This window comes from Peromyscus californicus, unplaced genomic scaffold (assembly GCF_007827085.1).
Source record: "Peromyscus californicus insignis strain IS unplaced genomic scaffold, ASM782708v3 Scaffold_24__1_contigs__length_46423439, whole genome shotgun sequence".
NCBI classification, from domain to species: Eukaryota; Metazoa; Chordata; class Mammalia; order Rodentia; family Cricetidae; genus Peromyscus; species Peromyscus californicus.
In genome coordinates, this window is record NW_026294535.1 from 39,595,764 (window position 1) to 39,739,942 (window position 144,179).

Here is a 144,179-nt window from a genome sequence, read left to right on the forward strand (position 1 = left end):
GCAGTATGATATTTTCTATTTTATACATATACAAGAAAAATCAACACAAAACAGGCTGTTTGAACCCTAACCTTAACCCTTACCCCCAAACAGCCCAAATAGAGTAAGGTTCCCTCCAGCCATGTTCAAGTTATCAGAAACACAAAGTCCTTCCGTGTTACTGCTCCGTCGTCACGTTTCCTGGTCTCCCGAGCAGGAAGATGGGAAGGAAGGGAAAGCCCCCTCTTAAAAGAAGTTAGCAGCGCTTGCGGGCCAGAGCTTGAGTCACATGGCCAGAGAAGGCTGTAACTTTAGATCGGGAGCCAAAGACTTGGGAAGCAGAGAACAGCGATGTTCAGGGATGTTCAGGAAGGTTGTTCTCGCCGCCGTACACTGCCATCCTCCAACCCCGAGAGAAAGGTAAGTAGGAAAGCGTTGGCTGCTGTTGAATGAAAAATAAAATGAAATAAAAGGGTATCCCCTTATGTTATGACTGTTCCTAGGTACGGTGGAGGAGAAGGCTATTGCAGATAAGAGCGGGCAGAGGCATCTAGGAGAATCCAGATGAACCGGGCCCTCAGAGGAGGAGCAGAGGGAGAGCAGAGCGAGAGAGGAAGCGGAGAGAACGGCCAGGTGACCAAGAGACAGGTAGAGCCCCAAGGGCTGGATTATATAGGGAAGGGTAGCTTGGGGAAGAGTCCCAGCACAGTCCCCGGGCTGGAGAGTTTAGGGTCGGGGGTGGGTATGCCAGCCAGGATGTCTCCATAACAGGTGAGAAGCTGGCAGACAGTGACCGCTTTGATATGTTAAATAGGCGCCTAGGTTAGCCATTTTTGTCCGGGTTCAGGGTTCGAGACCTAACAGTTATCACTAGTCAGTGAGATATTGAACAGGTTTTGCTTTAACCACGTGGCTCGAGTTTTTAAATTTATTACACTTTTTTAACAATAAAAATGATACTCAAGATTAATAAGAAACAAAAAAGGAAAAACAGGAAATCAAATGTTCTCTCTATACCAGATCTTTTTATTTTAAATAAAGCTTTAAAAAAAATTTTAAAAGAAAGCTTAAAATACACAAATGGAAGCTGTAACATGCTACAAGTACTAGATAAAATATATACTCTGTGTCGAAAGTCGAAGTGAACTTTACATAAAACAAATATCAAAAGAAAGGAGAAATATTCGTTCCCTGAAAAATACGGCATACAAGTTGTTTTGTCTGTCTGTCTTTCTGTCTATCTCTTTCTCTCCCTTTTTTTTTTTTTTTTTTTTTTGGTTTTTCGAGACAGGGTTTCTCTGTGTAGCTTTGCGCCTTTCCTGGAACTCGCTTTAGAGATCAGGCTGGCCTCGAACTCACAGAGATCCGCCTGGCTTTGCCTCCCGAGTGCTGGGATTAAAGGCGTGCGCCACCACCGCCCGGCCTCCCTTTTCTTTTAAGACAGGGTGGTCTGGAACTTGCTATGCAGACCAGGCTAGCCTTGGACCCGCTGCCCCCAGGGTACCAGCACACCGGATAAGACAACTTCTATACAAAGATCTGAGCCGGGCTTCGCTTGGGCAATGCTCGGCCTTGCTGGACAGTGGTGGAAGGCAGGAGGCAGCAGCTCAGAGAACAGGGTGACGTCCTTGGATTAGTCCTTCACTGTCACGCTGGACACTTCCTTATTTTGTCCACTGTCCCCAAGAGGTGGACTTTCCTGACTAGCCCAGCCCACCCTCAGCCTACTTTCTGCAAAGTTCTTAAGTAGGAGCCAGGACATCCAGCTGGTGTTCACTACCTTCCTTGAGAGAATGTTTCTCTCTTTCCCTATCCCCAGGTGAGAATATTTGATGAATATAAAACAACAACAAAATGAATAAACAAACAATTTTTTAGCTCCTTTTTTGGTTTCTTACAGATCTGAGGCAAGGCGGAGGACCTTCATCGGTAACACCAGCATCGATAGAAACGTATTGCAGTTTCCCAGCTCTACAGGACAATACCAATAGTCTTTTTTCTTCTTCTTCTATGCACCAATAGCACAGTTTAAGAATGTGAAGATCCGCCGGGCGGTGGTGGCGCACGCCTTTAATCCCAGCACTTGGGAGGCAGAGGCAGGCGGATCTTTGTGAGTTCGAGGCCAGCCTGGTCTACAGAGCGAGATCCAGGAAAGGCGCAAAGCTGCACAGAGAAACCCTGTCTCGAAAAACCTAAAAAAAAAAAAAAAAAAAAAAAAAAAAGAATGTGAAGATCCTACAGTAATCAAGTTAGGAATCATTTCCTCTCTGCACTCTTTTTTTTTTTTTTTAAACATAACTCTTTATTGACTGGCAATTTTACATCATACATCCCAATACTGCTCACCCTCAGTCCCTCCATACCTGCCCCACACCCGTGCAGCATGCCCCTCAAAGTAATTAAAAACAAAACAAAACCAACCAACCGAACAAACAAACCCCACCTCACCCCTCCATTCCTCTGTGCACTCTTGAAAGCAGCAGTGTTAACTGTGAAGGTTTCTAGAGCTGGGCATTACTGCCCCCTACTGGCTAGAGCTGAAGACAGCCAGATAACCATATGTAACAACATTAAAACTTTCTCAATTTAAAAAACAAAGCAAAGCCGGGCGGTGGTGGCGCATGCCTTTAATCCCAGCACTCGGGAGGCAGAGGCAGTCGGATCTCTATGAGTTCAAGGCCAGCCTGGTCTACAGAGTGAGTTCCAAGAAAGGCGCAAAGCTACACAGAGAAACCCTGTCTCGAAAAAACAAAACAAAACAAACAAACAAAAAACCCAAAACAAAACAAAACAAAAAAGACCCCTGTATCCTCCGGTAGCTCCACTGGCCAATTTCCAATTTTTTTCAGGAGGCCGTTGAGCGGAGGAGAAGGGAGAGAGAACAGACGGGATACCTTGGTTTTCTGCCCTCCCCTCTCTTCTCCTCCCTTGCAGTAGACTCCTTAAGTACTGGTTCATTTCATTATATGGAAAGACTAGAAGGACAGGACTTTTACATTTGAAATAGAATCAACCTCAAAATAGTGTACACAGGAGGCAACCAGGAAATGGTTGTTAAGCCACCGGAAGGCAGGCAGAGACAGCTGTGAGGGGTCAGGAGGAAGCAGAAAAGAGAAGATAAATTTCCCACTTCTATTTGGGAGACGAGGTGCCAGGCAAAGTCAATAGGCATCCAAGTCCACACAAGCTGACGTCGTCTGAAGGACTTTACAGATTGTACTGGGTGGTTTTGTGTGCCAACTTGACACAAGGTAGAGTCATCAGAGGAAGGAGCCTCAGCTGAGGAAATGCCTCCCTGAGATCCACCTGTAAGGCATTTTCTCAATTAGTGATCAATGGGGGAGGGCCCAGCCCACAGTGGGTGGTGCCACCCCTGGGTTGTTGGTCTTGGGTTCTATAAGAAAGCAGACTGAGCAAGCCATGGGAAGCAAGTCAGTAAGCAGCATCCCTCCATGGCCTCTGCATCAGCTCCTGCCTCCAGTATCCTACCTACCCTGCTTGAGTTCCTGTCCTGACTCTTCCTTCAATAATGAACAGCAATGTTGAAGTGTAAGCCAAATAAACCCTTTCCTCCCCAACTTGATCAGCTTTTAGATCATGGTGTTTTGCTGCAGCAATAGAAACCCCAAGATATATATATACCTTAATTTTTATTTTATGTGTATGGGTGTTTTGCCAGCATATATGTCTGTACTGCACTTGCATGTTATGCCCATAGAAGCCAGAAGAGGGCATCAGATCCCCGGGACTGGAGTTACAGATCATTGTGAGCTACTATGTGTGTGCTGGAACTTAGTACCAAGGTCCTCTAGAAGAGCACCCAGTGCTCTTAAGGGCTGAGTCATGTCTCTAGTCCTTCATTACAGATATCCCTACATGGTCCTATGCTAATACTACAAGGTTACATGCCTTTCTACATGTGGAGATTTGAGCTAGAAGAGATTCAATTAAGTTCCCCCAATGTTAGAACCCAAGGGGTGGGGGCTGGTAGTTGAACCCAGAGAGTTCGGCTCCACAGTTGGAGCACAATATCTCTCCACAAGTTGTAAAGGCAGAGAGAGGGGGAGCAGAGACGGGATAAATGGTAGCAGAAGCATTGTACAAGTCTCTCCACGAAAGTGGCCTGCTCGCGGGAACATTGATATGTCAGGGATGATGTCACTACTCAGAGACCCAACTTCACCCACTTGCTTCCCACACTCAGACAAAGGAACCCTGGAGGAGGTTAAAGCATTCAAGGGTGTTTCCCAACCTTCAGGGACACTGAAGAAAAGACGTTGCAAAAAGCAGTGGTGTCGAAAGCATTACTAACCTTTGTTTAAACTCAAAAGTCACAGATCATCTTGGAGGATTCTAAGGATCAGACTCAGCCAGCATTAGAGATGCCTTCGAATACTTTTTTTTCTTTTATTGAAAATAGGTTTTTTTTTCTCATAATATATCCCGATTTTGATCCCTCCTTATTCTACTCCTCCCAGTCCCTTCTCCCCTCACCCCACATTCAGATCCACCCCCTTTCCTGTCTCTCATTAGAAAACAAACAGGCTTCTAGGGGATAATGATACAATATAATATAATATAATATAATATAATATAATATAATATAATATAATATAATATAATAAAGCTAAAACAAAAACTAACACATCAAAATTGAGCAAAACAAACTGAAAGAAAAGAGCCCAAGAGAAGGCACAAGAAACAGACCCACCCGTCCCTACACACAGGAATCTCATAAAAACACTGTAGCGGATGCCATAACACAGACACAAAAGACCCTGAAGAACAGTGTGTTTCCCGGCCAGACTCCCTTAGGGGAAAGCAGCTCTTCTTTGCAAGTGGTTATGTTTCTCTGACCATAGCTGAGCAAGGCACTGCTCTGTGAGTATAACAGAATGTCATTAGGAGTCATTTTACTGCTACTCTTTCGTTTGTTTAGAAGAGTAGTACTTGGGGGACCACGGAGAAAGAGTAGCAGTAACAATGACAGGCATTCACATGGGGCCAGGGGAGGGGCTTGTTCACATCAGCTATGGGCAGAACTCAAATGTGTGACACTGGGAAGAATGTTTTGGGGGAGACTGCTTCATGGAGGGTGGTAATTAGCCTGGAGGCGCCCAGGCTGGAAACTGTTCTGAACCTGCCAAGCAAATCATAAAAAGATCTGAAACAATCAGTCTCTAAGTAATTTAACCTCCTCCCCAGAACAAAACTCCAAGACACTTATAGAAATATAGAAAAATATCCATCACCCATCAGGCTAAAATTCACAAGTCTGGCATCCAATAAGGATTGAATATATAACCACATATATACACAGTTGCAGAAAACAAGATCCAAGGTGGGAGAATGGCCACACTATCAAAACTGATTTTGAACTGATATAGGCATCACAATTAGCAGGAAAAAATACATTAAAATAATAAAACCATTTCCTAAATATCCCAATATGAGAGACGCTGAGGATATAAGAGACACCTGAGGGCAAGAAAACTATAAAACACAAGATTTAAAAATGCAGTCTATGAGATTAGCACTAGATTAGAAGGCAGAAGGAGAATTTGTGAGTTTTAGCATAGTATTATAGAAATTACTCAAAAAGAACCTTTGGGAACATGAAAACATCCCCAGTGAACTGGGAGCCTCTGGGGTTGTGTGTAAGTGGATTCTTGCACAGAGAAAAGAAGGACATGGATAAAATGAAAGAAATAAAAGCTGAACGTTTTTCTAAACTCAATGAAGGTAATGATAAACCCACAGGGGAAGAGTGGAAACACCACAGAAAACACGGCATGTAACTAAGGCCACACCAGAGTAGATTGTGCTCAATTGTTCAAAGCCAACATGATACAATGTTACTCTCTTTACTGTCTCCAGGCATGGCAAGTCAAACACCTTTCTGTATCTAGAACCTTTGGTACAATGTGTAATAGAGGTAATGACAGAATATATGTTTGCGTTATACCCAGTTTTTGCTGGACACCAACTTTGAGTGAGAAACTTTTGAGTACTTCACCATGAAGTAAAGTGCTTCCCGTAGGTTTTCCACAATACCCTTTGTTTGGGTGGGAGCTCCACCTCAGGCCCTGGCACCCTGGCATCCTATACCCAAAGAGTCTGGAATGTTCTGATGGAAGATCCACCTCGATTCCCCTCCCCCATCTCTTTCCCCAAACCCACCCCTTCAAAGCCCGCCAAACACGGCTCCTCCCCCAGAGAGGCTCAAGACCACTCCCATAGGGTATAAAAGCTGCATCCCAGAAAACAGACACGTAGTTTTCCAGTCTCTTGTACCTGTCTCCTCTCTGGGGGGCTGGAGAACCGCCCGGAATGCTTTACCCATTAAACCGAGGCTTTGCTAATTCGGTCTGATTTGGTCTGATTTGGATTGCTGCATCAGCAGAGAGGCTTATTGGGGTGCAAAAAAAACCTTATCACCCTTTATCTGATGGAGGAAAATAGTGCTGTTCTTGGTTCATTGAGCGCTTTATCACTAAAAGACTGATGTCGAACATATTCTTCCTACTGTGCGTAGTGTCTTTTGTAGATAAGGAAATGTAAAAAACTGGTTGAAAAAAGGAATTATCCTAAAATTTTGAACCATCACTTTATTTTTCAGGAATAAAACTTGGCTTTTTGCCCAGATATGTATTCACAGTTCCTGTACCTTCCCACTTTTCTATGGCTATGAATTTCCCAATAGATATGGAAAATAAGCAGGAAGTCTGGATCCTGTATGTTTTGTGTTGATTTTGAATTTTTTGATTGTTGAGAAGACATGAGGTTGTGAACTAGACTGCTAAATTGAACCAATCTAGATACTTTAGAAATGCCTTACTTTAAAAAAGAAGTCAACAAATACATTTGTCAAATGGAAATAAAAAACACTTTCGAGTTTTGTTCCCACAGGAGATGAGAGGATGTGGATTCCTTCAGGGTTAATATGGATCATGTTTGATCAGGCAAGAGCTCAATTCTTGACAGGTGATATCTATCAACAAAGATTATATCTGGTCTTCCCAGGAGTTGGCCATTATCTCAAAATTTTCTCAGGTATCCCTAAAGATGCCTTTGCCCACAGCCAGCAGGAAGCAGTTTAGAGAAAACTATGCCCACATTCCCAAGAATTTGGGGGGTGTGTAGGTGGTCTTTGGTTATTTGATAGGTTATGGATGTTTGTTATCATTTAGGGAAATATAGTATATCAATACAAATTTAAAGTTATTTTTGTTATACTGTATATATGTTTCTACTCTTGTTTAAGGTATTGTATCTATGTAGTTCATTTAAAAATGTAAGGTAAAGTTCTAGTTTTTGAAAGCTATTATTATAAACTATATAGGACAATCAAGAAACAAGTCAGTAGTTAGTCATTTATAACAATCAAATTTATGGATATATTATGTATGTTTTCTAGGTTAAATAGATATATTTTAGACAGATGGTCTTCAAATACTTCAAAGACCTATAGAATATGGCATTTAAAATGTTTTAACTTAATGACAATGAGACACATCTGCTCCTGGTAATACCAATTTACTTCAGAGATGATGGGCATCGAAGAAACTTCTTAAGGAGTTTGCTTTCAATGTGGCAAGGCTAGCCACTGGGCAAAGAAACTGTTCTTGCCTGGACTGGTTGACAGTATGTTGTATAAACTGGACATACAGGACTCACAGGAAAGTGACTGCTGAACTTTGCCAAAACAAGGTGGGATGGTCCTTCAGGTTCCTGCATCACAGAAGAAACTGCCAGACATTCTGCAGGACACAGAGGAATGTGACTGACAAACTTTGTCAATATAGGTGGGACAGTCTTCCAAAATTCCTACTTCATTGAAAAGTCTACCAGATGCTATGGGCCTATAGGTTGAATATGGATGACCTAATGTTGCAGAGGAACTTTGGGTGACTGTCCAGTCAGTCAGATGTCTCTGTCATTGCTAGAGTTTTGGAAGTTGTTTGCAATGCACTCTTTGTTTACTCAAATAATATTATAACCTTCAGGGGCCTTTGATGGAGTTGAAGACTGGATAGTTATAGTTGTAGTTTTCCTCAGATATGATAGAAAGTAAATTAGGTATAAAACTTTAGATTCACTAAGATAGTATAGGTTATGGAGTATTTTCTTTAAATGTACTAGACACAAATGAATTGGAATTCAGTACATTGTGAATGTAATATTTATTTGATAATTGTTTTTATTGTATATAGTCTTACTATGTTAAAGTTAAAACTTTTCATTTTTGTTTAGAAAAAAAGGGGAGAAATGTTGGGGTGTGTTACTTTTGTTTACACTGCATTTGTTTAACTCTGTGAAGCTGTGTTACTTTGCCTGTCTAAAACATCTGATGGTCTAATAAAGAACTGAATGGCCATTAGCAAGGCAGGAGAAAAGATAGGCAGGGCTGGTAGGCAGAAAGAATTAATAGAAGGAGAAATCTGGGAGATAGAGATCTAGGAGTGAGGGAAGGAAGAGGACATCAGGGCCAGCCACTCAGCTACATAGCATGCCATGGAGTAGAGAAACAAAGAAGGGTATATAGGAAGAAAAATTCCAGAGGCAAAATGAGACATAAGTTAAGAAAAGCTGGCTAGAAACAAGCCAAGCTAAGGCCAGGCATTTATAATTAAGAATAAGCCTCTGTGTGATTTATTTGGGAGCTGGCTGGCAGGCCCCCCAAAAGAGTAAAAATAACCAACAACCACTGTTATGCTTGGTTTTGAATATATTATTTTTGTGTGTGTATGCATGTGTGTGTGTGTGTGTGTACAGGCAGAGACCGTGGGTTGATGTTCAGTGTCTTCCTTAATTGTTCTCCACTTTACTTTTGAGACAAGGCCTCAACCTGGAGAATACTGGGTTGACCAGATGGCCAGCAAGTCCCAGGGCTCCTCTTTGCTTTCCCATTGAATTCAGGTCCTCATGCTTGTGTGGCAAACATCTTAACATATGAGCCATTTCCCCACTCCTCTGGATATTTGGTTTTTAAAATATTCTTTTCTTGCTATTGATCCCACCAATACATTACTTTTGACTCCAGCTATTATATTCTTTAGCTTTGCTATTTTAATAATATCCTTCCTGAATTGTTTTATTCATCTTTCCCTTTAGATTATTTTAATGTATGTTATTTTTTAAAATTTGAAAGTCTTTCTTGTTAGACGTTAGCATGTCTTTTTTTCCTACTGACCATACATTATGATTTCTAGTCTATATTTCTACTAGCTGTAGTTCTTTTTATAACGTTTTTAGTTAAAGTAGAATTATATCACTTTCCCTCCTCCCTTTCCCTTTAGTCTCTCCCAACTACCTTCCCCTGAACCCTTCTCATGCTCCCTCGTTGATAGCTTTGATAATTGTCACAAAATTATATTTGTGTATTTATATATAGTTATGTTGCTGCTGAGTCTTTTTGTTGGCTAATGCAGGACTGATCATTACTCTGTACTGGACAACCAATAAGGTGGCTCATCCCTGGGGGAGGCTAATTTTCCTACTCCCAGCAGTCATTAGTTGCCTGGAGTCCTTTGTCCAGGGTGGGATGCCACAAATTTTTCCCCTTCCCCATTAACATGTCCATTCACACTGACATTGTTCCAGTCAGTTTATGTAATCATTTCTAGGCAAGGCTGTTTCACAGCAGAATTCCTGGCACTATGACTTTTACACTCTGTTTCCTCGTCAATGATTTTCTCTGAGCCATAGATGTAGGAGCTGTGATGTAGATGTATCCATTGGTGCTGGGCTTCCCATGATCTATGCCCTCTTGAGTGTGTCCACTTGTGACGGTCTTTTCTGTGATGGTCTTCATTTGTTGTGGAGACTTCTTTGATGAGGGTTGGTAGCTATACTTATCCAGGAAAGGTGGCTCACAAACACTAATTTTTTTTTTTTTTAATGTGTGGGCATGTTTTGCTTGCATATGACTGTCTGTGAACCACTTGTGTGCCTGGTGCATGAGTTTGTAATAGGGCATTGGATCCTAGTTGGAGTTCTAGACCACTGTGAGCAACCATGAGGGTCTTGGGAATCATTCCTGGGTCCTCTGGAATAGCAGGTTTTTTTTTTTTTTAAGATTATAATTTCTCCTTCCCATTTCCTCTCCCCAAACCTTAACATATATCTCTCCCCACTCTCCTTTAAATTCATGACTTCTTTTTCACTGTTATTGAATGCATGTATGTATATATTCCTAAATATAACCTGTTTAGTCCAAATGATATTTGTATGTTTTCAGGACTGACCATTGGCACTGGACAACCAATTAGTATGTTTTTCCCTGGAGAAGACCACCTCCCCTTCTCCCAGCTTCCCTCAGTTGCCTATACTTCTTTGTGTAGGGCTGAGTCCTCATGAGCTTTTCTCCATCCACTTTGGCATGTCCATTGGTGTCAGCTCATGTTTAGGCATCAGGAAGTTTGCTGTGACATTGTCTCCTAGTAATAACAGAGGCAAGTGCTTTCTTAACATTCAACTTTCTCTTCAAACATTCTTTCCCCAAATAACACTAATTCTTTTCAATAGGTAGGTTAGTTACTAACTAGTTCCTTGATCTTTATTAAGACTGCCTTTCTTCTTACGGTATAGGCATAGGCCCAGTTCAAGGTTTCTACTCCTAATGCCCAGTCATTTAGAAGTTTCAATGTTAAAGCCTGAGTTGTTTGTGAAGTTCCTGTTTGGTCAAACTTGAACTCCAAACTGTCTTCTTTGTACTGAACTGCTTCTGAAAATATTGAAGCTTAGCAATTAGTATTTTCCCTGTAGTTTCTCTCTGTGTAGAGTTTAGGAGTAAGACAAGAACTTGGAGTTTGAAGGTAGACTTTGTGGCTCTGTACAATGGTACTATCATTTAAAAATTTCCTCCCTTGGTAATTGACTACTTGGGCTCCCTAGACTATGAGACTCCTTATCATGAACCAGCACCTTCCACATAAACTCTCTGAACATGGGAGTTTATTCTGATTGCCACTAAACATCTCAGTGCCTTCAGTTATTTCTATTTTATATCTAGACACTTTGTCACAGTGATTTTGATAACAGGTTTTTGAGTGAGTTTTTCTTTAGTTTTACTTTTTTTGAGACAGGGTTTCATGCAGCTGAAGTTGGTCTGGAACTCATTCTACAGTCAAGGATCATGAACTTCTGATCCTCCTGCCTCCACCCCAAAGTGCTGGGATTACAGGCATGTATCACCTTGCTTGACAAATTTACTTTAAAAATAAATAACAATTTTTTAAAGACAAGGTTTCACTGAGTCATTCCAGCTGGCCTGAAACTTTGCTATGTAGACCAGGCTGACATTGAACAGAGATCTGCTTGCATCTGCCTCCCAAGTGCCCAGATTAAAGGTAAAGGCTAGCATCATTGTATACCATACCTTTGTTCTTTTAAATTAGTGAATAAAAAAACAATGGATTACCACATCATTACTGTTACATGTATGGTACATATCTTCCCTCGAAAGACAGCTGAGGATGAGAACTGAAAAAGTATAAGAGATTATGCATCGCTTGGAAAGTGGCAAGAAAATTAACTGTAGAGATAGAGATTAAATTGACCAAAACATGTTTATTACATTTATTGATATTACAAATGGCATCATACATTGTAATGCAGTATCTGTTTATACACTATACATTCATCTATATTGTGAACCGTGTCACTGAAATGATAGTGTCAGAGACTAAGGATGCGGCTGAGAGGGTGAGCGCTTGCCTAATGTGTGAGGCCCTGGGTAAGAGCCATAGCACCTGAAAAGGTCCTGAACCCATGAATTTCATCAAGAGCTATGTGCTAGAGTTAAAAATTCCATTTTTTTTTTTTTTTTTTGTTGCTTTTCAAGTTCAAACTTCACGAGACAAAGCTTGTGGTCTTAGGGATAAAAGGGCATAATCTTGGCTCCGAGGACTGTTAATGTTTGACATTAGTCACACAGAGTTAGAGTGTGGTCAAGGTTAATGTGACATACCTCTCCACTCTCATCCCAGTTTCAAGATGTCACTTTGTAATTTTTTTGGGGAAAAGTGAACAGGACTTTTGTTAAAGGAGGATTCTCCATTTTCTAAAAAACAAAGTTGTTTTTTTTTTTTTTTTTTTCACAAAGTATGCCAGCTCTTCTGGACATTGGCTCCAGGAACAGGTCATGAGTCTAACACTATGTGAAACACTCACATGAATAGAATAACTTGTGAAAAATCCAGAATTTGCAAAGAGAAGTATTAGAGTATCTGAAGTGCAAATTATAAAGGACTTTCAATACAACTTGACAGACGTTTCTCTCCGTCCACCATGTGGGTACCAGGGATGGAATTCGGGTCATCAGGCTTCAGGTCAGGGCCTTTACTCGTTAGCCATCTCACCAGTCCTGGATGACAATCTCCTGTGTCATCTAAAAGTGTTCTAAGATCCTGTCTAGATGATTGACACAAACAAGCCACGACAAAGCCCCCAAAACTAAAACCAGAAAACAGAACCAAGTAAGCCTCTTGCTCTTCTTTAGGCAACTATACTAGGCAGAGAAATGTCTGGGGTATCCCTTCCTCAGATTAAAAGGCTATTCTTGTCTCTTTACAACCAGGGGTGTCTATCAGTCCTAGGGAAAGAGGGCCTCTACACAAATGGAAATTCGGGTTGCTCTCTGATAGGAGCGAACGATAGCAGCAATGTCTTCTTTATTGGAACAAAGAATTTCTTACAGTACAAGTTCCCAGACAACCCATGAAACAAGAACCATTTAATAAGAGCCACTTACTACATGCTCTATCTTGAGACCAGCATACCCCTTCCTGAAAAATATACAAGCTTACACAGATAGCATTTGAGTAACAAAGCTGCAAATCCATAAAAATATAAACAAAACCCTAAACATTATTATGTGAAAAGATTACAGATAGACACAGGGCTTCAGACTTTAGAAAAGCTAATTTAAGTGCAAATCAACATACTTTTTCATAAAGGTACTGAATTTAAAATGTTACTGCATCTAGCATTTAAGCCCCCGCCCCCGTACTGGGGACACAGGGTATTCCTTATCATATACTATTTCTGGTGTACACTCAAAAGGGTATCTAGTTTAAACTTCAAACATATGCCCAGTACTATAAGAAATATGGAAATCACAAGGACAATGATGCTGGAGACGTAAGCAAGGGCTCTACTGAGCTACATCCCTAGCCTGCATTCTCTATTTCCAAGGCAGGTTCTTACCAAAGTGCTCAGTCTGGCCTTCAACTCAGTCTGTAGTTCAAAGACCCGTAAGTGTATGATCCTTCTGCCCCTGCCACAGCCTCCTGGGATGGGAGTACAGGTCTGCCTTGAGAAAATGTCTCCTTTTAACAGTTATGTACAGAAACACTATACCCTATATCACTGTATTCTATCAGGTGTAGCAGGGAAGACAGACTCATGATACATAGCCAGAGTGGCAACTGATTCAACAGATGAAACAAAGTTTGGGGTAGATGTGTCTTGAGGAAGAAGTGTGAAAGTTCACCTGGTAGTAGATAAAGCAAACCATGCCAACAGAACGCATGGGAAAGCCCTAGATGGTAAAACTGTAGAATGCATCAGAGGGAAGGTAAGAAATTGGATGAGGGCAATTTTTACCTTTTTCCTCAAGCACCATTATAGCAGATGACATGGCTCAAGCAATAATTATCCTGTGTCTTCACTGTTTCCTTAGTAATAACACCCTTTGCACTCTTCATAAAGTTGAAGACCATCTAAATCCTGCGATCATTCTTAAGGAACTTCATTCATGCTGGGAGAGATGACTTAAGTGCATGGAGAATGTGGATTTCACACTAGTCCTCAACGACGGAACTGTACATCCTAAGAAAAATCATCGGTTGGCTAAGCAAACATTTTTTCATAGGTAGAATTACTGTCTCCTAATTAACTTCTCAGTCTAAGTATTCTTTGATGGAGATTCTGACCTTGACCTACTTTATAAATCAAGAAAGTGAGAGAGACAGGTGAGAGGTGCACAGAAGTGATAGGTCCAGAACTCAGGCGGTCTACCGTGTCTAAACCACACTTACATGCCAAGGGGTTTAATGACTAAGTTTATATATACTAGACTGGTTTACAGAGCACCTCAAAATTCTGGTAAAGATTATTTTGGTTGCTTCTGGGTATGTTCTTGGAAGAGATAAACACTAAAAGAAGTTTGTTCCGAGAGTAACTGTCTTTCCCTTGTTGAGTCTCACCCCAACTGAGGTCCAGAATGGAACAAAGATGTTAACACTTCCCATCTGAAGAGCTCCTGCTTGACTGCCCTGCACTGGCTCCCTGGACTTCCCTGGACTCTGGATTCAAATGGAAAAGACTCTTCTTGATCTCAAGCTTGCTGGCTTTTAGGCTACAATGAAGGTCACTGGCTTTTCTGGTTGTCAGGCCTTTGGATGGTGACTGGAACTACCACCATTTTGGGGTCTAGCTTGACGACTGTGGAGTTTAGAAATTTCCAGCTTCCTTCACACTAGCCAATTCCTTATTCCTTTCCACATGCACATCCTATCGGTTTTGCTTCTCTGGAGACTCCTAACACAGGGGTTAAAAGAGATGAACAGAGATGGCACTGAAGTAGGGACTGGGCTGAGCCATACAATCCTAGTGAGCAGACCTCTCCAAAAATGGAGCTTCTTCTATTAAGAGCTGCCACTGAGTAATGGTTATGCCACAATGGTTAGGGTTATGATGAAGTCTTAATGACAACGCAAAGACCTTATAAAAAGGGACACCAGTCTGTTTCCTAGTCTCTTGGCCACATGAATCAGATGAGGAACTTGCCATCACCAAGAAAATGTTAGAATACATGCATTTAAGTTTGTTGTGCTGTTCCCTGATTTACTGTTTAGTGTACATGGTCCTAACTGTAGCTAGCAACAAATCTAAACGAAGGTCATAGCAGATGAAACTCACATTTTCCACCAGATTATATAGATGGAGTTATAAATTCCTGATATGGGTGGGGGGGAGAATTCAGCAAAATAAACACCAAACATAGGTATGCTCCCCCCTCCCAGAACAGTCAACTGCCAAAACAATGTAAACATTTAAAATATCTGATTTTGTGCATATTAAAAAATGCACTCTTGGGGCTGGAGAGATGGCTCAGCAGTTAACAGAGCACTTCCACTTCCTATTCTTCCCAAAGACAAGCTCATCAGTTCTCAGCACTCACGTTAGGCAGATCAAAAGCACTTATAACTCCAGTTCCAGGGCACCAAACGCCCTCTTCTGGCCTCCATGGACATCCTCACATGTGGCACACACACACATACACACACATGCAGATAAAAAATTATTTAAAAATGCAGTCTTATTTTTACAGTGTTACACTATTTATAGTATCATTTCCAAAGAGACAGCTGTATATTTTTAGCACCTTTGCAGAACTACATTAACAATAATTTGGGCAAGAACCTCAACAACAAACCAACACTAAGACCCATCTGACTTTTCTCTCTACCAAAATATTATAACTCAATTTTTTAAGTAGTTCATCTACTTTTTAATTCCCATAATACAGGGTCTTTTCCTTCAGCTCCTCTGGCTAGCTGCAGGTGCCCTAAAGCAGAGATGGGGATTACCATGGTATGATATGTGTGTTTTTCAATGCTTATGATTATCAAAAATTAATCTTTGGACTGTGTTTATTAGCCGCTTCTTTAAAGACAAAAAGCTGAATATATCCAGTTTTATATGAACATGTCATCTAAACTATTTAGCAATTTCTTCTGTAACTTATAGTAAATATGAATTAAACACACAAAGCATACACATACTGAATTAAAAGGTCCCAAATCCAGAATGCTTAAGAAAAATATTTTTCTCATTAAAAACATTTGGGTATGAAACAATATATAACACCCATCTGCAACTGTAACACCACGGGTGTAAATATACTCATTTATTCTCTATCAAGCAGCACTTAAAACAATTATCTGAAAGCATCAGCATATTTTCAAGAGAAGCTACTTCAATCTTTAGACAGGTCAAATTATTCAGTAATAAAAAAAAATCAATTTTGTTATAAAGTAAAAAATACCAAGACTGCCTTGTTCTTTGGCTTCAGAACTAAGTTTTCATTTGACCTTTCAGAGGACCTTAAACGGGACACAGTATCTCCTCACAGTACCACCTTAGCTACGCTGGCAAGAGGATGTCCACTTCATCTGTAACTGTGCATGCCAGAACCAACAGGCAGGCAGCTGTGAAACAGTAGCCTGCAGGGTCCTGAAAAGAAGTAACACCGACTCAAAGCTAGCTGTGCACAGTACCGAACCCCGTGAGTGACAGTGGAAACTCCCGTCTGTGTCCTTCGGTAGGTGCACCCTGAAGAACATCCCCCTCACTGTCTCTTATAGTCCCCTGGCTTCCTTCTCATCACACAGCTTCACCTCACTTCAGCTCATAAAGAAGAGCACTGCCCTTGTGCAACACCTAGTTTGGTATGAGCTGATTTCTTTAAGCTGAAATCGATGTTTTGTATGGTTTTTAATACCTGGTTGTCTGGAAAGCAAGGGTAAACACAGAACTACCAAAATCAGACCATAAGCAAAAGCAGGAATGACTTCAAGTGTCAGGCTGCAGCTTTTTCATAGAGATCGTTGAGTATGGATCCAGGGGCCAGTGAGATGCCTTAGTGGGTAAAGGTACTTTCTGTGAAACCCTGACAAGAGACAGGTCTCTGAAAGGAGAAATGACTCCGTGACTCTCAGCCACTCTGTGCTCGCCATGGTACACGGCGTCCCTCCCCCAACTGAGAAACCACAGGAAGGTGAGAAGGCTCAGCAGGTAAAGGCACTTCCGTCCATCTCAGGGACCACGTGGTAGGAGAAGAGAACACAGTCCTGCCTAAGCTGCCCTTTGATCTCCTCCCATGTTCCGTGACATGCACACAAGCACTCTCCTTCCCAAACAGGATGAGGTGTAATAAAAGAATGGCAGGGGAAGACTTGACATTCAGGGTTGAATTTGGGGCGATGGTTTAAGTTATATACCACATAATATTTAACGTTTAATTAAAATAGTGAATAATGTAAATAAGTTGGTAACGTTCATTTTGGAATGAAAAATTAAGTACATCACCTTCTAACTAGAGGAGAAGAAGACATTTTTAGAAGCAAAATTAGCTAACACCACTTTCCGTGCAGACTAAAGATCAGTAACTAGAACCACACTGTTCACAAAACTTCCTGATGGAAGACACGACGACCTTGTCTGAGTTCCCTGGTGAGAAAGGCACTGTAACACAGTGAGGCGGTGCGCATCTGAGGGCGTCTGCAAGCTGACTTTACCACACAGTAACTGTGGGGACTCTGCAACACACACATGGGAGGTGAGGATGGTGACTGTTCCTACCACACAGCTTTTGTGGGATGAAATGTGATAATGCACATAAACACGTTAACATCATGACTGGTTTAGAATAAGCCCCTCAATAAACATTGGCTATTATTGTCATCATTATTGTATAGGTGAAGAAACAGACTAAAAAGATTAAGTTCAAAGATTACTAACAGGCAAAGTTAGAAGTAGAATTCTAATCTAAATATATTCCTATTACCCTGTATTACCTATATGGATGTCTCCTTTTAATTCTTTTTATGCTATGAAGTTTTTGTGGATGAAGCTATCATTTGACACATTCAATGGCATAACGGCACTCTTGATTTAAAAATTTTCTTTTCAGTAGGAAAGAAATTGAAGCAAGCATTAACAGGTCTTAGTTAGGGCATGGTGGTGCTCCTCTGTAATCCTAGCACTCGAGAGGCCCAGGCAGGAAGATCAAAGACTTGGAGCCTGGCCTGGGCTACAGGGTGAGATGAAGACCAGCCTGAGACCCACTCGAAAAAGAAACAAATGCATTTCCAAGTCAACGAAGCAGACAAACAAAAGGAACTAGACTCTTCGGAGAATCAGGGTGGAGACGAATCTAGGTTTACAAGAAGTTAACACTGACCTTAAAAACTTACAAAAAAAAAAAAAAAAAAGAAGGAAGAAGGAAGGAAGGAAGGAAGGAAGGAAGGAAGGAAGGACAGACCAAGGGCAGAACAAAGGAAGCTCGGAAGGCAGGCAGAAGGCTGAGAGGTCGGCTTCAGGACTATGTACCTTATAACGCAGACCAAAGCCACCCAAAGTCTAAAGCGTCCTCCACAGGACTTGACTCACTCTGTACCTTGTACTAACCAGAACGGACTGTAAAGTCATTATGCAGAAAACAGCGAATTGACTTCAACGGTTCCAGAGTTAAGAAATAAAAGACTAAATAAGGCCTTCAATAGCTTTATTGAAATCTGTATAAATAAACATGCACATTTCAAATGTAAACTCAAGTGAACCCAAGTGCTGACAAAATATTAACCTCTGTCATGCAGGAGGTTAGTTTACATAAAAAAAAAAAAGGAAAAAAAGAAAAAAAAAAGGAAGAAAAGAAACAAAACAAAACAGCCAAAGCAGCTTTTAAAAGACCAGGATGAAAAACCAGCTTTAATATCAAGATATAAAGCAAAGCCATGATCAACATACCTTACTTATCCTGGTCAAATGCATTTTTTTTTCCTTTTTCTTTTAAAATGCTAACATAAATAAATAATTTACCAAAATGTGCACTCACAGAGTGAACTTTTATTTACAATACACAATTTATATCTATTGTATTTGATTAGTTCAAGTGAAGAACATTATACTTTTTGCTTTAATAACAGTGGGACACAAAGCGATTTCTCAGGTAGTCATATGTGAAATGTGCCCCAGCATTTCGTTTCCTATTAAAGGCAGTATTGTATGCCAATCAATGATACATTCCTTCAACTGGATCACAGGGAAAGAAAGCAGCCAATGAAAATGTCTCAAATGTTCACACGTATATTTGGCATCCTGGATCCTTGAATGTGAGAAACTAAAATGAAACCCAAAGTTCGTACGCTTCCTATGCTGCACAGGTCTGACTCTGGGAACATGCAAATACCACCTCCCTTAGACAAGTTACCTTCTGAGAAAAGCTGTAAGGCTGTGGTGAATTCCGCCGTCAGGAACACACAGAGAAGTTAACAGACCTACCTCTATAGCCAAGTTACCAATGAGTTAAAGGCTAGTACATGAACAAAAATCCTCTCACCTAAGTTTGATGCAATTATTACTACAGATACAGAATATTATTCAGCCTGTCCTTACATTACAGTAATTGGGAGAGCTAAAAAGTTGCTAAATTACCAAAAATGGGGTAAAGAACAACAGACAGCAAAAAATTGAATTTTGGACCAACAGTGGATTAAAGATAAGCATTTTAAACCAAAACGAATTTGAAATTTTAAAGAACAGATTCCAATCGTAGTGAAAAATACTTACATGTAGCTGAAAAATGACTTTCGATGGAGTATGGAATCTAGAACCTGTTCCCATGGTGAGTGAGGTAAATGTCATGTTTTGCATTTTAATGATACAACAAAAGGAGATCTTTCCAAGGTTATTTCTCACGGTATGATGGAATTTGTTTCTTTTAACAGACCCACACTGATTCCCAGGGACAGATTTGAAGACTGGTGCTCCAAGGATACACTGCGGTTTCTGTACCACACTGACACTGCAGTGAGGACCGGAGCGGTGCGGACAGCAGCCTAACACACATGAACTAGATTACCCAGATCTAAGCTCAGTCATAGCTTTCTTGCAGTATTATTCGAGCAAAATGAACGACCAACATCCACAAGTTTAACATTTGTCATCAGTTAAGTCACATCCAAAAATTAAAGAAAACATAATTCGTCAAAACAGCAGCAAACTTAAAAGGGGTTTATTTGTGATTTCCTATATATATTTAGCTTGTAAATACAAGACTGTAAATGTATTAAGAGACAATTTCTGTTAAAGTTTTCATTGTGTTTCACTTCAAGTACTGCACAAGTTAAAATCTGATAAAGGATTTACATTCGGTTATCTGAAACTCCTCATCTCAGACTTGTGTTTTAATGTGGTGGAGAACTCCACTGCCATCGCCACCACCAGCAGGAAGGTCTCTCTATGGCTTCTGGGACTCTCGTTAGTTAGTGTGCATACAGTTTTCATTCTCTAGGTCATTGTCATTGTCATTGCTGTCGTCGTCGTCACTTTCCAGGGGGATGCCCGTGGCAGCTGAAGCACCTTTCGTTTCTCGGTCCAGAGGGAAGAAGCCAGTCCCACTGAAAGTGTCCTGTCTCTGGTAGAAGAGGACGTACGCTGCTTTGGACTGCCAAACAAGCACAGGAGGTCAACACACAGAGACCATACACGACACAGCACGGGTTGTTAGCTAATAACCAATGTTAGTGACAAAAAATCAATAGAAAAACTACATATGACCAAGTGGAAGCTTATAAAATTGGCTAGATATAGTTATTTCTATATTTAAGTATTTTCATTCTATATAATTTGGACCAAGAGTTATATATAGCCCAAACACAAATTCAATTCCTATAATATAAAATACAATTCTGTTTTTCTTTCTTTCAACTTTAAGGTGAATGTTTTTGTATCTAACACTGAGTGTCTCAGCTCAGGCTTGACCTCCAGTGCAATGTCCTCTACTATACCAACATTTCCCCGATAATTAAAAATGTTTTCCCAGGATCTATTGGGAGAACATTGATTTTTTAAAAAAAGACATGAAAGTACAAGCAGAAGATTGAGGAATAGAAAGGGGAAGAGTGGACGGAGGAGGGACAAAAAGAGAGAGGGGAGCCCGACTGAAGTACAGCACGCACACACGACGACGTCATGAAGAAACCCAATCTTGGTACAATTAACGCGTGCTGGTGAAAATCACCCCCACCCTGTTTTGAGACACAATTTACTTGTTTAGTCCTTGCTGTCCTGGAACTAGCTCTGTAGACCAGGCTAGCCTTGAACTCACAGAGATCCGACTGCCTCTGCTTCCCAAGTACTAGGACTAAAGGTGTGCAGCCACTACTCCCAGCTTGAAAAAAAATATTTTAAAAAGAATATTTTTCCATTAATTATAACAGTAGATTTTAAAATTTATTTTTAAATATTTTAGTTTGTATTAGGTTTAGTCTGCATGTATGTCTAAGCATCACTTAGAAGCCCAATGCCTGGAGAGCCAGAAGAGGGCACTGGATCCCCTGGAACTGGAGTTACAGACTTGTGAGCTACCATGTGTGTGCTCTGGGAATCGAACCCAGGGTCCACTGGAAGAGTAGCCAGTGCTCTTAACCACTGAGCCATATTTGTGGCTCTTGTATCATTTTAAAAAAGATAGCCCAGGCTGCCAAGAATGAACATATGAGCCAAGTAAACTGACAGCCTACAGAATGAGAGAAAAATCTTTGCTAGCTGTGTCTCAGACAGGGTTGAAATCTAGATAAATATATAAAGAACTACAAAAATTAAACACCCCAAAATCAAAAATGCCAATCAATAAATGGGCCAATGAAATAAACAGTTCTTAAGAGAAGAAACTCAAATAGCCAATAAACAGTTTTAAAAATATGAACCATGTTTAGCCACAAGAAAAGGCAAATTCAGAGTATCTGTCCATCTCACCAGTCAGCATCAAGAAACTGCTGATGTGCTGTTGAGGATGTAGGGAAAGTGGACCTTTATTAACTGCTGGGGCAGCATAAACCAGCACAGCCCTTTACGGAAATCAGTATGGGTTCTCAAAAAATTAAAACGAGAACTACCACATGACCCATCTACCCCACTGCTGGGAATGTCTCACGGGACCACATATCCTACCAGAGATACTTGCACATCCAAATTTACTGCTGCTATATTCATAGCAACAGGGAACCAGAGTCAGCCTATGTGTTCATTAACAGATGACTGGATCGTGAAAAAGAGGTATATACACACAATGGGATTTTATTCAGCAGTCAAGAATGAATACATTTTCAGGAAAATAAATGATTTTTATAATAAGTATGATGATAGCCGGGCGGTGGTGGCGCACGCCTTTAATCCCAGCACTTGGGAGGCAGAGCCAGGTGGATCTCTGTCAGTTCGAGGCCAGCCTGGTCTACAGAGCAAGATCCAGGAAAAGGCGCAAAGCTACACAGAGAAACCCTGTCTCAAAAAACCAAAAAAAAAAAAAAAAAAAAAAAAAAAAAGTGTGATGACTTAGACTCAAAAAGATAAAAATCATGTTTTCTCAGAAGCAGATCCAAACTTTTTGATGTTTTATGTATGTACGCATGTATTTAATATCTTATGTATGCAAGTATTTGTTTGTATGTATGTAAGTGGGTGTGAGAGTGGGTCCAGGCAATGAAACCATGTAACAAACCACATGAAAGGAACAAGAAGCTTTGAGGAAAAGAGATGGGCCAAAGAACACATCATATGTGGAAGTGGAAAGGAGGCTGTGGGGGTTGAGGGAACAAGGGAAATGGGGAGGAAAAGCAGTCAACAAAAATCTGCTTGAAAATATCATAATGAAACCTCATATTCTGTAAGCTCACAACACAACAAAAGGTAGTCCAGGCTGACCTGGAACGTGCACCATTGCACAAGACGGTCTGGAACTTGTGATCTACCTGCCTGAGTCTCTGAAATGCTAAGATCACAGACATGTGCCACCATACTAGACATCTCTCTCTGGCTTAAAAAACATTTAAGTTTTTTCTGCATCAAAAACTGCTACCAAGAGAACTTCCACCCTCCACTGCACACACCCCTCTTCCTCTCCACTGGGGTCACAGAGTGTGGCCACCACCTCCTCAACAGTCCTCAGCTCTGTCACCCCATCTTTCCACAGCATTCTAATGGAACAGCTTTCCATGGGGTCGACAGCATCTCAGTCAATGGTGGCCTTTTATAGTAACACTGGTCCATCTCTCAAGAGCATTAACATCTCAGAGTCTTCTCTCCAGTGACTTTGGTCTTCGGTGACACTGCTTCTCCTTCGGTCTACTCTCTTCAGGCTCCCTTCCTAAATCATTTAAGACACATGTTCTGCCCGAGCAATCTTCTATATACTGAAATCGGAATGCGCACCTTTAGCTACAGCAACTGCTGGAATGTAGAATAGTGTTCCAAAGGCTCTTTTTTCTTTTCTATTTCTGAGACAGGATTTCTCTGTGTAGCCCTGGCTGTCCTGGAACTCCCTCTGTAGACCAGGCTGGTCTCAAAAGGCATGCACCACCATGCCTGACCCTCCAAAGGCCCTGCAACATGAGCTCATGTCCTGCTCCAAGTTTTCCCTTCTGTTAAATTTTTATTACTCCCTAAGAAGCTGACCCACGACCTCAAACACTGAAGACATACTTACCACAATTTGTTCTTCAGATGCAGTGGAGACACTACTGTCATCAAAATAGTACCATTTTCCATCATCTTTATTTTTTGCAAAAGCAGTATCTAGTGAAAAAATATAATAACTTCTATGACTGGAATATCTATGGCTTTGGGTGGATTCCTCAAAACTCTATGATCACCTACATAAAAAAATATCTGCTAAATGACATGAGTATCATCTATATCAGGCCTAGTATACATTTACTTGATTTGACAAAGGCTTTTAGAATGATTTCTAGCAATTTAAATGCCTAAGAAACATTTTTTCTAAGCTGAAACTTGTGACTTTTTTCAGATGGGAAAATAACTTTTTTTTTTAATTCACAGAAAAAAAACTAATGACAATTAATGGTAATTACCATTTATGCAGTGATTATGTGACAAGACACAGTGCTATGTATTATATCCACATTAAGGTATTATCATTATTCTTCTCATTGTAAAACTAGTAAACTAACATTTCTAAAAGAATCATTTGTTAAGGGGGTGCTGCTGTTATATAGCAGAGCTAGGACTTAAATTCAGGACTGCTTCTGATGCCTACATCCAGAATTTCTATTATTTATTTAAATTTCCTATGACATTTTCTTTTCTGATAACTCTACTTAATCTGTAGTTTTTTTCTGTCTTTAACACAGGTATAGAATAAGAGAAAGATAAAAAAAATGCTACTTCTTTATTCCTTCCATGCTCTGTATAAACTACTCACTTAAAACTCCCGTGCGCTAACAGAACACTTCCCAACAATGGTTATTCACATACCCTGGCTAATCATCACCTTTAACGAGGAGCTGAAAACAGCGTGAACTCAATAGCTTCCTTTGCACATCCCCTCAGACACTTTTCCCCCTCCTTCCAACCACTAGGATCCACCACTCAACAGTACCAGGTCTTTTGCTCTGTCCTCTATGTAGGATCCACCACTCAACAGTACCAGGTCTTTGGCTCTGTCCTCTATGTAGGATCCACCACTCAATAGTACCAGGTCTTTGGCTCTGTCCTCTATCTAGGATCCACCACTCAACAGTACCAGGTCTTTGGCTCTGTCCTCTATGTAGGATCCACCATTCAACAGTACCAGGTCTTTTGCTCTGTCCTCTATGTAGGATCCACCACTCAACAGTACCAGGTCTTTGGCTCTGTCCTCTATGTAGGATCCACCACTCAATAGTACCAGGTCTTTTGCTCTGTCCTCTATCTAGGATCCACCATTCAACAGTACCAGGTCTTTTGCTCTGTCCTCTATGTAGGATCCACCACTCAACAGTACCAGGTCTTTTGCTCTGTCCTCTATCTAGGATCCACCATTCAACAGTACCAGGTCTTTGGCTCTGTCCTCTATGTAGGATCCACCACTCAACAGTACCAGGTCTTTGGCTCTGTCCTCTATGTAGGATCCACCACTCAATAGTACCAGGTCTTTGGCTCTGTCCTCTATCTAGGATCCACCACTCAACAGTACCAGGTCTTTGGCTCTGTATTCCTTCATGAACCTGCACGAACTCAGCTCAGGGAAGTCTACTGCATGCGGTGAGTCTGCTAGCCTGAACTTAAGAGAACTACAGAGTAGACAATGCACTTCCAGAAGAAACATTCTCAGTCCTAAAGAAAATATGTAACCTATGAGACTGAAGAAATAATAAACTAACAAAAGCCTTTCAAGGTATTAGCAAGATACACCTTTGGGGAGGTTATTCAAAAGTAACAGTGAGAAAAGAAAAACAACCCCAATAAAAATACAGCCTGAAAGTAACTATAAAAAGCCTCAAATAAATTGGAATGTGGGTGAAATGGATAGACTTTTACAGAAGCAGAAAAATGTTCAAAATATATATGTAAGAAAAAGAAAACTGGTAGTCCAATAATGAAATAAATAAAAAAATTTTATGAGGTAAAGCCCACAGTTTCACAGAGAATTCTAGTGTACCTGTTGGATAGTTACTCCCCATATTATTCTGATAATTTCAGGAAATAAAAAAAAATTAATCTAGTTTATTTTATGACCATAAATGTGATTACAAAGTGAAATAATAATAAAAAGATTCATTTATGAATGAAAGTGTTAGCAATCCTAATCAGTTAATGAAATCAACTCTGCATTACACGTGACAAAAAGACACGTCACAGGAATGGAAATCTACCAGGTGAGAGTGTCAACTGTTACGGTCAACCTGAACTACAACCTGGCACACAGTTTTGTCAAGATGTCACTTCAAAGGACCCCTCAGACAACAGACCACAATCAATGACACTTTTCAGTCTTAGATTAGTAGAAAGTTAAGTGCTAATTTAAGTGAAGAGGTACAGTGCAATAAATCTACATCACCAGTGGTAAAAGCAACAGATTAACTAGACATGAACTAACAGGATTAAGTCTAAAGTCTCAAGAGAAAGAGTTACTGAGATCAATAGTTAGTACCTATTGCCTAAGTTAACAAATTCGCACAGTTTAAAAGAACACAGCACCAGACACATTATAAGGAAAGAAAGTGAAGAATGGGGTGGGAAGCGCCCTGACAGACAAGATGCTTCTTCCTGGGCCTTCAGCCGAGAGGGGGATTAACTCATTCCTTTAGAACCGGGTTTTAAAGTAAAGTTATACAGCTGATTCACTGATTCATTCATTTATAAATACTGAACAATGATGACATGCAAGATACATCTGACATTTTATTTACTTTAAAAAGTATTAACTATCTAACAGGAAAAAGTCTACAGATTGGAAAAAGGTTAAAAGGTAAACTATCAACTTACAATGACCACCTCCCATCCCTCCATAGTGGTTGGAAACAGCAATCAAATTATAGCGGCAAGGGCCTGCATTTGGATTAATTAGGAATTCTGACATATCCAAGTCACTGTTAAAAAGGAAATCAGATAAGTTATGCTTTCTTTAAAAGTGATGACATATTTTTCTTTTAAAGCAATAAATTCTAGCACCTTCTGTTAGTACTGACTCATATATATGCATACACACATAATCATTAATACCATAACACACACACACACACACACACACACACACACACACCCTCATACAAGAAATTACCCAGAGATAACCTACCAAACAAATTATACATGTATCCCTGAGATTTGAGTGTTTGGGAAATCCTTGTTTAGGGGTTGATAATTGGGCATTGAATGCTATTCTGATTAATGCTTTTATGCTATCACATTTAACTTACAGTGTGCCAGGGAAAAAAATTAAAAGGAAAAGTGAAAAGCAACTTCCTTATGAACACTCAAGAATTAAAATCTTGGAGAATCTACTGCTGCCACTTTCCTAAACAAGCACAGTCTCTGCCTGTGCTCTAGATGTGGCTCCCACCCTCACTAAAGCAGCGTCTCTACCTGTGCTCTAGATGTGGCTCCCACCCCCACTAAAGCAGGGTCTCTGCCTGTGCTCTAGATGTGGCTCCCACCCCCACTAAAGCAGGGTCTCTGCCTGTGCTCTAGATGTGGCTCCCACCCTCACTAAAGCAGGGTCTCTGCCTGTGCTCTAGATGTGGCTCCCACCCTCACTAAAGCACCGTCTTTTGCTGCAGAGGGGGATCATTTCCAGTCATAACTGGTCAAAACTCAGACCAGTGGACTGTGAAGTGCTTGTTTCCAGTGAATCTAGTTACAACAAAACCATGAAATAGCAATCCTAACAAATTATTACAACTACTCAAAACTTCAAGGTTTAAACTGATCCAATTACACCTGACGTTTACTAAGGTAAAATAAGAATATCATCACATAATTTGAAAAAAGAAGGTCCTATGCTTACTGAATACAGTTGAAACTTACTTGATAGGAAAATCAACTAAAGTATCTAACTTGTCTCTCATGTATCGACTGTAAGAAAATCGCTTGAGATGTACCACAAGTACTGGAGGCAGGGACCATAAATCTAATTTCTTTGTGGCTTGCTGATGTTCTTTACAATTTGGACAATACCTATAAAGAAGAAAATAAAGCTTGACAGAGGCACAAACAAATGATTTGTATTAATGGAAACTACAAAATAAAAAATCAATGTCTAGTAAGTTCTACATTTTATCAGTGAGCAATCACCGTATACTTAATCTATGTGAACACGAAAGCAATTCCTCATTCTTATCTGCTACATCTTCCGGACAAGCTTAACCATTACAAACACATAAATATTCAAAGAAATGATGACAGTGCCTATTAGAGAAAAGACAGTCATGAGAGGGAAAGTCGCCACTGTAACACTTCAAAAAAGCTGTGAGCTCCTCTTTAGACTGGAGCTTCCTACATAAAGACCTCACTGAACTATCAAGGAGACTCAGTTAACACTTGCCCACATGACCAGAGTAAACTCTTCAAGAAAAGGAACACAGCCGTTCAGTGTCTCCTCTTACCAGGGGTCTTCGGCACCGAGTTTTTCTTTTGTTGTAAAAAGCTCAATGCAGTCTTTCAATTTCACAAAGGGTTTTTTTGGAGGTTTATATTCCACACTTTCATGTTTTTCAAAATCCTAAAGAGAAGTATTTCTTGAGTTAAGAGAACAAGTTAAACAGAACCCATCTTAGTGACACATCTTAAGCATCCTGAAAACTCAGACTGTAGAAGCCTCAGCAGAAATGTGTCTGGAACAACTTGTGAAAGAACCCCTGTGGTTGAATCAGCACACAGAAAGCATGTTCAAAACCAGCTCTTTCCTTGACAGGTAAAAAGGGCCACCATCTTTTTTTGTTAACTGCTAAAACAACCTATTTGTAGAATCAAGGGGAGAGGAGTGTGATCAACTCAGTCACATAAAGAAGGTAAAACAAGAGCCCAGGAGCAGCGAATGGGGCTCACCTCAGCGGCATTCTCATCGAAGTACCTCTTTTTCAAATCAGGATCCCAGTCCAAAGCGAGAAAAGATCTTTCTAAGGTAGAAAAAATATTCTTTCATTAAAAATGTTGTAAGCTTTAGTGTTAAAATAAATATATCTTTTTTTCTTTTTAAAGATTTATTTATTTATTATGGATACAGTGTTCTGTCTGCACATATCCCTGCAGGCCAGAAGATGGCGCCAGATCTCATTACAGATGGTTGTGAGCCACCATGTGGTTGCTGGGAATTGAACTCAGGACCTTTGGAAGAACAAGCAGTGCTCTTAACCTCTAAGCCATCTCTCCAGCCCTAAAATAAATATATCTTAATGCCAACATATACACCAGAAAAAAACAGCAATCTCTTTAAACCAGGGTTTTCTACTTGCACTAGGTGATCAGGGCAACAATGATAGCTGTTTCCAAGTCACTGAAATAATCCAAGAGTTAAAAAATAATACAAAGTGTAAGCATACATAACTAACCTCAGTGTAGTAAAGATTATCACTTACTATAGGAAGACATTAAGGCTTTGACTCCTTAGAGATAAGTAACTGTATTTTTGATGACAGGCTAAATTTCATGGTCTTCACCTAAAACCACTTTGTCCGGCTCAGGTTCAGCGTCCGAGCTATTCCTCACAGGGACTCACCATCCAGCCGAAGCTGCCTATCGTCAAATCGTATCTGCCTGGTGTCATCTTTGATGTAGTTGATATCAGTATTGCCTAAATTGATGAACTGGAATGTAAACAGTCGCTTCTTGTGTCCCGTGAGTTGGCCTTTGCAAGTTTCTTCAGTACACAATCCGTTTTCAGAGTCATTGTCTCCTCCGACCGAATCTTCAGACTGACTGTTCTCATTCTCTGAAGGAAGCTCCTGGTCCTGACTGGACTCGTCGTCTGGTTCATCTGTCTCCATCTCACCTGGGTATTTAACAGAGATCCTTAAGTTAACCTGTACGCCATTTCAAAAGTCTAAGTGCTGCTTTTCCATATCTATTCATGTGTTCTACTTTATTAATCCACATCTTAACCGAGGACATGACAAAAAAGTCTTACTTGGTGAGCCTTCTTCATGTATACCATTCGGGCCGTTCCCATTGATATTCTGGTCCTCACAGCAACGCAGGGGCCCATCAGTTTCCTCGGATTCAGTAGACATCTTGACATACCGGCTGCAGTAAAACCAGGTAACCAACAAGCTTGTAAAATTAAATTTCCATTTTACGTAATAAAACTAACAATTTTAATTCAAACTCTAGACCTAACACTCATATAGTAAAGCTGGCTAATAATTTATATTTGGGTTGTTTTTAAATATAAAAAATTAAATATTTACTTCTAGGCTCCCCCCCCTTATACTTCTAGGGTTTTGCTTTTTTTTGGGGGGTGGGTGGGTGTCTTTTCAAGACAGGGTTTCTCTACGTAGTTTTGGTGGCTGTCCTGGATCTTGCTCTGTAGACCAGGCTGGCCTCAAACTCACAGAGATCCACCTGACTCTGCCTCCCCAGTGCTGGGATTAAAGACGGGTGCCACCGCCACCCAGCTAAGGTTTTGCTTTTTATTGTTGCTGTTTTTGAGACAGGGCCTCACTGTACATTTGCATTTGCAGTTGACTTGGAACTCTCTATGTAGACCAACCAGGCTGGCATTGAACTAGCTCCCCTGTCTCTGCCTCTATTTGGAATTAAAGGTATGTGCCACCACACCCGGCTATATGCTTTTTAATTACATGTTTATGTTTGTGTGTGTGTGTGTGTGTGTGTGTGTGTGTGTGTGTGTGCATGCACATCATATGTGTAGAGACAGAGGCCAGAGGACAAACTTGTAGCAACTGGTTCTCTCCTTCCACCTTGTGGGCCTCCGGGATTGAATTCAGGTTGCTGACCATGGTGGCAAGCACTCTCACCCACTGAATCATCTCATCATCTCTGGATTTTCCATGTTAGAAGTACAGCACAGTAGATCATTTCTCAACTTAAAAGTAAGAATTTTATAAACGGTCCTCATTTACATGATGATATTATTGTTAGGAACACTCATAATTGTGTAATGTGATCTTTACACATGGACCATAAAATTATAATGATTCAGTATATAGAAAATATAAAGTATGTCAGCTGTAAAGGGTAAGAGAAAGGCCTTCAATGGTATCCACCATTACCTTATTTACTTCAAGGCTTATAAAAGCAAAGATTGTGTGGGGCACTATCTCACGAAAGCTGTCATGAATGCTTATCTTTTTAAAGGAAATGAGTTCTTCATCTAGCCACACGCATAGAAAAGGACCATTTAACATTTATTTATTTGTTTGTTTGTTTGTTTGTTTATTTATTTATTTATTGTTTTTCAAGACAGGGTTTCTCTGTGTAGCTTTGTTCCTTTCTCACTCTGTAGCCCAGGCGGGCCTTGAACTCACAGAGATCCGCCTGCCTCTGCCTCCCGACTGCTGGGATTAAAGGCGTGCGCCACCACTGCCCAGCCCATTTAACATTATTATGATTTCTAGTTTGTACTTACAATACAGTTACTTGTCAACTAAAACTTCCAACTGTAAACTTTTGGTGTAAAACAGCTAAGAATTCATGTTTCTGGATTTGAAATAATCTCAGTTGTATATTTTATGTGACGAAGTCAGTGTATTAAATTGTAATTTTATTTTTACTTAATTATTTATTTGTGGGGGGGGGGTTTGAGGTACTCATTTATGTAGCCCAGAATGGCATCAAATATGCTATGTAAAAGAAGCAGGATTAGAATTCGTGACTGTCGGGCTTCCGCATCAAGTGCTGGGACCAAGCCCAGTCCATGCAGTGGGGTCGCAGGCTGGACTGCAATCACAGGCATGTGTCACTGCCATGCCTGGCTGTCATCAGTTTTCTATCTGTCTGGTTTGCTGTCTGTGAGTAACAGAGATGAGTATAACACTCCGGTAGTACCTTGAACAGTGACATTCATTAGCTATTTTATATTTTATTCTCATGTTTATTTTGCATAGTTAAGCTTAATTGGCACTTACCACATTCTCAAGAGTAGGAGATTATAGAGTTTATCTTCAGTATTGTTTCGTGGTACAGCCATAAGAAAAGGCTGACCAAACAGTGAAGAGCCAGTATGGTGGGTGTAACTTGAGTGTCTGAATTTTTCTCTTAGGCAAACAGGAATAACCACATGTTCTGTGTCTTCTGTCCTGTTGATGTTAATTTCAAACCTACGAGGGTGGGAATGACCATAATAACCTCTAAGTTTTATGTTAGTTCTTTAAGTTTTTTACCCCCCCAACAATAGATTGCAAATGGATATTATACTTACACGTAAATGTCATCCCGCTCCATAATACTACTGAGGTTTTCATCCATGGCAAATATCCTGTGAAATCTATGATTGTATATGTCAGTGACTATCATCTAGAAGGAAATAAATGTCTATTAAGCTGGTTTTACAATACTGAGAAACTCAACCCCCATTTACGTACTTCAATCTCAGAAACATCTCACCTTCTCTGCAGGCACTCCCGACAAAGCCGACAATGCTGTACAAAGATCTAGTATATTTCCAATTTTGGGCACAATAACTTTGTACTAAAAAACAAACAAAAATTTGCAATGAATTTATGACGTTGGAAAACACTGACTAGTTAGTTGAGTGTGGGCTTGTGATTGCTCCCACACATTCAGGTGTCTCAGCACTTCTCCAATCTCGAAAGCTCCTGGGCGATAATGTCCAGCATGATGACTTCCTAGCTATACTGAGTCAAAGACCTGCCTGTAGCCCACTGCCCGAACCTGTCATCACTGCTGGTGTCTTATACTCCAACACATCACTTCATACCTCTTTTTGGTTTGTGTAGAGATTTCTAATCCTTGGATGGTTTTCTCTCTACTGTCATGATATCCACTCATCTAGACCCCACCTTATTACTTCAACCATCCTGCTACAAACTTTGTGTCTTTACCTCTACGTTCTATTTTTGTTGAACTGTGGTGGTTTGAATTAAGAAATGGCCCCCACAGACTCATATTTTGAATGCTCAGTCATCAGAGAGTAGCAGTATTTGAAAGGACTAGGAGGTGTGGCCTTGTTGGAGAAATGTGTCACTGGGGGTGGGCTTTGAGGTTTCAAAAGCCCAAGCCAGTCCCATTGTGTCTCGATTCCTGCTGCCTACAGATCTGGATGTAGGATGCTCTCAGCTCCTTCTTTAGCACCATGTCTGCCTGCATGGCGCCACGCTTCCTGCCTTGATGACAATGGACTAAACCTCTGAACTGTAAGCAAGCCTCAATGGAATGTTTTCCTTTAAAGAGTTGCCATGGTCATGGTGACTCTTCACAGCAATAGAAAGATATGAACTTTCTCATAGATGTTTGTATATGCTGAGATTTCTCAACTTCAGAGTTGGTGTGTTACAAATGAGAGTTCAAGTCAACAGACTCTTCATCATAACCCAGAAACAATTCTGTGTGTTACTTCCTTGTTGAGTCTACAGTAACTATTTGAAATCTTCACTATTCTTTAGCATTCTATTTCATATCTCCTTTCACTACCTGAAGAACACTTTACCTAGAAAATTGAAGCTACTTTGAGTAGGAAAAGTCTGGTTTCCTGCCCTTTTATAAACTATGTGTCCAGAGGTTGTTCTGCCCGTCTCTGAGACTATGGGGAGGCAGAAGTCTTTCTTCCCATGCACACCGGACTCTAGCGCCCAGGTCGTAAACCCAGGTCGTAAACCCAGCAATTATCCCCTTCTTCATTTATCTTAACTTTGTGTAAGTACTGAAATACACACAAGCCTTAAAAATACCATAAAAGAAAAACAAATAAAAAACCAAATCCCTAAACCAAAACAGTCTTTTACTGCTTTTCCCTAACAATCCCCCACCTCCCAGAGCTCACTGCTAGCTTTAAAACCCAAGCACTTCTCTTTAAATTTGTAAACTTAATGAATATTGAGTATCTCCATCTAGATTTTCCTCATGTACCCTACCAGGTGTAAACCTGAACACAAGTGCAGTTTTGTCTCAATCCTTCCATCACTTTGAATGAAGAAGCTGGTAGTTTTAAGAACATTGCATAGACACTGTTCTTACTAAGAGTAAAATAAACTCCAACACTTTGAGCATCAATGGTAAGACAACTTTGTTTATAGGATAGTTTTCATACAGATTTCATTTCTATCATGTACCAAGAAATCTGCACTATCTGGCTAGAACCCTAACTTGGGAATTTATAGTAAACAATTTTTGAAAGTAGGAACCAAATCTGCTTTGTTTAGGGAAAAAAGCATTGAGTGAGTAATAAGGATCTGGACACCCTTCTGCATTGGGATCTACAAGTCGTATTCTAGAACTACAAGCTCCCTGCCTACAAAGAGCTCTTGGGCAGTTGAGAAAAGAAGACAAAGGTCAAAATAAAATCTGTTAAATTCTGCAGTGGAGAAACAAAAAGGAGCTAATTACACCAGAAAAGGTCAAATGTAAAAGGAATAACTGATTCAAAAACATAGAAAATGTAGCATTTTTCTCATAAAACACTGAGTAATCCAGTGATAGCACTAGGCAATGGAGATAATCAAGCCAACAACTGACATTAATGTGCACCACAGGAACTTTGTATAGAATAAGCAAAACATAATACTTTGTTAAAGTACTAGAACATCATTTAACCAAATATTTTTATAATTAAAAATTCATTTATTATTTGTGTACGTGTGCATGCCATTAACACCTGTGGCAGTCAGAGGAAAACCGGCGGAAGCGGGTTCTGTCCTGCTACCACGTGAGTCCTAGAGATCAAACTCACTCAGCTCTGTCAGGCTTGGCAGCAACTGCCTGAACCTGGCTAAGGCAGCCCCGTTGGCCCTGAACCAAGTATTCTTACACTAATGTTTTATTTCTCGTCAAAGTTGTTGAAATGCCTTAAGATTATTGATATTTAAATGCACGATCACATCACAAATTACAAAATACATTAGCTTTATTTCTGGAAGTGACCAGGATAAAACCTAGAACATAAAAAATTTCAACAGATGGGAGTTAGAGACAGCTCAAAGGTTAAAAGCACTGGCTGTTCCTATGCAGGAGCCAGGGTTCATTCCCAGCACCTACATGGTGGCTCATAACCATCTACAACTCCAGGTCCAGGGGAGCCAATGTCCTCTTCTGGCCTCCAAGGTACCAAGAACACATGTGGTACACAGACACAAATGCAGGCAAAACACCTATATACATAAATAAATAAATAAAATTTCGATAGAAAAAAATACAGACAATAGTACTGTTATTAATCTTTTAAGCAAATATCCCAAATAATAAAACAATCATCTTGGTTGTCTTTGATGTGAGAAAGAAATTTCAGAAATTTATTTTTCTATGACATCCTTCAACTTTCCATAATTCTAAAAAGGTGTAACTTCCAGAGTATTCAGCTTATAAAATCTATTACACAATACTCTTTATGATTGAATTGTGCTGGTGAAACCACCAAGTTTTATACTAGCCTCATCACTAATTAAGTAAAAATAACACTTACAAAGAAAAAAGTCATTACTTACTTGCATAGGTTTCACAAGTGGATCCATCCTAACTAAGTAAACTTCGAGGCTCCGCTCTTTTTTCATGGGCAATGGAAGTGTCAAGTAACAAAAAGGGTCAAAGGTCACTGAGATCTTAGCACACTCAGGACACACTAGAGTAGATTTGAAAAGGCCATGGAATATATCTACTATGATGGAATCATTTCTTTTCAAGTGGTTTTCCCAGGCTTCCTCAGCAACCACCTACAAGGAAAGGGAAGAAAGGTCACCGACGGTGTGAGGGAGCTGTGGCAGCGAGGAGGACAGCAGCGTCAAGTCCACTCACCTTGTCTGGCCTGCCGTCAGCATCTTTTAACTGAATATATGGTTTTTTTCTAATTCTATTCAAATCCTCATGGAGTCCATCTAATAGAAAAGCTAATAGTTCTTGGCAGTCTTGCTGTTGATATCCAGAGAACTGAGGTGCAAAACGTCCTACCTGTGTCTGTAAGACCAACAAAACAACAAAATCAGACAGGAGTCCTTAAAAAGCACACAGTTGTTCTCATTAGTCATGAGTCCATACATGAGAAATTACCTATTTATTAAAAATTACTTATATTCCCCAAGTCAAATTTGTGACACATTTTAAATCATTTGAAGATACGTTCCAGTAAAAAAATTGTTCCCTCTCTGGGGGGGAAGAAAGCTATGCTGCCTTTTAGTTTCAGCATCATTTTTTCATTTTTTTTTTTTATAATTATGTTTTCTTCTTTACACTTTTGTGCTTTCCAGGTAGGCTATTTAGTGTATAGAACATTCCCCAAGGAGACTGCTAAGGGGTTGGCTAGAGGTCATAAACACAGGGAGTGGTAGTGTGCTTTATGGGGAAAACACAATTGGATAAATTTTGGTAAAAATGAGTTATAGTGTTGGTTATGAAATCAGTATTAATGTGTCAACCATACAAAATAGGGGCTTTTCAAACAGACACACATTTAAAGCAAAGAATGGTTGGTGGATTAATGAAAATGTGACCAAAGTCTTGGTGGAATCAAACCCTGCACTTCCCCTAGGAATGTGCTTCTGTACTTGTTAACTTAATTTGTGCTAACATTATGGAAAATAACTTTTGTGAAAAATTAAAGCTAATTGTATTTACACAGAATAGGGGTAAACACAAATATGCTATATATACACATACATATATATATATATGCAGATGTATATATGTAGTTTATTTGTTTTGCATTTCCAGTAAAGATGTGATAAATCTTTATCTTTATTCAATATGTGGATGCTCTAAAAATAGAACTGGGCACAGTGACAAGCCAGTGATCCCAGAACTTAGGAGGCTAATATAGGGAATGCTGGAGTCTAGGAATTTGAGACCAGTCTGGGCAATATAGAAAGAATTCATTGCAAAATAAAATAAAATGAAGAAAAAGTACACATACAAACCTACGCAAAGCACTCTCTCTAAATGCATTAATCATTGTGTGGCCTTGGACTGGCTTGTTATTAATCACATTTCACTGTTTATCTAAGGGGTTTGGGCATTATTTAGCTACAGGTCTTCCTACAATGACTGGTAGGCAGACAACAAGGGACAGGTTCTAATCCCAGCTATATTAATATGTAAACATTAGACACACAGAAATATATCTCTAAAAGCATTCTGAAATAAGTTTCAGGAAATATTGACTTGAGAAGCAAATAAAAAGAAAATATGGAAAACCTTTATACATGACATTGTGAAACACTGGAGACGTAAAAGCTAGTAACATTTTACTGAGTCACTAAAGAGAAACTATAAACCTCTCATTTATCCATTGTAAAAAAGAGGACAAATCTGACGGCCAAAAGGCACATTACAGTTCTTCTACAATTTTCCTTAAAAGAAATACAATCTGAATCAGAGAATGAATCAGAGAATGAGACAGGTCTGGCAATTAATAGGTGTGTATCTACAGGAAAGTTCAAGAGAAAACAATCTAGCAAAATCAAACTGCTGAGGGTTGGTTTGTCCGGACAAGTCTCTCAAGGTTTAGAATGTGAAAGAATAACTGCAGGAGCAGTCTGATTTATTGACTGCTTCACATTTTTACTTGGATGTCTTAATTACATTTATTGATTGTTTGTATGCACACTTATTTTTTAATCATATACTTGATCTTTAAAACCTTACTATTTTATATATGGGTGTTTTGCCTGCATTGTCTCTGCACCATTTGCATGCAGGGCCTGTGGAGACCTGAAGAGGGTGTCAGACACGTCTCCCCCCTCTCTGGCCCGGGAATGGTGTTACAGATGGAAGGCAGCTACCATGAGGGTGCTAGGAGCTAAACCTTGGTCCCTTGGAAGAGGGGCCAGTGCTCTTAACTGCATGACCATGTTCTGACTCACTTTTTAAGAACTGGTAGATAATTAACAAATATTTTATAGCAGATGTTCTAGAGATGCCACTTACCTATAAAGACTATGGCTTACAATAACTTAGTGCAAGATCTAAGAAGGAACTAGCTCACACACAAACACCCAAGCGTAAGAACTACGGAAAAGAACAAGCTGCATGACCACAGGATAAACTAGGTCACTTAGACTTAGTAGCATAGTGACATGCCTGAAGGAAGTTCTTTACATCACGTCAAATATCCATGGTTTCCAGAAACACTCTAAACCACTTTAAACTATATTAAAGTCTTTTCTGTCCCCCTTATTATTCCTTCCCTCTACTGACAGCCTTATTCATAAAGATTTAGTTTTGATTATGTGTGCACACGTGAGTTTGCACATGAGTGCAAAGGCCAGTGGAGGTCACAAGATGGCATCAGATCCTCTCCAGCTTGAGTTTCAGGGGCATTTCTGAGCCACCTGATGTGGGTGCTGGCAACTCAGGTCCTCTGGAAAGGTAGAAAGCGCTCTTAATGTCTGAGCCATCCCTCTCCAGCCCATCTCTAGAGATTAAGAAAACAAAAACCAAACAAAAAGCCCTAATCACCCATCCTGTTCTATGCCCTGAAGTTTTATATCCCACGGATGGGATGCACTGTCTTGAGATCGGGAGACACCGTAATGGGACTTCATCCCTTTCATCTGGGGATCCCTCCCCGGGATAAGAGTACACTTGATGAGAATAAGTTTACCGTACTAACCTTAAACGCTCTAGGAGTGACGTAGCTGAACTTTCCAGACCACATCTGCTTGATCAGTTCAGCATATGATTTAGCTATTTCACCTCTCATTCCTAAGGGATTGTCAAAATTCAGTTCTTCTTGGTACTTATCATTGAGGAAGTATTCAGTAAGTGGAGGTGTGTTGCTCAAACACTGCAAGGGACAAAATAGATTTTAAAGTCAGAGTAACCATACAAATACTTTAAAAACGTTAAAATGAAGAGTGGAACAAACTGATCTGCTACAACATATGCAGAAAAATATAAATGGTTTCTTGTACTCAGTAAATGTCAAACACTCAAACGAGGCACTCATTATTCATTTCCCAAACTTTCAATCAGTTACTTATAATAAATAAGAAACTGTTGGTTGCTGCAAAATCTGCATTAATTTTAACCACAGCAAACTACCTGTTAACTGGGAGAGAAGCTCAGAGTTTTCTTTCCTTCTTTTACTTGATTGGTAGAAATTATGGATTGTCTAATCATCCCAGGCACCTGCAAATTAGCCTGAGTAGGTAAAAACTGAGATAGCGTGCAAGCAAAAAAAAAAAAACAAAAACAAAAAAACCTTAAAGGAGGTACAGACGGTTCATGGTATCCATGGACTCAAATCAATTGCAGATAGGAAAATACTTGGGAAAAAAATTACATTCACGCTGAACAAAAGTTTTTTTGGTCATTATTCTTTAGCTGGTACAATGTAAAGGTATTATAAGCAAGCTAGAGATGATTTAAAATGTACAGGAGGAGATACACAGGTTATGTTGTAATCATAAGCCATCCTGTGGATTTTCAGACCACTACCTCATGGATACCACGACAACAACTGTACTTACTGCTTCTGCAGCCAACGCCTTATCATAAAGGAGCCGTTTTTAAACCTGTCATCTGGCTGGCAGCAGTGTTCAGAACGGGTAGTACTGACCAGGAAAGCCTAAGAAGACAAATTTTAGGCAAACCCTGGGTGTGTTCTTTTGACAGCTCTTAATACAATAACAATCCAACTTTCTTTTATGAAAAAATAAAAAACTACACCAAAGTTCTCCAATTCTTTATTATTTGAATTAATTCCTGATTTAAAAATTTAAAAAGATGGCAGAAACACATTTTTCCACAATATTTTACCTTATGATGGAGTAACTTTAAATTGATGATGTATATAATCTGATCTCAGTAGGAGCCATGTTACTTTATTAATGAATGTTTTGCCTATGCAGTGCATCATACACATATAATCATGTAAGTTATACAAATATAAATATCTATCTGTTTATGCAGGAATGTATTTGTCTTAGAGTCACGTGATAAAGTGCTATATGAGAAACCAGTTGCTTGTATATAACTTAAAAAACCATTTTGTTCAGAGTCTCAATTGATATTCACGGAAATGAAAGTTTTGGAGAGCTGGTGTGCACTAAGTTGCATTACGTTAACAGGCTTTGTAGCTATGAACGGCTGGCTTGCTGGGTTCACACAGATAACTGAAATTATGACCGTAGTCTATCGTCTGGTCAAAACACCAAACTAAGCATATTCTTTGACTTAGTTCTTGGAAGTACATTATGATACTCATCTATTTTTCAGTCTCAACTATATCAACTTATGTTTACTAAGTAATCATAATTATCTATAAAATCTGGGTGTAGTCTAAACTGGTAGTCTAGCCCCAGCCCTCAAGACGAACTTGTAAATGTGTTAGTATCCCGGCATTGATTGTTAGGATTCTCCCCTCCTTCCTGAGGTCATCTAAGGTGCTTAAGAATAAGTGCAGATACTATAGCTGAGCTCCACCCTGCTCTTACTGTACTTCTGATTTTGAGACAAGATCTTAAGTTGCCCAGGCTGGCCTTGAACTCATTCTGTATCACAAACAGGTCTTAAACTTATCATCTCTTGCCTTGGTCTCTAGACCAATTAGATTCCAGGACCATTACTAGGTCCAGAAGTTACTGTATGACTTAGGCTGGGCTCTGTAGGTCTTTACAGTCCTTTACATTTACTTCCAGTATAGAAATCTTCGTAGCAGAGAGAAATCCATAGGTAGTTTATAATGTGGAAGGTCACTAAGGGACAGGGCACTTCCTATTTATTCCTAAGTCCTTTTATGTTGAATTCCATTTTCTTCTTTTGCATGACATTTCACTTTTAACTACACACCCAGCACTGGAGGAAGGATCAGGCAATACAGAACGTATCAGAACCCAGATGCCATCACCTAGCAGTACCCTCTGACTTGCCCCAAGTAGGAACAACACTAAATAGACAATTAGGCAAAGGGACAGGCACAGCAATATATAATAACTAGCACTTAGTTTCCAAATCTTCATATTTGATTTGGTCTATTAATTTGGGTTATATTAATTAATCAATAAAGTCTATTATTATACTCATACAACCAACCAAATAGCTAAAAATAAGTGGTGTAAAACATGAATAATTTCCGAACTTTATTTTCACTAAATATTCATATGTACTGTTAACTCTCTACCAGTGATCTTTTAAATATGTGTTTAATCATGTTACTGAATTGCTATAAAACCTTCAATAACTCCTTCCACTCATACAAGAACCCCAATTCTTAGAGGAAACTTACTCATCCATGTCCCTCTGACAATGCCTGCACTTACTTTGTTCACTGACAGGCTCTTGACTTCTATGCTTCCTCTCGCTGCCTAACGCACAACTTCACCTATCTGAAAACCCATCTTCTTCCCTTAGTAGCTCCACCCTCTGAATCAGATTCTGGTATCCTGCCTGGGATGTGCTCTCAGATCCTCAGCAATGTCTCCTGCTGTGCTTGCATACTGCTCAGTGTTCACTTTCATTACAGCACTGGTTTTATGATACACTGTAATATTTTGCTAGTCTATGTCACATGGGCTCCATGACAGCCTTCATACTTCCAATCTTTAGCACTGAATGTATCACTTGGCACTAGTCAATACACAATAAATACATATGCTTAATAAAAATGTTCTGCCTGTATTTACTAATGTACGTATTCTCTCAGTTTTTATTCTTTTCTCTCATTACTTATCATAGACTGCTTAATTAACTTTTGTCTAATGAAATCTTAGCACAAGTGGTAAATACATACTTGCTTATAACGAACGACTTCAGAAGTAACCCCCAAACCCAAGGATGAAAGCAACAGGACAATATGTATTGAATGTATTCTACCTTTATGTCTGATTTTCTCTTGGCCTTGCAGTGAACCTGCTCTGATTTTCTAGACTAGCTCTTATTTTCACAGGGGCACATGCCAGTTTGAACTGATTATGCTTCCGTATTGCCACAGTATAATGAAATACAAATACTTTAAACAAATGGGGGCATGGACTACTTATGGGGATGTCATAACCAATATTTAAATTTAAACATTCAATCTAATGTATTGAATTATATAATGTATTAAGGAACTTTCAAGTTATATTTCTCTAACAATTTGTAAAAGCACATGAATATAGAGATCCAGTAGCTAATCAACTGTTTTACTAGTATACAAATCCCAATGGCTGAAATTCTAAGTGATGTCAGAATTGTCTCCTAATCTTGAAAATATTGGTACATTAAAAGTTATGTTCTTGAAATAATGTATGGACCAGTTCCTATGACTTTTGGTACAGATTTCAAGATAGAATTAGAATACTAAAGTCAGGCATCCAAGTGTCTGCATGTCGCAAGTTCCATTCTACCCATGCTCAACACCATCATTCGGGAGAAAAGAAGCCAGTTTCTTAAATCTGGTTGTGTTGCTGTTTGATGGAAATTATGGCATCATTTAGTGTTTTCATATGAGCCTATCTTAAAATGAGAAAAGTCCTTGATGACTGAAACTGGATGCTCAGACTGGCTGCCATTCAACATCACGTTTTCAAGAACAACTCCTTTTAAAATATACTTATATGCATGTTTCTCCATATTTAAATAGGACATTGCCCTTTCAGACTCAAAGATACTTTGATACAATATGGACTAAAAGTCTAATGTATTGTATGTAGACTAAATGGTTCCTTGACTGTAAAATTAGGCAAAACAACTCTAATTTCTTAACATATATGGTCGTTGTCAGCAAACCCGAAACATATATGAGCATGTTATAAGAAAAACCAAATGCATAAACAGTATTAGACAATGTATTACTTTTGGCCATTTCTGATAAGCTACCGTTCTCTGTTAATTTACCAAGTTAACAACCTGACACTGTCAAACATCAAAATCAAGAAAATTAGATCTTCTAATTATCTGTAGTAAAATGGGACCCAAGTATGAGGAAATGTATTGCTATTAAGACACACATGTATGTAAGTTTTTTGAGATATGGTTCTATTATATAGCCAAAACTGAGTATAAAAACCTGATCCCCCCCTTCGCTTTCCTAGGACTGGAAAACAACACAAGATCTTAAGCCATGCCTTGTATTCATTATAATTAGAGCTGTTCCTCAAATGGAGGTCATACTAAAGATAAAGTAATACCATGCTTGATAACGTCATTTTGAAACTACTATCATGCACAAATCATCTATACTAATTGACAATAAAGCAATAACTAGACAAAAGAGGTTCTTAATAGCATCTTCAATTCTGAATGCAAAAGAGAAAAAAGTAAGCAACTTATGTTAATAAATAGGTAAGGCACTTGATAAAAAGGCTAACTATTTCTCTATTTAAATATTTAAAAACCAATTCCATGCAAACTAACAGTGTACAAAATTGGCAAAGACAACAGAAATTGAAGGATGAATAATCACATTTCGTATCTGGTGTGTATGGTAATCTTCTTGCATTTACTAATTTAGCTTTCATGACAGAATGATTAGAGACAAGGCTGAGCAAACAAGCTACTATAGAAAGTTACTGATTGCGGAGAAATGGTAAGAAAGGTGATGGACCACAGCTACGACAGCATGCACAAGACTTAGGCAAGCAAAAGCCATACCAAATCCCAGCATGAAGAAAGGAGGTAGAAGTACCTCCCACCCCTAGCCAAGGAGCTAGTGACAACTGATACTGCCGGGGAAGGGAGAGGCAGTTTTTGGTAAGTTGGTTATACTCCATGGCAGGCTACACATCCAGCAATGTACGGGCAACACAGATTGGACTGAATGAGTTAAAAAAACAAAGGACACAAAGGTGGGTGGATCTGGAAAGAGTTGGAGGATTAGAGTGAGCATGATCAAAACACTGTACAAATTTCCCAAAGAACTAATTAAAAATAAGTATGTGTGTGAGCAGACAAATGACTTAGTGAGAAGTGACTGCTCAGTATCTGTTTCTCAAAGGGGCTGTGTGTACTTGCATATTTCATATTGGAAACTGCAAATATTACTATTATTGAATTTAAATTAGAAGTCTTAATATATATACCCCTTAGTTTAATGTACTGAATGAACCGTTACATGTACTCCTTGGAGTGTTCTTTCTCTGACATGCATTGCTCCACCTTAGTCTATCAAGGGGGAATTAGTAATTATTCCTTCCTCTGGGCTAACTTTGTACTTTCACTTCACTCGTAGAGTCAATGTGGTAGTCACCATTGTACCTCAGAATCTAGCACAATGACAGCACATCAGGTAGAGACCAGAAACAGCCCTGAAAGAGACTCAGCACATCGGGGGACGAAGGGACTCCAAAAGACACTTAACTTGCACCTGCTTATAATATTTATCCAAAAGCTATATAAGATCAAAAAGTTCTTGTTTTGGGGCGCAGGGAAGTTGGTTTTGATTCAGGGTTTCTCTGAATAGATCTGGCTGTCCTTGAACTCACAGAGTTCTGCCTCTGTCTCCCGAGTGCTGGGATTAAAGGTATGTGCCACCACCGCCTAGCTCAAGAAGTCCTCTTAATCCTTAAAGAGACATTATGTAAGCTTCCTAAGGAAGGAAAATGAAGCCTGTCAAAGCCTCAATACCCACCAAACTTCATCTATAAAAGCTACAACCATTTCTCTAAATCTTTATCCAGGAACCGAGCAAGAATTCTACCAGAATTCTAAATACTCAAATGTCTTACCCACTGGGCATTCTGCTATTTGGTCCAATGTAAATAGACCTTTATCCACTGCAACCCTCAATAACAGTATAATAAAGAAATACAGAAAACTTTAAGTATTTTATAAAGAATTATCTTTAAAAAAAAAAAAAACAAACCTACTTTTAAGTGTCCATAGCTCAATATCCTAAAAACTAGAATACTATGTAAAATGTTTTGTTACTTAAATGGTGGAATACATTGCACCTAATTTTTGTTTCTATACACATATGCTTTCACAGTTTACAATAGTCTTTGAAAGTACAAGATTTAATCTTTTACTAAGTATGTTCTGGCCAGTGAGATTGATGTCGCCTGCATTCTCTGACAAAACTTTTAGTAATGTATGTTGAGTCTTAACTATAAACTTCTATTTAGTTTATTTCTTTATTTATTTTTGGTTAAACTGAAGAACTCAAAGTCTTACTATACAACCAAAACCAAGTCTGAAATCAACATATGAATAATTAATAGCCATCCCATAACTTGTAATGAATCTGGAATTTCCCCAGTACCTGGAAAATAGTCAAAGTAATCCCCTTCAAAAAGAGAAAGTTGTCTTTTGTAAGCTGAGTATGAACCACTCCCTCTCTGCTCAGGTGCTCCAGTAGCCCAATTCTCAAGTGATCATGTATGCTCACTACTTTAGTAAACCGGTAACTAGAACAGGAAAGAAAACACACTTAATTTTTCATTACCTAAAGCTTTTGAGTTTTGTAACTCATTCCGTAACTGATCAAAATGAATGTCACTCAACACTTTTTAAAGAACAGCTACTCCTTCAAACTGAAACTAAAAACCCAATCCACTAAGGGACTTGTTATTTTCTTAGGATTTTAAAAATAAAACCTCAAGTTATCTATGTTTATAATCATTTTCGAATATTCTCAAGTAACTTTTTCTGAATTTTAAGTTAGGTGAATGAAGACTTTTTCAATTTTTATGTCAATTGTTGTCCTATCTGTTGTGAAAACATTACGAGCATTTTGAACGGTAAGCAATTGATCAGAAGCATTCTATTCTTAGCAAGATAACCAGCTCTAGCTCTTTGCGCTAACTGAGAAGCATAAGGCAAGCAGTCATGTGAGCTACACACATAGGGCTTTGTCAAGGTGATTAAAAAAAAACGAGTCTTTTAATCATTTGATAGTTTGATCTTTCCAAAAGTTCTTCTAGAAAAGTAAGATCTCAACACCCTTGAGATGAATTCTTAGGATCTCTACAAACTTTGTGAAGCAAATACAATTATGGCTCTTTTAGCTTTATATTTCTATTTTCCAAGCTTTTTTAAAAAAGAACTAATTTAGAGAAATAAAAGTAGATACACTTTCCTTCACTTGTTTCTTGCTATGATTCCCCCCTTTCAAGCAGTACCTTGACTGACAATGCTGGGATCTTACATAAAGCAGAGTCCCCCCGCTTTGCGCCCCACACTTCGCTCTTTTATCTTTTTAAGATGGGGTCTGGCTATGACTCAGGCTGGACTTGACCTCAGTCTTTCTGTCTCAGCCTCCCGAATGACTGCAAGAGTCTGCCACCACATCTATAAGTAATGCATAGTCAAAGGTAGGAGTTTTGGGATGGGCAAGGATGTTGTTTGCATGCTATCATAGTGTAACTACTAGGGTTATGACATGGATAAAATGAAACTTCACTCAATGTCTCACTGTTATTCCTTCATGGCATTTCTTTATGTTGCATCAAATCCAATAAAGAATGATTATCAAAGTTCTAGAAGTATGACAACTGATGACATACACTTTGTTGGGTAGCAAAGAAATATTAATCCCATTTCTCCTTTTTCATCTGTAAGATTGAGAAAGGATAATCCTAAATTTATCAAAAATATTACCTATAGTAATATAAAGTATACCATTACCTTATAGATTACTTATAGTAAGTACATCCTTTAACTATGGATGTCACTATTTTAAAAACCTATCATTATGATTCTCATATTGAACAGCACAAGAAACAGAATACAGGATTCCTTTTCATATGGATATGTACAAGTCTGTGATAAATTACACTATCAACAAAGCCATAAGGCTATTACAGACTTTAGGTATGGAGTATTTTAATGAGGTTTCAACGCTACTAGACTTTCACAGCAATTAGCTAATTAAAAACATTTTTAGCAACAAGCTATTTATGAGTGATTTATGCTTACACATTTCATGAAAAACAAAAACCACATGGTTCAAATAATTTAAGTGTAAGTTCTACTTGTTTTCATAGCTGATTCAATTTTAATTTGAAATAACCTCTTAATCCATTAATTAAAACTGAGACACAATAAAATAAATGTCCTTTTTTTTGGGTAAGCAAGATAAAGGATTTAAGAAAATAATGGTTTATCTTAATTTTTTTTTTATTTATTCCTTCTCCATAATGTTCAGTATAGAAACATTTTCAGATAAATGAACATTAAGACTTGTATGATTTGCTGTTTGAGCTTTCTTTCAAAGGCATGATCTGGGGAAATGTAAGTTTAATTTATACACTCTTTAAGAGAAACAGTGAAGTCATATACTTCCCTGTATCATACTATCATTACAATAGTTATTGTAGTAACTACCATTACAATAGGCCCATACTGACAACAAACAGAAACCGGAGCATCACGTGACAGCCTGAGCTATGAAGCATCAGATTATTTTTGTATGAAAAAAATTTAAGTAATCATTCCACAAGCATTTGCTATGGAAAACCACTATTTCAAGAGAACTGTAATGACAGGATTGATGATGATGGAGGAGTTACATTCAGATGATTCACTGTAAAACCAGGATGGGGGATTCCCTGCGATACAGCGCTGGTCCAGCCTGTCACGTTGTGGCCAAGAAGGCAGTCCAATCCACTTGCAATCGCATTTGTGGGGCACAAACTGTAATGTTTATGTAATATTTCTTGTTCATAGCTTTCATTTTTCAACTGCAAGAAGTTAACTATTGCATGCTGCAGTTATATTTAAATTACTGTGCTCTTCTGTAGTTCTTTTGTAGCTCTGGAGTACTGCTAATCAGGTACAAATCAAGTACACATATGGCAAATGATTGTTTCCTAATGCAGTATTTCTTAAGTCAATTCTGTGGAGGGGTCAATGAAAAAAAAAAAAAAGCTGCCTTCCAAATCATTAAAGACTGGCACTTTTGCCAGACAAAATGAAAAAAATTAAAAACACCATACAAAAACCAAACATGATTATTCCAGAACTATAAAATTACTCTATCAAATTGACACAGAAAACTTTGATCACTTACAGTTTCAAAACCCTTTCCATCACTGACCAGCTCATGACATCAGAGAAATCATAAACTGTGAGAAACACTGTGCTAGCATTACTATTATTATCTGGTACCATAGTAAATACTGAAAATATACAAGAAAATCAAGGACAGCCTCTGCTTTCACAATGGTCATGTAGGTCAGCTCGGAGAAAGGGACAGAAGGAAGGGAAAGTGTTAACAGTATATTCAAAGAAATCGGACACCCCATAAATTCTAAGAACTGAAAGTCCTTTAGACTGATCTGGCCAAAGAGAAAAGCTGGTTACAATTTAAATTTTATCCTTAGGTGTCAAAAAAAATGAAGCATATAATGATCCTATTTGCTTCTTCAAACAATGAATTTGGAAGCAGTGTACTGAACGGCCTAGAAGGTGACAAAAGATGCAAGAGAGATGACTTGCAGATATATTTTGGTGGTTCACACCATAAAAGCAACTGAATATTGAAATAATGTGTATGCAGAGGAAATGACCAATGTAAGTGCTATGTAAGATGTAGTCAACAGGACTTGGGATGGTAAGTCTCAGATTTTGACTTGGGTCAGTGGGTGAATCGTTCCATCTGCCACAAAGTACAAGAAAGTACAATGTGGTGGTGTGTAGCAACAGTCCCAGCATCCAGAAGACAGGCAGGAGGACTACTGTGAGCTCACGGTCATTTTGGTCAGCCACAACAACCAACCAACCAATCAAGATCAGGATCAGACTTAATAGACATGTTTAATTGGAGTCATTTGTAAGCTACCTTGGCACCAATATTCACTGAACAATAGTATGTTAAAGTTGAAACTCAGGAGGGAGAATTATACTTGGGACAGATTTGGGATTTGTTAGTATATAAATAGATATCAAAATCTGAAACGTAAAGGGGTTATAAAGAATCTAGCAAATATGAAGAGCGATCTTATAAAAGGCAATTTCTGTGACGTAGTATACTGAATAGCATTAGCTGACACAGACTGTTCCTGTGTCAAGCATGGTTTAAGCTCTTCATCTCAGGTTACAGACGAAGAAATCATGAAGTTTCTTTATTCAAGGTGATACAATTAAAAAGTGGCAGAGCTACCGTTTGAGTGCAGGCAGTATGGTTGAAAAGCACGTGTTTACCCATCATACTTAGCGGACAGCCCACAGTGCGTGAGGACGGCAGAAACAGCAGTGACAGAGTGGGCAGCTGCAGCCTATTCTTCTCAGGGTCGTGGGGCTTCCTATCCCTGTCCCCCACTTAGGACACTTGAAAGACCTGTATATAAGCTGAAAAGACAGTGACAGCAGGAAGTTAAAGTACAGGACAACGGAGACAGAGTCTGGGAAGGATGTGGACTCCAGGAAGACGGCGGTATAATCCTGACAACATGTGTACTACTGTTTTTAGTATGGCAGTCAGTGATAACACTGTAAGTATAAAAGGAATCTGGAATTACATTTTATTTCTCTCAGAAGGCTTTTCCTATGAAGTAATAATGTTTTCTTTGAAAAACAAATACTGACATAATTCTCCTAACAAAATATATAGTATTTAGGAAAGCTCTTAGCAATTATTCCCTTCTATTATATCAATGTCAGTATAACGGAGGCAATCAAATCAAGTATACATAAAATCGGGTATATAACTGAGGTACTTTAAATAACCATTGTATATTACACTACATATTTTATGTGATTTTTTTTAAAGAGCATTTCAACATGTGAGAAAGTATCAGTAGCATGAAGTGGGTTCTAATATGCACTTATTGAGTGTATGAATGATGTGCTTTTTTGCTGTGGTTAAGTAGATTTCTGATACAGAGATTTCTATGGAGAAAAAAAAAGAGGGTAAGACATGAGGTATAATGTTTGTAACTCTGGTAATTTTCTGATATGGGCAACCTGAAATACGATGAATAGTAATGTTCCCTACAAATAAAAGTAAAAGCTAATTCAAAAGGTGACATCTGCTAGAGTGTGGTAGAGCACTGGCCTACCATGTGCACGGCACTGAATTCGACCTCCAGCACCCAAGGCAGCAAAATAAATAAATAAATAAATAAATAAATAAATAAAATAGCTATTTCTTAGTAAAGTCCCACTTATTTTCTGATGGCTTTCTTTTCTTTGTACTCAAAACATTATATAGATCATGTATTCTGATAAATCTTTGGTATTCCTAAGTCTATTATATTCAATAGACCATGAGATTCCAGAGACAGGCATTGTCTTTTTAAACTGTATCATCATGTCTGGAATAGATACTTAATGGATATTTGTTCAAGCAGATAAAGTAACTAGTAAAACACTTTATTTTTCTCAGTTGAACTTTGCTCATTTTTCTCTAGATGAATTCAGTGAATTTGTTTCATGTACCATATAAGTAAACACTGCATGGAAAAAACTCAAGTGAACAAATTAATGTTACTCTAAATTAGTGCTGCCTGATCCCGAATAAGCCCCCAGTCACACCCTTCTAATCCTCTGAGAATGACGTAATGCTGCATTTTGGAGATAAAAGAATTCATTACAAAACCTAGAAAATATTTGCATCCACAGCTCTTTTTTTCTCCTCCCAAACCTAAGTGTCTTTCCTCTATAAAAACCCTGGAGGACTTTTGAAGATGTACTCTTTCGATGCACCAGCCTCCAGGATTTAAATACCGTCTGCACTGTATTTCCTTCTTCCATTTTAGGCTTCTGACCTATACTCTCAAACAAGAATATTTGGCTAGTTAAGGCCATTTACCTGTATGCTTCATAAAGCATGAAACAAACATACCTAGAATTAATTCATAATCTTCTCCTCATGCAAATGTAGTCCTACATTTATTCATCTCTTTTCCACATCTATGATTCTGTCAATGTTAATATTCGTTACTATAACATACAAGACAGGAACTAGAGACACTTAGGACTCCTTTTATCTTTCCTTAATTGTAGTGTTTTCTATATGTGAGATGCTATTCCAGGTATAGGGACAGAGCGGTACCTAACAGTGACTGCAATCATAAAACTGTTCTTTGTTCATGTGTATGGGTGTGTGAGACAGGAATAGGCAGAGACAGCTAACAAACCCCCTCAGATACAAACAGCAGCATACCAGCTGCTCATGAGCTATATCAGAAGGTGAGGAAAGCAGCTACTACTTTCTACAGGGTACTCGGGAAAGGTCTTCTTTCTGGCTGTTAGAGACTTAGTAGTCAGAGGGCAGAGATGCAGACACTTAAGAGGAAGATGATCAGACACAGAAGCAGAACTAGTTTTGGTACAGTGAATCATTACAGACAAAGTAAACTTGAGGAGAAATGGTGGGATATAATGCTGACATCAGGCCTAGATTACATAGGACTTCATATGATTTTAAGGAGGAACTATGTTGTGTGAGTGTGTGTGTATGTGTGGAGGCCCCAGGTCAACATTGGATGTCTTCCCCAGTTGCTTTCTACCTTATCATTCGAGACAGATGCTCACTGAACTTGGAGCTCACTGATTTGGCCAAACCACCCCTGGGATCCTCTTCTCCCTGCTTCCCAGCACTGGATTACATGCCTGGCATTTTACTTGGGTGCTGGGAAAGTCAAACTCCAGTCCTCCAGCTTGCATGGCAGGCACTTTACTCAAGGAACCACCTTCCCTGTGCCCAGTGCTTAGCCAACTGAAAAGGCAGTGTCAAAGGTCAATGAGATGGGAAAGAGTTTTGTTAGGTGTGGAAAGGAACTCTATACCTCATAGGCAGGACTGAGGGTAGAAACAAAGAAAACAGCTAAGAGAAAGAGACTTGGAAGCCTGGAACACATTCACAGGTGAATTCTCCTTGATCTGGCTATGACATTTTTATTTTTTTTTAAATATATTTTTGTCCTCGCCACATCCTTCACTTATTATTCCACAGCACTCCCTTGGTTCCTAAACATGGTGCATTTTAGGGACTTTACACATGGTTTTATTCCATCTAACTATGATTTTTTTGGTTATAGCTCAAACATGAATATTCGCCTGAGTAGCATGACACTCAGGATAAATTAAGAGCTATCCATTTTTCCTCCTCATGATGCTTATTATAATTTATGATAGACTTTAATACTGATCTCCCCTACTAGACTATAAACCTGACAGAATAAAACTGTTTTGTTTGTCATAGTATAATTAGTACCTATCAGAGTAAAACATACTCAACAGGACTTCTGTAGAGTAAATTAATAAATGACATCACAGATGTAGCTTACCTGAAATAATTATTGAGTATGAAATAATTACTGAGTTTGGTAACATATAATTTTGGAAGATAATGGTCAGAATAACTTTGGTTTTTGAAAAATTATACCAAAAATTGATTTTAATTATATATTTGACAAACATATACAGTCATATTCAGACTATTTTAAGAACCTAATGAGTACTATGATTTCATATATGCAATTATGTAAATCTGAAATGTTAATTTTGTCATCAATGGGATAAAAATATCAATGATATGAGAAGAATAAAATTCCAAGGGAGCGTGTGAAGTATTTTGACCATGCTTATGATCAAATGATTATGTACAGATGTAACTTTTAAGGAAACTGCTCTAATGACTTAATAAGAGTGCTATATTATGGAATTATTGTGCATTTTACAGAACTTTCATGTGTCACAGATATATTTGCAATGGTTATACAATCACGTGAATACCTTTAATGCCACTGAACTTTATACTTCATTGTTATGTATCAGTTGACACAACAGAATGAAAGGTGCTAACAAAATTTCCTGTTAACTCATTAGTATAATTTTAAAAGTTATTTTTTATTTTATGTGCAAGAGTATTTTGCTTGCAAGTATACATGTGCACTGTGTGAGCCTTGTGCCCATGGAGGAGAGAAGTGGGTGCTGGGTTCCCTAAAATAAGGATGACTATGAGTCTCCATTTGGGTCCTGGGAACCAAACCTAGCTCTTTTGAAGGAGTAGTAAGTGTACTTAACTGCTTAGGCATTTCTCCAGTTTCTGATTATAGCACACTTTTGGAAAACAAATCAAATCAAAACAAAACAGGCTATTCAGAATATTCTGACTAACAACTCAGTTCAACTCACTTATTTATGTATCTCAGCCATGTAAACTTCCTTGTCTCTATTTCCTTAGTAGTCAAACAGAGATTCTTAGTCTAACTGACTGACTCCTACGGAGAGGAAGCGAAGAATATGAAATCGTATGAAAAATAACTTGGAGCACACAGACAATACTTGTTCCTACTATTTGAAGATACAACTCAATCTCTGTTAATGTCTCACTATAAGTTTATTTAAGAGCTAGTAATTTATTTGTAGATATTATTCACTGAACAGTGGGTCTAGTAGTCAATTCATTAACCTTTTTCCCTACTTCAAACTTAGTTTATAAGTCACTGTAAAAAAGTGATTCATATTATTTAGTAAATGGTTTCTACATACATAAAGAATACTGAACTCAGCTGATTATGTGTAAAAAGCACAATCACAAGATATTTCTTGTTATAAACAAAAAAGAAAGATGGTCTCAAGAACAGAGAGGGGAGAGGGAGAGAGGCAGGTGATTAAAAGAAAAAAACTGCCAACAAGCATAGCCTGAATTGTAATTTAAATGCATCCAGTTAAAAGAAATTGGCAAAAGACAAAGTACGATGGACTTAGTGTGGTTTTCATCCTTCGAGAATTTACCAATCTAAATCTACTACATTTTATAGTGATTATTTGAGAATACCAACATGCAATGAGAACACAGGGCTGTGTGGAAGAGGGGGCAGGAAGATTCTGAGAGCAGAGAACCTTGGAATCTGCTGAGATCATGTCTCCCAGAAATGACAGGGAAGCTTTATCCATGACACCTCAACAACACAGCTGCTTAAATATGATTTGAACAATGACCAATAGACACCCTAGCATGGCAGGGGGAAATTTCATGGGACCCCACTCCTAGATAAAGAGTTATAAGCAACTAAGGAATGAGGAAAGTGGGAAAATAGCCTTCTTATTCAAGGATGAGCTCCCAATTGGTTGGCCTTGAAATCTACACAAACAAGTAAGACTGGATGGACTGAGCAGATTGTATGTACATACCTGCTTATATACACACACAATTCACTAACAGTAACAGAGACACAGGCTATAATTTCAGAGGGAATGGGGGTTGCATCATGGGAGGAACTCGGAGGAAGAAAGGGGAGAAATGATGTAACTATAATTTATTTTAGAAGAAAAGAGAGCTGGACAGTGGTAGCACACACTTTTAATCCCAGCACTTGGGAGGCAGAGCCAGGCGACCTCTGTGATTTTGAGGCCAGTCTGGTCTACAGAGCAAGAAAGAGGATCTAAGCCTGAAAGTTAAATCTTCCTGAAAACTGTGTTGATGTTGGAATGTGTTTGGTAAAAGTATTTAGCTTAAATGACATTTCTATAATTAAGCAAATGAGTTCTATTAACAGAGGAAAGGTTGGAACCAGTTTTTGTTCATTTGATTTTTAGAGGTACAAATTCTCTAGTTCCCAATATAGATAACAGAATGGGGGCTGATGAGATGGCTGAGCAAGTGAAAGTACCTGCCGCCAAGCCTGACGACTTTGGTTTGATCCCTGGAATCCATATGGTTGAAGGAGAGAAGTGACTCTGACATTCTCTCATTTTCACACATGCACACACACAATTAATGTGAAAAAATTTAGAGGCAAAGTTTTCCTACATTAAAGTAATTAAAAAAATCAAGATACTTCAGCCTAATTATGCTGATAAACTGCTGTTAATAGAGATGTAACCATTATGGTATCACTCAATAAGTACACACCAGTTCTTAAATATCCATGGATACCAAAACCTGTGGATGCTCCAATCTTTTATATAAAATGGTATTTTTCACGTAACTATGCATTCTCCTGTATACGTTGTAATTTTCCATTCTTATTACTTATAATCAGCAATACAATGCAAAGGCTGGTTAGCTGTTACACTGCATTCCCACGGGTACAGAGGACTGACTAGATTTGGAAATCAGTGTCGATCATGTTAGCTGGTGTAATGCACAAACTCTGTATTTTAGAATCTGATGCAGTAATTTGTGATTTCTTAAAATAATGTCTCTATGATCTATAACCATGTATCATTGTCATATTATGACATGAGTTAAGAATAGACAAATCATTTAAGTCTGTATCAGTTAAAAAAAAAAAACACTGATTCTAGAGAAGTTTTCCATTAACAGAAAGAGTGAAGAACAGACAGTTACACTCTTTTTCCTCAGCTGAGGTGAAGCCATGTTTTCACAACAAGAAACCGTTAGTAAAGCCACACGCTGTGGGACACCCTGTTAGAGAACCATTTTTTCTCGAGTTGTAAATATTAAATTCTCACAACTATACTGCAAATCCAGTGCTTCCTAAAATCACTTGTCTGGGACCCCAGGTTCTCCTTCCTCACCTTTAGAAGTCTCTAAAAGAGCAGACTTCTCCTTTGTTCCACTGCAAAGAGAGGACAAGGTGAAAACACTCCTATTCAGTGTCTAGAGGGAATGCCCTGTGCAAAGTGGCTAACAGCTTGGCTTTCCAGGTTTTGGAGAAGGGCCCGAGTCACTGAACTTAGTAATTTGGAGTAGACTGTTGTTTGGCATTGGTGATCAAGTGTGCCCTGCTAAAGATAACCCAGTCTCATAATGAAGTGTAACTTTCACACACTTCTGTAGGATATTAATAGTTATACCATTTTATATAATGAAATGACCACTCACTTTTTTTTTTAAGATTATTGAATTACTAGAAGACATTACATTAAAATTCATCATTAGTAGGAATGTTAAAATGTTTGGAAGCTCATGAGTGGGCTTCAATTTTACAATGAAACAAAACAAAACAAAACACTGAGGAACTCTGAAAAGGACAAACCGAAGGCCTACCTTCGAGATTCTGCCTTCATCTTAAAAAATAAAATACAGTAATTGGGGCTGGAGCCATGGTTCAGTGAAAAGCACTGGCTGCTCTTCCAGTCCTAGGGGATCTGATGTCTTTTTCTAGTGGGCACCAGGCAGGCACATGATACAGACATACAAGCAGGCAAAACACCAATACTCATGAGAATAAAGAAAATAACGTGATTCCCCCCCTCCTTTCTAGCTTATTTTAGAGAGCTTTGTTTTGGAGAAAGTATAGTTTTCAATTAAAATATGATACAAGTATGAAATAATATCCACTATTCACACAGTTGTTGCTGAAATTATCACTGAAGATCTTCATGATCACTACTGAAAGATTACAAACTATCATCATCATGGTCAGACTGAACGATGTGAAGAGAAACAGTCGGGTTTACCCATTAACTGCTATCAGATGAACCGACCCCAGCCCTGGCTGACCAAGGCAGCCAGCCTCAGACTTAGTTTGCAGGTGCAATGGCTTGCTTGCCTATCAGCCCAGCACGCACACACAGGACTCGGGAAGAGTTTCCTAAGCCTGAAGTCAGCTCTGCTTGACGGACAGGCAGGCAGTTTCTCCAATGGCTCCACTAAGTCAGCCATTGACGATGTTCCCTGATCCCTGGTCTAGAGAGTTCAGCTGAACTTAACTGGCCAAGAAGCTACAAAAAGAAAGGTTAAGTTATGTTATGATTCATTTGGATCAACGATAAGGTACTTTATAGACACTTAAAATACTAGATGGCAAAGTGTCGTCATTTCCTCTCAAAGACTTGTATTTTCACCAGTCCATACTTTGTACTTATCTTTGGAGGTTACCTCCTGTGTAGAGGAGATTGAACTTTAAAATAGGAACAAAAAATAATAGATTCAAAATTAATAATTCACAGAAAATACAAAATGTCATTAGGTTAAAATATCAAGAATAGTCTTCCCACTCTTCGGGCTTTTAAAACACAGAAATTTTATTTATAAAAAGAGGATTAAGTGCCAGCAGGTGATGGTGCATGCCTTTAACTCCAGCACTAGGGAGGCAGAGGCAAGTGGTCCTCTATGGGTTCGGGGACAGCTTAGTCTACAGAGTGAGTTCCAGGACACCCATGGCTACACAGTGAAACCCTGCCTCAAAAAAACCAACCAACCAACCAACCAAATAAACAAAAAAAGGAATGAAGTAACCTGCTCTAATTTATATATATGATAGTTACTTCAATATATACTTCATTACTTCAGATTAAAGACATATTTAACAAATATGAAGAATGAACAGAACGTAAGAGAAAGAAAAGGAAACTTCCATGGAAAGAAACGGACAAGGAGGCAGTAATCATCTCTTTCTCGTACACCCAAGCCAAAAGCTCTTGACGAGAAAGGAGTTAAAACGTGTATGGGAAAGGAAGAATGAGTTTCTCTACTTTTAAATGTCAAGCCTTCATTAAAGTTTTAAGAATTTATCCTTTAAAGCAACAGACCTCTACTGAACAAAGGGGAGATGCCACTATCTGTTTCTACTTTGGGAATTTGAATTTCCTGCTTGGATTCTATGTCTTGCATGAAGTACCATTTAGTCTGACTACAGCAATGAACCACGCTACCTAACTGGGAGGCAGGGTACCATCCTACCACCAGCAGCATGAGCCACAAGTGCATGCTTAAATAGCTCATGAATTACAACTTGTCAAAACATGTAATATTCTTACCTATGAAAACAATAAAGACAGAACAACTCTACGCTTTTTGTAGTAATGAATCCCATGAAACACGAGTTTCATTCTGTTAGGAAAGACCTACCTGAATAGCTGAGTTCATGAAACACGTATTTCCCAAGTTACTTAAGCCACAGAGGCCTGGCTGTTCATTGTTTCTTCCAGGTTCTGAATAATCATAGTTCTTATAAGCAGTATATGATGGGAGACAGTAATTTGAGTTTTTCACACTGGAAGAAAAAAAATTATAAAAATGTAGCCAACTGCATCACAATAAAGAGTACTTTAAGCATATGCATGAAATATGTGGTTAATCATTAAGTATATTTTACTGAACACTCAACCGGTACATTTTGAGATACCACTTTCAAAGTAACCTCTTTAATAATTAAGGCATTCTTTATCCAAGCAACAAAGCACCATATCAGGAGCCACATCACTCACTAAAACCCACTATCCTGGCGTTCTACCCTGGATTAACGGGAGCAGCGTCATATCAGGAGCCACATCACTCACTAAAACCCACTGCCCTGTAGGTCTACCCTGGATTAACGGGAGCAGTGTCGTGGCTTGCTCCACTCTGCATTGCTCCATCAAAATGAAAACATTCAGATTTTAAACACCACCCGCAGCAATAAATCATCTCATTAATGTCTCTTTAAGTTAGCCTTCTATGGTAAGAGTGAGAACTTCAGGACCCAGAAGAGTTGGGCTTTAGTTACAGATGAACACTGCGAGGCCCAAGGCCACTGTGACATCACTGTTGAGATGCGCTCAAGATTCTGTTTATAGCTTCTAAGCTAGACTAGCAAAATCTAGTACTGAAATGCAGAGAACGGTCTCTCATCAGGAATCAGAAAGGAGCATGTGCTAGGAGATCCAAGCATTACTACTTGCCTTTTTTCTTCTAGCTGCTGCAATACTGCACTTTAACTTTATAAACAAAACAAACAAACAAAAAAAATTGACCAGTATAATAAATGTTAAAAAAAAACCTCTATAAGTTAGGAAATCAGAATAATTTTAGAATTAAGAAGTCAATAAGTTAAATCTGTTATTTTTATGTAAGTTTATGAGAAAGATGAATTCTTAATTTTTATAGGGTAGCTATTTTATAAGAATACTTATGAGTACTTTGGAAACAGTTCAAAAAATCATATTTTCAGTCCTTTTTGCTCATTAGGATGAACCTGGATGCAAATCAAGGTCATGGGATAAAAGTAAATGATGGTATAAAATAAAATGTAGTTTTACAAATAAACACAATAAATCAGTAACTCAAATAATAAAGACTGGCTATAATTGATTCCTGATATTTAATTTCCTCATAATTTCAAATATTCCATTTTGTTATTCTATACATTACACTCCCGCTAGATTAGAATGGTTTACGTGAACTACAGCACTGCTTCGTCTACAAAGGTTTTTTATAAACATATGCACACCACACCAAACAGACAACAGGAGACATGAAACAGCCCAAGAGTAGACACAACTGTTAGGGAGCCTCAGACATCAAGAGGCCCAGAGGTCATCAAGGGCAGATCCTTTCACTCACGGTCAGCTTTTGCAGCACTTTCATGGTTAATACACTAATTTTTAAGAAGGGAAAATACCCCAGTTCTTGTCTTTAGGTTTAGAAACACTACTCAGAGCTTGGTTGAGGCACACATTATAGGAAAGTTCCTTCTGCCTTGTAAAGTACAGCTATTTTTATTTAAAATCTTTTTCTTTACTTATTTTGAAATCGACGTTGTTAGTGAATTTGGTCAACAGAATGTGATCTGAGTTTTATCTCTGGCCCTGAGTGGAGACAACATTCTAAACAGTGGTTCTCAACCTGTGGGTCATGATCCCTTTGACAAACCTCTATTTCCAAAAAACATTTACATTACGATTCATAACAGTAGCAAAATTACAGGTATGAAATAGCAATGAAAATAATTTTAGGGTTGGGGGGTCAGTACAACATGAGGAACTGTGTTACAGGCCAGCATGTAATGGAAGGGTGAAAGCCATTGCCTAATGAAGGTTACAGGATTACAAAAGTCACTGCCCCTTCCTACCACTTCAAGAGGAAGGCCATGCCTCAGGAAAGCTATTGTGTCTGAAGACATGTTGACATGATTCTCTTCTCTAATCAGACAGTCCTATGGACACCAGAGGACCTGCTTTGATGCAGCTGCTTATAGATCGTCACTGCCAAGCCTGTCCACTCTCCGACCTGTCATATTCTCTCTCTCTCTTTTGATACTATCCTAACTCCTAAGCACATTTGCGCCAGCAGTCAGGGAAGCTCATTTTTTCCAGAAGGACTCCATACCTCTTACAGCTCATTTGCAGACTTACCTCTAACTCAGACAAGCACACTTCTCCCCTTACCCAGTTCCATCCCCATAGCTGAAGCTGAGACTTTCAGCTTGGTTACCCTCTTGTTTTCTCTTCCACTCTAATACAATCCCATAAAACTCGTCTTTAGATTTCTCCTAAGTGTGTTTGATCAGACTATGACTATTTTTAGTGCTTAAAAAAAAAAAAAATACGCCCCCCTCTTAGCAACAACAAAAATATCAACTCCCTGGCTTTCCAAAAAGAATCCACTCTAAGATTAAATGAAAATATCAAGGCCCAGAGAAATAGAACCTTGATGAAATAAAACTCACAAACACTGGACTTATGGTTTTTGCTTTGAATTTAATTACAAATAGATAAACAGAATTCAAGTTTCTTTTTTAAATTACTAGCCATCTAACTTATATTTTCTTTTGTTTTATAGTCCTAGTAAGTAAAAAACTTACCAAGTATCTGTTAGGAATTTAATGTATCATCACTCAGAATGTAATTAAAATCAAGATCTCCTATACAGTTTTAAAAAATGTTTATTTCTTAGACATTTCTACATATGATAGAGTAGAAAAAACAGATACACCCTGGCTGTGAAATTTAAGTAGCCAGAGCAAAAGATCAAAGTACCCTTACTACATACTCATGAGTGCTCATGTGCGTGCATGTATACACACACACACACACACACACACACACACACACACACACACACCAATTAAAGCACATTTACATGCTTATCCCTGAAGTCTATATTCAGCTGTCTTTCCTTACATGTAACATAAATAGATGCTGGAATGTTTTTAATTCATTAGGACAAACATGAATGAAACCAAGGTCTTATGCTAAAGTTAAAACAGATTGTTTCAGAATGCACTAGACTCTTTACTTACTCTGAAATGGGAAAACCTTATATGCAAAGCAGTTTTCTAGTTGTTTTAAAAAACCTGAATCTCTTCAGAGGTGTCTATACTTTGGTTTAAATGCAGGATCAGTATAATGCTTACCCAAAGACTAAGACAGTCTACATGCACAATGCTGATCCATGTTATGCATTTTAACTGCACAGAAGACTTGTCCTGGTCAGTACAGAAGCTAGCAGCCGTCTGCATACCCGACAGAATACTTGCAAACTTGAAAAGCTTTCCTAGGCCCCATGGAAGCTTCTGCTTCTCTTTTTTGCTAACGATTGGAAGGTAGTCATCATCTTTAAATACTATTTTGAAAGATTAAGTTTACAGAAGCATTAGTAGGAATTTTAATACTGTACTGAGTCAATACTGTATTGTAAATCCTCTTTAATAGCGATATGTGAAAACGGAAAGTTTTGTACATCTGACTTTTTAACTTTCCGATTGACTTTTCAATTAGTATTGGTGTCTGACATCATAAACATGTATGTAATCATGCTCACTTCACAGTTAACAAAAACGTGTTCACCTTGGTCATTCAGCAAAAACAGATGGTAAATTCTAGATCACAATGTCTATGGTTATTGCTATGACTTAATCTCATACAAGGTATCATTTTAATTTCAAAAGAAACAGACAAATTAACAAAACACCTATTTTGATAAGGAATGTTAAAACCTAGATCATTAAAATAGCTTTAATAGCAATGTTAGTAATATCATCAAATACAATAAAGCAGAAAAATAAAGGCAATGAAACCATTAACAGTTAAAAAATTAGCATATTTAAAAAATGTTCATTAATTGTAATTGAGGCAAAAATATTTTATGACCTAAGAAGTAACATTACTGTACAGGGTAAATGAACTGTATTCTAAAAACAGACTTCACAGTTTTTTAAATAAAAACATTTTATTAAACTTAAATTGTGAGTGTACTTTATCACAGTTATAATAAAACTGTTATCTCTGGAAATGAAACTTTACCTCTTAGTGAAGTATCAGTTTATAATAATTTTAGTCTTGGACTTGTAAATATGTTTCATATAATCCTGTGTATCTTCTGTTCTTAATATATAATTAAGTCTGCAGTATAATCACAAATTTTAATATACTATTTAATTCTGTAGACCACATCCACATACATGAAGTTTGATACTCCATTCCCTAGAGAGGTCTCTATCTTGTTGACCGACGTGTAGTGAAACTACACTATTTCCCTCTAGTCTTTGCCTACTATTGATTTCCACAAGTCAAGGAAACTGAAGAAACAAACCTTATGTCAAATAATTACTTAAATGTATTAATTCAAGTTTTTAAAATTAAAACAAAACAAAGCTTCCTAAATTACTTCTGTTCATTACTCAGAAAGGGAAGCCATACATACATAGGACTTACTTTCAAGCTCACAAATGCTCACAGCAGTTCCTCAGGAGGGAGTTCCTACCATAAGTCCCTAAAATAATCTCCAGTTTCCCTCAGGAGTTTCTCTTTTCAGTGGTTGAGACTAGAGCACACTATGATCTTTTTTTTTTTTTTTTTTTTTTTTTGGTTTTTCGAGACAGGGTTTCTCTGTGTAGCTTTGCGCCTTTCCTGGAACTCACTTGGTAGTCCAGGCTGGCCTCAAACTCACAGAGATCCGCCTGGCTCTGCCTCCCGAGTGCTGGGATTAAAGGCGTGCGCCACCACCGCCCGGCTTTTTTTTTTTTTTTTTTTTTTTTAAATTTATTTATTTATTATGTATACAGTGTTCTGCCTGCATGTGTCCCTGCAGGCCAGAAGAGGGCGCCAGATCTCATTACAGATGTTGTGAGCCACCATGTGGGTGCTGGGAATTGAACTCAGGACCTCTGGAAGAGCAGTCGGTGCTCTTAACCTCTGAGCCACCTCTCCAGCCCTTTTTTTTTTTTTTTTTTAAATATGAAGGAAGAAAATAAGACAAAAACAGAGAAACAAGAAACCACATATACCAACACAATGACTCCAGTCAAAATACAGTCTATAGTCAATACTCGTTAGACATGTTAAAACTGCTTTAAAAATGAATATAAGGGCATAAGTTTTATAGTAGATGTGGGAGCCATCTGCATGCAACTGGTACAAACATAAAATTTTATCCCCTACAAAAAGTAATTTTGATAAATGAAAATACATGTAAAATACAAACTGGGTTATAAAATATTTCTTTCTTGAGAAGCCCTTCCTGCTGGTAGTATTTTTATGTGGAAGAGAAAGCAATATAACATCTGGATAGTCACACCTTCATGCTTTACTTATTATACTACAGTGTAATACTAACATATAGTATATATAATTCTTATGAATTATGACATGAAGATATGTTTTAAGCTTGCTTAATCTGAATAGGGAAACTTATTACTAAAGAAATGTGTCACTATTACAGCTACTCAGAAGAAAGCCTTACACGAATAGATATAGTTTAATTTTTTATGGTTGTAACTTACAAAACTAATTAGTGGGGAGCTTGACATGTAAAATATTTATACTCAATTCCTTTTATTACCCAGTTATATTATTTAGTTTTCTGTTTCAGGAAATCTCTAACCTTTATGAATTTGATATCGATCTTTTTTTTTTTAAAGTGTTTTTATTTTTCTTAATTTCTTTACCTTCTTTTAAATGCTTGACAATAATCTTGGATTGAAGGTTCTAGAAAGCTAGAATATCTTTCGGATGGCATTTCTTGAATAACTGAAACATTTTTCATTGCTTAGAATGTTTTGTGATGACATCAAATTCTTTTACATATAAAGACGTTCTGGGTTGTCTGACTGCATGTGTACTCTTGGATGAAATTGTGCTGTTTACATTTTCTATTTTTGTAGTGTTACTGAACTAACCTTTCTCATTATTTTTCCCCTTTAAAATAGTCTTAGCTATTATCATCACTTAAAATCTAGATGTGTCAGGGTCACTTTACCAAGTTCCTACAAAACATGAGGATTTTAACAAGGAAATTAAACTCATAAATGTAATTACTCATAAACGTAATTATGATTTATGATTATTTAAAAAACACCTTTAGTGTTTTCAAATTTATGAATTGATAAATTAGATGCCATTTGTGAAGTGCACTAATGTGTAAGCCATCTGAACTGTGAAAGTAACACATAACCACAAGGTGCATATCATACCCATTAATAAAGATGGATAATCTATTTGGATAAAAGTTCTCATACACTGATTGAGCAAATTACAATGAAAATGGTTTTCTTTTTACTTTTTCACTAAGATAAAAATGGCATGTTTTGCTAGTGAGATAGTTCAGCAGGGAAAATGCTTGGCAGATAAGCCTGGTGACCTGATTTCCCCCTGAAGCCCACTGCAGGTGGAAGGGTGAGTGGACTCCACAGGAGTGTGATTGTCCAGGCAGCACAGCCAGAGTCAGATGTTATAGGAAGGGCCCAGTTGACTTTCAGCTTCTTAAAAAAGCAGTTAAGCACATATTTTCACAAACTACATAATTTTAAATATCATGTATTGTGGAGAAAAGAAACTATTAAGAAAAACTGCTTTTTCTGTAGGCTCTGTTCTCCAGCTAAGAATCACTGACACATGGGTGGGTGATTTATATGGGTGACTATCAGACCAAGGTGACACATGAGATTTATATTCGTCCTATCAACTTGAGTTGTAACAAAGTCCTATGAAAATCTCAATAATTAGAATCTAAATTTTAGAATATAAAATTCTGAAAGCTCTATTTTTCAGCCAACTCATATACTATCCTGTATTAAATCAAGTAGTTTTTAAAATGTGTTTTATTTCTAGTGAAGTGATTCTTGGAAGAACTGACCAGTGATTTAAGAGAAAGCACATTTTGATTCATGAAGACTTTTACCCTAAATTTGCAACCTTAACAGGGCCAACCAGTCAGAGAGAGAGTTTAAGATGCAGTGCTTACTTTCTGCTGTTGATGTTGTTATAATTATTTGATAGAGATGAAGGAGAGATCTTTGGTAAAGCTGAAAAATTGGATGCACCTGGGGACCTTTAAAAATATGAAAATGTCAAATTAGATAAAAAATGAAGAATTACAAAATTATGAAATAAAGAAAAGAAACAGATGACAATGTTTGTAATAAATGAATGCTGGAAAACAGGTTTTATGGTCAAAATAATTATATATATTTTGTTTTTAATTTTCAATATATTTTTCCTTTGAAGTACAATAGTACACAAGGGAACTTTTTCAAACAATATTTATGAAATTATAAAACTTGCTATTATTCTTATAAATCCACTAACTCAATATAGTAGTCACTTCTCAGGGTAACAATTACTAGTATCTTACAATCATTTTCTGTACTTTTAGCGGAGTGAGGCTCCTTCACTTCCTTAGTAGGCACCAGGACACTGCAGTTACACACAGTACTGACACAGGGCTCAGAGGACGTTAACCATTCATTAATCTTGAAGTCAGTGGGGAAAGAAGAACAAAAGAAAAGTCCACACATAATCCCAAAATACAGTATTGGGCCAAAAGTGTCTCTGAAAAAACCTGAAGACCATATATATGACTATATGATACACACTTCATTAATTCAGAATCTTTCAGGGCGGGGAAATTTCTACCATGACTGGCTTTTAGATAGTAAATGTTAAAGGCGGACAGAAAAATCAATAAATCTATTACAAAGAAATAAAGTACATAAAGGCGTCTCAAAGATTCAATTTTCTTGAGTTCTGTAAGCATTACATTTCCTATGGACTATCTAGCTGGGGGCTGGGAAAGCTGTGCTGTGCCAACTCAGTCACAGTACACTAAACGAGGCCCAAAGTGATGCATGGGCTTTTAAAAACTAATCTCCTCCACTTGGGTGCTAAACGAACAGAGACTCGGTCAACAGGCAGGACAGTGTAATCCACAAAACTTACTTCAAGTAATCTGCATTTAATCTTTATACACACACATGAAATAAGTGCTGGACAATAAAATTTCTTAAATATAAGAAAAATTAGACTTCTGAAGTTCAAACGTTAAAAAAAATCCTAGTAAGAACTGCCTTTCTTTGTGAAAAAGGTTCTTTTTACTACTGAAAACTGCATATTGATGCGCTCCTGAAGTCAGATACCTTCCCAACAGGAGCCTCTGCACAGGAAAGTATGTCCCAGGATTGTATTGTACTAAGCTAAAATAGAAATACAATCAGCTAAGTTTTAAGAGCACATACAGTCAAGGACACACTTTAAAGCTTGAATGCTGCTAATATTTTACCTAGTACTTTTCAAACATTAATTAAAAGAACTCTTTTGCCTTTTGATAATTAAAGTTTGTTTGTTTTTGAGATAGAGTCTCAATACAGAGCCTCTACTAGGCTGCCCTCAAGCTCAGAGATCCACCTGTCTCTGCCTCTCAAGTTCTGAGTTGAAGGTACAGTACATACCACTATACTGGCCACTATAAGAATTTTTAAGTAGGGGAAAAATCTAATAGGGTTAGAATTTGAGTTGCAGCAATGAACTGAATATATTAATTTTTCAAAACTTGATTCAGCACAATTTTCCAGAAATCCCTTCTACTTTATTTTCAGTTAAAGTATGGAAATAAAAATATACTTCATTTAATCAAGCAGAGACATATGTTTACACATGCATTTCCTAACTGTCTAGAGCTTTTACTATTGAGGAGTAATTGAACTTATAGGTTATATTAAAAAAGGAAAAAATATCATAGAGTTAATTTGCATTTTCATAGTAATTTCTATGAAGTTCACTCAACCACTCAACATGAATTAAACAATTCTTATATGCTTCATTTTTAGGGCGTCTGAGATTATAAAAAGATACAGTTCTTGATCTCAAGCAGGTCTGCAGTCTAGAGGGGAAGAATGACATCAGTACTAAGTGCTTTAACAACTTCTAATACAGAACTCTCTAAGTGGGACAGGAAGTAGCTTAAAAAATGATATGCAGTAAGAAGTATACGTAGGAGTTACGAATATTTAAGGTACAAAGAACAGTATATGCAAATGTGTGGGACTATAGAAACAATTGTGTTTGGAGAATTAACAGTCAATTGACCCTGGCTGAAATAGGAGGTATACAGTGGTAAGAAGAGACTGCAGTCAGATATGTATGATAATAAACAGCCTTTTGTGTCCTGTGAAGGAATCAGAATTTCACCCAACTGATGGAACATATTACAGATTTTAATAAGGACCATCGACACAATCAGATTTATATACCAGTAAGACTACTTACTGGGGGAGAGAAATACAGTAATGAACAGAACATAGATTACGAAACTATCAAGCTGACAAAGGGGGGATTCAATAAAGGGTGAAAACTAAGAAAGCGGAGTGAACATGTCTGTATTTAAGAAGCAGGTCAAAAAATATTGTCCACGGATACAGGGAACCAAGGACAGAGACCCTTTCATGGCATCTGTGAGGTTAAAATTATTTTCTTAATACTGAGACAGTATTAAAATGTCACTTGGTAGCTTTTTCTGGATATTCAAAGTCAAGGTTAGGTCAAACTACTGGCACATGTACATAGATCAAAGAACACTACTACAATCTAAGAGAGAAAAACAATTTCACCTAAGAACATCATCTCGACAAAGCAAATCAAAATTGTATTAAACCTTGACTCTTAAAAACCCTTCAAAATTTATTTTTAATGATGTCTAGGTATGTGAATGTGTGTATAGGTATGTGCACGAGACTGCAGGTGCCGTGGAAGGAAGCGGAAGCCAAGCATGTCAGATCCCTTGACACTGGAGTTACAAGAAGCTGAGGAGGACTGAAGAGGGAGGAGCTGGGAACCCAGCTCGGGTATGGAGGAGAACATGAGCACTCCCAGCTGTCACTATGTCTGCAGCACACTCTGCTTCTTATACATACTGCCTGGCCAACCAGAAGGCCGCATGCAGCAGACGACACACTCCACTCAGAAGCCAAAAAGCTAATGTGAACGCTAATCTGAACTGCAAGTGTAACTTGTCACTCAGCATCACTCTCTCTAGTTTGTGTGTAAAGAACTGAATGACTTGTTGATCTTTTGCTTGTATATAATTTAAGGCCTTCAGCTGTGAAGACCTAGGAGACATTTTCTTAAAAACAGGTAGAAGTCTGACAAGTGAAAATATTACCAATGGTGACAAAATCTGAACTTCCAAGTAAAATCTCTGTGAACGCTGACTTTCCAACCACAATGTTAAGTTCAGACTTTTCTCAAAAAAAATGATTTTTTAAAATGTGAGTTTATAAGAAAGTTACATTATGAAACGTATCAGTGTTCTGAAGGTCTGCATAACTCAGTGAATATTTTTCAATTGACCATTATGCACAGTTAAATATAGATTTTAGTGTAAGGCTACAAGTCATTGATATTCTTCAGATCTCCATTTTGCAATCAATCTTTTGAAACTTATACCCCGTGTCAAGTTTTGATTCATGTGAAGTTCCTTCAACTACATGCCTATTCAAAGCTGAATTCTCCCATGCACTTCATCCAGTCCATCATAGTGAACTACATGCAGAAGTCTGACAGTAGCTGTCACCACGTAACCAGGTAGTCTGAGTACATTAAGCACACTTCAGGTTAGGTGCCATGCCCAGCAGTAGATGGCCAACAGAAAATAAACATAATGATACTTTTGTAGACTTTTTTTTTTTTTTGGCCTCATTTGGCTTTGTTTTGGCTTTTTTTTGTCTTATTGATCTTTTGCTTGTATATTATTGTTTCTATTTTAAATGTTTTGTGGTTTTATGTGTGTTTTTCTTTTGTTTGCCTAGCAAAAGTATTTTAATGCTACTTTGTAAAGACCTTCATTTTAAAAATAGTTAACTTTATAAAAATGTTACTGATGTTAAAATGTAATTGTTAAATAGTTACTCACAAATATTTTACATTTTAATGTATTACAATAAACTGATAAAACCCACATAAAAAGAAGTTCTTTGAACCAAGCGGTGGTGGTGCACGCCTTTAATCCCAGTACCTGAGAGGCAGAGGCAGGTGGATCTCTGTGAGTTTGAGGCCAGCCTGGTCTACAGAGTGAGTTCCAGGACAGCCAGGGCCACACGGAGAAACCCTGCCTCAAAGGGGGTGGCTGGAAACTTTGAAGACTAACAGGATAGTCTTCAAAGACTAATAGCACTGCTTAGGAAACACCGTTTCACAGGGGGTACCTGCGAGATGTGCAGGTTAGAGGAGAAAAGTGACTGAGGAACTGGGAGCCTGGAATGGAACCCGGTAAACCAATACAAGAAATGCATATATTTAAGTATGCAAAATAGAGAACAAATATCCGGTTCAACCTGATGTGGTGTCATGTATGATATTCAGGAAGAACAGGAATTTCGATGAAATGAGAAGTCTTAATACAGATGTTTATTAACACTGGCTTGCATTAAGAGAAAGCTGATATTAATACAGCATCTGTGAACTGTTTCCTGACTTTGGGTGCCTATTATGGATGAAAGAAGATCTTTATATTCTAAGGATTATTAATATATTTAAGACATAGCATAGCTGCTGCATAGACTCAGTGAAGCCAGGAAGAATCTCATACATTACAAGTGAATGATTCTCCCCAGAGAAATTAGGACTTTATTAAATTGGGAATGGTACTAAGGACAGTTTTGGAAAAAGCTACCTGTCTAGAATGCTGGCAGGGGTGATGGTAGTACACCAAAACAAGAAAACCAAAAAAGAAAAAACTCAAAGAAGCATTGGAGGAAATCAATGGTTTATTCTCTAATGTGGTGGATTTTCTTATGTTCATGAGAAAATGACATTAGAAGGGAAACAAATAAATTAGTACCTACTATATGCATAGGAAAAAGGAATTAATAAAAGAAAAAGCAAAGAAAAGTCTAGGATGCATTGATACAAAAACATAGGTAAATGTTTTCCTTAAATACCAAGGAAATTAGAGCAAGAGTGATGCATGTAGACAACAGATAAAGAATTACTGATAAATGAATACAGTTCATGTTTTCTGACTAAACTTCTGAACCATATTTCACATAGCTCATTCTAGCTGAGATTTAGAGTTAATGCCACATTATTTATAAGTCAACTGGTTTATTGAAGGTGACCAGTGACACTTAGCTCTCACTTACGATCTAATTTGAAAATTACACTCTTCCTTTTCTAGTGGCTTTCTACAGAAGAGAAAGGAAATGTTTGGAACACTACATATCGACTGACTAGAGATCAAACCATTTCCCTAGCGGTAAACTAATTCTGGTCAGTGTAGACTAGGTATAATATAAGGCAGTGTATTCTTCTCTTTGAAAAATCAGATAGGTAAGATGTCAATTTAGCTTCAGTGGTTTGAATAAACCTTATTCAACACTCCAATGTTTGTAGAGTCTGAATTTTATGTCCAATGTGATATTTCAATTAAATGTGTATAGTTCAGTACAAAGTTGACCTTCTTCAGGAGGAAAATATAACTTATCAACTTGTTCTTGTTGAATTAACTAAATATTTAACATACATTAAAATCTAACACCACAATGTTCAACAGCTAAAATGTAGCTAACTTTGTCAAAGTAAAACAGTCATCCTAACTTTATGAAATCTAATGACAAAGTTAGCCAAACAAAAAATAACACCAATCATAAACTCTCTATATTTCTACCAATTTTTCTAAAACAAGTTCTTAAAGGAAAACTTGAATCTCTTCAAATATTAAATGTTTTTACTTTGTGATTACTTCTATTCAGAAACATTTTTGCTGTGTGCCTCCTACTAGCCAAGAAGGGGTAGTAGGTACTCAAAAGAGTTAAAGATAATTTATTATCCAAATCCACAGTTCTTATCATGCTCAAACTCTGGCTTCTTTTGTAAGTTATTTCCAACACATTTTTGGTTTGGTTGTTCCCTCATCTTACATATTAGAAGTCTGAGCAAAAGCCATTCCATAGCTGCTTCTTTGTAAGAACTATGTGAATAAGGAAAATGTAACAAATGTAGAGATCCCAGTACAATTTAATTGCTAAAATAAAATGGGTACATTATTGTGTGATTAGTTTCCTAATAGGTCCTTAATTTTGCCCCAGTTAAGTCTATGCCCTAATTCTTTATCTATTTACTCTTTTGGCTCTATCATGGTGTTTATTCTCTAAAAATGTTCACAGAAGACAGCTGGTATAGAAAAAACAGAAACAATTATCAGTCACCTACAAGCTTAATATATATCCTCCCAAAAAAGTGATAGGCGATTGTATTTTTCTTTCCTTGCAGAATTCTGTAAAAATACTACAACACTGGTTGTAGTAAGTTTATTATGTGATTAAGTTTATGCTTTATAGTTTTAGTTGTTAATTTAGAAGTCTGTTAATAAGAGCATCACACAGCGCAGGAAACAATGCAAGAGTAAGAATTATTGGCATGGAATGATGGCTCAGCTTAAAAACACTTGTTAGTCTTGCAGGACCTTGGCTCAGTTCCTAACATCTACACAAGGGTTCTCAACCATGCATAACTTTCGTTCCAAGGGGATCTAATGCTTTCTTTTGTCCTCTACAGGTACCAGGCACACTCGTGATGCATACATGAACATGCAGGCAAATCAGTCACAACATGAAAGAATTACTGGCATTGTTTATCTTTCATTCACACATGCTTTAACCAGTTGATGATAAATTCCTCTGGTGTTTACTTTCTACTTGTCCATAGAAACATAGAACCATCAACGGCTTTCAACCTCTTTACACCAAGGATCTTCTCACATGTCCTTTTATTAGCATTATTTAGTAACAATGAAAATGAATGAATGAAATTCTAATATTATCTTCACAAAAGGCAATTTTTAGTATTCCAGAAAACCAATTTAGTTTTCTTGTTATGTAACTGCAATTATTTAAAAATGCTTTAAATTATTACACCTAAATGAAACAACAGAGAAAAAAAGTACAATAGAGCAATATAGTCAGAAACTAGTGAGCTCACAACCCAGAGCCACAGCTCAGGAATAAAGAATTAACTTCCATTGTATTTTTGTTGTTGTTGTTGTTGTTGTTAAGTAAGAGTTAACTTATTGATGTAGTTTTCTTTTTAGGAACCCCCAGGATTCCACAGTTATTATACTTTAACATTTCTTATTTTAAGGTAACATAGACTTGGCTATCCATGCATTTCCAATCATTTAGGATCACTAATGCTCTTGTCTTTGCAAAGCAGAGAAAAGTAACAATATCAAATTTAGAGACGAAAACCTTTACAGGTAAAACTGGAAACGACTGTTTTGTGAAGTGTAAGAAACTGGATACTCAAAACTGGATTATACATGCAACTTCTAAAGCAACTAATAAGCATAGAACGTTTTAAATATATATATTGTGTGTGTATAAGCTAAAACATCAAATTATATGTTGGTATTTAGCAGGAAAATTTAATTGAATAGCTTTTGAGTGGTTCTTAGATTTTCAGATTTCTAACAGATTTTAGGTTGCTTTCCTAAATTAAAATATATTTAAATGTTTTAAGTAAAATTAAATTTATTCCTTAATATTTATAGTATTTAATTAACATTTCTTTAAGTGGCCCCTAAAATTTATGGTTTAACATAAATGTTAATGGTTTCCATATGATCAAAATGGGCCTGGGAAAACTGGCCTACAGGCAAACCTGTATTGCATTCATGACCGATGTGGGCAGGCCCTGTTTACTGGGGACAAAGCCACCCCTGAGCAGGTGGTCACAGACAGCATAAGAGAGAAGGCTGAGTAAGCCTTGCCGGGCATGTCAGTGAACAGCATCTCTCCATGGCTTCTGTTCCAGTTCTTGCCTCCTGGTTCTTTTTGAGTTCCTCCTCAAGTTGCTTTTGGTCATGGTGTTTTACCAGACCAAGAAAACCCTAAGCCACCCCTACAAGAACCCCAGACTGTAAACCAAATCAAAGCAAACCAAACCCGACTGCTCATCTGTATTATAAACTAAACTCGTACACAGTTATACGAGTTTGTTGAAAGCAGTCTTTGGAAGTAAGGAGACCCCCCTGTCTTAGATAGGCATGTTTGTTCAAGCATCTCTAAAACACCCTGTCATGGGTCAGGCTGGCCCTCTGCCTCTGTCACCAAAAAAGGAGAAAGGCAAACAGCTAAGGGTAGTAAAAACATTGCACTTCTGAAAATAACTGAAAGGAAAACATTTCCAACAGGGGTTACAATTGCAGCCTCTGGCATAAAGATGCCTATGGCAGGAATGAGAACCGGTAAGCTCATCCACAGAGATGCTCAACCCTGTCTGAAAACCTCTCTATAGCGAACTCCAGTAGACTGTTTCAGAACAACTGGTTGCCCTACTCATTTCTGCTGGATGTCATTATGTCCAACTGGATGATGTTACTTACCTGCTATTCTTTTACTCTTGCCTGCTACAGGTCTAATAAATGCATTCATCTAAATCCATTATATTATATTATTATATTGCAGATTATTTTCCAGAAAGAACAATATCAGATGTTCAAACAACCTAACTGCCAGGAGGTAACACACTACCATGTACCACACATCCTGAGTTAAACATGTCTTTCTCACCTCACTCATTTGTCACAGGCCATTGCCTTCTGTTTTGTTCTGGCTAGTGTGACATTAAGTCTTTTACTTAGCATTGTACTAATTCTCAGTTATCTACTAAACAAATTTAGGCAGCCTTACTTACATTTATGCTGTTTTATTTTCTACAGTTTAGTATTAGTATATACCAGAGCCCACAGATGTATAGCTCCTAAAATAAATATAAGCTTTTGGCTTTCTATAAAAAAAACTTTACTGCAATATAATTATACCTCTGTGCTAACAATGTTAAGGCTGCTGCTTGCATGCCACATTAGCACAGCTGCAGATCACCTGATCCACAAAACTGAAGCTCTCTATCAGTTATCCTACTAAGAAAAGATCACTGACCCCTAGGCACAGAAAAGGTCTATTGCCAATCTGCTCAGTTTCCACAGTTTTCAGCAGTTTGTTGATGTAGATTTTTTTTTTTTGAGATTATCATGTATCATGTAATTACAACATTTTCCCCTTCTATTTCCCCCCATTCAAGCCTTCACATATACCGCTCTATTTTCCTTTAAACTCACTCATCTTCCACTATTTCATATATGTGTGTGTGTGTGTGTGTGTGTACATATATATGTGTGTATGTATATATATATGTATATACATGTATTCCATATGTCATTTTTTTTTTTTTTTTGGTTTTTCGAGACAGGGTTTCTCTGTGTAGCTTTGCGCCTTTCCTGGTACTCGCTTTGGAGACCAGGCTGGCCTCGAACTCACAGAGATCCGCCTGGCTCTGCCTCCCGAGTGCTGGGATTAAAGGCGTGCGCCACCACCGCCCGACTCATATGTCATTTTTTTAATAGATGTTTTCAGGGCAGATCATTTAGCACTAAACAACCATTTGGTGGGTTCTTCCCATTTAGATTTTTATGTAGATTATCTGATCATTAGTGTTACAAGGCCCTTCCATATTATGTGTCAATAGTGAATTTATCTTCTGTCTTAATTGAAGTATGCTTAAATTTTACAATGAAATACGTTATTTACTGCTGATTTTGGTCACATAGGCTTTCTTAAACTAGGAAAATTTTCTTTTATCATTACTTTTCTAGGATTCTTTTCATACACAAGTGAAAATATCAAATGTTTTATATTTGGTAAAATGTCATTTGACCATATAAGATACATCTGGTGTATGTTTTACATTGACCGATACATAAACTTCTTTTGTTGGCAACCTTACTAAACTGGTGGATACTCTAGCTGTACTTCCATGTATTACACCTTCATTCACCAAGTTAGTAGGTCAGTATGGTGTATTAGGTACTTTAGCTATCTGAACAAATTAAAATAATTAAGGGGAAAACTGATCTGGACTGAATGTGGTCTATAACATGTAGTCCCAACTAATTGGGAAGCTGAGACAAGAGCATTACCTGACCTCAGGTTTTCAAGGTCAGCTTAGGCCATACCTTGCTTTCAAAAAAAAAGAAGGTACAGGAAGAGGAGACAGCCAGGGGAGGTTGGTAATTTTATACAGAAAAGGCTTCTCATACTTTAGAGCTCGCGATATTTGAATATGGAATTCAGTCAATTTTACTTCAAAAATTGTTTCACAATTCAGTAAGTGTAAAGCAATCTAAACATAAGTGAGAAAAACAAAAGCAGTGGTTTTGATCAAACACTAAAGTGAATATTCACAAGAAGTCTACAATTTCCAAGTCTGTACCTGTTAAGAGATCCATGATTCAACTCACATGCTTTTACTTCTTCCCACAAAAACATTGGCTTTACTCTAAATTCTATCCGTATGTCCAACTAAGCAGGGCACTGAGCAATACACACCACTAGGTAATTACTATATTTAGGCACCAACTCACAAGAAAGTAGACAAAAAACACAATAAAAAAACTTCACATAAGATCAAAAATGCACTTTCTTCCTTGGGAAGAAAATTTCTAAGCAAGTAGCAAGGCTGTTTGCTTCTACAAATTTGCCATGTCCGCTCACCTAATACATTAGTAATTTAATTACAAATCATTATTCTGAAAATTTTCAAAATTCAGATCTACAATCCATCAGAGAACCTGAAATTCAGAGTTACAGAAAATTACATTACCCTCCAACTTATGTGGCATCAATCAAATGTGAGTAGGTATGAAGCTCTCTATAGTTCTCATTTATCTCACTTATTTAGCACAAGGATTTGCAGAAGGAACCTTGGTGTGATATAAAGGGTCTCTTTAGGCTATGGAAATATTACAATTATAGACACATGTATTACTTCTCAGAGACTTGAAGTTTATGTATTGTGATATAAATAGGTTTAAGTCTTTGTGATAATGCAGTGCAGATCTTGTAATTTTGAAAAAGATTCTCAACTCTTTCTTCCTTCATCATCAAAAGCAACTCTTAATACTCTAGACGCTACATCTACTTAGTCACTTAAATTCTGAGACATTTGTATAATGGAAATACTACTCTCACACCAGACTATCTTTCATAAAAGAAGCATTTCATTAATAGGTGTACTTCAAAAACATCACAAAAATACTTCAAGAAAACGAAACAAAATGCTTAAGGATCTGACTATATTAAACAACGCAACATTTATTTACACTATCACTTATTCTAAAAGCAATTTGACTTTGAAGGTTTTAAATTTGTACCATATGAATCTAAGTGTAAACTCAGAAAACTTCTCCAAGAATAAAGTAGAAAAGATAAAGGATATATGTATTCTTGCAACATACAGTTCCGTTTGCTCTACTTTTGGACTTCAGTATCCAAAGTGTCCAAGTGTCAACATCATGCAACAGAGCACAAGAGAAGCACTTACTTAGGAGCAGAAGGACCCCTTGGCCACGTCCCGTCTTCATTTTTTTGTTCTATCACTAACACCTGCAAACACGACACAACACAGGGTGTTTGTCCACAGCTATGAAGTCAGACAGCTTTAGGAGACAAGCTGATAAGGAACTAAAGTAACTGATTATTTAAGGACCAAACAGACAAAATCGGTCTGAAATAAGCCAGTACTGACAGTGAAGAAAAGGAAATAAAAAATCAGTTTCTGTAACTTTAATAACATGTAAGTAAACCAAACAATAGACTATAAGTTGTTTCAGTTAAAAGTGTATGTTTTAAATTGTATTTACACTTGTAACATAGGATTGTACAGTTAGCAGATGTCCTATCAGTGGCTCTATCATGATTTAACTATTAATATGCAGATATTATTGAGAAACAGTGGCAAAAAAATTCCGAACTATAGATTACTTGTAATTTGTTTAGGGCTTTGAAATCTCTTTTAGAACTAGTTTTTATTACATTTATGGATTTATCTGTAGTGTGTATGGGTGCCTGTTTGTATAGGCACCCATGATATATGGGCAGGCCTGTGCTTGATGCCCTCATGGAGATGAGAGAGCAATTGGCGAGGTCACTTCTCTCCCTCCACAGTGTGCATGAACCTAAGTCAGACTTGGCAGCAAGTGCCTTTACCCACTGAGCCATCTTGCCAGCCTTAAATTATGAAATCTTTTAGTACATAACTGATAGTCACATTTATAAGAATCCAATAATGAAATTATAGTAGCTCAAGTCCCCTGCTGCAGCATGTTTTAGATAGACAAAAATCATCTAGGGTAATAAAAAGTCCATGCCAAGACAAAGCTATACTTTAAAAAAAATCCCCAACTCTTTCCCCTTTTATGTTCCAGATTAATAAAAACGCCTTTCTTCTAGTTTCTGTTAAGGATGAGTCATGTAAGAAAGAAAATTTAATTTTAAAATACTTATTAAAGGAATTTGTGATATTACTAATAAGAAATAAAAAAATCTAAATTTTCACTTTAAAACTACAATGTAAGACAACATGAACTGAAATATAGTGCATCACAAATGAATACATTCTATGTATTTAGTTTATATACTTTTTCTTCTAGTTGCAATTCTGCACGCTACTCTACATCCTCACAGCAATACTCCTTGAAGGACTATGTGCTTCCAGACCACTTATAAATTGGCTTTTTGACCCTAGTCACACAGAATGCAACAGATAAACTGTAATGATAAAATATAAAATGTGAAATATAATTGATATTGAAATACTCATTCAAAAAATTCACATAACTTGTTGGCAGAGCACTCACGTTAAAGAACTACTAAAGTTGCCTTTGACTAGTGTATATTCTGCACTCAGAAGAGCTGGCTGAGGTGTGTCACTCTCAAAGAGTGAAGGGTACCAAGCACCTCCCATCCAGACCCACTGGATGTTCTCCTTACCTACCAGTTTATCCATTATCTCAATTTTCTAATTATCATCTCAATATGGAAATATATAGTTTTAAAGATTTACTAAGTAGCATTTGAGTGATTCATAGCTTGAAAGATTTTCTTTACTACAACTTGCAACTATAATGATATATAAACTATATCTGCATATACATAAATATTATGGTCATTTGGAGGAGCTAAATCAGGTTTAAAACAAGGAATTTCAGCTATAAAAACTCTCAAAGTTATGTATTATCTTTAGCGATAACATTTTAATATCTAGTAGCATTTTACTTAAAATTCCATATTTTACAGCCAGATAGTATTAATAAGCTACAAAAAGTTATAAAATTCATTCCTTTTATTTAAATCATTTTCTTTATTCCAGTCATTTTCTGAGTAATGTTTTGCTTATTGTTAAAACTTGGAAAAACTCAAAATTTAAATTATACACACATCAAAGGGAAATGGAAAATTCACCAGTATTGGGAGGTAAACACTTTTGTACTATATTCCTCTCTTTTTAAAATTCTCTTTAATTTTAGTAATGTACAGTTTTGTGTCTATGTACTGGTATGTGCACGTGAGTCCAGGAAGGTCCGAAGAGGCACTGAATCCCCTGGAACTGGAGTTACAGGTGATTCTGAGCCACTTGTAGGTGCTGAGAACCAAACTCAGGTCCTCTGCAAGAGCAGCAAGCGCTCTTAAGCACTGGGCCATCTCTCCAATTCTGTTCTCACTTTCTAATTAGGGCACTTTAAGTTACAGGAAAGGTGGGGTGGGTAGAAGAGTGTGTTCTGGGCTAGGGAGAAGGCTCAGTAATTAAGCTTGCTTGTTGTGCTGAGTTCAAATGCTCACTATGCACATAAAAAGGCAGGCCATGGCTACATATGCCTATCACCCCAGCACTGGGGTCGGGTGTTAGAAGAGAAACAGGGAACTTCAAACAGTGGGCTTCGGGTTCAGTGAGAAGCCCTATCAAGGGAGTGCGGTAGGAAGCTGACACTGATATTCTCCTCTGGTCTCTATACATATACAACATACACAATTTTTTTATTTGAAAATTTCTTTGAAACCCACCTCCTCCCAAATGAACAAGTCCTCACAAATATTTAATCTTATTAAACTAGCTTAATTCTCTCATCCAAGTCTCATCTTCAGTTTGATGAGTGTGTGTCATCAAGAACAACAAATTCTTTAACTTTCTAAGACGACATTTTCTGTATGTCTGAGGAAAATAATACCCATTTCATGAGGCCACTAAAATATTGAATTAATTAACTCATAACAACTTCAAATTACACTCCCACTGCAAGTTCCAACAGACTGCGACAGGGTACAGTTGTCCCTAGGGATGAGGGGCTCATGGCTGCGAAGGAGATTAATTAGGTCTCATTTGATCTTCAATCAAGCAACGTTCCTACTACGTATTCTCAATTTTGTAGTTTCACTTAAGAATGGCTAAAATAAGTTTGAAAATCATTGCTGTGAAGTTTTTGAGATTCTGGAGGGAATGATTATATGGCTAATGCCACACTTTCTCCTTTCTTTAGAAGATTTTAACTGTATGTGCACAGGTGAATCATTCTTCAGTAGTGATTCACCTTGCTCTCTGAGGTGGGCAGTGTGTGTGGGGGGGGTGTTCCGCACTGGAGCCGGGGCTGGCCCACCTAGGAACCCCAGGACTCGCCTCTCTCCACCACTGCAGTGCTGGTCACAGTATTCTGGGGATCAAACTCAGGATCTTAGGCTTGCAGAGCGAGTACCTGGCACACGGGACTAGTTTCCCAGCTCTCACCAAATTGCCTTTGACAGCCTAGTATAACACTTGATATATAGCAGGTATTTACTAACAATTTATCTCAGTTTTTCTGAGTTTTTAAAATAATTATCATATTATTGATGTTAATAGTAATTTTCAAATAAACTGGCATAACAAAGTCATCTACATACTGAATCACCAGTCACTGTGTTAGGTACAAGTAATTAAAAAAAAAACTCTAATCAAAACATGAACCTCAGTACAGTATTGTCTCAGTATATTTTTAAAGGATACTAATAAATCAATACAGAAATTAGGGAAGAAATTCTTCTTAAATTAAGATCAATGGATACTGAGAAAAATAAGGACAGATGAAGAGGTGCTATGGCATTTGGGCTGAAACTTGAAGGATAAATTAATGTGATTTGATGCACCTATATAACTGGATGAGATGGCTAATATGAACATTTGAATGGTTAAAATATCAATGCAGGGAAATGAGAAGAAAGGTACATTGGGTAGATGAATAATGCATTCAAAAGCATACTGTAGGAAGACTATGACAACCAAAAGACAAGGATCGTCTAAAGATAGATACCTGTATGCTGTCTAAGGGTTCTGGACTTCATAATCCCTAAGCAGTTGGAAAAGGTTTATGAGAGGCAAAGAACCAGATTCACATTTTAGAAAAATTACTCCAGTAAAGTTAAGACTATGCGAATATGTAAGAAGCTGGAGGCAGCAGGCCGCGTTGATTATGAAAGACAAGGGCTGGGAGAGGAACAGAAATGAACTGAAAGACTCGGTTGCTAACTGTAATCATCCATTCTTATTTCTCACTGTATTTAATGGTTTTAGACTGCACCAAAGGGAAGATCAAACTGGGAGCCGACAGGCCCATCAGGGATGGACAGACTGAGGTCCCCTTAGCCTACAGCTCTGACAGACCTGCTTTTCCTGGAATGCACTACCTCCACTTCTTCATGTGTCATCTGTGGCTGCTTTTACACCGTGACAACGGAAGAGTCACGGCTGCAACAGAGACTTACGGAGAGACAAAACCATTATGTGATCCTTTACAGGAAGTCTGCTGATCTACCTTACAACATGAACTGTTCGCAAAGTAGTGTTTCCAAGCTCAATAAAAATAAACTAGAAATTACAGTTATTGACCAGTGAGGATAGAGAAGAGTTAGCAAGAGGTAGCCAGAGATAGACCCATCATCATGTACTACATAGCATTCAGAAAGCTTTTTAATACAAAAAGCTTCATTGAAAACAAACATTCCTGTTGGGTTGGAGAGATGGCTCAACAGTTAGAACATCTGTTGCTCTTGCAGAGGACCTAGGTTCAGCTCCCAGCACCCAAATTAGGTGGCTTACAACCACCTGTAACTCCAGTTCCTTTCTAAGGGATCCATCGCCCTCTTCTGGTCTCCATGAGCACCAGGCATGTACATGGTACAGACATACTCACAGGTACTCACACATACACATAAAATAAAAATCAGTAAATCTTAAAAGAAATTATTGCTAAAAATACCTGTCCTTGATATAAGCCAGCATCCTGAATGGTGCTATCTGGTTTATTCAGCGGCTCAAATGTATTACTCATATACTTGTTCCACAATCTAGTCTCCTTTTCATCTGGAATATTGAAGATTTTTCTTATTTCCTTTTCAATTGTATCTAAGATTTAAAAAGGGAAGATATGTAAATACAATATATTTAAAAAAATCGGTATATTAGTTACAAAGTGCTAAATGCTTACCAGACTACATTATAAATTTATAAAGTACAAAATAAAATATATAAAAATAAAAACATTATAAATTAAAAAAAATAAGGATAAAATACCAAAAACAGAAAAACAAATACATAAGAAATAGTAATAAAAAAGCTTTGCCATAAGGCCAGCTATGTGTTTTTAAAGGGGAAATGGTAATTTTAACACTGACAGATGATTATTTGAGAAATTTAAGACTGCAAAAGGCGTTAGAAACTAAATTATGATAAGGCACCAACAATAAGAAATATTCATATTCATAATGCAATCAGTTTAAGAATATCATACATTCAAGAATGAGAACATATTCCCAAGATATCCTAAAAGATTATGTGTAGGACAGCAAAAACAAATCCAAACATCCCATCTTTTCCTTACAGATTTCTTTTTAAACAAAGACGACTGTTACACTTATGTAGTGTGTGTTTATTTGTGTGTGAGGAGGCATGTGCACACATGGGTATCATCATCAGAGGAATGAGCTCCAGGGACAGAACTGAGCCTGGCAGGCATGGCCGCAGGTAGAGCTTTCCCTGCTGGGCCGGACTGCTGGCCTAATACATCCACAGATTTCACCCGAGCAACCTTACGAGGAGGCAGTTAATTACTGAGACGGGGAGAATGTGACTAGGCTTTATGAGCAAGGGAGGGGAGTTTAACTTTATGTATAATCAAGATTTCTTATGAGACATAAGTGAAGATATAAGGTGGCTGAAACTGGAATTAAGAGTGTTGGGTTGAACATTAATAAAATATTTTAAGCCAGGAAATTAATATAAAAAAAAGAAGGGGCCCAAGGGAGAGGATGCCAAGCATGGAGATACCAATATTTTCTGATCAAGGCTATGATGGTGTTTCTAGACAAGGAGTATACTATGCTAAATTTTGCTGGTGGGTTAAGAACTAGGCAATGAGGAACTTGCCAGAGACCACGGAGAAAGAGTGAAGACAGTTAGCCCTGGTGCAATGTGCCCAAGAGAAAGAAGGCAGTAGAGGCCAGCAAACAGGTGCTACCCGAGATGGAATGACAGCTAAGGGTACCGGCAGTCACCCCCTCCACACTGGTAGCCTGCTGTCCTGCCTATCTGCACTAACCTAGTCTAGAAAAACAAACAAGAAACCAGCAAGACAATGGAGGTGAAAGACGGCCATGGGACCAGTGGCTGGAATCGTGTATTGTCAAAACCACTGGAGACGAAGAATTTCACGGACTAAGCATTTCTTTTTCCACATGTCACTCAGATCTTATTACTTCAGGAAGGAAACAAACATTTTTAAATATACATAACAAAAAATTATGAAAAGCATTTCTGGTAGGAATATTTACTTAAGAATGTCAACCAATTTTATTAATTTTTATTAAGAAAGCATTTTTTAGAAGCCTTAGAACAAATTATGTCCTTAGTGGTTAGCCTTAAAACATATGAAGTTGAATTTTATCTCTTACTGAACACACTCAGTGCTCAATTACAGAAATTCAGAGAGTAAAACAGTCAAAGCCAAGTATTTCAGCTCTAATAGTCTAAACTATCTCAAATTGTCTACTGTTACCATTTTACTATCATGTGGGTAGTATAAGCTGAAAAAAAGAATTATTTAATTAATTTAGCAACAACACAAAAATGTGAATCAATTTCCTAATTCTGGGTTGACAATTTAATAGAGCTTTTAAAAAAGTCAGTTTCAATCAAGTTTCTTTAAAGACCAAAAGGATAACACACACACACACACACACAGCCATCTTTCGCTTATTATCCTAATTCCAAGCAGTTTGAAAAACATCCAGTTAACGATAAGAAATTTCAAGTTACCAAAAATTCAGTTCATTTACTATATTAAGCCACATATTCAATTCCTGAACCCTTAAAAAGTATTAGGATATCTAAAGTATATGGGTTAAAAATCTATGTCAGAGCCGGGCAGTGGTGGCGCACGCCTTTAATCCCAGCACTCGGGAGGCAGAGCCAGGCGGATCTCTGTGAGTTCGAGGCCAGCCTGGGCTACCAAGTGAGTCCCAGGAAAGGCGCAAAGCTACACAGAGAAACCGTCTCGAAAAACCAAAAAAAAAAAAAAAAAATCTATGTCAGATCAAACTTTCTGAAACAGATAATTCTGTTTAAATTACATTTATCCCCTATAAATTTTTATTTAGTACTTAATGTAAAAGCTTCCTAATGGCTGTTTTCAATGCAGAAATTAAAATCAGTTGCTGATTTCCTGAGCTTTGTAAGTAAAATAATTATCTAAAAAAGGTTCTGATGGACTCAGATTTTCTATAACATTTCTGTTAAAATGAAAATTTATAACTTGCTAGAGATTTTATAATTATTAATTATACTAACATGTTGTTATTTATGTTCCAACTGGCTATGGATCTTTATAGAGCCAAAAGGTGATAAGTAGATTGCTCAGAGAAGTTTCCAACAGCCTTATCCAGCCATGATCTGCCTTTGAGTGCAATAATGTAAGGACACCTAGCCGTTTCAGGGAGCCAATAGCCATCCGATTTGATTTAAGGCCCGCTTGTTAGAGGAAACTCAAGCTTGGTACTGTAAACCTGGCTAAGATCCTGTGTCAGGAGAGGTCACAGACCCCACAGGATGATTGACTGCTACTATTTCACTAACCTGGTCCAGCTGCCCTCTAAATACTCAGCTTATCACCATGGTTACAATGCAGCTATCACTCCTCACTTACTTTCAATCAGTGTTCTTAGTGACTAGTTCAAATTAGGAACACTTACACAGTGCAGAACTTCACAATTTGCTAATCTCTCTGGCATGCTGAGTTCTGCATGTTACGTTTCTCTATTATTTGTTTGTATTTTCCAACAAGATCACTATTATTACTATCTTTTAAATAAATACTTTATGTGCAGATAAATGTGTTCATATTTGTTAACACTGTGTATTATAAAGGTACCAGAAGATAGGCTAATGGGGTTGAATATGTCATTATATCTCACACATGTACGAACATTTCATAATTAAACCTATTGGCATGTATATAATTAATATGTACTAATTAAAATTTGAATGTGTTCAAGTCACTGACACTATTTATACAACACTATAGAGAATTGCGTCCACTGGTAGCCGAGACTGTTTTTCAAGTGTACCCATGAATAAACTCCTCAATATGCTCTAGCAACACCAAGCCTGTTGCCTTAGCTACTTACCTGGAATGAAGGAAATACCAGTTGACTTTTTTTCTCCATACTTGACCAATTTTTATTTAACATGGTCCACTTAAAGTTCTACTTAAATTTATATTTTGTTGTTACAAACATGGCATGCAATTTTTCAAATGCTAATTTTAAAATCTGATTTTCTTAAATTAAAAGTGGGACAAACATTGAACTCATTTAATGAAGTACGGAACAAGCCAGTCAGCTCAAAGCTGAGATTCCACAATGCTGATGACTACACCCCAAGCAGGTTGGCAGCACAGCACACTACAGCCAACAGTCAAGCACTCTGCACAGGCTCGCATTACCTATTGTGTCCGCTTTGCTAAATCTCCGAGTTACCACGTTGTTCATGTTTCCATTTTCACAGAGCTTCAATTCTGTGAGATAGACTTCTACTTTGCAGTGCTTCACAAACATACCCTGCTCTACCACCTTCAAGACAAAAACCAAACCAATTAGTAGGAATTCTAGCAATGGAGTTCTTTCTCATAGTAATACATATCTTTAACAAGGCTTCAGAAAAACTACAGATATCCAATGAAATATAATTAGCTATTATAAACAATTTAAACCATTAACAGTTTAGAAAGGCATTCTACTAGTTTGTGAATATTTTGGTATGCAATAAACAATAAATTTACCGGTTTAATTTTCTCTGTATGATTTTCACATACAGCTCTGAATAAAGATACAGATAGATGCCTACCTTTTTAACAGTGCTCTGACACCGAAAACTTACAAAGCTTTGTGTAACTGTATCTACAAGGTTTGTTATTACTATTTATGTTAAAATATGTCTTTTAAAATGACCACTCCGTCCCTGTAATGGATACCTTCATTTCATTCTAAAATGACTTTGTCTGACCTTTAAATGGGTTCTTAGTAAGTCTATGCAGCACACAAACAAAATAAAGAAAAGCAGTCAAGCATGCAAGTAATAAAGTATAGGACGGTAAAATATTTACACATTAGGTTCACCTTTTAAATAAGTATATTCCTTTTGCTCCTCTAAAGGTTAACTGTAGGATTTCAGTCATGAACACTGTTTCTGAAAACAGTAATTGGCCTGATATGTGATACATTAGACAGATATGGCAAAAGGGAGGCTCCAATGGCTTACATGAACCAGTAGGCTCATCTCAAAGTCAACACAAGAATCACCAACTCCTCTTTCACTTTCAGGAAAAACTGTTTCAACCCAGGGTTTTCAAATAGTTCGTCTTGAGTTTCCTGTATAATCCAGCAGGACTTTACTTTTTCAGCTATGTTCTTTCTCTTCATCATGCTTGTTACAAATCTTTATAACAGTTCTACAGACTCTATGTCTCACATTTTAATATCCTAACTCACAGTGCAAAACTTTTAAGTTCTACATAAGATGCTTTAGTCCTCAACACAGAGTTATGCTGTTTAAGAATGAAACAATATACTGAGTTCCTATAAGATTTTCTTATAGCCATCTGATAATAAAAAACTAGGAATCAAATATTCTTACCAACAGAAACTTTGGGACTGGGACTCATATCTGAGTAACATCCTAAGCTACTATACACTGTAATCTTATTTAGCTTCACTAATGTCCACATTACAGTATTTCTTCATTAAAATTACATCTCCTTTTCTTAACCGAGAAAACTGGTTGGCATTTAGTTGTAAAGGTCCTCCTAAGAATGACTTGACCCATTTCCTGTTCTTTAGTTTTGTAGAAATGGAAACAATTTCACTATGTAACCGAAGCTAACCCATCTCTACCTCCCAAATATTGAATATTGAGATCAAGGGCATATGTCAGCAGGAAGCATGTCTGGCTTATCTATTTAAGTTGTATTTTTATTATCATTTAGTTTAAATTTGGATCTTTATCTCTTCTCTGGTTTTCATTATTTAAAATTATACTATTGTAAATAGGTAGGGGATCAAGTGTCTCTGTTATGAATTTCTAGCTTAATCTCACTAGGGACAGGAAACACACAGGATAACTTCTATCAGTTGTCATTTTGGGAGTTTGTCTGATAACCTAGGATTTGATCAGTTTATCAGTGAATATTATTAAGATAATGACATCCTTAATTCCTAATAGGTCTTGTAAACTGTTTTTGAGAGACACACCCCCAACTGTGCCATGGTGATGTTATAGTCCAAGCTTGGCTCTCACATCATCAAGATCACGTTTCAAGCCTATACAGTACTGCCGCGCTGTATTAAGTACTCCATCTTTAGCTTATTATCTTTATATACAGACTACAGGCAGTACAAGTAGATATTAGGCACCACTTTGTCAAATCACTACATTCATGATATTTTTTTTAATCTTTCAGTTTATAGTAGAGACATTTCAACAAAGACCATATTCCTACAGTTTCCAAGGTTTTCCTCCTTTTCCTTTAAGTCTTTACTGGTACCCTCCTTAAACCCCAAATTCTCCTCAGTCTGCTCATGGTCTTTTAGGCTTTTATTGATACTCATGCTTCATACCTTCTGATCACTGTACAGCCAAAGCCACCATAGTTTCTACTATATTTACTACATAGTTAATACTACAGCATCCAGGTACCTCAACTAGTATGAACAACCTACTGATACATGATCTTAAGACCTCACTAACTACAAACAACTGACATCATCTCTGAGGTCAAAAATCTATAAGCAACTGATCTGGGTTGAGATTTCTCATGAAGTTTCTGTCAAGCTTTGGGCTATGGCTTCAGTTATCTGAAGACTCATTAAGAACTGACAGTCCACTTTACTAGCTGGGTGGGCCTCTTCTTAGAGTACACACAATGTCCTTGACATGTGCAATTCAGTTCCCCATGACAGAGACACCTGAGATATACATTCCAAGATCTTCCCTAACCTAATCTTAAAATATGTCCCACCAGGTGCAGGAGAATACACCAGTATTCCCAAACTAAGGGATTAGCATCAGAAAATACACAGGATAAAGAACTTAGGTCTTCCTGTTTTCTTCTCCTTTTTGAAGGATCCTTCCTTTGGTCATAGAATTCTGGATTGGCAGTTACGTTCTTGTAGTGTACTGAAAATAGTACACTTCTTCCTGTCTTCCAGTGTTTCTGCTGGGAAACCATTTCCTTGACTTACTCTTTTTTGAAGACAATGCATCTTTTTGTCTAACAATGCTGAGGAATATATTTTTCTCTTGTTAAATTTTGAATATGTATTTCTATTACTTCAGTCTGAGAATCAGTGTTTCCTGACTCTGTAATTTGGTACTTTCTCAGTTTGGGAACAACTCTGCTCTTCCCTCTTCAGGCATTAGTTCTACCTGCTCCACTCCCTGTCTCTCCTAAGACTCCAATGATAGGTACTTACGCTGCATTCAGTCACTCTAACAAGCACAACTTCACTTTTCAAAGACATTCTGTTCCTTAGTATAAATTCTACATTGCATATTTTCTACTAACAACAATTGGCCTAAAAATTCACTTTTCGGCTCTCTTTACCATTACACTCTAATGTAAAGTATATTATTTATATTATTAGTTTCAGAAGCATCAGGATCTTGTTTAATAGTTTTGCACTACTTTCCAGTTATTTATTTTTTGAGCATACTAAGTCTACTGTCACCATTAACTGTTCTTACGAGTCTAATTCTGTTGTTCGAATCTTAGATGGTCTTTTAATATAAAACCCAGAGCGAGATATTGGGGTGAAAGCTGAAAGATCAGAGAAGCAGAGCAAGCTACAGCCACCACGTATTACCTCACCAACTCCATGAATCCTCCAAGTCCTCAACCCGAAAGGGTCTCAGCTGAACTGCTTTAGTTCCTGTTTCCTCACACCTTATTTACCTTTCTCCGCCCTGCCGTCACTTCCTGGGATTAAAGGTGTATGTCACCACGCCTGAGTCTGTTCCCAGTGTGGCTTTGAACTCACAGAGATCCAGACAAATCTCTACCTCCAGAGTGATAGGATTAAGTGTGTGTGCCACCACTGCCTGACCTCTATGTCTAATCTAGTGGCTGGCTCTGTCCCCAGACCCCCAGGAAAGTGTATTAGGGTACACAGTGTATCATCACATAAATCTGCTACTTTTCCAGTTTGGCTCACTGCATATCTTGCTTATTTCCCTGTTTTCTGGTTAGCTTGTTTTTATGGCTGAGTGCCTAGCACTAAAGTTAGTTGAAAAGTTTAAAACTCTAGTCCCCAGAACGTGGTTACTTTTGTATATGTATCACAGATCCTTTAATGTAACCAGAGATTGATACAATTCAGACCTGGACATCGTATATGTATCACAGATCCTTTAATGTAACCAGAGATTGATACAATTCAGACCTGGACATCAGACTCTGTAAGGACAGTTACTGTGTTTATTTCTGGAAGCACCGTTTCTCTCTATCAGTAATTTAGGGCAGAGGAAAATGCAATCTCTTAGACCTACTGGTTTCATCTGGAGGGAAGATGCATCTCTAATAAGGATTCCAGGCAATTTTATGTATATTAAAGTTTGAAAATTACTTTACATGTTGAAAGATTTACATTCACATTATTAAGAACAAATGTATGACCTTCTAATAGACTTCTCAAATTTTTCTTTATAAGTATGTGAACTTTCCATGATTCTTTTTCTTTTCACTTTAACTTCCTTAGTTTTTGAAAACCAAACTTCAGTAAGTCCTTTTAAAAAGACTAAGAATTTTTAAAAGGCAACGAATTTGTTGGTGGATCTAGTACCATACTGAAACTTGTAGCGTGCAATGTGCTCCAGGTTTAAGGAAGAAAACGTAATACACATTCAAATTTTCCTTTAAGAAGTGAGTTTTGGGGGTAAGAGAGGGTAGCAGGGTAAATATATTCACAATACAATGCATATCCATTCCTATGAAATTATCAAAACAATTTAAAGGAAGAAGTGTTTTCCAAACACTGTTCTTACAGTTCCATTTCACAGGTAAAGGCTATCTTTAACAAGTCAGAGCACTTAATTTTCAAAAATGACAAAAGAAACACACCTACATTCCCATTATACAAATCAAAATAAATTATTCTATAGACATGTAAGTTCAGCTTATTTACCTTGAAATTTGGTATTCTACTAGAGTACTGCCCATTTTAATTCCAAAAAATGTTCATTTTTAGCAGGGCGGTGGTGATGCACGCCTTTCATCCCAGCACTTGGGAGGTCAAAGCAGGAGGATCTCTGTGAGTTCGGGGCCAGCCTGGTCTACAGAGGGAGTTCCAGGACAGGCTCCAAAGTTACACAGAGAAACCCTGTCTCAAAACACCAAAAAAAAAAAAAGTTTATTTTTAGTATTTCTAGACTATAATTGTAAAACAAAAAAAAAGATTGAAAAATTTACATTTTCATTTTTAAAGTATTTTATGTTGCAAAAAAAACCATTTCATCAACATTTAGTTTATTTTTAAAATTGTCGTAGAAAAAAAGCAGTGTGCCATATAGAACACTGGCCCCTTCCGTCCTGTCTTCAACTGTAAAATAGATATTAATCCTGTTTCTATCATGTTATCAGCTAGGTATCCAGTGCATAGGAATGTTTTCTTGGCTTTTCTCCTAAGATATGTTAAGAAGGCTTCAGACGACATCGAATTACCAATGTGAGCTACTTAAAATATATTTATACTCAGTTACTCTCAAATATACCTTTCTTGCTATTGGCTCTTGGCCTTCCATCAGCGTGTACCAGCTGACGAGTTTGTTCCAGCCCTCAGTTGGCAACAGTATATAATCCAACTCATCGATAAGGTGCTCCTTAAGAGACTGGGCATCGCCATCTACAAAGGGAAAAATCAACTTAGTACAGAACAGGAAAGGGCACACATCTCTGAGTACACTGTTTCACATACTACATACTGAAACTCACAAAGGTGATCTGAAGTATTTACAGTAATAAATTCTGAAAAAGAAAAAACAAAACTCCAAGAACATTCGAATCAAATATACTTAAAAATAAGCTGTTGCCTGAAAAAGTTTCAAGGTTCTACTAGTCAACCAGTAGTGTTAAAATGCATAATTTTTCTTTGGTTCCTAAAATACTAATACATTAATATTAGCTAAGACACCAACAGAAGAGGTTCTTCAAATATTTTGAGTATCTGATTCCCTCACACAACAGTGGGGGGTACCAAAGAGTAAGTGTAGAAAAGTCATGAGTAAGTCAATAGCTCTTTTCTTTTTTGCGACAGGGTCTCATGAAGAGGCCCAGGCTGGCCTAGAATTTGCAGTTCTCCTGCCTTAGTCTCCGAAGTGTTAGTCCAGGCATGTTATTAGGCGGTATCAAATAGCAACCTGTTATGGCACTAAATCAACAACATATCAAATGACTTCAATATACATAAGCTTGGAAACCATGATAAAATTTTTAAGTTGTACTGTAAAGCATCTACATTATTCCAGAAGACCCACAATTGGGATTCATTCCCAAATTTGAAATGGTGGTTTGTAGAAGTAATTTTAATTCTGAAACGCTTTAAAATATCTAAGCTAAACTCAGAACTCTTGTATAATTCAGGGCAGAGACCTAGGAATAATTTCCTTTGTTAAAGCAATGTCACTGTCCCATTGTGGGACTCATTTATTAATTAGTCATTTGAGATTCCAAAGTATGGAAAGAGAACTAGCTCAGTGAGTTATAACTAACCTAAATGGGATTTTCTTGACCTGAGTTGATTATAATCATCCAAGGAAGGAACATTGTTCTCTGTGGCATTTCTACGATGAGAATGTTCTATTCTTGCAGGAAAAAAGCTCAAGAGGGTAATAGAATTATTATTCTTTTAGAATTCACCTGTGGATTTCTGAACTTCAAGAAAGCTCTGTTGTATATAGAAACAAAAAATGAAAAAGTCAGAATTTTATATGATCTTTGATAGAAGTAAAGCGAGAACTGGCTAAACATGATGACATGTATCGTGCATGCATGGTCCATTCACACCCGTGTCATGGCACACCTATAGAGAAGCACAACTGTGGAAGTCGGTTCTCTTCTTCCATCACATGAGTCTTCAGGCCTGGAGACAAGTACCTTTACCAGCTGAGCCACCTTACCAGCCCTGAGGATTAACCTTAAACACAGGCTTTTAAACTGTGGTTGTAAAGTGTAAATTGTCAGCAAATACAATTTGGAGTATGTTTTCAGAAACTGTCAAAGTGAAGAAAATTACATATGTTAAGTAAGCAAAATGTACTATAAGACATCACACAGCAGATAACTATGGCAGATACACTATTGTGAATTCTCTAAACAACCTTGCAAGATGGATGTCTTTGTATGAGAATATATCCAGAGGGACTGGAGAGATGGCTAGTGGTTAAGAGCACTGGCTGCTCTTCCAGAGGTCCTGAGTTCATTCCCAGCAACCACATGGTGGCTCACAGCCATCTGTAATGGGATCTGGTGCCCTCTGCTGGATTAAAGGTGTGTACATGCAGATAGAGTGCTCACATACATAAAATAAATAAATCTTTAAAATAAAATAAAAAAAAAAAAAAAGGAATATATCCAGAGCCAGTGAGTAACCTGCCCTGGGTAATCATATAAAATTAAAGGCAATATGGAGCATTTTATTCTAGAAAACCATGCTATTAGCTGGGTATGGTGGTGGTGCACACCTTTAATCCCAGCACTTGGAAGGTGGAAATGGAGGTCATCAGCTATATTGTATGGTCTGTTCAAAGGCCATCCTGAGCTAGGAGTGAAGAAAGGGGGGAGGGACAAAATCCTTGCTATTTTATTCTAGGTTTATTTTTTCAGAGTAACCTTAAGAAGTAGGTAGCTCCATTTTCATTAGTAAATAGACAAAGAGATGGTAAGTTGCTCAAGGTTCTATACACAGAAATTTACAGAGACTGAATTCAAACATGAATGTTGTTTATTCTAACTCAATATATTTTGCCATATAACACCATCTAGCCTGAAGAAATCTTGGGAAAATTCTAAAGTCAAGACTTATATGTTATTTTTTTTACAATAGCTGAGTTTAGGTATATAGTTTGATCATGTGACAGAATTCACATAATACTATACTTGGTATACAGAATAAAATGACCACTTTATCTTTTTGTATGTGGAGAACACCTTCAAATTAAAGAGAAGGGATGTGTTTTTGATTTATCACTTCTGTATCTAACAATATATAATTGCTGAACAATAAACTGTACATAAATTATAAATTATACAAATTGGTAATTTTTAAAACAGAAGAGGAAATTTATTAGACTAGTACACTTGCAGAGATTCCAATAGCTGTCAGTCATGGGCTAACAGCAAAAACCCCATGCTTTTTTTGGGGAGGGTGGTTCGAGATAGGGTTTCTCTGTGTAGCCCTGGCTGTCCTGGAACTCACTGTGTAGACCAGGCTGGCCTTGAACTCAGAGATCCACCTGCCTCTGCCTCCCGAGTGCTGGAATTAAAGGTGTATGACCACCACCACCCAGTTTAACTAAAACCACATCCTTTTATAGGACAGAACACCCTGTAATCACAAATTTTAAGTCTGGGTTGTGCATATTTATGGAGACAGTCCTGCTTGTCCCCTGCATGATTACCTAGAGTGTAGGTTTATTTCTATTTGCCTTTTGATCTTTATAGTCCTATCTCACATTTGTCAAGCATGGACTAAAATGACATTCATGAGCTCACTCAGACCTTTCAAAAATGGCTGAAGAGCAAAACCAGCTGATCAGTCCAAAGAGCATCTCTGGTCTGAATGTACAATTAGTTTTGTTCTCAAGAATAGGTAGTAGTAGTAGCAGAAGATTCACTACTAGATTCTTCATCATTGTGTACGAGGTCATTTCCTAGGGTACAATCTTCTTGTGCAATACAAAAATGCGACCAACACAGTACCTATCTGTTCCAGCCGCTAGGACTGTTTTCAAGACGATCCTGCTCCTCCTTTCAGGTCTCTCGATCTTCCACCCTCAGCCTTTTCTCTCCAGCTCCTGGTTCTCTTTTGCTGCAGGGACTTCCAGAGTCCTCAGGTAGTGCTGGTGCAAAGGAGACTGTGTCCCATGCCACGAAATACGTGAGCAAAGAGGGGTAAGTTCTGTCCTATCTACCAACTGTGAGATTACCACTCCTAGCAAAAAGATAATACATCTATCACCCTAAAGTTCCCTCGTGGCTCTCTGTAATTTCTTCTCTCTGCTTGTCTGGATTCTACTGTTATGGTAATCATTACCTATGTTTTACAACTAATTTATATTTCCTAGAATTAATTTTCTATAAATGTACATAAAATAATATGCCCTCCTTTTGTTTGGCTTTATTTATACTATTTTGGGATCTGTAGATACTTCTATCTATCAGCAATTTATTCATTTTTAAGTGCTAAGCAGGCTTCATTATATGAATATACTATCATTTGCTTATCCATTCAGAGATGTTCACAGGCATTTGGGTTGCAGGCAAGTTTTTCTATTAAAAACACTATATGAATATTACCATGGAACTTTTCTTATGGGTAAATGCTTTCATTTCTCTTAGGTAAATATCTAGCATAGTATGACTGTGTACTACGGCTAATAGATGTCCAATTTAAATCTATTTGCTCTTCATCCTTGACAGCGAGTGTCAGCAGTGATTCTTTTATATCTTAATTAAATCATACATGAATAACGGCACTACATTATGGTTCTGTATGTCAAACTCAGGACTGCATGTTCTACCACTGTGCCACATCCCTGGTCACCTGTCACTGTGACTTTAATTTTCATTTTTTAAAGACTTCTAATTATGTGTATATGTGTGTCTGTGCCACGAGGCATCAATGCCCATGAAGTGGAAGTCGCAGGCAGTTGTGAGCTGAGCCTGTTGGTGCTGGGAACTGAACCTGGGTCCTTTACAAGACAAGCACACCCTTTTGACTGCTGAGCCATCTCTCCAGCCTCTAATCTCTTCCTTTCTTTCATACTAAGAAAGCTGAACATTTATACCTATTCTTTTGGAAAACTGTGAGTATGCACAAATTGTATGGGCATATTCACGTGTGTGTCATTACATGGTTACATGTGCATGTATGTAGAGGGGGGTTTTCATTGGGTGCTTTTACTCGGGAGCTGACCACATGATTTTAAGACAGTGTGCCTCACTGGTCCTGAGACTTACCATGTAGACTAGGCTGGCTGGCCAGCAGGCCCAGGCCTCTAGCTCCCCAGCACAGGAATTACAAGAGTGTATCACAAGTCTGGCTGTTTATATGAGGATGAAACTCAAGTCTTCATCCCTGTGCAGTAAGAATTTCATTGTTCTTCCCCAACCCCTCTTTTGGTAAAGTAAAGATTTATTCAGGTTTTTTTTTTTTTTGCCTACTTTTTCACTGGGCTTAATGTTTTCTTAAAAGTAGGTTTTATTCTTCTGTGGTAAAAGAATATACTTTTTATGATTTGAGACAAGTTTTATGATTCAGAATATGGTCCATTTAGGTAAATGCTATTCATATACACCCATCAGACTGGCTAGAGATTCTGAGAGTCTTTCTAATTTTTTTTTATGGGTGTGTCTTTTCTGTCCTTCACATGTAAATTATCAATTGCAAGGACTCATTTTTTTTTTTTTTTTAACTTTTTAACCTTATGCAGGGTCCATCAATCTCTTCCTCTAATTCCCAACTTACACACCACAGGTCAGAATACTGGAGGCATACTCTACTCCTCTTGTTCCTTCTGCAGAAAACATCATGGTCTGAGCCTTCCCTCACATGTAGCCACTGCTTCTTTTATTTTTAAATTCCCTATCTAACTAAGCTGGCCCCAGCAGCATCCTGAGTGAGACACAACAGAGAGCAGCCCTTCACACAGGCACCCGGAGAGGGCTCACTCTGTTCCTCTACTATGGGGAACGGCCATCCTGTCCTGCTATACCTCTGAACACTGCAGGGCCGTGGCAATGACTGCAAGCTCCTTACTCACTTTCATTGTTCTTCACCCCCAGGCATCCAACACACCAGTTCAGACATATAACCAGTCACTCGGCTGTTACCAACAAGCCAGGATGCTGGGAGGTGCCTCACTCCTCACTAGCCTTCCTGGCAGAGAAGCCTGAGGTTTTTACTTCTCTTAATCTCACAAAGGATTTTGAGTACAGCAGTCAACCACGTATTTTTCTGTTAACAGCTCTCAGACATCAGAACTAGCGTGGTCCATGTGAGGTAAAACACCAGCAAGTTGGCTATGTGTGGCACTTAGAGGCTAGCCGCTATGGATGATTGACTGATAAATAAAGTGCTGATTGCCAGTAGCCAGGCAGGAAGTATAGGCGGGCCAAGGAGAGAGGAGAATTCTGGAAAGTGGAAGGCTGAGGCACAAAGATGCTGCCAGCCACCATGATGAGAAGCATGATGTTAAGATACTGGTAAGCCACGAGCCACATGGCAAGGTATAGATTTATAGAAATGGGTTAATTTAAGATATAAGAACTAGATAGCAAGAAGCCTGCCACAGCCATACAGTTTATAAGTAATATAAGTCTCTGTGTGTTTACTTGGGTCCAAGCGGCTGAGGGACTGGAAGGTGAGAGAGATTTGTCCTGAATGTGGGCCTGGCAGGACCAGAAAAACTTCAGCTACAAATGGTGCCCAATGGCTCGAGTTTCCACCTTAAACCTGAAAATACTTAATAACCAATTCTAAAAGGAGCTGGAAACATGTCTCATGCGGGCGGCCAGATGCCGCAACATGCCGGCTTCAGCTACTCTATGACAGGTTTGCGGCATGTGGGCTTGACCTATTCCTGCCGAGTTACACAGAGGTTTCTGTAAGAGGTGCAACATGGTGCGTGGTGGATTTAGCCTTTGTTAGTACAAAAAACAAAACAAAACAAAACAAAAAATGCCTGCTTTGATAGAAGCACAGACCCACTGCTTCTGTGAGTTGATGGTTCCCAGAGCTGGCAGTAAACATACCACTGCCACGTTGGGAAGCTGAGGTGGGCACAGAATGCTGCAGTTTAAAGCAACAGATTCACAATATGACAGATTCAGATGGAATGGTTTACAATGTATGTAAAAATGTATGTAGACTTGGAAGAGAGAGGGGAAAAAAAGAAATATATACAATTATATAAAGAAATAGTTTTAAAAAAATAAGGTCTTTAAAGAGACAGTAAAGGTAATATTAAAAAAAAAGCTAAGAAAAGATGGATATTATACAGAGAATCTAGATTGTGTTGTCTGTGATATTTTTAACTGCAGAAAGACATCTGATTGTAAAAACTGTTGAGTTATGCCAATATGTATATTTTAAAGGTATCTTGACTTCAAAATTTGGATGTAAGGATATGTTGCTTTGGAAAGGAGGCTCTGCTTTTGATTCCACAGAAAGCAAGAGGCTATGGATTTGTTCCAGATTAAGATACATCAGGTTGGACCAGCCAAGACCCCCTGAAAGGTCTCCGATGACACCATGGCCCAGATGATCCAACATCCAGAACGGTTTCAAGGCAATTGGCTCAGACAATACAGCCTCACTGACTACTCCATAATCCTAAAATTTTCTTTGTGTCCCCATAAGATACAGCGCCCTCATCCAGCAGGAAGTAGTATGAGAAGCTATGCCCAAATTTCCAAATATACCAAGCTGGCTTTGGAGATGGAATTGGCTCACTCCTTCTCTAAACCCAAGCATACTGTCCGCCCCTCCCCCCCAAAAAAAGGTTGAGAGATTTATTTTTTCTGTCTCATATCAGAAGAGCCCTCTGGTGTGGGATAGAACAAAACCAATATTTTAATTTCAAGCAGGTTGATTATAAATGCGATCTCTTTCTAAAGAAAAAAAGGGAATATAGATATGACAGGATAAATAGTAACAGCTTATTTAAAAATGTTTTACATTGCTATGGATTTTAGTTTATTGATATATGTTTAAACTTAATCTTGTTATACTGTGTGTATATATATATATATATTTTCTCGTTTGAGGTATTATATTTATGTAACTTATTTAGATTGTAATGGATAATTAAGAAATACAGATTATGATAGTCAAACTTATAGTCATGTTAAGTTTTCTAGTTATACACAGATACAATTCAATTAGGTAGGTAATCTTCAAACACTTCAAAGACCTACAGAATATGGCATTTAAAATGTTATAAAAAATTTAGACTTTCTGGACAGTGAGACATGTCTGCTCCTGCCAGCACCGATTTACTTCAGAGAGGAGGATAGGCATCGAAGACACTCTATATGGAGTTTATCTTCTTCTTGGCAATAATAGCCATTTGGGCAAGAAACTGTTCTTGCCTGGACTGCTTGATCGACTGGACATGCAGAACCCATAGGAAGGTGACCACTGAACTTTGCTTGACGAAATGGTCCTTCAGGTTCCTGCTTCGCAGAGGAAACTGCCAGACATTCTACAGGACACAGAGAGAAATGACTGAGAGACTCTAGGCCTGTGGGCTGAAGACAGATGCCCCAACTTTACAGAGGAACTTTGGATGACTGTCCAGGCAGGCAGCTGTCTCTGTTGTTTCCAGAGTTTTGGAAGTTGCTTACAATGCTCTCCCTGTTTTCTTATGTAATATTATATCCTTCTGAGGTCTTTGATGTAGTTGAAGACTAGATAGTTATAATTTCCTTAGTTATGATAAAAGATAAGTTAGATATGAAACCTTAAGACTCACAAATATAGGATAGATGGAATATTTTCTTTAATTTTGCCAAATATAAATAGACTAGATATTGTAACTGTAATTCTTGCTTGATAATTGTTTTGTTATATGTAATTTTACTATGTTAAAGTTAAAACCTTCCTTTTGGAGAAAAAGAAAAGGGGAAGTGCTGTGGATGATTGATTGATAAATGAAGCGCTGACTGGCCAGTAGGCAGGAAGGAAGTATAGGCGGGCCAAGGAGAGAGGAGAATTCTGGAAAGTGGAAGGCTGAGTCAGAGAAACTCTGCCAGCCACCGCAATGAGAAGCATGATGTAAGGTACCAGTAAGCCACGAGTCACGTGGCAAGGTATAGATTTATAGAAATGGGTTAATTTAAGATATAAGAACTAGATAGTGAGAAGCCTGCCATGGCCATACAGTTTATAAAAAATATAAGCGTCTGTGTGTTTATTTGAGTCTGAGTGGCTGCCGGCCTGGGCGGGACTGGAGATAACTCCAGCTACAGCTAACCACACTGAAATGTGGGAAGTTAAATATGCATTCCTTATTGTCTTTCACTTAAACAGAGACATTTTATGGTTATATAATTGTTCCAAAAAATAAGTTGAAATATATTTTTGTGGTGGTTGTTGTGTGCACACACAGTGTGGGTGCATGTCCCAGTGTGGATCACATATGGAGGTTAGAGACTGACAGTACAGTCAATCACCTCTTTCTACTTTCATGTAGTAAGTTCCTGTAATCAAACTACAAACGATGTACTGAATCCTTTTCGTACTTGTCAGGGTTTTAGTTATTTCAGGTCTCTGGATCTAGTCCCTCTGACTCCAATTCAACCGTAAGTGGGAGTGCTGATACTTGAGATTTATTTTCTTTAAATATAGTAAAAGGCAGAGAAGCACAGGCAAGTAGTGAGGGTTGTAGGACAGTACAAAAAGTCAAGAATGTGAGCATATATTGGTGACAACTAACTCTGAAAATAAGTCACTTATCCATTAGGAAAACAATGTGTGCTATAGCATTTCCCCAAAACAGTAAAATAGTGCTTTATAATTTACTTTCTTCATTTTAACCTTTAAATCCTAAATCAAGATCACAGCATAAATACAAAAGAGAAATGTGTCATATATGTAACAATAGTTACAGAATGATCTGCAAACAAGTATCTTTTTCATTTTCTTTTCTGAAAGTCTCCTTACCTATCTAAGGCTGACTTAAAGTAGTGATTCTCTTGACTTGGCCTCTTGTCCAGGGATACAGATGTGCACTACTTACGACACCACGCTTGCAATGAATTTCTAACTATCCATTTATTTACGTTAACATTCACCATGTTACACCCACGGACAGTCACTCATTAAATTTAACACATTTACAACTTGACTGAAGAAAATAATACCTTTGAGAAGTCCAGAGTTATCGATGGGCCCAGGATAGACATTTTGATCTCCCATCTGGTATTTATCCCAACTGTCAAAGCCAACATATTTTTTCCACTGTTTGAACCAGCGACTATCTACTAGATACCTAGAAAGGAAGAGAAACTGGTTAGTTAAAACACCTGGAAATATGAGAACAACAACAGATCAATCAACTTTTGTTATTTCATTTTGTATTAGAGAACATGTCCCCTTCAAAAAAACCACTGAGAACAAGAATAGTTTGAGATTACAGCCACATGGTCACTAGTACTTGGAAGGACAGACTTCATTTGTAGAAAAGATTTTCATTGTTAAATAAGTAGTACTGACGTAAAATGGAAAACAACCCCGTAGCACTATACAAAAGCATTCAAATGACAAAAATTCAAGAAAACCCTTGTCAATTGAGCAAAAAAACAAACAACAATATAACAAAAAATCATTAAAAAACTTAAGGTACAATGTGGTAAGACAAAAGTATAAAAGTGGCTCTACTAGAAACCTACAAACACAATATGCACTTCAGTGGTTTTTGAAAGAAAGGAAAGCTTCTCATTAAAGGTTCCAAAAGTTGATTGTACTCGTTCCAATCAACTTATCCCCCCGTCTCAGCACTACACTCGGGACTGACTTTACAGCAGTCTTACAGTCTCTGGACATCACTCATGTAACCAGCTTCACCTGCAGGACAGCCAACAGCAGAGGCTGAGGAGAGGCTACAGCTCTGTGTGTAATGCCCATTTTCAGGGGTCACCATCCTAACGTTTTTGGGCTTACCACATACAGCACTAGAGAAATAAAAAGCCCACAGTTATGTCTGAAAATAGCTAAAGCAAAGGCACCAACCTAACAAAACCTTCTAATTCTTAAAGAATATTCATGAGCAATTTCCTTCCCTAAAAGTGGATCTAAAGAAGTCTGCAATGCCCCAGTCCCACTGCCAGTTACGCAACTCAAAGCTCTCACACCGAGACCTTTCTGAGGTAGTAATTCTTAAGTAAACCCACTTTCCAAAATGTATCATATAGTATAATATATTTTGATCATAGTTTTCTACTAAAAATATGGTCCTTCCAAATCCTCCCCAGCTAAATTTGTTTTTAAAAGCCAATAAATATATACAAATGAAAAAAAAATCACTCAATAAATTTTGGACTTTTCCTCCATTGCAATTTAAGATACTAAAACATGTGACTTGCTTTCTCTGCAGATAAATGTCACACCAAGAGACATTTTCCCTATTTCATTCATCTATGTATTTATCGTTGTCCCAATTCTATAGGGTTTTAATTACCTTAATCATGATACTGTTTAGAACATTTCCTTCAGCTTATTGCTCTAATTGCCTCAGCTACATGTGGTCATTTGTGTTTTCAAAAACATTTTAAATAAACTTATCAGGTTACACACACACACACACACACACACACACACACACACACACACACAGAGAAATGAAGATCATGATTGGAAGTGCACTGACCTTAACAGAACAATTCGGGGGAACTGTGGATTTAGTCTTCTGATCCACAGGGGTGGAATTTTTCTCAATTACTCAGGAACTATTTAATGTGCTTTAATAAATGTTAACAAAACATTTTCACTATTAAATAAGTAGTTACTATCTGAGTGAGGTCAAGTACTGACATAAAAAATAGGAACATAAACATAAAACATTCAAATGATAACAATTTAAGAAAATCCTTGTCAATTGAGCAAAAACTGAAAACACCATAGAGACTTTCAGTTTCTCTACCCAGGCATGGCGGCTCCTGTTTGTATTCCCGCATCCAGGAGACTCAGGCAGGAGGACTAAGTCTGAGGTCACCTGGATTTGAGACATACCACGCTACCTCCAAACCAAACCAGATTAGTTTCCAAGCAATTATAGTTTATAGTTCTTGGTAGTTACTGCATAGAAATGAACAGTTTTATTTTTTTAATTGATACATAGAACCCCTGTCTATGTTTATGGGGTACCATGTGATGTGCCATACATGTACATAGTGCAATGTTTAAATCAGCAAAAACATGCTTCCCTCAGCATTTATCATCCTTTTACAGTAAAAAGATTCAAAGTGTTCTTGTAGCTTTTTGAAATATACACTACATAATCATTATCTACAGCACCATAGTGCAACACCAGAACTTAGTCCAAACAACTTAGTGTCCATCGATCAAACTCTCCCTAGCCGCTGGACACTTCTCCCAACTACTCGAACTCTTAGACTCTGCATTTGAGTAATTCATGTTTTTGAACCTGCCGTATTTTACTAATATCATGTCTACTACTGCAGATTACAGGATTTTTATCCTTTTGTAAAAGGGAAAACAGCATCCCACTCTGTACCTGCATTACATTTTCTTTATCCAGTCATTGGTTGATGATGGGACACTGAGGCTGTTTACAAGAAATGATTTAAAAAAAAAAAGCAAAAAATCTCTTATCTACTGGCTGTCTGAGTCCTTAATAGTTTCATTTTGTTGGAAATGTCCTTGAATTTTTCCTTTTCTCTCAAATCTACAGCCCAGTCTGACCTGGATCTCACGGATCCTCCTGCATCAGACTCAGGAGTGCTGGGGTTACTGGCATATGCTGCCCTACACTGGGCTCCTCTTGATTTTTTCAATGTAAAAAAGTTACAGTGTTGCTTTGGATCATTTTCTAATTCAGTTTTCACTTCTCTTATCCAATCACTGACCAGGACTGTCTAGGGTAGAAGATGAAAGAGACTTCTTTCTTTTTTGAGACAAGGTCTCATTGTGCAATCCTGGTGTACTTGCAACTAGGTATGGAGATAAGGCTGGCTTAGAACTTCCAGAGATCTGCCTGCCTCCGCCTCCCCTGTGCCACCACATCTGGACAGAAAGAAACACTCTTGTTTTTAATAGAACTATCTAAATTTCTACCATTTGATAAAATAATTTGCTATAGTTTTTGATAAATGTTAGAGAAACTACCTTCTATTTAACATGTTTTTATCATTTAATCATTTATCATGATTAAATATTGAATGTGCGAAGTTTTTCTTTTATTAAACAAAATAGGGTAACTTTTTCATTATTTTTCAAAGGTTAGTTTTGTGAGGATGGGGATGGTCTATTCCTAGACATTTGGTAGTACTTACATCTAAGTTTGTTTGAGAGTCAACATTTGTTTTGATCCCCAGTTAATTTTCTTAAATAATTTTGGCTTTTACCTTTATCATGGAGACACAGATACCCTAACTAATTGTCTTAAATATCTAATAGAATTAAAAGCAGAAATGTGAACTTGAAGTGCCATTAATACTATAATTTAAAATGTCCTACCTTAAAATGTAGAATTTATGGAACAGTATCAACTGTCTATATACTGGTACTGTAAGAAACTTTTCCTTTGATATTCAACTGCTACCTTCTCTTGAAAAAGTTTATGCTCCTGTTATAGGCTCCTATATTTTATTTACAGAATTGTATAGAAATGTCTTGGAAATTTGAACATGCTAAGATGCAATTATAATGTTAGGTGAATCCTAACGACAACAAGAACACCATCTCCTACCTATCGGGATGGTGTTATTCAAAGAGTTGGAGAGGATGTGGAGAAAAAGCAACTCTTGGAGCTTTTGGTAAGAATGCAAAATGGTGCATTATTGTGGGAAACAGTACGAAGCTCCTCAAAATAATAGAAAAACAGTAACTATATGTGGTCCAGCAACCCACTTCCCGAGACATATCAAGATGCTGAAGACACATATGCACTTCCATGTTCACTGCAGCATCACTTTAAGACACAGAAACAACCTAAATGTCCACAGACAGAGGAGCTGATACAGAAGACAGGAAGGAAATCCTGCTATATGTACTAACACAGAAGAACCAGGAGGGCTTGTGCTAAATGAAACAAACCAGTTTCTACTTACATGAGGTATGTAAAATATTCACAGTAAAGGAGAGTAGACAGTAGATGTCAGGGGACACGAGAGTTGAAATAACTTGCTGCTCAGTGCCTATACACCTCAGTTATATAAAGGGCTGTTCAGATGAGCTGTACGTTGTGCTCACGGTTAACAACACTGTACTGCAGGGCCGATTTCTTGTCAAGAGTTCTTATCACATAGCCATGAGATCGTGAAGTGGGTAGACATACACTACTACTCCTGACAACCTGAGTTCCATCCCTGATACACACACAGTGCAAGAAGAGAACTAATCCTCCAGTTTGTTCTCTGACTTCCACATGAGTGCTGTGGGATGCCCACATACCACTCCAAGTCAATAATGAATGGAATAAATGCTTCTTAAACAGTTCTTATCACCATATAAAAGTAATAGATGAGGGTCCAATTTGGATACAATGCAAACTGCATTGTACACTTAAGCAGTGTTTTAGATAGAAACAGGCAGAACTAGAGTGAAGCAAGAGACATGCCTTTGGACCTGGAAAATGAATGCCTCTTAAGTCTGGTGCTCTAGAAGTAAGAGATGTGTAAACAAAGAAAACTACTTGCCTGTACTTAGCCTACAGAAATGTACAAGTACACACAGCTCACACATCTACCTTAATTTACTATGTGTTATAAACCATACACTTCTCACCTGCTATTAAAATCTCCTGGTACATGCTGGAAAATCCACCCAGCACCAATTTATAGTAACCCACAAGCTGTAATACTTCTCAATTCCACCTATAAGCAATTCTCATCATTCAAAATAAAATTTCATATTTATTTTGGCATCTATATATTTCTTAACCACTTACATTAAAACTGTGCTATCACTTTTACAAGGCTTTTTTAAAGTATCACTGACAGAGTTCTGAGTCTTGTACCCTAATTTGAATTCTGTATGTCTCATAATTTTAAAAATTTTTATTACTGAATGTGTATGGGTATTTTGCCTTCATTTATGTCGGTGTAACACATGCATGCAGTACCTAAGGAAAATGCCAGCTCCACTGGAACTGGAGTTACAGACGTGTGTGAGCTGCGACACGGTTCCTGGGAATCAAACCTGAGTCCTCTGGAAGAGCAGCCAGTGCTCTTAGCTGCTGCATCACTTCTCCAGCCCCATCCCTTGTCATTTTTAACTGTGATCGTTTGCACAGCAAGGTGGTTTATAGAAACACAGCTGTTACAGCAGAGCCGGTATAAAAATTATAGATGGATGGGAGAATATAAGTGAGGGGCTGGGAATACAGCCAAGAGTTAGAGGCCCTGCCTGATACACCCCGGGTTCACCTGCGCGTGTGTGTGAGCGCGCGCGCGCCAGAGAACAATTTTCAGGGGTTGATTCTCCCCCTTTCCTGTGGGAACCCAGGATGGAACTCAGGACATCAAGCTTGGGCAGCAAGTGCTTTTATATGATAAGCCATCTTGCAGGCCCCAGAACCTTCTGTTTAACAAAAGACTCCCACAAATAAAGGGATCAGATACAGACCGGGGAAGATATTTATTCTGCATTTAAGTGAAAAAAGGAAAAGAAAAATAGGTAATATCTAGAACAGGAAACTGGAATGAGTTTCCACACTTGGTAAGACAGATATTCAACAAGTAAAGGGGGGTGTAGTAGAATATTATTGTAAGGTGTGTGACTTCTGTTTATGGTGCATTTGTTTAACTCTGTGGAGCTGTGTTACTGTGCCTGTCTAAAACACCTGATGGTCTAATAAAGATCGGAACGGCCAATAGCAAGGCAGGAGAAAGGAAAGGTGGGGCTGGCAGGCAGAGAGATTAGATAGAGGGAGAAATCTAAGTAGCGAGGAGCCAGAAGAGGAGGAGAACATCAGGGACAAGCCTCAGCTACACAGCCAGCAAGCCACGGACTAAGAGTGAGAGTTACAGAAGTAAGAGAATGGGAAACGCCCAGAGGCAAAGGGTAGATGGGATAATTTAAGTTAAGCTGGCTAGAAATAAGTCAAACTAAGGCCAGGCATTTATAATTAAGTATAAGCCTCGGTATGTGATTTATTTGGGAGCTGGGTGGCGAGCCCCCAAAAGAGTAAGGGGGGGGAATGCAAATTAACACTACAAAGAAACATTTTATTTCAATGAAACTGAACAAACAAGCAAATATATACAGATGTCAGTATTAAACATGAAGACCATGTATAGTAAATTAAGAATGTTTTTGCTGCTAGAAGGGAGCTTGCAGGAATAAGAACCCTAACTTCAGAAAATAATTTGACAATATCTATTAAAGATGAAGATGTATCACATAATCATCTCAGGGAGACTTAATTTCTAATCTACAAAGACTCTTGCTCATATTTACAAGAATAAACTGGAAAAATATTAATGGCAATATAACATGATGAAAATTCTGATAGGCACCATTCATATGGAAATATTACATAAAATGTAAACAAAAACAAATAAGTGTACATGTAATATGAATAAATCTCAAAATTACAATTATGTATGAAAAAGGCCACAAAAGGATACTTTCCATATAACACATATTAAGGGAATGTATATATGCACCTATAGTACAATCATAGAAAAATTTAAGACATGCTACAGACACTGTTACATAAACCCATGGATACATAGCAAAAGTATGAAGGTGATTACAAAGCTTAACTTTGGAATGGTGGCTGATTCAGCAAGGGGAGGGAGCAGGATTATGGAGACAGGTTGATTCACCTGTATTTGTAGGAGGTATACACAGGCACGCTGTTACATTTTCTCCAGACAATTCTTTCTCATTAGTTAGTAGACAGCTTCACTAGATACTTTATAAAAAGCTGGAAGTGCTGCTGCCTGTCCCAACTTCATTCTTCCTTATACATGTGGACAATGTAACTCTTTAAACTCCAGGCCAATTGTTTGACTCGTGTCTTTGGACCTAACGCTCCTGTTGCAGACTTTCCCAACAGACAGCTTCTTCTCTTATTTTTCCTTCTGGTTTTTCAACCAGCATACAAATGGAGGTTTCTCTTCCTCTTCTATCACTCCCAACTTCAACGCTAGTTTTTAGCCTGCTCCCATCTGAGTGCCGGTGTCACCAAGACCTACTCTCTGCATCTCACTGTGTGACCTCGGGATCCTGTAATTCACTCTAGCGACCAACACCGACCTGCAAAGCAGGGCTAGCTCTCCGTTCTTGTTATTTCCAATTAACAAGCCATGTCAACTAGAATTTTCCATAGAAACCTCAACCCCATGTTACCAACCTTCACATCTACATTTACTAATTTTTATTATCATTTAAATAAACCATTTCACCAGTAATTTAATTTAAGCTAGAAGCCCAGCTCCATAATATGTAACCAGTAACCAAGCACCTTCAGGACATTCCTGGCCATTTGTAGCTCTCCTCTTTATTATCATACAGTACCACATTTGTGTGTCGCACCACTTCACCATTTTTAGTGGCACACATCACTGAAATAGCTGTTTGATTTCTCTCTCTGCCTCACATTTTTCTCACATTTGTACTCCATTCTACAACTGGACTTTTCTAGTTTTTGTATTAAGGGAGGGGTATGGTAGAACTACTGAGCAGATGTGGAAGCCAGAAAACACTTGAGAACTGGTTCTCATTTCATCATGTGGGTCCCAGGGATATAACTCAGGTTGTCAAGTGTGGTGTAAAGCGCCTATACTTGCTGAGCCGTCTTATTGGCCCTGCTGCAAGTCTGTTAAAAATCAAAATTATGGCCAGGCAGTGGTGGTGCACGCCTTTAATCCCAGCACTCGGGAGGCAGAGGCAGGCGGATCTCTGTGAGTTCGAGGCCAGCCTGGGCTACCAGAGTGAGTTCCAGGAAAAGCACCAAAACTACACAGAGAAACCTTGTCTCGAAAAACAAAAAAAGAAAAGAAAAGAAAAAAGAAAAAATCAAAATGAGTTCACTCCTTTTTACTTACTTCTTACTTTTTTTGGAAGACAAGTTCTCATGTACCCCAGCTTAACTTAAACTTTCTATGTATCCAGGATGCCTTTGAACCTCTAATCCTCATGCCTTCCTAAGTGATAGAATTGAAGAGTCCATCATCATACCTGGCTTATGCAGTGCTGAAGAATCAGAATCCGGACCTTGTGCATGTTGGGCACGGGCTCTACCAACTAGATTACAGCCTTAGCCCATTCTTTTAAAAGAAGATTATACTTGTAAGTAATGAAGCCTTTATTTGAAAGTTGTCAGCATAAATCTATACAAATCAAAAAATACTAAACACACATCCACAACCGCTCTAGTTTCCTAAATCCTCCTCTGGGGTTTCCCCGTATTTCTGCGGACCTCTGTTATACTTGGACTACTGCTAAATCACTTACTGGTCCCTATAAAGCTTTTTAAATTTGCTTCTGAATATGTATGAAAATACTAAAGCCAACTAAAATTCTTTAATCTCGCCTCCTCATACTCCCACAAAAACAAATCTGAGGATTTTATTGTTGTTGTTGTTACTGTAGCACTATCGTATTTGAAGACTATCTTAAAACTGCTTACACTCCAGAGCCACTGAAAATTACTGTTCAGACCACAACACTATACTGTCTTTCTTGGGGCATGCAAAATATTTAGCATCACAGAACTCGTGTGCATGGTGGTCAGGAACTGGCTCTCCCTTTCCACTATGGGATCCTGAGAGTTAAACTTAGAGGTCACTTTTAATACTCTTAATAACAGAACTTTTTTTTTTTTTTTTTTTTTTTTTTTTACTGATGGAGCATTTCAGGTACATCCAATCCTCCCAACAAGCTCTGTGGGCATGTGAACAGTGCGCTTGCAGAGTAAGTAGTACTTTATTATAAATCAAGTATTTTGTTTCTTTGAACTCAGACTTCCCGTGTTTTAGTAAAACCAAAGACAACTCTGAAGCAGTTTTCCAGTAAATCAGTGGCCTGGTTTACTGCTCTTCCTATCTTTCAGATTTCAGGCACTTCTAAACCTACTTTCTGCTATGAATCTTAACTCCATCAGTGAGAAAGAACTAATTTTTATGACCCATTTTTAAACCTAAGCTAAGACAAATAAGGAACTCAAGAAGGAGGCCAAGTATGGTTGTTCTTCTGTCTGTCCAGAAAGTCAGTACACACTCACCGATACCTCAACTACGAGGCCACAATTAAGAGGACGCCACAACTCTAGCTGCCATCAGAGTTTGGATGAGCATGAGAACAAGAAACAGTAATTAGTAATGTTTGTCCTTTACTGTAAAAATTCCCTGATCTAACTTTGTATAATAACTTTTTTTCTATTGAAGAACAACTAAGGACAGAGAGAAGTATGGAGGGAAGGGAAGGAATAAACAAAAGAGCACTAAGAAATATTAGGATAGCCCCTAAATAAAAAAATCCTTACAACCAACCTCTCTTAAAAAATTACATCATGTGCAGGCACCCAATATAGTCTTGAGGACAACTCTCTGAATACTCTTGCTCTGAATTTAGCATTTATTATTCCATTAATGTTTGTTTTTTTTAACATAACGGTATTTCCAAACCAAATATACATTCTATTGAATGTTTGCAAACTTTAAGTGTGGATAACTGCTTTTCACTAGAGAAGTAGTGTGGTTTAAGCATCCTTTCAGGACGTCACTCACTTTCCAGTTGCTGAGGGTGTTATAGTATTTGTTCGACCTTATTAGATAGAAACAATGAAAACGTCTTTTTGATAGTCAGCACATCTATCTATCTATCTATCTATCTATCTATCTATCTATCTATCTACTTACCTACCTACCTGTCATCTATCAATCATCTATGTATCTATCTCTCTTCATCTATCTATGTCTATCAATCATTTATCTCTCTATCATCTATCTATCTATCTATCTATCTATCTATCTATCTATCTATCTATCATCCATAATCTATCATCTATCAATCATCTATCAATCATCTATCTATCTATCTATCTATCTATCTATCTATCTATCATCTATCTGTCTGTCTATCCATCACTGCTCCACACAGTGCACAAATGTCACAATGTGCACATGGTGGCAGAAAGGCAACCTCCAGGAAGTGGCTCTCTTCCCACCATGTGGGTCCTGAGACTCAAACTTAAGTCACTAGGGTCGGCCGTATTATTTGTTCAGCCAACTTCCTGGCCCTTATATAGGTTACTTACACAGTAAATAGTGTTTGTACCTTTAGGTCATACAAGGTTAAAATTCAGGGGAGAGATCTCTGAGTAAAAAGACATACAACATTCCCTGTGTGAATACTGTCTGCTGTCTCTAAGAAATACACGGGAAAAGACGGGGGGAGTCCAAACAAGATTATTAATGAGAATAAAGAAATACTGACATACACTTAAAATATCACACCATTTCAATATATCACACCGAAGTAGGAAGGACAAACAACTAAAACAAAGTGGCTGAAGGAGTTTGGGCAGAAGTGGGAGGTGACTGCTAACTATACAGAGTTTCTTTGGGGATGATGAAACTATTCTAAAGTGAATTTTGATGTACATACTCAGAGGAATGCCCACTCTTAGTGGGAATACTGTGTAGTACATAAATTATATCAAAATAAAGCTCAAAGTGTAGAGGGATTATACAGCTATATTAAGAAATGTCTTTACAGGAATCAAATTTGAGTTCTTGAAATAAGTATCAATAATCAAGGAAAGGGCAGGATGGCCCAACAGTTACAGGTGTTTGCCACCCAATCTAAAGACCCGAGTTTGATCCCCGGACCCACATGAGCAGATCCCAGCAAGGTGTCTCCGACCTCCACTCTCCACATTTGCACCCGGACACACATGCCCACACACACTCACACAATAAATCCACATGATGAAACTTTTAGAAAAGAGTCAGGAAGATGACTGAAATCAACAAAGTGTAACCTCAAGTCCAATAATACAGGAAAGAGTAAATAATTTCCAGGAAATGGCAACCCCACCTGCATCAAGTCAGGAGGTATAAGACACAGACTGGGAGGACAGAAACTTCTACAGGTTCCCCATACGGACAACAGTTGAAAATGGTGTTAACTAACATGACAAACAACTTTGGCCCCTCTTGACTTTAAAACTGTTAAAGTGTCTACTTTGAAAGAGTCAATGAGTATGGCTAAGTCACTCACAGGAAAGTATACAGCTAGAGTCTTCTGAGGGCTAGACTGCTTAGGTTAGAATCTGCCCCCCATACTTACTCAGAATAGGACTGTGTACACTTGACTCCAGTTTCTCTATAAAAACAATGCTACTTATTTCATACACGTAAGAAAGCTCTTAATACACGAGCAATATTTTTGTAAACCATAGCCACAGATTTATATATCCTCTTAGAATCTCAAAGTTCAACATTGAATTTATTCAATATGAATAAAATTTTTCTATCTTTATCAAGTAAACCTCTTGACTAATCTGTTACTTTGTCAAGCTGCAAAAACAGATCTTGACAGTAATAGAAAAAACTCAAATCATCAAATAAATTAACTTTTGCCACAATAAAGGACCCCGTTGCTCTTTTTTCATGCAATTAATAAATTTTGTCTTGAGTATCCCCAGGCTTTGATTGAACCACCTCTATAACTTAGAATAGTCTGGCCTCAAAGACACTCTTGGGGTGTCTGTGAGAGCCTTTTTGTGGGTACTTCTGCTAAACAATTTTCTATAGCAGTGGAGAATGACCCCCCGCCCAGAAGCCTGGTCTGTCAAGCTCAACTGTGGAAGGGGCAGTTGGTATTTTCAGCTCTCCTGCTGGAGAAGAGAAATCGGTCCAGCTCTCTTTCTGTTTGCAAAGTGATAAGGGACCGTGTAGGAGGCTGCAGGATAATTCACGTGGTGTAAAAACTCCTCATGTGGGCATGAGGAGCTGTGCTCAAGTCCCCGAACTTTCCTGGAGATAGCAGGCCGAGACAGGGGAATCCCTGGACGCTCACAGGCCAGCCTGCCTGGTATGCAGAGACAAACACCACAGAAATCCCATTTTAAGTGGAAGGCAAGGACCAATAGCCCTCTGAACTCACATGCACTCATGGCGTGCACATGCCTGCAATTCACTCTCCTGAGTTAAAAATAAACCAATCTATGTAGAATCTCAGCGATGGAAGGCATTACAGACAGTAATCAAATACAAATTACTCCTAAAAGGGTTTTCTACTTTATTTCACAATCTGAATTATTAAAGAGCAATTCTTGATGCCTTCCTTACATACTATAATGTGTATTAAAAACTGAGACCAGTTACTAGTTTTACTAGAAACCTGTTTGAGGTTTCTTTAGTAGTAATTTTTTTTTTTTTTTTGGTTTGAACTAGATGATAGAATTCAAAGAAATTCAAATTTAAAGATGTAGTCATCTCCTCATCTAAAGACTAGATAAGGAAGTCTAAAGAAATAATTTCAGGGGAATAAATGAGAGACAGATTGGGAATTAAATGGTAACCCAGAGAATAAAAAAGGGGACAAGCTGGACAACTCAAGGGAAAACAAAAACAAGAAGCAAAAAGCGAGCAACCTGAACATGTTTATCTGACAACTAGGAAGAAAGGACAACAGCCACTGTGTGAGTTACATCCAAGTAGTGACAGCATCAAGTTATTAATACGTCCTATGATTTTAGAATTATAACCAGGTGTTTAAACAAGTTCACAAATCCAATGGAGTTAAGGGCGTGTACTTGGAGGACGGACACACACACACACACACACACACACACACACACACACACACACACGTAAGGTGTTTACAACAGTGGCTGGCACAGACTAAGCAAGTCAATAAATGTTCATTTGCAGTGGCATTATCATGGGAACCACTGGCAAGCCAATGAGCTCCTCTCCAATCCCTCACCGACAGGAAAGAAATATCAATACGTTTGCTAGTACTTATTTTAAGGGTTGGCCTGTATTAGTTGTTTTAGGAAACTCCTCTTCCTTCTCTGCCCACACACCCAGCAGTTTAGACTTACCTCCAACAATATGACTGATATGCCTCGTAATAGTGATTCTCCAGGGGAGCAAAGAACCATGTTAAACTCATAATGGAACAGGCATCCGCAATGACAAGACAGCGCAACTGACTGTCCAGTAGCAGTGGAGCCATGAGGCTTGTCCGATTCTTACAACACTCATGAAGTGTCAACATGGCTACACACCTTCCTTTCTCCTAAAAATGTTTTTTGACTTTACAAATTCATTAAAACAGTACCTAAAATTTAAAGTATATGTTTTTAAAATGCTAGACTGTTCATAAGAACTTCATGTGTCTGTGGCAATACACAAATGCTTTTAAAATACGGATAGAATCCTAAAATACCCTACACTACAAGAACTTATTACCATGTTTGTTGTGATATTTCTGTAAAACAGTGAGAATGGACCTTATTACTCTAAATTTATGATTACTGATCATTAAAATTCAAAAGCCTACATAGTAATGATCATAGATAATCTTGTCTCCAGAGTGTTCAATCAAAATGACAATTGCTCTATATATCTGGTTATCTGCCTATTGGTCTGTAGTCATCATTTAACTTCCAGAAGCAAGACGCTAAGATTTCCTACACACTCCATCACATGTAAACGGAGCATCCACAAGAGACAAGTGTGGGATAAAATGCTAGAATTCTGTTGCTAAATATAAAATGGGATCTCTAAAGAGGAAAAGAAGTCTCTTTTTTTTCCTTAAATGAGAACTATTTTAAATGAGAGGCAGTTTAGTACAGCGATTTAAGGGCATGAACCTCAGCTCCAAACTACCTATGGTCAAATTCCAGCTGTCATGTGAAGGTCTCTGAGTTTAGGGTTCCTATTTTGTCAAATGTGCACAGCAGCAGCAGTTCCTTGAATTTTAGCAATGAATAGTTAAGTCAACATACACTTGGAACAGCACCTGGGCAGTTCGTGTTTTGAAATGTAAAACCGTAGGCTATGGCTCCACAAGCTGATTTTTCTTATTATACTTATACAAGCAAGAATAATAACCGCCACAAACCACTTTGTAAAAAATCATATTTTAAATGTACCAATGGGGAAATTGTATAATTTGGAGGAAACAAAAAGCCTGGATGTCATGAAATAAATTAAATCAGTGAGTACCTCTAGATTTTGGCCAAAAAAGAACTCATTAACCTTTGACCCACTAGCAAGCTTGTAATGACGAGTTAAACTAAGTAAACTTGCTTTTCTACTATTTTAAACATCTAAAGTAAGACTATGCTTTAATGTGATTACTTTCTATTTAATTTTTACTAATATGCCAATATCTCCAAAGTTTTGCTTTCTATTTTCATTTCCTGTAAGTGACATAACATATGCCCCACTTGGTGGCAAACACCAAACTTCTTTTGTAAGTAAACACTTGGGAATTTATGTCAATGGTGTCTTTTTTGCTAACTGAGCACATTTCTTTGAATGGCTGTCAGATCATCTTGTAAGCGTCAAAGTTCTCATTCAAAACCCAAACAATCAAAGAAAGCCCCAAAGGTTCCTAGGTAAGACAACAGGGAGGGGAGGGAAGCTCTCAACGGGAACCAATGTCTCTGGTCCAAACCTCACTGATCAGATTCTTTGAAAGCGTATTGAAACAAAACTACGACATACTAAATGACGACACACCAAGTTACTTAAACCCACTAGGCTTACACAAACAAGCAACACGGCTAATCTGGTTAACTACACATTACTAATAAACACAACATGGCTAATCTGGCTAACTACACATTACTAATAAACACAACACAGAAATTACTGAAAATGACTGGCAGATACATTTCAGTAAAACTTTACACATCTATTCATAACAGGTTCATTTTGAAAAAAAATCTCAAAAAGGAACATTTTACAACCCATAACTTTTCTTGTACTTCATTCAACTACCATTCCTTAGGTTCCTAAAGAGCTTATAAGTAATTAAGCATGAAAATTAAGCACTTTTCTTTTAATCTTACCAGGAATCCCGCCCCCACGTGTATCTTAAAGGTGTCTTTAATTTATCCTAAGTTAAACTTTAGTTTTTCAATTCTTTTTCTGTAATTCCTAAATTCTAATTTAACTTTGTTCATGGTCTTCTGAATGTCTTGTCAGAACTGAAACAGAGATTAACATATATGACACAAGTGTTCTATCCCTTATGCAGATGACTGTCACTTTGCTATCTCTTTTTATAGGTATAACCCTAGTATCAATGTTAATCAACTTCTTATTACAAATATAGTACCAATTAGAAAAAAAAGTTTCTTTTCATCTCAGACTTGTATATTCCATTTGCTGTAAAAATCCCTCACTTTACAAATAAACAAACTGGTATTCAGGCAGAATCAAATCTTTTTATTTGCCTTGGTATTTGAGTCAGTCACCATTATAAGAAACTCCCATTCGCAAAGTGCTCAAGAGCTAATTGCTGAAATTTAACACATCTGACTATAATTTCAAAAATCTGTACTAAGTTCAAGATTATGGTAAACCTATCCTTTTGTTTTTCTTAGTCGCCCAATCAGCAATCAGTTTTTCATAGACGATCATATGTAAGCGCCCAAACATTGTTTCATCTGCGTATGGCCAGCTACAAAATGACAGGGTTTGCCTAAATAACCCAGAAAAGGTAATCACCAATCTGAACGTTGTTTTTTTTTTCAAGTATTAAAAGAAAATTATTAAGTTTCAAAACAAACTCAACAACTAAATTATCAATTAAACGTTCCTATCAATTTAGAACTTATAAGTCCATTATTAAATTGTACTTTCCAAATTACTCTCCTTAAGACTCTGAACCACACTTTTGTTCCACACTGTTTCTTGCGGGGGTGGGTGGGTGGGGGTAGGGGGTGGTCACCTCCCAATTTACACATGAACTGATTCATGCATCAAAATGGTTTCTGCAAATTCCTACTATCATGTTGTGCATGCATTTTTCCTCAGTTTATGCCAATGGTTCTCAACCTGTGGGTCGGGGCCCCCAGAGCAGCCCAACCTTGGGTTGATCACCTAAGACTACCGTAACTAGTAAAATTACAGTTATGAAGTAGCAGCAAAAATAATTTTATGGCTGGGGGTCACCACAACATGGGGAACTGTATTAAAGGGTGGAAATGTTAGGAAGGTTAAGAACCACTGATTTACACAAAAGAGAAAATTAACAGGAAGGTGAAACTTCCACATTTAGCTGCTGCCCAAAAACTGGCCTTCAGTTTCCTTTTCGAAATGAAAGCACTGTAATAACTCAATATGAACTTAACTTTTACGTTTTAACATAGCTTACAGTAACTGTGTCAAGAAGTAAAAATACACTCGCTTAAAAAGTAGCCAACTTTATAAAATGTTTAATGTCCACAATACACTTATTTCTTAAAACATACTGCAGCGTCAACACCAATTATACAGGATATTACTCAGCACACAGAAACATTAAAGAGAAAAATATCTACACTTTAAATATGTAGATTTCTATTTTATAGATTGCCACATTTGTATTTGTATGAAGCAATGAATGAGTAAATTTGTTTTTAAAAAAATGTTTTTCAATATACGAGAGAACATGCTTGAATTTATCTTTAAGACTTCACAGGCCAAGTAAAACACAGATGTTCTAGGGAATACCCGATTTCTACACAGTAATAAACGTGGTAGAAACATTAGCATATAAGCAATAATGACTTAAGCCACTGAAAGCTCATACTGTTTGCTGTAATGCAACAAGTGTTTCAAACCATTAAGGGTCTTAATTACAGAAACTCTATGCAGCCTTGCAAACTAAGATCAAAGTACTCAAATTCGGGTCTCCAAACTGTCACCTATTCGCTTACTTGAAAACGCTTTCAATCCCATAGCATGTTAGTAATGGATTAATGGGAGAAAATAAAGAGTACTAAAACATAAGTATTTTGTGAGTACCAGATAGTTCAGAAAATATAACTGAATCAATATAGAACAAACACAATAAAATTGTTACTGTCCACTTAACAGGTGGGTACGGAGGTGCAACGGCTAAAATGAATTTGCTTCAAAGTCACACCGCAAGGTAAAAAAAAAAAAAAAAAAAAGGTGGAACTGTGAAATAAATCAGATCTAAGTCTCCTTCCACTAAGCCACACTGGAGTACCTGAACAAACACTTGGGGAAGCTATAAACCACTGGTATGGCGACAGGGGGAAGGGAAAGTAACTTAAAAAAAAAAAATAACAAACAGGCACACTGCCCTTCCCCTAAAACAGTACTTTCCCTTCATATGACATCTCCACGTTATTTAAATTATTCAACTGCTCTGGCTTGACAAGTATTAACATTCCTACATGCTTCCTCAAGTTTGAATACTAGCAAGCTTCTTAGGACTTACCTACTTTTTTTTATTTTGCAGGCCTACGCTCTGCCACCCAAACCGGGGCGAAGGGCTGCACTTCTCAACAGAAACGCTGCCGGCTTCTATCAAGCCCAGGACCACGTGGTGTCTCTCCTAAACCCAAGGTCCCTACAACGCTCCCTCCCTTGGACAAGGAAGTGGAAATGAGGGGGGTAGGGGGGTGGGGGGGTGGGGGTCCTCCCGTGAAGTGGATCCCTGACACGGACCACCTGTGTGGGGTACCCGCCGCCAACATCCCGAAGCCTGAGTCCCGGAAAGACTCCAAGAACCCCAAGCATGGGGGAACTTGGGGAGGGGGGGGGGGGGGGAGGAAGGACCGACAATGCCGGCCAAAGGAATAAACCGGAGAAGAGCGGCCCAGAGAGGTGGTGGAGCGGCGGGACCGGGATCTGTCAAACAACCACCACCACCACCACCCAGTGGCGGACTCACGCCGAACGACTGCTGCACCCGATCGCTGCGAAGGCCCGAGGTGGGAGCGGCTCCGCCAGAGGGAGGAGGACCGGGAAGCCGCACAGAGCCCCGGCCGCCGCTTCCGCACAGCTCCGGGCGCGCACCGCCCCACCGCGAGCCCCGGCCCTCCGCGAGCCCCGGTCTCAACCTTTGCCCTCCCCCGCCTCCTCCCTCCCCCCCCCAAAAAAAAACACAAATCTGCTGCCCGGGCGGCCGCCGCCACCGCCACTGCCGCCGCCGCCGGACCTGTCCGCACCTGTCACCCAAACCAGCCGGAGACACCACCAGCCCCGCGGCTCCCGCCCCAAGCTCTCCGGCCCGCCGCGGGCCACCGCGGCCTCCGCGACCCGGCTCCTTACCAGGTGTCCCCTTTCCGGAGCGAGGTTTTGAGCAGCGTCGCGATGTCAGAACGCTGGGTGTCCAGGTCCGCCGCTCCGCCTTCCGCCATCTTCTTCCACCAGCGGCAGCGGAGGCGGCAGCGACGGCGGCGGCGGCACGCCCCGGAGCATTGTGGGAATGGCGTCCGCGGCCCCGCCCCGCCGGCAGGCCCGTACCAAATGGGACGCGAGGGCGGGGGGGGGAGCGAGGGGGGGGCGTGGCTCGGGCGCCCGGGAGAGCGCGGACGGGCCGCGCGCCTGCGCTCTGCGGGCCGCCTCGGTTCCCTCCAGCTCGCCCCTGCGTACCCCCCCCTCCCCGGTGTGGTCCCGCCGCCGCCGCCGCCGCCGCCGCCAGCGCTGGCGCCTGGGCACCGATGGCCCGGGACCTCTGTGTTTGCACGGTTCCCGCCGGGCGCGGCACGGCGCTTTCTCTCCCTGGCCTGGCTCTCCTTGCCCGGCCGGCCCCTCTCTTGCCTCCGCCGCCTCCAAACCCAATTTTTTGCGGGTTCACTGCCCGCTGGAGGGCGGGGCCGGCTGAGAGATGGCAGAGAGCGCGCGGTTCCGCGACTTGGGGCTTTTTTTTTTCCAGCCGCAGAGCCCAAGCCCACTCACTGACTTGTTGGCACAAAAGACCGCGCTGAAACCAAAGGTTTGGACGCAGTGCCCTTCCCAGGTGCCTCCCTTTTTTTTTCCCCCCGTTCTTGCTGCCGGGAGGGACCTTTCCTACCTTTTCGTACCTTTCTTAGGCTCTTTGTGACGCCTCCTGTGTGTGGCGCGCGCAAACACACAAACACACGCGCGCGCGCGCACACACACACACACACACACACACACACACACACACACACACACACACACACACACACCCCGTAGCTGCAGTGCTAAACATGTCCCAGGCAGTGAAAGATGTATTGAATAAGGCCAGGTATGGAAAGGAATTTTTTTTTTTAAAAGAAAGTGTGAAAAGCCTCATCAGTGCCAAATTAGCATTTCCTTCGTTTAATATTCATGGGTATATATTTCCGAAGTTAGACTAGATAATATAAACTGCCTTTGAAGCCAACAATTACAAACGGGGAAATTGAGCCTCTTTAAAAAAAAAAAAATCAAATACCAAGGTCACACGGCAACTGGGAATGCAAGGTTATCACCCAGGTTCCAAATTCGAAGTACTCATTACCTCCATGGAAAAGACTGAATTAAGATATAAAGTCCGTAAGATCTTAAGCATTTCTTTTCTATAATTTGCTTTTCTGTGTATGCATGTGCGTTTTCATTGCTGTACTGGTGTCTACTACCATTCTATATCAAATATCAAGAGACACGTTTCAAAATTAATTGTGGCAAAACTGCTGTTTCCAAGAAGGAAGATAGCCAGCCACCCCGGTATAGAGAGCGGTATGTGATAAGTTAAAAGATGGGCAATAGTCTCTCCATTTTTAATGCCTCCTAGTTGGTGGGAATGCTGTGCAGATGGGCGTGGCTGCGTTAGCAGGAAGTTCTGAACGCTTCCACGTGAAAGTGGGATTGAGTGGTTTAGTTTCTGTCAGTTTGACACAAACTAAAGTCACTTGGGAAGAGGGGAACCTTAATTAGGGAATTGCCTCCATCTGAGCAGCATGTGGGCGAATTAATGAGGCATTTCCTTCTTTAATGATTGATGTGGCAAGCCCGCTGTGGGCAGGTGATCCTGAGTTGTGTAAGAAAACAAGCTGAGCCCTTCGGTGGTGGCGCACTAAACCGGAGGCTGAGGCAGGCGGATCTCTGTGAGTTCGAGGCCAACCTGGTCTACAGAGTGAGATCGAGGACAGGCACTAAAACTACACAGAGAACCCTGTCTCGAAAAACCAAAAAAAGAAAAAAAAAAGAAAAGAAAAGAAAACAAGCTGAACAAAGCCATAAAAGCAAGCATGCCAATAAGGAGCCATGGTCCACGGTCTCTGCCTCAGTTTTTAAAGTCTCTAGGTTACTGTCTTGAGTTCCCAGTTTGACTAACCCCAGTGTGAGCCACCCAAACCTTTCCTCCCCCAAATTGCTTTTGTTCGGAATGTTTCGCAGAAAGCAAACTGGGCCAAGTGTCTATCGGTGTCATGTTTTTGGGTGAGTCAGGGTTATGACTGCTTGTGCCTCCTGCACAGTACTTTTTTGTGTTACTTCAACCTCCCTGAGAGTCTAAAAGTAATTTCCATCTACTGCCGTTTCTTAGTTATTTGACCACTCCCGAATATAAAACCGAGTTTTTCTAACTATGGACATTCTCAAGGACTCCTCCCTCACCCCTCCCCCGCCTTTCCCACCACTCTGTGAAGTGGAACAAAGTTTCCAAAGAGAGGCAACATGATAGGCAAAGAATATGCTGTATCCACAAACACATGACTTCAGACCTCTAGGTGCCAATGCTTAATCTGCCGTTTATTTATTTTATTTAAAATTTGTATTGCGTTTATTTTCTGTTTATGAGTTGAGCGTGTGCATGCAGCAGCCTGTCGTGGAGATCACAGGTCAGCTTGCAGGAGTCAGTTCTCTCCACTCTTTGGGTTGCAAGGGATCAAACTCAGGTAGCCATGATTATACCTGCTGAGCCAAATTGCCAGCCTAGATTTAAGAAGCACGTGAAATATCATCGTTGCTCTCTGTCTCGGCCTCACTCCTCTGAGGTTGGGGGTGTCTCTCTGAATCTAGAATTTGCCTTATTCCAGCTAGATTAGTGCCAGAGAGCCATTTCTAAAAATTAGAAGCGTTTCTGTTAACATCCCTCTTGAATAAAAAGGCGAAAACAACTTCATGACGTTAAGTCACAGAGATTTTGACTGTCAGTGAGGGTTTGCTACTGTTTATGGAGAATTTCTGTCTTCACTGTTGCTTCCTTGAGTTGACTTCTTCTCATTGTTAGTCTTTGGTTGGTGATTGTTATTTTTTATTGACTTATTTGAGTGTGTGTGTGCATGTCTGTTAGAATGTGTGTGTGTGTGTGTGTGTGTGTGTGTGTGTGTGTGTGTGTGTGTGTGTATGCAAACAGAGGCCAGAAGAGGGTGCCAGTGTCTTCTATCACTCCACGCATTCATTTGAGGCAGGGTCTCTCCCTGAGTCTGAGACTTGCGGTTTTTTTTTGGGTAGGCTGGAGTCCTGGTAATCCTCCTGTCCTTGCCCCTCTTGGAGCAGGCAGGCTGGCATTTTAGGCATGTGCCCGTTGGTTGCACTTGGGTCCTCGTCACTGAGCAGCAAGCACCCCCTCTTGTTACTTCCTTAGTCTTGCTGCACTGTTCCTGATCATTAAGAAACCCAGGGATATGAGCAGGGAACGGCGTAATGTTGGGCACTTTAGAAGTAAGACTTAGTATGAGTAAAGTGGCTCATAGATAAAATATGCTGGTTTTGAATCTGAGCTATGACCAGGGAGGATTTTTTTTGATCTCCTAAGTGCTCTCTTCTCTCACTGATGTTAGAACATTCCTTGTTCAACTTTGAGAGATTCCTGTACCGAACAAGTAAGAGATAGGGCTTCATGTATAAATACTCCAGAAGAGACTAAGGCTTACAAACAAGGTATCAGTTTAGCAAAAACAACGGTGGTAGGACCCTCCCCCACCAGGGCCTATGATCTCCTCTGCTGGTTCTTGGCCAGGTTTAGCATAGTAGGAATGAGTTCTGTGCTGTGGAGCAGGCATCCCATCTAATCAGAAAGTGCTTGGTTACTCCCAGAATTGGCACACTACTGTCCCACCAGTGGGTATATCTTGCCAGCCAGGTAACTGTGGCGGTTCCTGGGGTCTATAGCTGGGTAGGAACATTGATGACTGCCCCCATCCCTCAGTTGCTTGTATCACAATCCCCAGCACCATGATAGCTAGACTGCAGGCACTGAGAAACTTCCAGCACTGATCTAGCGTGATTTCTCAGTGTCCTGCGACCCAAGGGCCCTCTGGCATTAGCCTGTAATGTTACGGTGGCCTCTGGGGCTACCCGACCAAAATTTCTAGGGAGGGATCCTTTACCTGGGACTGGAATTTCCATTTCATAATCTTTGGCTTCTGGTAGGAATGTTAATCCATGCATTCGGGTTTTTGTACCCCCATGAAACTGTTGAAGTTTAGAAAAGAAAACCCCAAGCCCGTGGTGTCTGGTGAGCTGTGTTCAGTCTGGGGTGAACAGAGAAAGACTATAAAGTGCTGTGTTTATCAATAAAATGGAATGGAAGTCAGAACCGGTTCTAAGGTTAGCTTTGCCAGCTTTACAGTTTTGTAGCATTGGCCCGATGAGCCCCAGGGAGAATCTACCTGATGTCTCATGTTTCCCTTCTCCTCGGCTCTTCTAAGGGTTGTCCCCACCTGCAACCCCACCACCCACTCGTTCTTATTCATCTTTCAGGGTTTTTTTTTTTCTTTCTGTTATATAATTGTGTTCTTCCCCTTCTCCCCACCGGCTCCCTGAACAGCTAGAAGGCAGCGGAAAGGCGGGGGAGTAGCACAAACACCAGAATAGCGTGTAGTAAAATGCCTAATCTGTTAATGATATTTTGAAACTTGGAGTGCGAAGAAAAATTTTAAGTGCCACGGTGCAGCTTTTAAAGCTTAAGAAACATGTTAGGTTCTGATAAAAAGGAGGAAAAAGTGAGACTAATATAGGGCGTCCTACAGAAAGCCAGAGCGCTTGGATTTTGAGTCTGGCATGGTGCCACTGACTAGCCAGTACTTTTGCCAACTTATTTAATCTCCGTGAGCATCCGCCTTCTCGTGGCAGCCTAAGGTGATTCAACAGTATTGGCTAAAACGCAAGTGCTTGCCGAGCTCAGATATGCCTAATGTAAATGGGCGAAGCCAGTCTGCAGTGGGATAATAAGGAGTTTGGGGGACTCCATTGAGCTCTGCACCCCAGCTAAAGGCATTAAAATGAGCGGAACCAGAACACACAAAATTTTACCTCTGGCTCTGGAAAATCGGGAGTGTTTAATTTGGACGCGAGCATGAGGGCTGCAGATGATTAATGTTGGCTGCTGTTTGTACCCTCCTTTCCAGAGGCACACACAGAGTGCTTTGAAAGGTCATACCATACCTAAAGGTAGGCAGCACGCTTCCCTGTATATCTCACTATATGATGAGAAAACTAGGCTGATTTCAGTCAGTGACTCAGATCTAGTCCAATAGGTCTAGGATCAATCACAATAGAACTCTGATAGAGAGTATAGTCTCTGGGTTCCTGATATTTTTTAAAGTCAAATATTTGTGTACGGCAGGAAACTTTTCCAAAAAAGAAATAACTTATTACTATCCAACCAAGAGTGATATAAACCAAACCAAAGCTAGTATTAGGGAAAAAAAACTTTATGTTTTTTAAAAATGTATTTGTTTTTATTTATGTGTGAGTGTTTTGTCTGTCTGTCTGTCTGTATGTATGTATGTATGTATGTATGTATGTATGTGCAGCATATGCATGCCTGGTGCCTGTCAATGTCAGAAGAGGGTGTGGTGTCCTTTGGAACTGGAGTTACAGATGGGCATGAGTGCCGGGAACTGAGCTTGGGTCCTCTCTAAGTGCAGCGGGGCTTCTTAACCACTGAACCTTCTCGCTAACCACTATTATATATATTTTTTATTTGCTACTTACCTTTATGGATGGACTTTAAGGTTGTTAAAAAACAATTTAATAATAATAAAAAAACTAGAAATGTTTAAGAAGCAGCCTCTGGGGCCTTCTCCTTTCCCAAGCCTCCTGGTGGACAGGGCAGAGAGAGCTAAGTGATGTAGGAGATGCTGGTCTTGAACACAATAATGATCTTAACATTATATATTTCATCATTTGTTCTTCTTCTCATTGCATTCAAAAGTCTGAGAACATTTTTATGCTGGTAAAACTGTGAAACCTATACTACCAAAGTGGAGAATGTCATGATGCGCAGTCTGCCAGTGTACAGGTTCCAGAGAGATTACCAATGGTTTCTCCCAAGAGAGGACTGAATTATTCAGCTTTTCTCTTTGGACAGTGCTTCTTCTCTTCATTTGGCTGGAGGAGCACAAAGATCTAAACTGCTTACAAAGAGTTTTAGAAGAATATAGTAGTAATTATTAAACAGTATCTGTGCTTCCATCCTGATGGAACATTGACAAGGCACTCTTTATAATGCTGTCTTCCCATCGTGTCTCAGCAAGACACTACTGACCACAGAGTAGGTTTGGTAAAGTTAGAAAACACCAATAATGAAGGAAAGCAAGCTTGATGATGTTATAAAAATATTCCTCATCACTTTGTTTTGCTAGCCAGTATGCTTCTGTTTAGGACCACTTGAATGGTGTTAATTATGTTTTATAATTTTGTAATGGTCCAAGACTGCTACACAAATAAATACTGGACAGGATTTCTACAACAGAAGAGATTCATTGGAAGAGCAAGAAACAATTGTATACTTCTGTATATAATCCAACTTCCTTAATCATACAAGAGGGCAACTCTTGTGTATACTACTTCTGTAATAGTAGAAGATTTAGTTTGTTTTTAAAGTGAAGATAATTTCATACTTGTTTAAAAAGTGAATTCAATAATGAATTATGAAGCTATTTGAAGACCTCAGTATACACTGTTTTGGGCTGATACTAAATGTGAATGTTGAAACAAATTCATATTCATTAAGATCACAAAATTGTTATGTAATAGCAAACAGTTTAGTTAAAATTAGGTTAGAGGTATCCAACTACTAAAAGGGTTAAAACGGATAGTAAAGCTAACTTTATGCATAGTGTTTTCTGTGAAGAATTCTTTTGTTTTGCTTTGTTTTTGTTTTTAGGAGACAGGGTCCTGCTATAAGGCCAGGGTGGCTGGAATGCACCATGTAGCCTGGAGTAACCTGGCCCAGTGATGCTTCTGCCTCCAATTCTTGAGTGTTGGAATTACAAACCTGTGTTACAACACCGGATCTATATGAGGAGTTCTTAGGGATAAAACAGTGTACTTAGAAGCTGGTAGTAGAATAAATGATAAAGCATAGTTTATATGTTTATGAATAGTTTTTAATTAAGCCATAAGCATGTCAGATAAAAGACATGATATGGAGTCATTTTACCTAGGGATTTATAATGGGGAAGGCAGAACAGTGACTCTCCACATTCCAGTGTCAGAACCAGTGAACAAGTTATCTTCATGACTAAAGGGACTTTGTGGGTGTGGTTAAGGTTGAAGACCTTGAAATGAAGAAGTTATCCTGCATTATCCAATTGAGTCCAGGCTAACCACATGGATACTTAAAAAGTAAAAGAAGTGTTTTCGCTTATACGGTGAGAGGACCACAGGGAAGAGCTTAGAAGAGGGGATAAAGATCCATGAGCTAGTTATGTATGGATGCCTTTTAGAAGCTGGAAAAGGCAATGGAATATGAATTCCCGCCTAAAGCCAGCAGCAAGGAATACAGCTTCAGCATAACTTTTAGCTTTGTGAGATTTGTGTCAGAGGCCTAACCCATGTGACAGTGCACTTGGCTGTCTCTAGACACAAGGTGTCTGGTAATTTATTACAGCAGTAGTAGGATACTAATACATAGTAGGACAGACTATCTCAAGCAGTTAAAACAAAGCAAAATCTAGTCAGGCCTGAGATCAGTCATTGTATCCACTTACCATGGTACTGAACAACAACAACAACAGCAATAATAATAAATTGATTGATATTCTCTGGGTTACAAGTTGGAAACATATGGAAGGTTTATCTTTTTAGCAATGAGCTCTGGAAATGTCAATGTGGAAAGTTACAGATACATAGAAGTCTTCGGTGATTATGAGATGATTTTAACTTTCAAAGGCAATATCATCTAATTCCTAACATCAGTTTTTACTAAATGCCCATCCACAATGAACACCTAGAGCTTATAAACTATGCTGACTGTGTTTCAGCTGTGCCACATAAGCCAAGGCTAAGTGACAGTTGATAACTAGAGAGTTTCTAGACAGGTTTCTGCACAACAGTCATTGACCCACCGTGCAGAAAGAAAGTCTATAGAGATTCCCAGTAGAATCTCTGAAGCAAGTCAGGACAGTCACCCACATAACAGTACCGAAAGTACAGTTAGGAAGTAGCAACGAAAATGATGTTATGGTTGGGGGGTCAGCACAGCACGAGGAACTGTATTAAAGGGTCGCAGCGTTAGGAAGGTTGGGAACCACTGCTTTAGACTACAGCGCTCTCGCTGCTTTTGATGGTCTCCTCTAAGTGATGCTGTCCAATGAATTTCTCTAAATCGCTGCAGAGAAAAGTAAATGCCAAACGTCTTCATGAGAAGACAGTGTAGCGGCAGAATTAAGACAGTTAAGAACTGCCAGGCTCTCAAATAAGTAGACACTGAGAGGGCTGGGGAGCCAGACCAGAGCCATCACAGGTTTCTAATGGCCCTGCCAGGGATCAGGCCTTAGTTTCGGTTTGCTGGAACTGGCTGGAGCTGAGCAAGCAGTTCTCAGAAAGACCACAACTCAGGGGCAACCAATCAACAGGCGCCCCGCAGCCTTCTGCTGGCCCAGCAGGCACCCCAAAGCCCCTTCTATTGGCTCAGCAGGAGCCCCCAGCCTTCTGCCAGCTAAAGATAGCATTTCCTACCCTGTAGTTGGAAGGTCCCTAACCGCTAGAGCCTCCCACCCTTCAGCCCCCAGACTGATCTTTCCTCCACCAATCAGCACCAGATTAATCCCTCCTCCCTGGAATTCCCTGAACTCAGCTCAAAAGGAGCTTTCAACCTCCCTTTGGGGTTGCTGTTTGCCACCCCAACCTGTTGGAAACAGTAAACGCTCTTGATAAATTGCTTATGTGACCGTTGGTCTTCTTGGGGGCTTCTCTTGGACCCAGACAATACTTCCCCAGATTTTCAACTGTTAACATGCATTGCGTTTGAAAACACTAATTTCACGTTGCGAAAACCAACTCCGAGAAGAAACAGGAATTGGACTCGGAGGCTTCTAATCCCAGCGCTGTGGAGGCCGAGCTGGAGGGCCACCACAAGGGTGAAGCCCGCTGAGTCTTCATAGTGAATTCCAGGCCGGCCGGCAAGGGGAAACAGTGAGAGTCTGTTTCGAAATGTCCATGCTCCCAACTAGGGGTGGGGTTCTCTCACTCTCCCTTCAGAAACAGAAACACGGTGGCCCGACAGTGCTTCAAGAGAGTAAAAGTTCAAATGGAAAAGTCGCAACTCTGAGCCCCTCAGTGGAGGTAGGATGCCAACCAAGAGAAGTTGGGAGAGTATAGCTCTGTGCTCTGGGCAGGCTTCGGAGTGCCAGGGAAGAGGTCACTAGCAGGTGTTACAGCTTGAAGGCTCTCCAGGGCTTTGGGTGCCAACTGAGAGCTGTCTCTTGCAGGGGAAGTTTGCAGAAGGCAAGCTTCTGAAAAAGAGTATACAGGAGCAGCGGGCTTCCCTTCTCTGGAGGTCTCTGGAGCAGCAGGTCTTGGAGACTGGATGCAGTTGCAGAACAATCCTGTTTGCACTGAAGTGTGGGGGCTTGGAGGCTGCAGTGTGAAGGAGTGACCTCTGCCTGCAGCCTTGCGTGAGTCCTTGGAGACCTGGGCGGTGGGAGCCTCAGATGAGGTGAGCCTCTGAAGGGTCTATCTGTGGTGTCTTCCTATTCAGAAAAGGGTGGAGTGGGGTTCCCTCCTATGGGCAGGCTGCAGTCACAGACACAGTCAGTTAAATAGGAATACAGTTTCTTTCAGGTTTGAAAGAAGTTTAATACTGTTTTCTTTTTATTGAAAATAGATTTTTCCCCCTCATATAATATATCCTGTTTATGGTTTACCTTTACTCCCAGGTCCTCCCCACCTAACCTCCTGTCTGGATCCACTCCCCTTCTGTCTCGCATTAGAAAACAGATAGGCTTCAAAGGGATTATAACTCATAATTATAATTATACTATATTATGTTACAATAAAAACTAACACACTGGAATTGGGCAAGACAAACAGAAGGCAAAGAGCCCAAGAGAAGGCACAAGAAACAGACCCAACTCATGTGCACACTCAGGAATCCCACAAAAATACTAAACTGGAAGTCGTACTATTTACACAAAAAGACCTGGTGCAGACCTGTGCAGGCCCTGAGCATGCTGCCTCAGTCTCTGTGAGTTCATACCAGTTCTGATCATCTTGATTTAGAAGGCCCTTATTTTCTTGGTGTTCTCTATGCCCTCAGGCTCTTACACTCTTTCCACATCCTTCCCTGCACCCCGAGGGGAGGGATTTGATAAGACATTGGTTTCTGGCTGACTGTTCCAGGGTCTTCCACCCCCTGCATGTTTTCTGGCCGTGAGTCACTATATTGGCTCCCATCTGCTGCAGGAGGAAGCATCTTTGGGGAACTAGATACTGATCTATAAGTCTGCAGAATGTCATTGAGAGTCATTTTATTGCTACTTCTTTGGTTTTTAAGAACAGTAGTATTGTTTGGTTTTACCGTGGTCTATCTTGGTCCCTGGGCTATCTTGTTTCTGGTTCTTGATTGCACAAGCAGCGTCAGGTGTGGGTTCCATCTCATGGACTGGGCCTTAAGTCACATCGGACACTGACTGGTGACTCCCACAGGCTTTGTGCCACCATTGCCCTAGCATATCTTTCATGCGGAACATTGTGAATCCAAGGCTTTGTGACTAGCTTGATGTACGTTTCTCTTTTGGTAGTGTGCATAATACCTTCCGGTACCAAAGACACTAGCATGTAGGGGGTGAAGGCTCTCTGTGGGCACCAGCTTGGCTTCTCCACGTCCAGTGAGTTGTGTGGATGTTGTTTTCAGCAATGGGGCCTTGCTTTCAGTTTGTGGAGAGCAACCTATCGTCTTGGCAACATCCTGGGTTGTATGGGTATTCCCATGGGACCCATTTGGCCAACAACTCAATTAGATATAATCGAATGTCAGGACTGGACGCTTCATTTGGTGACAAGAGATGTCCACTTGAGGCTCTGTTTCCCCCATTATTTGGCAATTTAAGTCAGATTACCTTTGTATATGTATACATTTTTAGGAAGTTTCTTTTGTATTAGATTTCCATACTACTCCTCAAATGGCCCTTAATTTTAGATGTTTCTCCCCATATTCACTCCCTTGTCCCCCTTCTCCCTCCACCTCTGAGTCTGACCCTTCTGCCCCACTCCCCATCCATCCGTAACTATCTTTTCTATTTCATTCTCCTAATGAGATCTCTCTCCTCCACCCAGCTCCTTTTTCTATACCTAACCTCTGTTGGTTCTATGGATTGTAGCTTGGTTATCATTGACTTAACAGCTAATATCTCTATATAAGCAAATACGTATCATATTTATCTTTCTAAGCTACCTCAGTCAGGATGATTTTTTTTTGTTCCATACATTTAGCTGTGAATTTCACGATGTCGTTTTTTTAATGTCTCAGTCGTACTCCATTGTGCAAATGTACCACATTTCCTTTATCCCTTCTCTTGTTGAGGGACAACTAGGTTGTTTCCAGTTTCTGGCTATTATGAAGACAGCAGCAACACTCTGTGTGTGTGTGTGTGTGTGTGTGTACATGTGTTAAATGTGTGTGTGCACACCTGTATGTTTATGTGATGAGTCCAGATGTTGATAATGAGTGTCTTTCTTTATTGCTCACCAATCTTATTTTTGAGACTGAGTCTCTCACTGAAACTGGAGCTCTGATTGGCTGGACCACTTTTTTATGAAGCTCTGGAGACTAGCCTTTGTCTGCCTCCCAGAGCTGGATTCCAGGTTCACATTGCCACACTTAGCTTTTATTTGAATCCTGGGGATCCAAACCCAGACCTTCGTGTTTTCACAGTAGGCACGAGCTGAGTTACCTCACCAGCACCAGTACCTAAATCTTATTTGAGTGAGACACAATAAATTGCTAAAAATTGTGTGATGGTAAATATTTTCAGTAAATAATATAAAAGCAATATTTTGTTCAAAGGGATGTATTTCTTATATAAAGAGATCTAGTTTAAAGTTTGATATTAATAACAGATTAAATATAAATATCATACAAATATACAATAAATTTTGTTCACCACACAAGAATAGGGAGCAGGTGAAATCCTGAGGGAATGTGCGTTGTTGTATGGGCACAGCAATGCCAAGGACCCCAATAGCGCAGCCCCGCGAAAGTGGCAAAACCTTCCTCAGGTAAGTCTCAGGGGGGTGGCAAAGCCTTCCTCTGGTCTGAGTGTGAATATTGACAGTGTGTGCAGAAAATGTCCATCATTGTTTTCTCACTCCAGATGTTTATGGACTGAAGACTGGTCCTTCATGGAGATTGCTCCTGCTGAGATTAGCTAAACTTGCCTACTTGTTTTATTGTATGCAATAACTCTACCTCCTTGTTCAGCTGTGTGCAGCAACCCAGCCTCCCTGTTCAAATGTAAACAATAAACATACTGAACTTCCTGGGTGTGCAGCTTGCTCTGTAGAGAGCCCAATCTGCCAAAACCCAGGGTTTCTATGTCAGTGTGTCTGTCCTTTCTTCATTCCCTAATTGCCCCAGTTAGATCAATCCCTGTAACCATGCAAGGTGAAATGCACAGGCATTTATAATAATGGACAATCTCTAAATGGAAAGAATAAAATACTTGAGAGCTGGAGAGATGGCTCAGCAGTTAAGTGCACTGACTTCTCTTCCAGAGGACCTAGGTTCAATTCCCAGCACCCACATGGCAGCTCACAACTGTAACTCCAGGGTCCAACACCTTCCCACAGACATACATACAGGCAAAACACCAATAAAAATGAATAAATAAATTGAAAAAGTATTTAACGAAAAAAATTTAAAAAAGAATAAAATACTTATATAGTAGCATCTACATTTACTTCTTTATAGTGTGAACAAGTCACAGATAGTGCTTTCTACAGCAAAATCTTATTAGTACTAAACTTTTTAGGATCATCATCTTTTTTTTTTTTTTTTTTTTTTTTTTTTTTTTTTTTTTTTTTACTATTCTAGTTTCCTTCTGTTGCTATGATAAAACATTCTGACCTAAAGCAAGATGGGGAAGAAAGGATTTATTTTACCTTATACTTTCTGTTCACAATTCATCACTGAAGGAAGTCAAGGCAGGAACTCAGGGCAGGTACTTCAAGCAAAACCCATGGAGGAATACTGTTTGCCGGATCTCCCTCTAGCTCATTTAACTAGTTTGTCTATACATCCCATGCCCAATTGTCCAGGGACAATGCTGTCCACAGTGGGGTGGATCTTCCCGCATCAATCATGCATCAAGACCATCCATCACAGACATGACCGCAGACCAATTTGATCTAGGCAGTTCCTCTTCCCAAGTGACTCCACGTTGTGTCAAATTTTCAATAAAAAATAACCAGGACAGATGCTATACATAGTTACTTTACACTTAGGTAGGGGGAAATATGAGATAAAAGTAGCTGGAAGTAGAACATTAGGCTTTATTTTGCTTCATAGTTAAGGGTACAGAGCATCATGGCTGGGCAGTCGTGGTGGCAGGAGCATAAGGCAGCTGGTCACAGGGCTTCCATAGTCAGGAAGTAGAATAAGGAATAATGATGCTCAGTTAGTTTCCTCCCTTTTGTGAATGGCGTTGTTCACATTTAAGGCTAGTCTTGTCACCTTAGTTAGCCTTAATCTAGACAACCTCTCACAACCATATCTAGCAGCTTGTCTCAGAGGTGATTCAAGATTGTGTCAAATTGACAATCAGTATCAAGGATCACATTGCCCTTAAGGACCACTACGATAGAAAATACTACTGCTGGAAGTTGGTTACATTTTGGAAATACTGAAAAGGTAATCATTTTATTTTGTAAGATGCTTTCATCTTCAGTACTCAAATTTTAGCATACAAAGAAGCCATTCAAGAGACAAGCAAACATGGTACATTGTTGAGTGTCAAATTTATAAATGAATGTGTTGTTTGCTTATTAGACCCTTTGGGAATACATCCAATATGGTACCTTGGTTCTTAAAAGGCATAGGTTTTATGTGTTCTTTCATAAATTTAATTACATATTGATTTTATAATGTTAGGTTGGAGTCATATCCTACATAAGGATTATGTTATAAAAGTCTTTAAAATTACTGTATAGTCAAAGATAGTATTGAAAAGTCCCTGTTTATTTTATTCCCAAAGTAAAAAAAAATGTGGTTTTGTATTTTAGACATAATGCATTGCAAAATAATGTAGGAGAACCCAATGAAATTTTCTATGAGACATAACAGAGGCAAATATTGATGTCTGTATTCTAGAATATTCTCCCACAATCATAGCTCTTGCATGGAGTTGAACAAGAAGTTGGGTTATGCACAGTGCTTGACTATGGTGCTTACTCAATTTGTTTTGGGTAGTATGTCTTTATAGCCTCATACAAAAATATTTCTGTTGTGAGAGAAAAATGGATGGAAGAACTAATTCTAAATTGCATAAAAGTGCATCTGTGAACTTTATAGCTTACTAAAAAAAACTGTGGTTAAAAAAAATAATCAAGGACCACATTCTACCAAACCTTTGAAGAAGAGCCAACATAAATTCTCATCAAAGTGTTCATAAAATAGAAAGGGAGAGGCTGGGAGGAAGATGGCTCAGTTGGTCAAGTTCCTGCTCTACAAGCATGGGGACCTGATTTTGATCCCTCTTACTCATTTCAGAAAGCCAGGTGTGTGCCATGGAGCTGTGATTCTAGCATTGGAGAGCAGGTGTCTCTGAGACAACCACTGCCAGCAGAGTCAAGAGATAAGAAGGTAGTTCTGCAGGAGATAAGGTAGTTCCATGAGAGATATGAAGGCAGTTCAGTTCAACATGACTCAGTAGCTGGTGTTGGTTCAAACTTTGAAAATCTGACCTTGAGTAGTTTATTTTAGGCCTATTTAAGCACAGCACAATTTGGAAAAAAAAGTTTCCTGGTGATCATTAACTCAATGCTCTCTGCAGGACAAACATGGCTACATCAAAACTCTTTGTAATATACAAGTGACATCTTCCATAAAGATGGGTCCTATAGACGAGCTGAGAAAACAGGTTTAAGATAAACAAGCTCATAATGAGGGTCTAGGGGAAGCACCAGTGTAGCCTGAACACACAGATATCACAAAGGTCACCAGCTATCGACCGCATCCCCTCTCAGCCTTCTGGACAGAAAACAGGTTATGTATCTTTCTCAAGAGACAACCCTGTGTGTTTAACATTCTTGGGTTCCCTAATGCTTATCTGTGAGAACAAGGACCTACATGTCTTCTACTGGAGAAGTGGAGACAGGATGATTCCTGGGGCTCATTGTCCATCTAGTTTATCTGGCAGATGAAGTCTAGGTTTAGTGAAAGATTCTCTCTCAAAGAGAAAGAGGGAGTGTGTAGTGGAGCAAGAAATCCAGTGTCAACCCATTGCTTCCCTCTACAATGCACATATGTGTATACATCCCCACGTGCACACACAAACACATGCACTTACACAATCAGAAAGGAAGGAACACTACCACACTCATCTGTGAAGTCCCCACTACCCCAATACCAAAATTGGATAAGGATACAACCACACCAAAAATTACAGTCTACTTTCCTTAGTGAATATAGATGCAAAAATTCTTTTAAAAACTCTGTTGAAATGAATTGAAGAACATATTAAGATCATGCACCACGTTTAAATTGGCTTCATTTCAAGCATGCAAAATTTGTTCAACGTGCACAAGTAAGTGTAACTCAGCACGTAAATAGATTTAAGGGCAGAAATCATACGATCATCAATGAAGACAAGCCTTCAACGAAGTTTAGCATCCATTTGGGAGAAAAGCCCTGGAGAAATTAGGAATAAAAGGAACATACCTCCATATAATAAGGGTATATACAACAAACCTAATTAAGATCATTTCCTCAAATCTGTAACAAAGCAGGGTGTCTGCTCTTTGTAATGGATTCGATACAGTGTTCAAAGTCTTAGCCAGAGCAGTAAGACAAGAACAAATAGTAAAGGGGATACAAATAAGAAGAGGAATCCAATTTCCCCTGTTTGTACACAATTTGATCCTATACAGAAAAGACAATACAGACTCCACCCCCAAACTCTCAGAACAGATAAATGTACCCAGTAAAGTAGAAGGAAATAAACCAACATACAAAAATCAGTAGCTTTCTGATACGCCCGTAAGGGACTTGCTGAGGAAGAAATCAGGGGAGACGAAATCCCATTGTTAATAGCTTTAAAAAAAAAAAAAAGGAAGAAAACACCAAGAAATAAGCCTAACCAAGGAGTTGGAAGGCCTATACAATCAAATATTTAAGACATTGAAGAAAGACACCGAAGGACACTAGACAATAGAGAGACTCCGTGCTCAAAGACTGACAGAATCAATATGGTAAAAACAACTCTTATTACTCAAAGCAATCTACCTACGCAATGCAATCCCCGTCAAAATCCAGTGACAGTCTTTTCAGAAATAGAAGGAAAATGACCCCACATTTCATATGGAAGCAGAAAAAAAAACCCAAATAGCCAATAAACAGAAAGAAAAGCCCTGAAGGTATGAAAATGCCCATTCTTAGAGTACAGTGCTTTAGCAACAGCAGAAATCATGTTACTGGTACAAGAACAGAAACATAGACCAACGGACTATAATAGAGACCCAGAAATACATCTGCACAGTTACTACAACTAAATTTTTGGGCAAAGTTATGAAAATCATACATAAATTTGAGAAATGGTACTTTAACAAATGGTACTGGAAAAAATTGAATTTCTACATTTAGAGAGATGAAACTAGATCCATATATCTGACTCTGCTCAAAAAAAAAAATTCAAAATGTATCAAAATGCCCTAATGTAAAATCCAAAACTTTGAAACAGTGAAAGGAAATATAAAAGGCTTCAAGATATACAAACATACAGGCAAAGATTTTTGAATGTGTTCCAATAGTACAGAAAATAATTTTTTAAATTATTTTATTTTATAATTAATTTAGTTTTACATATCAGCCACAGATTCCCCTGTCCTCCCTCCTCCCACCCCCCAGCCTTACCCCCCCCCCCCCCCCCCCCCCCCCCCCCCCCCCCCCCCCCGCAATCCATCCCCCCATTCCCACCTCCTCCAAGGCAAGTTCTCTCCTGGGGATTCAGCTCAGCCTGGTAGATTCAGTCAAGGCAGGTCCAGTCCCCTCCTCCCTGCACCTAGGCTGAGCAAAATGTCTCAGCATAGGCCCTATGTTCCAAACAGCCAGCTCATGCACTAAGGACAGGTCCCGGTCCCACTGCCTGGGGGCCTCCTAAATAGTTCAAGCTAACCAACTGTCTCACTTATCCAGAGGGCCTGATCCAGTTCCAGGGGGGCTCCTTAGCTACTGGTTCATAGTTCATGTGATCGGCTCAGGAGATTATGTGAAGTTAAGCTTTAGCAAAGCAAAAGGAACCCTTGCTTGAGTGGACAGCCTACACCATTGGGAAACCATCTTTGGCAACTACTCATCTGAGAGAAGATTAACACTTCGGATACACATATATTAATATTTTATTTATTTATTTTATCTTATGTGCATATTTATCTGTGTGAGGGTGTCAGATCCCCTGGAACTGGAGTTACAGACAGGTGTGAACTGACATGTGGGCACTGGGAATTGAACGGGAGTCTTCTGGAAAAGCAGCCAGTGCTCTTAACTCCTGAGCCATCTCTCCAGCCCCAACGCTTCTGATATATTAAGCACCAACTCCTCCAAAGCGTCCAATCAATAAATGGGTCAATGAACTGGATGACAGGTCTCAAAAGACGAAATACGAATGGCGAGTAAGCGCTTTAGAAAGTAGTCAGCATCTTTAGTCATCAAGGGAATGCAAATTACAACTGCTTTGAGATTTCATCTCACCCCAGTCAGCATGGTTGTCAGTAAAACAAAAACAGAGACACACAAAGACAAATGTCAACAAATTCTGGTGAGGGTGTGGGGAAAGAAGAACACTTATTTCACTGCCGGTCAGGAGGTAAACTTGTGCCGTCACTGTGGAAATCAGGATGGGAGTCCTCAAAAACTGGGAACTGACCTAGCTCCATCCCTTTGGGGTACGCACCTAAGGGACTCTGAGTCACTTGCACATCCGTGGTTGTTGCCGCGCTGTTCGCAGTAGCCAGGAGACGGAAGCAGCCCGTCACCGGATGAGTGAATAAAGAAAATGCGGTACATATACACAGTGAAATTTTGTGCAGACATAAAGAAAAATGAAATGATGGCATTTGCAGGTAAATGGATAGAACTGGGAAGTTATCATGTTGAGCAAAAAAAGCAAAAAAAAAGAAGCCAGACTCTGAAAGGTAAATACTGTTTTTGCTCGTGTATGAAACCTAGACTTCAAATTACATGTTGACATTGAAGGGCACACTAGAAGATAGAAAGACTCCATGTTCATAGACTGACAGAATCAATATGGTAAAAATGACTCTGTTACCATAAGCAACCAGCCTATGTAACGTAATGCCCTTTAAACTCCTTTTCTGCCTTCACTAACACAGACATTTGGGACAGAGGCCTGACATAGTCCGTAGGTATCTCCAGGGCTAGACCTTTGGCTTTGCTCCCTTAACAAACAATTTGAATAGAAAATACTTAGAATGAATGCACACACACCCTATATCTATATAAACTATGATTACACAGCTATCTGTATCTTTATCTCCATCCCCACTATAATTACCTGAAGGGTCAGGGGAATCTTCGAAGAGTTGAGTTTGAGTGATGGACTACTCTTGACAATTTTTTTTCCTGCTTTCTAGTTTCCTTAGCTTTTGTTGGTTTTCCTAAAGAACATTCCTAATAGGAGGGAAACAACAACCACGAAAAAGAATGTTGGGCAATTTGAGAGGGTAATAAAAAGCAGATATTCTAATGGTTCATTGATGTTAATATCTTTCTTTTGATGCTAACTGTGTAAATCCACTGGGAAGGGATTAGAATGCCGCTGGTGTGTAATGATTGCTAAATAATAGTTGTAATAATTAGAGAAGGTTTCTTCCGGGCTGTCGTCTTAGCGTTCTGTATTTACACAATGTGGCTAGTTTTTGCTGGTTCACGTTCCTAGTATTTAAGCACACAATAAAACAAAAATTAGTCTGTAAGTAGGTACTTTTTACAATAACCATGAGTATATATTGCTGCTTGGTTTAATTAACCACATAATGTTTTTTAAAAATTACTTCATTTATCTAACAAACTGAAATGGCTATAGGGCTTCATTCCAGCCTACAAGATACATGGTATGTATATATAAATATGTACTTAGGAAGCTTTTAAAGCCAGGAAATGCTACACTTTGGATCGAGCACCACACACATTAAAGCATTTTCTTTAGCAGTGAGGTCACGAAGTGGTTCATCTTGACATTCAAACATGGACTCTATATGAAAACACATGGTAGTAAACTGACATCCTGATACCTTTTGTGACTATGAAAATCTTATCCAGAATTAAAGGAAGTTTCATGACTATCTCACATTTGCAAATACTGAAAAATCCTCACGCAGAGCTTAAATCTGGACAGTGTATCCTACAATGTCAACATGACTATATCGTGCACTGTCATTTACTTCTCAGGCCAATGGGTCATTTACAGGACCCACAGGAATCTGGATTTTGAGAACAAAGGTGATGTTTTGTTAAGGTTCTTTTTCTTCTTTGTGTGTGTGTGTGTGTGTGTGTGTGTGTGTGTGTGTGTGTGTGTGTGTGTTCATAGGTGTGTAGGTGCACATGTGTTCACAGGTGTGTAGGTGCATGTATGTTCACAAGTGTGTAGGTGCATGTGTGCAAGACCACGGGGGATGTTGGCAGTCTGCCTCAGTTTCTCTTTTGAGGCAAAGTCTCTCAGTCAAACCAAGTTTCACCAGCTATCTTGTTCTAAGGATCCTCTTCCTCCACTTTCTGAGGCTGGAATGACAGGTGGGCCACCATGGTCACCTAGCATTTGCATAGGTCATGGGGATCCAAACCCAATACTTCTGTTTTGCAACAGGGGGTTCACTGCTGAGCCATCTGCCCAGATCCTTAAAAGAGTTTCTGGTGACAGTCTTATGAATTGACTAGTTCCTATTACTTACAGATTATATTTGTATCAGTATATACAATTTAATCTATATTAATTTTACTGCAAAACTCAGAATATTCTCGGTCTGGGAAACTTCACTTCCCGATATCCATCATGGATATAGTCAAAGACTAGATGTGCAAAAGTGGGTGCAATTAAACCAAACTCTGAAAACACATTTTAAGAACAAGAAATTGCATGGAGTTATAAAACATACACCTATAAAATAAGAATCCCTGACAGTTACAACTTGGTTATGGTTATCTTTTTGTAATATGGAAGCTAAAATAATAAGAATAATTTGGAGTCTTTACGTACTCAATCCCATATCTTTCCCCGTCCCCTTATAAATTTAGTGAGTGTCCTTCCAGCTTCCACTCAAAATTTATTTTAGTTTTTTTTGTATACATAAACGTATACAGCCAAACTGGATAGTATTACTGTCACCAGACTGAATCGCCAAATTGCTGATTAACTTCTTGTCTTGGCAACTCTGCTGATTACTTGCAAAAGGTTGGGTGCTGATAAGCACATGCTCACAGCTGCTACCCTCCAGTTACCATGTTATCACAACTTCATTTGTAGGAGGAAAAAAGGGTGGGGCAACAGGCTGGCTTGATCTGGTCTGGACACCATGTCCACACTCTAGACAACCTTAGGCTCACTATAGTCTTACTAAGTGGATAAAAAGACGCATACCCACCCCAGCACCTGTACCATAACAGATATGAACATGCCCAGAATATGGAAGAAGGGAGCTGACATCTGGATTCCTGGAAATCTCCTCTCCTTCCCATGATAAGCTTGGTTGGTGTCAGGCTGCTCACTGTGTGTCCTCAGAACTTAGCCCTATGGAGCCCAGACCCTAGATCTGTTTGGCAAGAAGGTGCCTTTAGAGCACACGCTCCTCGTCAACACTTATTGGCCATCGAATAAAATTACAAACAACACTGAGTGAGAAATAAGAAAAGAGCTGGCTATTTCATTAATATTAGTCACTTTGTTCATTCAGTCTGCACAAGTGATCCCATATCTGCCCCTCCTGACCTACAACTATTGCTTTTGCACATTGATATATATATATATATATATATATATATATATATATATACACACATATATATATGTAAATATGTACATATTACTAGTGTATTATCTATACCTGCTATGTAATATTCTATCATTTAAACATGTCAAAATGCATTTATTTATTTACTCTCCTTTTAACGGACTCTTCTATTTGGGCCAATATTTTGCATCTACAAACAATACTGAAGCGAGTAACCTTGCCTGTCTCATACAATGTGGGAATTTCTCTAATTTGTATCTAGAAGTAGAAATACTGAGTCACACAGTGTATGCATGATTTTTATTTCTTACTTACTAATTTTAAGTCAGTAATTGTTTGGTCTTAAATTTCTATCCATTATAGTATTTTAAAAATTGGTTAAAATCATTTCCTGGTTCCCAAACTTCTATAAAGTACTATTGTGGTACCCAGGGTTCTCGGGGTTTAGCTACATCCGATGTGGGATATCTGAGGGGAAAAAAAAAAAATCTAAGTACGCTATGTTCTTATGTCTGCTAACTTTATTCCTCTAGGACAAAATTCTATCAATTCAGCTATAGCTCCACCAGACATTCAAGGCAGGAACAACTCTAGACATACTCATAAACAAGCTCTATATCTGTCTACTTTATTTCTCTGGGATGAAATCTTGTCTCCATAACTACAGTTCTGTCCAGCTCCCTAGCTCATAGTCCTGCTAAGGACTAAACTCCTATGCTTCCAGCCTCATCTTCGTCCTCTGTAGCCTCTTTCTCCATCTCTGCTGCTCTCTACTCCTGGCACTCGGAAAACTCTACCTGAGGTCTGCTTACCCTCTATGGAACCTCTGTTGTCCTCTCTTCTCCATTGCCATGCTGTTCTGTCCTTGTCTACAGAAAATGCCTGCCTTTTCTTTCTCTGGGCAAGCGGTTCTCTGCCTCCTTAGGAATGTTATTCTACCTCTCACCTTGATATGTAAAAACCTCGTCTGTTCTCAGTCAAATGCTCTGGAGACCCACTAGGCCTCCTCAAGGCAGGGGATGGTCTGAGCTTCATTAGCACAGGAAACAAAGCTAGGCATCTCCCTCCAGCAGGGCAGTTAGTAACTTAGTAGGTTCAGCAAGTAGGGGAGCTGAACTGTTAATCAATAGGTCTGGGCACACAAGGATTTCATAGCAGAAGACAGCTGAAATATTAAAGGCTGGGTAACACCAAATATTCATAATAAATGGCTTTGATTTTGACAGAACCTTGGCCCATCAAAGTTTAGCTTTAATACACAGCTGAATCTCTGTAATATATTCTTGCAGTTCGCAAGAAAATACAACTCAATATAATTTATTTTTAGGCCTAAACCCTAAGGTAATCTTTTAGTTCCGTTCTGTGTTGTTTTTTTTTTTTTTTTAATCTCCTCATGGAAACACTGATACTGTATCTCAGTTGCTTTTCTGTTTCTGTGAAGAAACACAGTGACCACGGCAACTCATAGAAGAAAGCATTTAATTTGGGGCTTGCTTACAGTTTCGGAGGATCACGGCCTATGACAGCCACGGCGAAAAGCATGGCAGCAGGACCAGTAGCTGAGAGCTTACGTGTGAAGACAGCAACCACAAGGCTGAAAACTGGTAATGGAACGGGCTTTTGAAATCTCAAAGCCCAACCCCCAGTGACACACCTCCTTCAACAAGGCCACACCCGATCCTTCCCAAAGAGTTCTATCAACTGGGGACTAAGCATGCAAATATATGCATCTATGGGGGCCATTCTCATTCAAACCACAACAGTCTACTCCCCGGCCCCCACAGGCTTGTTGCCATATCATGATACAAGATGCAGTTAGTCCAAACTTCAGATGTCCCCACAGTCTTTCTCAGTCCCAATACAGTTTTAAGGTCCAAAGCTCAAGTCTCTTCTGAGACTCAAGGCAATCTTAACTGTGACCTCCTATAAAGTAAAAAAGTAAAGTACGTACTTTTAACATCTAGTGGCGCAGAATACACGTTACCGTTCCAAAAGGGAGGGATAGAGACATAGTGAGGAAATACTGGACAAAAGAAAGATCAAAACCCAGTAGGGAATCAAAAGACTTAGAGGACTCTACCCTTCCAGCTTTGTTGACTGCAATGCATGGATCTCTTTTGAACTGGTTCCATGCCCTGAATGCCGCTCTCTCTCTCTCTCCCTGGCAGACATCCCACAGGTCTGGCATCTCCAGGATCTTGGGACCGCCAATACAATCCAGGCTTCACCTTCACAGCTTCATTCAATGGCTTCTCTGGGTCTCCATGCAAGGACTCCCGTGCCACACCCCTGGCCTCAGTGGCTTTCTTTAACCACAGAGGAAGATTCCACAACCCCTCTAACTACTTCATGACTTTTAAGACAGAACCATGTGGCTGATGCTGTCAAACTCTGCTGTCTGCTTGGAATGGCACCTGACCCCTCCTTGAATTACATTTGCATAAGTCATGATTTGCTGTTGCTCTTTGGAGACAGATTATTCCTTAGGTCTTTTCCATTCACAAATTCCAGGATTAGCTGGATGGGGTTTCACCCTGAGGGCACCACACAAACCAAAGCTTCAACATTAAATTTCCTGATGCTCCTTTTTCCTCAAACTGTACGTTTTTTAAAATTTCTTTTTGCCCTGCTTGCTCTTTTTTATTGTAGATCTAAATAAGAGAGATCACAAAGAACCACATAACACAGTCAACATTAGGCTGTCTTGAAATTAGTCTACAAATGAAATTAGTTCAAAACTCTTCAATTTAGCCTCAGGCACTCTTAGGAGAAGGCAAAAAACAAAAACAAAAACAAACAAACAAACAAACAAAACAGCCACATTCTTTGCCAAATGATCACAGGAATGGTCTGTAACCCAGTTGCTAATATTGTTCTCTTCTGAAACCTCTTAACTTGGGCCTCCATAGTTTACATTGCTCTCAGAACTACTGTCTTCCTAGCTCCTGCTAGGATGGCCCATTAAGCCCCATTTACAGCGTTCAACTGCTTTCTCTAGTCCAAAGTTCCAACATTTGCCACATTTTCTCAAAAACAAAATAAAACAAAACCAAAACAAACAAAAACACTACCATGGTCATGTTTGTCACAGCAATATCCTACTCCTGGTACCAATTTCTTAGTTACTTTTCTATTACTGTGAAGAGACACTATGACCATGACACCATGACTACTTATAGAAAAAAAAAAAAAAAACATTGGATTTGGGGCTTACTGTTTCAGAGGGTGAGTAGAGTTCATGACCACCATAGTGGGGATCATGGCAGCAGACAGGCAGGCATGGCACTGGAGTAGTAGCTGAGAGCTAATATGTTGAGACAACAACCATGAGGCAGAGAACTAATTGGGAATGGCGTGGGCTTTTGAAACTTGAAACCTACCCCCAATAACACACATCCTTCAACAAGGTCACACTTACTCAACAAGGTCACACCTCTTAGAGTTCTATCAGCTGCTGAACAAGCATTCACATATGAGCCTATGGGAGAATTCTCATTTAAACTACCACATATTGTATCCACATGAAGTCTACCAGTCTGAACTGATGCATTCTCTGCCTTGATTGCCACTGTTATCTTGGTGCTTCCTTTTATTATAATTTGTGGGCATCTTTATGATTTCCCTGATCCTTTTCCTTGAAGCTAAGTGGAAGAGAGGGCAAAACATCCCACTGTCCCGTGTCAGTTCTTTTTGCTGTATTCCCCTATGCTAATGACCCCCAAACTGCTAACATACCCATTTTTATGTCTCACACAGAAGGAACTCAGAGACATATAGGGGTTGGTGTTCAATCAACATTTGCTGCACAGAGTAACTCAAGCCTCTTAGATGCTACATGATAACAACGACAAAGTCAGTGGCAACTCAGCATTGTTGATTTTTCCACAGATGATTTCATGGTTTAAGGATTAAAACTATGGCAAACTATAACGTTTCCAAAGATTAATAAATACAGATCTTTAAGGGTTCATCCAAGCTTACCAGCTATAATTTCCCATGTTAGAAAACAACTGTAAAATGAAAGCTGCCTTTAATTATTATAGACCCTCATGCCAGATAATTAGGAAATCTATTTGCTGACTAAAAAAAATACCTAACAAGGGAAATCAGAAATTATAGATCAATGAATGAAAGCAAACATATTTACAAACTCACACTTATTTTTAGCATCTTTTTCTTAGTGATTCAACCCTGGTTACAGTTGAGCTAAAATCTTCCTGAATATGAAAATTATTTGTTCTCTGCTGAAGAAATACTTTGCTGCTACCACAGTAATGTTTCTCTTAGATTAACAGCCAAGAAAGCAATTTCACGGAGTAAAAAAACCAGAAGTTTCAGTCCAAGTAACAACTGCTCGTATACCCTCTCACTGTTTAGCCAGTTGTGGTTTGGGGTCCCCAACTCTGATAGAGTATCTAAACCCAGAAAGGTACCAATGCTGTGCTCAGAGTTGGAAAAAAATTCTGTGCCCAAACCCCCAAATCAGACATACTTTCTCAGGGAGTTTGTATAACATGGTGTGTAGGTAGACAGTAACAAGCCTTTAAGCAACATGTTCAGTCATGGATGCTTACTGCTTTTATGGTCTACCACTCTAGATGCTAAAATTTGCCTAACTCAGAAGGGCTTAATTCACTTACCTATTTATCATAAATTTTAAGGGCTCTATTTTATCTTTGGATTCAGTGTTAACAATAATAAAATAATACCAACAATAACACTACATTATGATTATTTGTATATCTTTATTTACTCTTTATGTTTTTCAATGTTGGGAATTGAGTACATGGCTTCACAGATGCCAAGCATGCATTCTACCACTGAGCTATGTTCTGTGTCCTATTGTGATAACTTACACGCCTAGGTGAGCATTACTATTATAAACTATGAAATAAATTATATTAAATACAGAGTAAATTTATTATTACTATTGTTTTTAAAATACTACTACCATATGATATGCAAAATGTATTTATTTAATATATTTATCTTATAACACATATGATTGGAAGGAGACTTATTTTTATAACCAATCATTTTATATGATTGGAAGGGGATTTATTCAAGTGGCTAACGGGCTGTGGTCCAGCTAGTTCATGGCTGCCTACCAACAGAAAGTCCAAGAAGCCAGTAGTTGTTCAGTCCATGAGGCTGGAGGTCTCAGCTGGTTTTCAGTATCGTGAAGAAGTGGGTTTTAATGCCAGTGAAAGCATGGACTTGCCAGCAAGATTGAGGGCAAACAGGCAAAAAGCAAAAGCTTTCTTCTTCCTTGTCCTTTATATAGGATGCCACCAGGTGTGGCCCAGATACAGTTGGAACATCCCACCTCCAAAGACGCAAATTATAGGTGGGCCTCCCCACTTGAAATGATGTAATTAGGAAAAACCCCTCGGAAAGGTGTACCCAGCCACTTTGGTTTTTGTTAATTCCAGATGTAGCCAAGTTGCCATCAAGACCAGCCGTCATACATTGTATAACTGCTTCAGTCATCTTTGCAACAACTCGCCCCAAGTTCAATAACTTCAAGCAATAGAAATAATATATTTTATCCACAGAGCTGTACTTTGAGTAGTGCTCAGTGAGGACTGTTTATTTCTGCCTCATGTGGCATCAGATGTAATACCTGGGACGACACATCACAGGGAATGGGAATCACATGGAGACATCTTTACATATCCGCTAGTTAATACCAGCTGTTTACCGGGACCTTCCTTGGGGCTTTGGTCAGAGAGATCACTTACACATGGCTCTTTATGGAAAGCTAGTTGGGTTGAAAGTGAAAGCAACCCAAGAAAACAGTGCAGAAGTGCGCAATATTTTCTGAGCTGGTCACAACGCTGTATTGGTGTAGTTATAATTGTCCATCCATATTAGTGAGGACTGTTACTTAAGAGCAGTATTAGTGTTAATCAACAGTAAGATTTTTATTATGTGGATTTGTTTAAAAGTCTCAGGATGAAGGTCAGTGTTGATAGTTTGGGGACCATTAGCATACTAATAGCAGTTGGAGTCCAGAGAAATAGGATTGCTTAGAAATACTGTATTATAAAAATATATAAACCAAGAATGAAACCCTAAAACACAACAGTACTTAGTTAAGGGACAGCCTTGTGGGTTGCGATTTATTGTGATCACCTTTAGGAAATATAGTCAGCTACGGTGAGGATGAAAATGGCATAAACTGTGGTGATATATTGTGCACCCCAATATATTGTGTACCCTAATAAACTTGCCTGAGGATCAGAGGACAGAGCCAGTCACTAGATTAGACATAGAGGCCAGGCAGTGGTGGCACACACCCTTAATCCTATCACTCGGGAGGCAGAGATCCGTTTGGAGCTCTGTGAGTTCAAGGCCACACTGGAAACAGAGCCAGGTGTGGTGGCCCACACCTTTAATCCCAGGACTTGAGATCTCATGTCTTTGTTTGGGAAAGACACACACCTTTAATCCCAGGAAGTGATGGCAGGAAGCAGAAAGGTATATAAGGCGTGAGGACCAGGAACTAGAGCTTTTTAGCAGCAGTTCAACTGAGACCCTC

The 144,179-nt window shown here is 38.8% G+C and overlaps 1 protein-coding gene across 4 annotated transcripts; it reads right to left on the reverse strand.

Moving 5' to 3' along the window:
* Positions 1–11,530: 11,530 nt before the first annotated feature.
* Positions 11,531–116,691, reverse strand: Usp15 (ubiquitin specific peptidase 15). Of its 4 annotated transcripts, XM_052753493.1 has the most exons (22): positions 116,546–116,691; positions 98,465–98,592; positions 89,095–89,225; positions 83,777–83,903; positions 80,039–80,184; positions 75,295–75,356; positions 63,890–63,976; positions 56,798–56,942; positions 37,778–37,951; positions 34,969–35,127; positions 34,662–34,886; positions 31,609–31,692; positions 31,424–31,518; positions 31,131–31,322; positions 29,171–29,286; positions 28,763–29,035; positions 28,093–28,163; positions 27,651–27,766; positions 27,073–27,222; positions 26,035–26,138; positions 23,255–23,343; positions 11,531–20,215 (listed from the first exon to the last, which is right to left on the reverse strand). In XM_052753493.1, the coding sequence occupies exons 1-22, from the start codon at positions 116,632–116,634 to the stop codon at positions 20,030–20,032; spliced, it is 2,949 nt and encodes a 982-aa protein (XP_052609453.1). In that variant the 5' UTR covers positions 116,635–116,691; the 3' UTR covers positions 11,531–20,029. The 4 variants fall into 4 exon arrangements, with proteins under 4 accessions (XP_052609453.1, XP_052609454.1, XP_052609455.1 ...); XM_052753494.1 differs by lacking the exon at positions 63,890–63,976; XM_052753495.1 differs by lacking the exons at positions 98,465–98,592; positions 116,546–116,691 and adding an exon at positions 90,092–90,212.
* Between the last annotated feature and the right edge of the window lie 27,488 nt (positions 116,692–144,179).

What these genes read in the sequence shown, in the direction of transcription:
- Usp15 (XM_052753493.1), bottom strand. Translation starts at nt 116,634, where the DNA reads ATGGCGGAAGGCGGAGCGGCGGACCTGGACACCCAGCGTTCTGACATC. An exon ending in CTCCGGAAAGGGGACACCTG is followed by an intron (nt 98,593 to 116,545) that starts GTAAGGAGCCGG and finishes CTTCCTTTCTAG; the next exon opens with GTATCTAGTAGATAGTCGCT. An exon ending in TCATGAACTCAGCTATTCAG is followed by an intron (nt 37,952 to 56,797) that starts GTAGGTCTTTCC and finishes TGTCCCTTGCAG; the next exon opens with TGTTTGAGCAACACACCTCC.